This window comes from Schistocerca nitens, chromosome 2 (assembly GCF_023898315.1).
Source record: "Schistocerca nitens isolate TAMUIC-IGC-003100 chromosome 2, iqSchNite1.1, whole genome shotgun sequence".
Classification (NCBI taxonomy): Eukaryota; Metazoa; Arthropoda; class Insecta; order Orthoptera; family Acrididae; genus Schistocerca; species Schistocerca nitens.
The window spans coordinates 852,445,139-852,573,642 of record NC_064615.1 but is presented as its reverse complement, the minus strand read 5'-3'; the positions used below and the strand labels follow the sequence as shown (position 1 = coordinate 852,573,642).

Genomic DNA, 128,504 nt, shown 5'->3' with positions numbered 1-128,504 from the left:
ACAATTACATAAGGATGCAGGAAGCAGCTGGCAGTGGCTTTTTCAGCAAAATCATCCCAGATTTGCCACATCTGCTTAAAGAAAAGCTAAATCTCTATAGGTGGGTGAGCATTTGAAGCTCATGGGATCTCAGCACAATAGCCACTGTGTCATCTTGCTCTTTTTAAACAGATTAAGTGGCAATTCAGACTACTATTATTCTTCTGTTTAATCCTTTTACTGTCTGTTCTGTCACTGTCTACAACACACAAATTTGTCAGTTGGTTCTATGACCTCACTGTTAACTTGCATAACTTTATTTTTGATATGTTGTTTACACTTTACTTTGGCCTCAACATTAATTATCTGTTCTACTTTCAAACTTGTTCTATTAATATCACACATTTGTTGCTGACATTTGTCTACACTACAGTCAAACAGAACAATGTCATCAGCAGAATGAAGGTGGTTCACGTATATTCCATTAACAAGTATTCCTTCTTTATGACTAGGTCTGTTACTTCAGGTGTGGCTGAAATGCCATCACAAGCTTTTTCAGAATATACAAGTTACATTGTAAGTGGTAATCTGTACTCATCTCATATTTCTGTAATTTGGTTCATAACTTGCAAGTCATCTGTTAGGCTGTAACCACTTCTAAAGCCACCTTGTTCCTCTGCTTTCTTCCAACTTAATATATTTTTATGTGGATGCTGATACTTTTAATGGATATCTTGTTCTTTATGGAGTAGATGATGAGAAGCCTATATAGTTCTTTCACCATCTGTCCCCTTTCTTGAAAAAGTAGAGAAATTATTATGTAGTTTCAGGTTTTGGGAATAGCTCCATTTCAAAAACATTATGTGTATAATTTTGCACGTTACTTTCGTATTATTTTCCCTCTAAATTTAATAATTTGCAATGAAACTTCATCACCTCCAGGCACCTTTCCTTTGTTCACACACTGAATGGTTCCATATACTCATATACTTCTTATGCATGACTTACAGCACAATGTAATTACAGTAATAAATAAATCAGCAACCATTTTCTTTTATGCATATTAATATTGTACTGAATTTTAAAAATATATTTCTTTGCAATTTTAAGGCTGTTTGTCTAATAAGGAATGCATGCATTTACTTACAGCATGAATTACCTATTTAAATTTTTAACACTAAGCAGGTACTTGTGAGTATTGACTAAAACATACAGTAAAGGCTTTTAACTATGAAGATATAGAACCACTTCAACAGTTTTATATGTAGGGCAGCTGAATACGAGAAACTGGATGGACAGCAAAAGAAATAAACAGAGATGTAAAAATTACTTGGAATGCTCTGGCGAACTAGGCATGGTTTTCAAAACTAAGCTTCTGATATGTCTGAAAAAGTATAAAATATGTGTGTATCACCAGTTTTGACTCACGGCAGTGGGACACAGTGTTTCAGGGAAAAATGAATAAATAAATTTGGTCAACATTAATCAAGAGAGGCACATCAAGAATAACACGGAGAAACAGGAGAACTTACAAACTGAGTGGGAAACCAGCAAGATTATAAGATAAAATGGAATGCAGTGCAGTGGAGGTAATTGGGACGTGTAGCCCAGTAAATGTGTGGTAGATGTACTTATACATCAACATTTATACTCCGCAAGTCATCTTATGGGGTGCAGCAGAGGGTACTTCTGGTACTATTAATCTGTCCCCCTCCCTGTTCCATTTGCAAATGATGTGTGACAAGATGAATATCAGTGAACTTCCATATGGTCTACAATTTCTCTGATTTTCTTGTCATCATCATTTTGTGAGACGAATGTTGAATATCATCTCATGTTTGACTGGAACATATGCTCTCTGAATTTCAACTTGTAGCATCTGCCTTTGGAGTGTGTTGATCATCTCTATAACACACTCACATCAAACAACAATCCCATGATGAAGCATTCTTTCTTCGTTAGATATTCTATCTTGCATTAATCTATCCTTATGAGAGTTCCTGATGGATGAACAACACTCAACAATTGGTTGAACAAGTGATATAAGCCACTAAATTTGTGGTGAATTGTTTTTCCTTAAGTTCTCCCTCTGAATTTCATCTTGGGATCTGATTTTCCTAAAATTTGTTTTATGCGGACATTTCACTTTAGGTCATACCATGTGGCTACTCCTAGAAATTTTGCAACAGTTAATATTTCCAATGATTTGTCACCATCAGTGTAGTGGAAAGTATGTCTCCATCTACCTGTGAGCAATTCGTTACATTCTGCAAGTATTCCTGCATTTTACTAGACTTCTGGCTTTGCAATGTTCATACAGAAAACAAAACTCTCTATGAGCAACCACATGGGGCTTACAGTGTTATCCACTAGATAGGCTGTTCCAGCTCAAGTGCCTGCTCAAACACATCCCGGTGCCCACAGGAAGTAGTAGGCAAACAGCTGGCACTTGGGCAATCAGATAGCAGGGTTGTAGTTTAATGATTGTACTGCCCTTGCCTCAGGCCAGCAGGCTGTTGTGGCCAAGTGATTTCCACATGTGCATGCCATATGGGACAGTGTTGGGGCAACCTACTTTGGGGTACTCTCAAACTTACAGATACATCTGTTGATTCTGTTTCATGAAGAATGACAAACCGGGTTCTAACAGGGAGGAAGTATTGAATCTAATCAGAAAGATCTTATTTTGTTCACTGGATGACGGTGCAGAACTGTACCGAAGGCCTTCTGGGAGTCGAGGAACAGAGCAACAAACTGAGTGCCATTGGCTACAGTGCTCTGGATCCTAAGAGTGAACAGAGCTAGCTGAGTTTCACAGGATCTCTGTTTGCAGAATCCATGTTGATATTTTTAGAGGAAATTTCCATTCTCCAAAAAGTGTTAATGGGTTTTTGCATAAACATATTCCATAATTATACGACAGATTGACATCAGTGAAGTAGGTGTATAATAATAGGCTACTTGAAAATGGGAATTCCCACACTTTTTGCGATCATTAGGTACCCTTTGTTGTTCCTGCAACTTATGATCAACCACTGTTACAAGGTGAGCAAGTTCTTTTGCATATTCTGTGTACAATTTAACGGGTATCTTATTTGATCAAGATGCCTTTTCCCTGTTGAACAGTTTCAGTTGATTTTGTTTTTCGTGTTCAAACACCTCAAATCTCCCATTTCAGTGTTCATTTGGTGATTAAAAGGAGAAACTATATTACGATCTTCTGTGATGACACTATTTTGAAGAATCAATTCAGTGTTTTGACCTTTGCTCTGTCATCTCCCATTTGATCACTGAATGACTCAACAGATCATTTCAACCGGGTTACTGCTGACACAAAGCAAAAAAAGTCTTAAGATTACTCAGATTGGTTTTTACAGCTACTGAACCACAGTTGGTCTTTTCCATCCCTTAAAACTTTGTTCAGTATACACTAATTTAAGATTTTTGTATAATACTTCTGAATTTTATCCATTTTTGCTCCACATTTTTATCCTCAGAGCTAATTTAGACTCCACAGATACTCTGTTATTTATATTATGTCACTCTTGCTATGCAATTATGTTTTCCTTACTTTCTTAACACACTTTGTAGCATGTAGTCATTGATGCTACCTAGGGCTTATGATCACTTAGCTCTCCTTTATATTAACTAATCTGAAAAGTTTGGGTCTGTCTGTTGCTAGGTGGTTTTCTCTATCTGCTTGACGTAATTTTCAGAGAAGACTTTCAGAACAGTTTCACATGAATCCCTATGTAAGGCATCAGTTTTAATTGCAGTCTCTTCCATTCTATAACTGGCAAGCTGAAAACTCCCTATATTACAATAGCATGATCAGGAAACTTACGATATTCTGAAAGTTCTCTGAAGTGCTCTGCCACCACAGCTCCTGGAGCAAATACTCTAAAAAAGCTGTTAAGGCCCGTTTGAAGTATCTTTGCTGCCTTTTCCTTCTTTCTTTTTAAGTCATCAGTCTTCTGACTGATTTCATGCGGCCCATCACAAAATCCTCTCCTATGCCAACCTCTTCGTCTCAGAACAGCACTTGCAACCTGCATCCTCAATCATTTATTGGGTATATTCCAATCTGTTTTCCTCTGCAGTTTTTGTTGCTTAATGTCACCCAAATTATTTCAAGGAAGTATTTTTTTGCATTCAGGGAGATAAGACTGAGAATATGACCTGATGGAAGGTGAGTTCATAGCACTATGAAACTAGCAGAAAAACACAGACACAAGAAGCTGAAAAAATAGAAAAGTCTAGAAGAATTCTTTATAGAGTTTGGATGTCAAATGGTTGACAGTGACAATGATATATTTTTTGCAACTATTTTCCTGCTTCCAAATGATGTATACACAAAGATGATAACAGAGTGGTGATATTTATCATAGAAAGTGGTACATCCCACGTATTATACAACTACAGTCTTAAGGTCGATTCACAGTTGATGAAGCTGAAAAATTTGTCGAAACATCCCACAATATATTTCAAATGATGGTGTTCACGCATGCTGTGAACAACATGCAACAAGATGGGACAGGACAGAATTTCAAAGTCAAGGCTTGTCAGGAAGAAAGTTTTGATATTGATGTTGGGGGCAATGGTGTTGTCTGTTAACATGAACTCTCAACTATTTTTCTGAAATCTCTGAAGTGTTAAAGGTGAATTTTTTGCTTTTGCCCCTTTTTAGTTTTTATTTTATTATTTTGCCTGGCTTTTATGACATATTTTAAATATTCCATGGTGACTTAAGACATTGTTTTCGTAGAGAGTTTTTCCATATTTTTCTGGGTGTACTACAAGTTCCCATCTCCCCCCCCCCTCCCCTCCCAGATGAGGGTATGTCCAACATGGTTGAATGTGATTGTTTTGGTACTGACCTTCAAATCTTTGAACAAGGACCACCCATTGGTCATTGTTATCGTGACACTATATTCTTCCCCCGTTACATCTTTTCGGGGGGGGGGGGGGGGGGGGCATTCCACCCAGACTAATTTTATGGGTGAAGATGTGCAACCATACTGAACTGCACAGTTCACGGAGCTCTTCAAACAACATGATATCTGGCAAATAAACGAAAATTTGTGACCATATCTAACAGCAGAGGTGACAAAGGTCTTGGAATGACAGGATATTTGGCAAATGGCCTGGCCTGCCCATTTGCACAACTTAAATCCCATCTAGCACATGTGGGTTGCATTGGTGAGACTTAAAGCAGCATGTCACATGCACCAGCAACCATCCAGCAGTTGTCAACTGTACCAGTTGAAGAGCATGCATTGCTGTCCTTGATGACCACAGAACATCCCATTAAGAACCACGTTTGTAATGTCCTGGGGACCATCATGGATTGCACTGGCTTCAGCATAATTATTGTTGCTGAATAGAATTGTCATTTCTGTTTGTCTCATTGAGTCTGTCTTTCTGTACTATGCTGTAGCAGTTCTTTCTATGTGTGTGGTCCAAGTTTCATCAAGCTATGTTACTTGGCAGTCAGTGACATACCATGCGAAAGTTACTTTGGTCCTCAAGTTATTTATATGGATATGTGATGGCCATTCAGAGATTTTTCTGTTTAAATGGATAATTATTTCTATTCAAGATTTCCTGTATGGTAGGTATGGAATTGTTATGAGGAAATGTATTCAATCTACTTTTGAAAACACTTCTGTTATCTGTCAAACATTTCATTTCCATGGGTAGGTTTTCAAAGATTTTTATACCTGTGTATTTCACCTCTCTGTGTCTATGTTAGGTTTATTAAAGGATAACACTGATTATTCTTCCTTCTAGTAGTGTACTTGTGAATAGCTCTGTTACTTTCAAACTCTGGTGTGTGTATTTTGTAAGTCAATAAATGATTTTGTAAGTGAATAAATTTAATACTTATAGATATACTTGCATAGTGTGTGTGTGTGTGTGTGTGTGTGTGTGTGTGTGTGTGTGTGTGTGTGTGTTAGCGCGTGCGCGCAAACCCCCCACACAATAAATTTTAATTACTTTCTTTTATGAAATGAATAAGTCTCGCCTAAGTGAAGAGTTACCCATAATATTATCCGTAAGTCATCAGTGAATGAAAAATGTGTGAACTATATTAAGTTACTGACTTTACTAGTCTTGTAGCAAAAGTAGCTGAGCCTAAAGTTTTGCAGGCCTGTTGTACAGTTATTCCAGTTTCATATTTCATCAATATGCACACCTAAGAACTAAAAACTTTCAATTCTGTTTGTTACTTCTTGTTGGTACATTAGGTTAACAGGAGGCCGGATATTTTTGACAGTACAAAAATAGATGAGGTATGTATTATCAAAGTTTAAAAGTAGTTCATTTGTGCATTTTGTCAGTGATGTTCACAAAACATCATTTATTATTTTCTGTGTTTATGCTTCTTTGGTTGGCTTCACAGCTATGCTTGCATCAAGTAACATTCTCAAGGAGTGTGAAATTTGGAGAATATCTCTATAGATTATAAAAATGTATGTATGATGTTCAGTATCTGCTCCTAAATTACAGGATCAATTTGAATCAAACTTTGCACACATTTCACTTTCTATCTGGTAAGAAACAGTGTAGGGACAAGAGTCATATACCTCTCAAAAACCTGGTGGGTTGGAGAGGAGCGTAATGTACAGTGCACAAATATTCAGACTTTATTCATCCAGTATTTGAAAATGAAAGCACTTAGCGAATTCCAACACACTTTATGCCCAAATTCAAACCATTACAAAGCTTTTACTCATCAACATACCCCTGCCCACAAAGTAACAGGAGGACAAAGCTTCTCACCCACTACAACTTCGCTGTTCATGCGGTAAAGCTGCCACTTCACACGATGTGCTTAATTTATTACTTCCTTACCACTAACTGCATTTGTAAGCATTTCACAGACAGTATCTACATATACAGGGGGCGTACATGAACAGGGAAAAAAAAAATCCAAGTTTTTCCCACATTTCCCAGTTAAAAATGCACTTTTTCTCAGGTGAAAATACACTCATCCATGGGTGAAAATACACTGTACCTCTGGTGAAAGTACTTTTTTCCAGGTTAAATAACAATATAGTTTTTCTCAAAGCTGTGAAACTTATGAAGCCTTTGAATGGTGAAGGTTTTATACATCAGCATAGAGCTTCTGAGCACTTAGGAAATGAAACACAGGGAAAAAAACAATGTGTTTTGGAAGGTCTTTAACATGCAGAAAGATGTACACACCATATTTTGCTATTATAAAAGTATAAACATGAACTGCATCAAATACAGCATAGTAGCTTCCGAAGCATTTCTATCGGCCAATCACAGTTCAAGTCACGTGATCTACCAGCCAACGACAGCAGATACTCGGAGCACAGACACATGATGTAGTTAGCCAGTTGCAACATCAATGTTACATAGTGCAAACACACAAATAGGAAAAGTTACCGGTACAGTTACAAGAAAATCTAAGCTTTCACATATTTTATTTCAAAAATGTTTTGCCTTTTTTCTGAGGGTGTGTATAGGCAGGATCCCAAGGGCACAGCTTAATATTTCTGGATAGGTTATTATAAATTTCACTGCAAGGCACCGAAAATTTTGTGGATTACCTGGCTGAAGACATGTTCCATCAAGCACTTCGACTTTTCCACAGAAGTTCCTGTTACAGATAAAACTGCTCAAGAACTCACTTCACATATTTTTGAAAGATAATTATATATTTTGCCATTGTTATCAATTAATTTTTAACCTATAAATAATACAAAAAACTAACCTAAAAACTTGGTCTTTTTTAGTGTGCGTTATTTAAAATAAGAACACTTGGTGAATTCAAACACACATTTAACTTAAATTCAAATCCTTTCTAAACTTTCCTTACTTACATGCATAGCATAAATTATTCAACACATTAACTCATTTGTAAAGCAAACAATGTTTGAAGCTGTTTTATACGGGGGAGTGAGATTCTTTAAGGAACTGCAGGTTTACTTGTTATTTACTGTCTGGAAAAAAGAAGCATAACTCAGGAACACATGGAGCAATTTCAACCCTGTTAGTTAAATACGCAATGTTATTTGTATAAATATACTATGGGAATAAGATTCTCCAGTACCACTAGAGTTACGGGTGTAGGTAAGAACTGGTGAAGTAAAAATTTTCAAAAATGTCCTATTGGTATTTATTTCCTGCATTTACTTGACTTTGCTGCTTTAAAAGTATGAAGTGTAATTTGTCTCTTATTTTTGCTGTTCACAGCGTCAAGCAGGTTGTGAGAATGAGCACTCAGTGAGCCAATAATTGTGTCGATGTGTTTCAGGAGATAAGATCAAGCCATACAGCTGAATACCACAGATGAATTTAACATTCTATCTGGAGTTGTATGGTATGAAGAATCAGATATATGTATGTGCAATATGCATCACATGCACTTATGTTCAACATCTCCTCGTAAGTCCATCGATCAATTTCAACCAAACTTTGTACACATATTACTTACTAACTGAAAAGAAATACTGAGGAAGTAAAAACCACCAACCTCCCACTGTGGTGGGGGTGGGAGTATTGGGCAGAGAAGTGAGGGGTGAGTAAGTACACAGAGGGGGTGGATGAGGAGGTGGACAGAGAGAGGGGGGAGAAGGGAATGAACTGAGACAGGGGGAGTAAAAGATAGATGGAGACAGGAGGAAAGGAGAGACGCGCCAATAGAAGATTGGAATACACAAATACCTAGTCAATGCTGAGTTTTTCAACTAGGAATCAAATAAATTTACAATTATAATGAAAAAGTTTACATTATTTATGAAATGGTTACAATATGAATGGATTCACTTGCTCTGATAAAAATAATGTATCTAAACGAATACCACCTCTATTTATATGTGAGTTTATTACTCGTTACTTTCGTTACTTATTCTTTAAGTTAATTGTAGTGTCATGAAAATTTTGCTGTCTTCCATCTTGTACTTCACACTTGTTCATTCCAAACCAATGAATACAGAAAGTGATGTTCATTTCAAGAAGTCTAATACATTTAATTTCTATTAGAAAACACCAAAGATTATTTCTGTTTAAGGATTTATTATAAACACATATTTAATCACAATTATCAACAGTTACTAACATACTGCTATCACAATAGAAATAGTTACAAGACAACAAAAATATATTTTAAACACTGTCCTTAACATTAATGAGATGATATCACAAAAATGAATCACAATTTCATAAAGACCACCATCTTCATGCACAAAGAGTAAGATACAAATTTGTTTCAAATTCTGCAATGGTAACACTTTGTGAACATCAAAGTCAGTAACTTATGAAAATTAAATGAAGATAATGCTTCATTTATTTGAAGACAGGTTTGGAATTGAATTTTTGAAATTATAGATCAGAGATTAACTTTTAGTCTGGTTATCAATCTCAGACAACTAATGTACAATAAATTGTATGAAAATCTGATGTTCTCCAAAATTCCTCCAAACATACCATGGAAAGTCCTTTTTGATATTCTTGTCAGTAAAATTGCAGAAAGCTGCATGAAAATGTGGAAAGAATATTTTTAAAACAGGTCAGATTCATTATACTGTGTTTTTGTATCAAGAGATGATTAGATTCATGCACGCATGCACCTGTGCGCACACACACACACACACACACACACACACACACACACACACACACACACACACACACACAATTTTCAGCACACAAAATAAATAATTTTCACTTTTTCATTCACAGAGATGTAAATTTATGACTCAGTTACAACAGTTATTCAAAAATACTCTCATTCATGAGGAAGACCAGAGAAACAAAATGAAGGGAAGGTGGCATGCAAGTGACAGCTGAACACTGGTTACAAACTGAAATTCTAAAAGAATATTTAACCCTCAAGATCTGAGATCCACTCAAACACATAGACATGCTTAAACATATTCATCAGAATACATTTCACTGTGCTGTACTAAGTTCAATAACAATCTTTTTTTAATTTTATTTGTCCAAACAGTAAAAAAATAGTAAAAAGAAAAAAGACAAAAATTTTCTGTTTCAGTAAACTATGAATGAGCTACAGAAGTACTGTATCCCAGGAAACCAAGTGCTACATTTACATGGGAAAAAGTAGGAATAAGCACACTTACTTTGACAAAATGTCCAGTCATGTCTGAGGAAAGGGAACTGAAAGTGAAAACATTACTTACTCTGGCATAATAGTAAGGGTAATATTGCAATTATGTGATGAACTTAGGAGAGTTCTAACAAAAACAACTGGGGTGTAATGTCTAATATAAGAATGAGGGATTAACAGCTGGGGTAAAAATCACATGCCTTGAGAGCAGAAACACTATAGCAATAAGGTTGATTAGTGCCATCTACAGTAAGTATACATGGTAATAAGAAATATGCAAGTGCTGCAGAAACATTTTTTCTGCAACACTGATAACCGAGAAGGACTGGGAAAATAGGAACCTCACAATAGACTTTTTATGCATAGAAAAGTCTTTGAAGTAATGAAAAAAAAATGGTAGTTTCCAATGATATAAAACTGTGAGAATTGTCTCACAAAGAAAGAGGTTCTACCATTAAAAAGGTCTATAACGGGATCTGACAGCAAATCTTTGTTTTCATAAGAAGTAATGAGCACTACAATTGAATGCACACATTTTGACATAAAAATTCCAACTCCAAAACAACAAACGGGTATCAACAACTAACAGATTCAAGTATGTTTCTGGGATGAACAAGGGCTAGAAATATGAATGATACAAAATAGTAAAACTGTGAAACAAAGCATACACAATGGAACTTCAGAAGATCAAAATTCAGGTAACTGAGACAGAATGAACCAGAGAGCACATATATTAATAATGTCGAACACACATCTTGTGTTTTCTCCACTATTTGATGGACACATGTACCCATCTAGACATAGAAACAATAATATTCAGTAACAACAAAATCAGGAAATAAGATAATAAGATGCATGCTTGCCTGGGAATCAGAGTTGGGAAATGATAATTGCATGGATGCTTTAAGATTATCAAAGAATGTAGATTGCTGGTGTGAAATGGAAGAGTAACAGTCACTGAATCAATACAGTGCTTCAGGAGTGTGTAACACTGAAACACACTGGAAGAATGTATTACCAAACTGAAAGATAACATTTAAAGAAATAGGTGGAATGGTATGTCTATTGAGGATAACAAAATATTCATTTACAAGATATCCTGGAAACACGGTCTTCATTAGCCAGTACAGGTAACTGCAGAAATAAAATTGATGTGTAAAATGTAATCACCTGTAGCAGATTACATGGGGTAACTGTTCGGTTTTCCGAAGGTTTTGTTGGCAGAACACTACTACACAATAATACACTATTTCAGAAATGGTTTCATTTAACTACCCAATTTGGTTAGAACATTTCGTGAAACAGTGCGATATAATATAGATGTTTTCTTTAAATAGAAAAAGGTTTTTTTTTTATATATATAAAATGCCCAAATTTTGGTGTAACATTGCAAAATGGTGAAATATTTTCCTCTGCCAAGCCACAGGCTTCATAACTCTTAACTTCACTAAGAAGAGAAAACATAGCATGCCAGACATTTTTACCATTGGTGTGCCAATTACCATAAATTAGGTGATGTAATTGGTTTATATTTTTATTGAAAAATATATTATTAAAGCACAGTGAAATTAAAACATACAGAGGGTCAATTTTAAACAAAATTTAATGTGGACAATATAGACAAATTGTGGAAAAACACCCAGAAAAAGGACTAAAGGCACTATGTGTCTGTCTTTCATCGAATTCTCTTCTTCGATCCAAAACACAAGTATATACCTGCACAAACACACAACTCCATAAACAAAGTGATAAATGGATGGATACTTGTTAGTGGAAATATTTAAGGGTAGTATGTTTTGATTAAACATCAGTTCAATGAAATATTACCGCAATGGGACAGATAATAAATAACACAATTCACTGTTGATGAACAACTAAGATTAATTAAATTCTGAGTAAAAAAATGTACTAATATCAAAATAGTCCCGATAACACACACAGTTACAGAAGACCAATCTTTCATTACTTCATCAGAAAAACAGGAAAATGTCAGTTGTCACTTAACACATTATAGCAAGGTTTAAAGTTACATAATATTCACCAAAAAAAACACGCAACAGACTTTGACGGTACAAACAAACAAAATTGTAAGAAGAACTGTCACAACGATATTAACACCAATAATACTCATAAATACATAAATAAATAAATAAATAATCACAGACAAAAATAACTATGAAAGCTATAAACTGTGCAAGGGTACCGAAAAGGGAAGATGGCTAAAAAACTTTTAACAAAGTATGGACTGCAACTGGACCAAAAGCAACACGAGAAAATATCAATGTGTTTCAAAAGAATGTCTTATTTCCCTTGCTACTGTTTCTTATTTTTCGTTCTTAATTTTTCATTCTTAATAAGCCTCAGAATCTTTAACATTCATTACAAGTTTTTCCATATTGCTGTTTGCCAGGTCGTGGCTTTTTATCCAGTCAATACAGACAGGTTTTATCTATTTTTATAATGCTGGATTTACCTGCAAATAATGATGATGATAGCAATGAAGAAGAAGAAAAATATGACTAAAATGAACAATGCTCTTAATACTGTTTCTGCAATAATCCATAACACACACACTAAGTGTTAACATGTCTAAAGCAAGAACTGACTAAAATGGTACGGCTTAAAAAGATCCGTTCTATCACAATAAGTTTGGTTTTTCCAGCAAATAACACACAAATCTGACAAGTTTCTATAGGAACTTTGAATAAAAACCAGAATCATAAACACTGTTATTAAGACTGCAATGGTTTCTAAATTTATGAAACATGTATCTTATACACCATTTTTAACCTTTACTTTAATTAGAGCACTTTATTTTAACTGGATAACAAAGGACAATACCACAAAATTAGGAGACAGAAGAAAGAACAATGAGCGAACTGGTATGACTGGTAAAATTTTACAGTATCACAAATCAATATACGTAACAAGAAAGTCCATATACTTTGTTGATCAACATACACTCAGTTTCTACCTTTAGTCACTGGAACAAAAGTGAAACTAATAAATTATTTAAAGAAATCAAAGTATCTTAAGAGGTTTCTGCAGATCTTACTGGGTGTAGAGGCCACACTTATACACACATAATGTGTTACTGACATCAATGGAAATCTTTGTAGCCTTTGAGTATAGTTCTGGTACACACTGTACTTATGCTTCAGTTAGTTAAATTGTAATGACAACCCTCTGTATATGTTCATAAGGGGGCTACCTACTTTAGTAAGTATTTAACAACAGTAATATTTTGTACTTAGGCAGAAATATTAGTCACTGTAAATAACTAATAAGAGTAAGATCATTATGGATGAAATTTGTTAAAAATAAAATAGTTTCTACTTAACTGACATGACAAAATATCAAAAATTATAAAAATAAATTAATATCTAGTCTCCCATTAACATTTACATACAAGAATGGTGAGTGCTCACTAATGGTGACATTATTGATGAAAAAATGTTAATTGGAAGAGGGGTAGGGGTTTTGCGTCTTTCTACAGACAGTAACATGTGGTGCACAAAACAAAGGAATTTCTACCTTTGCTGGTGGGTTTTCTGTTACTTAGGCCTACAACTCTATGCTCCTTGCTTTTGTAGGCTTATCTATAGTAACACTCTTGGATGCAGGAAGTTCAGGCCATGGATATACATCAGGTAGTGCATCTTCGTAATTATGATTATACATAGCAGACAAAACTACTGCTTGCTTGTCCTCGGGCTCTGGGTATACTGATGCTGTACCTGCAACACACAAATGATATGTCTGAAAATCAACCGGAGTTTTGTATAAGTTTCCTGCTACAATTACTCTTATGCATTTGTTGCAGTATCCAGTTCCATTCCTCCTACTCTACTTCTCAACAGGAATTTTTGTTACTGCATTTCTGCATGTTGCTTACATTTTTCCACTCTTTATAAATAATTTAGGAGCAATGGCAACAACTCACTGGATAGCAGAGACACTGAATTGCCAACAGGCACATGAACACAAATGAAAACTTTCTAGCTTTTCGACATGCTTTTCCAGCATTCTTCACAGTGCACCACAGGGTTAATGTACTATATCTGATTGTCAATGTCACAGACAAAATACAGTGAGTTGGGACATAGGACCCAAATGACAAGAGGTTGTGAAGCAGTCAATGAAATCAAGCACATTGTGCTTCGCAGCATGTTCACCACTGGGTGGTCAACTCTGCTTTTGGCCACTGTTGGTAATTAGCATGGTCCATCTCTATGCCACACCCACTCCCAACCATTTGTCATATGCTCGTATCTCTTTGGAAGGCCCAGATGCAAGACCTGTCCAACTCACCCACCTAGCACGTCCTACTCACATCCAATCACAGGCTTATTCTACCCCGTGAGGCAGAGCCATCTGTGAAAACAACTATGTTACACACCAGCTCTGCTACAATTTCTGTGCAACATTGTATTTGGGCATGACCACCAACTAGCTGTCTACTTGAATGAATGCCCACTGTGCAACTCTGGTCAAGCGCTTAATTGACGACACACAGCTAGTGTAACATGCTCCATTTCACTGGCAGCTTCACAACCCATGCTGTCAGTTTTTCTCTCTCTCAAACACCAGCTTTTGTGAACTACATAGATGGAAGTTGTCCTTGTACACATCCTTTATTCCTGTAGTCTCCCTGGCCTCAAGTTTTGCTAGTCTCCTGTCTCGGGACTGTAACTTTACCCATCCTACAACCCCTACTCTGCACCACTGTCATCACGTGCTGCACAAACTCGTCAGCACTGGTCCCCATGTGTCACTTTTCTGTCCCATGCACCTGATGCCTCTCTCTCACACATTCCTATCCCGTACATCTGCTGGTTCCCTCCTGCTCCTCATCTCCTCTGTTCCCTTTCCCACCCCACCTGACACAACCCCTCTTGCAATAAAGCTGCAGAGCTGCTGTCCCAGCACTGTATATTCAGATTGCTTCATAGAGCAATACAGGAATAGGCAGGCAGGCAGGCAGGCAGGCAGGTAGGTAGGTAGGTGTGTGTGTGTGTGTGTGTGTGTGTGTGTGTGTGTGTGTGTGTGTGAGTACTATAGCTTCACAAAGAATTTGTCTGAAAGCTGTGAAGTTTCCAGTCTTGTTTATATGCCTGTCAATGGTTCAATTCCTCTACTATTCAGTGAGTTATTACCTTCACTCCTAAATTATTTACAAAATAAACACAAAACTGGAGAACGCAGTAATGAGGAGGTAAAGTATACTTAACAGAAAGACATGAAAGTATTGCAGGTAGTGACAAATCTTTAGAAATTTGTACCTCTTGAAACATGGGATTCTCAACCTGCACATATAGGAAAGAAATGGTAATGACAATGAGAACTGTCAAAATTTAAAACAGAAATTATATGTTACTTGGATCTAAATTGTGAATTGTGGTTTATTAGTCTCATAACATACATAATCTAAATCATTTGATTCAGGTACAGGAGACACGTCAAAATTTTGGTAAAGGTTTACCACATACATACAACACCTGATTTTAAAAAATGGTACCATAACAATAATACAATTTAAAAATACACATACAATTAAAAAACTAACAATTAATCACAAAAACTGATTTTAAAAAATGGTATCATAATAATAATACAATTTCCTTACACATACAATAAAAGTCTAACAATTAATTACCCCTTGCTCAAATTATCATGTCAGTCTCTATGAATTCTTCTACTGAATAGTAGCATTTCTCCCACAGAATCTGCTGTAGCCTTATTCTTACACTCTCTGGCTTCATATTAAATATATTTTTGGCCATTAGCTGACAGAAAAATTTTCTTGACAGGCATTAACTCAAGAAATGTAAGAAACCAAATCTCAACACCAGAAACATTAATCAAACACTGCTGAAGCAATGATAGTTGACATGACAGAAATAATAATAATAATAATAATAATAATAATAATCACAAGCGGATGTACAATACTAGCAAATACAGAATACCCCAGAAGACATGACAATGTAGCAAAAATAATACAACAACAGCTTGCCTTACAACATAAACTTATAAAACAACATGTTCCCACATACAAGTATGCACCACAAAATGTACTGGAGAATGATGAATACAAATTATACTGGAACAGAACCATTATAACAGGTAAAACAACACCACATAACAAACCTGACATCATACTCACCAATAAAAAGAAGAAATTAACACAACTAATCGAAATATCCATACCCAATACAACAAATATACAAAAGAAAACAGGAGAAAAAATTGAAAAATACATCCAACTGGCTGAGGAAGTCAAGGACATGTGGCATCAGGATAAAGTTGACATTATACCAATTATACTATCAACTACAGGAGTCATACCACACAATATCCACCAGTACATCAATGCAATACAGCTACATCCAAACTTATATATACAACTACAGAAATCTGTAATTATTGATACATGTTTAATTACCCGAAAGTTCCTAAATGCAATATAACATATATCGTACAGTTAAAAGGAAGTGACGCTTGATCAAGGTCTGCGTCACTTTCCATTTTTAACCAGACTTAACGTCTGAGAAAGTAAAGAAATAATAATAATAATAATAATAAAAACAGCCAGATCATCTATCAAAATTCATTTTGGCAAGAAGTGATTCGATAACTTCAGCCATCTTTGTTTACATTTTTAAACCCAAGTATTTTTCCTTTTGGCAACTTCACTGCTTTAATAATGTTGACAGATGCTATCCCCTGCAATGTCTTATTAATGTCTCTTCCACCCTGGCTTAAGAGTCAGTTTTGACACAGTGCACTGGAACTTTAAATGATCAAGGAAAGAAAGACGGACCAAAATGCTCAGAAACGGACGAGAATGGAGCAGTAGGAGATGTCAACATTTAGAGTACAAGATGAATTCCACTGGTAAGGGCAGAACATATAGGTGGAATGAGTACACTGAAGGCCTACAAGAGGAGGAGGAACTGTGTATTGACTTCATACAATAAATGGAAATCTGTTTGGAAGACATAGGGTATTTAGTATTACAGTCGTGAGTCTGACAGTGCTTTGGAAGGCATCTTCCAAGACCGATAACAAAGTGCTTGTATTAAAAACAATCTAAGACAGGGGTGCAGCCAATCTCACCTTTTGTTCAGTAACAATACTATGGAAAGGGTAGTTGCTACTTCCATATAGTGGAGATGCTGAGTCACAGATATGCACACCAAAAAGACTGTCAGGAAATGAGTTTTCAGCCAACAAGGCCTTCATTGGAAACACACACACACACACACACACACACACACACACACACACACACACACAGAGAGAGAGAGAGAGAGAGAGAGAGAGAGAGAGAGAGAGAGAGACTTAACTTGCATACACATGACCAAGTTTCTGGCTGCTAAGACCAGACTCAGTATATACATCACGGAAGCAATAAACAGGTATAAAAGAAGGATTTTAGAGTGGGAATAAAATCCTGGGTGAAAGAATATCACCAAAAGATTTGCTAATGACTTTGCTATGCACAGTGTAAATGAGAAAGAATTATAGGACATACTGAATGGAATAATTGATCTACTGAGCAAGCACAGAATATGTATTGAGAGTAAATCAAAAAAACTCTTTACCTTAAAGAGGACAAGCAGGAAGAGATTAGTGATACAATTAGCATCAAAACCGGAGTCTATGAAGTAAATGAATGAAAGAACTCTGCTGCCTTGGAAGCAAAGTAACATATGTTTAACAAAGCAAGAAGGGTATAAAAAGCACAGTACCACAAGCAAAGAGAGCACTTACGACCAACAGAAGTTTACTAGTATCAAACACTGACCTGAATTGAGGAAGAAATTTTGAATACATACATTTGGAGCACATCATTGTATGGAAGTGAATCCTTGACTGTGGAGAAACTGGACAAGAAGACAACTGAAGCATTTGAAGTGTGCTGATATAGAAGGTTGCTGAAAATTTCATGGACTGATAAGATAATAAATGAGGAGATTCTCTGCAGAATCGGCAGGGATAGAAATATGTAGAAAACATTGATAAGCAGGAGGGGCAGGATAACAGGACATTTGGTACGTAATCTGGGTGTAACTTCCACGGTAGCACAGAGAGCTGCAGAGTATAACAACAGTAGGGGAAGAAGGAGACAGGAATGTGTCCAGCAAATAATTGAAGACATTGGGTATCAGTGCTAGTACAAAGTGAACAGGTTGACACAAGAAAGGAAGTTTTGGATAACAGTTCCTGCAGGCCTCTTTCCAATCCTGCATATTTACTAATTTCCCCTTCTCATCCATTACTTATATCATCAGTTTACTTTTTTCTCCTTCAGTGACTGTTTTTAAGTGATTTGGGTGACCGTTTTCTGCATCTCCTTGAACTTTATCTGTACTACCTACAGCTCTTCCACTTTCAATCTCATATGTTGATAGTGTGTCACTTGTAAGTGCTGGTTTCAATCTTTCTGATAATTTTTACCTGGAATTATGTCTTTTGTCTAGTTATTGGGAAGTCAAATATTCTTAGACCTGTCCTGCTAGGTTAAGTAATCTCTTGGTATCGGGTTTCATTCACTGCTCAATTGTAAGAAATTTGTATATTTATTTCTGTTTCTTATGTACTTCATGGTCTATATCTGTCTTGAGAGTGTACGGAACAATAGATAAATTTCAACAAACTGATTCGTTACACCGGCAAACAAAATAAGACTTCAATCTCTAGTCAGAACCACTTATACCATAAGATCTATACTTCTGTTATAGATCAAAATGTAAATACCAAGAAAATGTGTGAATCAATAAGGTTTTTACCTTTCTTGTATGCATACTCTGCTATACGTGTGGCAATGTTGACTGAACATTCTCTTATGCACCCCAGAGGAGGATACAGTCTTCCATTAGCCAGATCAGCATCAGTCACATGGTCTGCAACTGTCTGAAATAAACAACAAAATAAATAAATAAATAAATAAGGATTCTTTAACACCAACATCACTATTAGAACATTCTTAATTGCTCTGCTTATGCACTGACATCCAGTTTTTGAAATGCACTAAAAATTCAGAGTGTATTACAAAACAACCAATGGAGTGGGGATATTAATTTTGTCTCTCTCATATAGCAAATGACAAAACCATCCATAGTGGCCAAATTTCTTTCACAACCCCTACATGAATTATTACTAAATGGTTGCAATTATGTACTGCTTAAAACAAAAATGCTTCCATCTTGTTGACAGTAATACAAAGCTGTGAAAACACACTGAATAAACATGAAATATTTCACTGCAGTCTCAAAAATTAAATTAACATTACTGCACTCTTACGACAACCTAAAGCATGCTAGAGCAAATGAAGTGTCATAGAGGGAACAAAACTATTTAAACCCCTCTGTGATGATGATATAAGGCACAAAAAAAAAAAGATTATTATATTTGCAGTAGCAGATAACATGTACCTATAAGTGGAACGAATTTCGAAAAAAATACTGTTAATTTACTGAAAAACATATCTACAGGGCTGTTTACTGAACTGTTGAATATAAACTAAATTTTCTGTCTTTTTCTTCACACCTCTCCTACTTTTGGAGTAGCAATCTACCTACGTTTCCAGTACATACTATATTCCATAATGAATTTTACATCAATGCAAACATTAATTTAAATAAAAACATTCGATGGAATGCCTCAGCATCTTGTCCTCAATAAGGAACACTGTTCCACCTAAGCCTGAAAGAAAAAAAAGTCTTAGTGACTTATGAAGGTCCTGATAACCTAGAAAATAATGTATAAGGCCTCGTAAATACCTGACAATGTATGTTCTTTCTTGTCTAGTGTTGACTGTTTGGTAAAGGCAAACAAACATAACAATGTTAATGATTGATTTTTGGAGACACTAAACAATTTAACAATGAACTACTGTAACACTGGAGTGACATTAGCTTCAACAAAAGAGTTGCCAATAAACATTCAACAATAAGGCATGATCCATAATTTACACAAGATTAGATACTAACAAAAAATAAAGAAATATACACTTTTAAAATAGGTGACTCCAGCTAAGATAATTGAGCCAAACTGAACAAGGCTGTATATATTTTATAATTAGCTGGTACATAGCAGTGAGCAGAGTTGCATCTTGACCATCCGAAAACTTGTTCATGTCCTGAAGTCATCAGCCAAACTAACATTTTTTTTCTTTACTTTCATCAGGTCTTCGGTTCTGTCTTAAACAATGAATGACATTATGAGCTTATGGAATATCTGCAACCGAATTGCTGAGAGTAGAAATTATATTAGCTGTACTTCAAGAATATCTTTACAACATGCATCATGATGATTACAATAGCTCTGAGGCTGTTCACCAGCGATTTTATTATCTTTAGAGAAATGGAAGTTCAGAAGTATAAAAATCCTGAAGAAACTTGATGATTGATGCACGGGAAAAAAAGATGAGGGTGGGAGCAAAATGTCTACACAATAATTAACAAAGACTAATAATAAAGAAGTAGTAATCTATTGGTTTCTCTGTCTTAAGCATACTGCAATTTAAAAGAGAGTTTTACTGCAGACGTCTTTCACTTTTTTTTTATGAAGCATCTTCTGTGGTTATTCTGCAAACTAGATACATATGTTTGTACATTTATGGGTGTTTTAGATCAAAAACAGCATTTGTGTGTATGAAATTGGTTTGTACTGTACTTATAGTGTTTCTGCCCCTTGTTTACATTTTCTCCAAACCACTGCTTCTTCTCCCTTTGTTAGCAGAGGTTGACATCGAAAGACTGTTTCAGGTGTACACTTTACAGTTTTGCCTTTCTGCACTTTTTATTATTCTGCATTTGCATTATTTACAACTCGAAACAAAAATTCTGTTTTAGATTCAAACAACCAAAAATGCACAAACATATGTATCCAAATTGCAAAATAACCACAGAAGATGCTTTATAAATAAAAGTGAGACACATCTGGTGTAAAGCTCTATTTAAATAAACTGCAATAAGCTCAAGACGGAGAAACCAATAATAACTGATTTCAACAGCTGCTGTGGAAAACTGCCAAGCAAACAAACATATTAGAGAAGCAGTGACATTATGATGGCTAGAGATGCAATCAAATGTAAATAAAAGAAATTTCTTAACAAATTTGAAAGACTACTTCAAGATGAGCATTACAATATTTTACTTTGCTAATATATTTTTCCCAATGAATACTGTCTCCTTTAATATGTATGCACCTTTGAGGTCCTTTACAGAAGGTTAAGGTTATTATGAAAAATTACAAAGAATTCAGTTGTTCTACAAAATTTTGGGTGAACTTCGATGTCTGTAACTTTCTGGTATGATATTTTGGCATAAAGTCTTCTGGCCATCTTCAGGTGAATACTAACGAGCAATACACTGAGCTCTCCTATTTAAGACTCCACCAGCACATGCGTGGTATCTTAGTTGGCATTACGGATATGTTGTTTGACAGCACATGCTTCTCCTGTAAGTCTTTGTGCTGCTCTGAGCATCATACATGGTTAGAGCTCACCTCTTTGATACAAAAACGATTGTCTCCACATGGTAAGATGGCAGTATGATGCCGCAGGGCATGAAGTTTTTCTATAATCGGATCCCATGCAGAATATAATTGGAAACAGCCACTTTGATTCATAAGTGATTCAGACAGTTATATTTCTACTAATTCATTGATGATTGACCTCCAAAAGTTTGATGTATGGGCCACAATTGTAGTTTCATTATATTTCATCAAATGATGAGTAAATACAGAGTTCAGCAACTTATTTGTTTGGAGAAATCGAGTGTGCCGCCGATGTTCTATAACACAATCTTGCACAGTGCACGTTGTTTGTCCTATGTAAGGTGGCAAAATTCACACGGAATACTGTAAACACCTTCTTTGCACAACTCTAAGTAATCTTTAACAGATCCCAAAACAGCTGATATTTTGGAAGGAGGTCAAAAGATTACTCTAACTTTATGTCTTCTTTATATTCTGCCTATTTTACCTGAAACATTTCCGATACCTGGTAGCCAAGCAGTCATTTTGAAGGCTTCATCCTCTTCCTTGTTCTGTCATTTGCACGTCTGTAGCATTCTTTATACTTGTCAAGATGAATGTCCGTTGTTCAAGAACAAAGTATGGGGGTGATCCAGTTCCATTTGCAGGCTACTGGCATCCGAGATGGTATGGGCTCGGTGGATCAAGATCTTCAGAACACTCATTGTTTGTGCAGGATGGTGGCAACCAGTAGATTGTAAATAAAGATCAGTATGAGTGCCCTTTCAAAATACACTGAATGCCCAATTAAGCCATCACTCTCACTTCGCACCAACACATCTAAAAACATAAGCAACCATCTTTCTCCACCTACATAGCAAATTTTATTGTTTCATATAGGGCCAGGTGTTGGAGGAACCCTGAGACTGTCCAAACGGTAAGGTCAAATTATAAAAGTGTCCTCAATGTAATGCCAAAATACTGTTATTTTTAAAATAGCTGAGGCGAGTGCTCGCTCCTTAGATGCCAACAGCCTGCAAATGGAACTGGAATACCTCCAAACTGTGATCTTGAACTAGGGATATTCACCTCAACAAGTACAGACATACAAACAACACAACAGGAAGAGGATGAGGCATTCAAAACGACCATTTGTCTACCATAGATTGGAAATGCTTCTGCTAAAACAAGCAGAATATTAAGACAACATAAAGTTAAAGTAATCTTTTGACCTCCTTCCAAAATATCAGCTCTTTTGGGATCTGTTAAAGATTACTTAGACTTGAACAAAGCTGGTGTTTACAGGATTCCACGTGAATCCGTCAAATCTGATATAGTGCAAATGATGTGCACTTGCAAGATCGTAATATAGAACATCAGTGACATACTTGCCTTCTCCAAGGAAGTAAGTCAACTATTGCTGAACACTGTATTTCCACAGGTCATCTTATGATATATAATTAAACAAAACTTGTGGCCCATATGTCACACTTTCAGAGCTCACTCATCAATGAACCACTAGAAAATACAATTGTCTGAATCGATACAGCCGTCTCCAATTAAATTCTGCATGGAATCTAATTATACAAAAACTTCATGCCCCACGTAATCAGCATCCTCCTGCAATCTTACCATGTGGAAACAATCATTTTGATATCTAAGAGGCAAGCTTTCACCACGTATGGCGCTCAGCGCAGCGCACAGACTTACAGTAGAAGCACATGCACAATACTAACTAGGATACCATGCATGTGCTGGCAGGATATTAAATTGGAGAGCTCAATTTATTGCTCATCAGTATTCACCTAAATATGGCCAGAAGACTCTGGGCCAAAATATCAAACCAGCCCATTACAGACACATGGTAGTTTTCCCGAAATTTTATAGAACAATCTGTACTGGTCAGGGAAGTTTTAAAGTTCAATTCAATTACTGTTTAAACTGTGTATGTAGTAAAGATTTTCTTACCTGTGCAGCAATAAGAAACAGCTGTTCCTCAATATGATGAATGCCTGTGACAATAACGCCTAATGCAATGCCGGGGAAAATGTAGGCATTGTTTCCTTGTCCTGGATAGTAAGTTTTACCATCAAGCTGTACAGGTGGGAACGGAGAACCACTGGCAAAAATGCAGCGGCCCTGTAAAAGAAAATCAGTATGAAGAAAACTTAATTCCATCTAAACCCATACGTTGCTAGTATTTGCAATTTAATTATTTTTCCTTCTTTTCTGAAAACTATGTGCCATTTCCATAATTCATTTCCACACACAGAAATTGCAATTTTCACTCCATGGAGTGCAGTATTGTTTTATTCCAACCATTTTATTCTAACCACGACATTATGAAAATAAATAACAGCAGTAATTTTCATGTTGAACACTATTTCATGTTACATGTTTGGAGCTGTGAACTAGTGGAATACCACTAACAGATTCGATGGTATGATGAGGAATTGGGTGAATCAATGCTGGTGCCACGAAGACAAATATTAACAGTATGCCTATGCGAGAATGGCCTTCTTTGAACTTTTACCACAAATCCTGGAATAAATCATCTAATATGAGACAACTGGGCACAGCAACTGAAGTAAAACGAAGTGTCTCCTGGCAGTACTAAGAGGCTATATACACAAAAAGTGGAATGAAGTACCAGGCCGTAGGCCTCTGTGAATATGTCATTGAACAATCTTTGAGTGCTGAAGTTCAGCAAAAGACTCAAATATACAACAAAGTCTTTCCGAGTGTCTATGTGCATCCAACAGGAGATGTTTTAAACTTCATTAAGCAATTAGAATGGGTATAATAATACTTAAAAGTAACTAGGAAGTGACTATGTAAGGATACCAATACAGAATCATTTCAAATATTTCTGATTAAGGGTACCTTGACTTAATGATGTCCAGTTTTAGTTTAACCACCATAACAACATTTCCAACAAAAGCAGAAATGAGTGCAACAGCAACTGTAAAATTTCATGAACAGTAACTGCTGACTCAATTACACATTCAGGGAGAATTTACAAGATGAAAAATTGAAAGACATTTACAAAGAGCACACAGTAGGGAGAAATTAAATTCTTCACTCAAAATATTCTTATAACATTATGGATCCAGTTTTCATATACAACATATCAGGGGCATTTGCAACGGATGTTGAGCAAAAGCGTGGCTAACATCTGGGATCCAAGTACTTGGTGCTACGAAGAGATTTTTATTTAATGCAGAGAACTAACTCTAATTAACACTTAAAAATACACTACAAGAAGTCTTGAAACATTCTGATATGTGTCATGAAAAAGGCTAAAACCATGTACTATGCACAAAAAATTCAAAATCTAAACTGCAATGGAAAGGCAATTTGGAGCATTATTGAGGGTGAAATGAATAAAAGTCAAAAGATATTCACCTCCTGGATGACTCTAGCAGTGTAAAAAACATAAAATTAATTGCCTACTAAATTCAGTTGATTCTTCCTAACAGCAGTTTGAAACACAGAAACATAAAGTGATACAGTGAAAGCAGATACGTTAAACCAACCTAGATAGGCTATGCATACTCCATTGCCAGACATCAGTGTTGTTAAATCATCTGTTAAGAGAGATCACAAAAATCATTAGGTTTTTAATAAGCAGTTACTCTTCTAAGATTAATAGATGATTGAGCTGATCCTCCTTGGTACACAAAATGTGTCAGAAAACTGTTGCAGAAAATACGTAAAAAACATGCCAAATTTAAATGGATGCAAAATCTCCAAGATTGGGGATATTCTACAGAAGCTTGAAATTTAGCTCGAACTTCAATGCAAGATGCTTACAATAGTTTCTACAATGAAACTTTGTCTCAAAACCTGGCAGAAAATCGAAAGAGATTCTGGTCATATGTGAAGTATGCTAGCGGCAAGACACAATCAAAGCCGTCTCTGCGCGATAGCAATGGAAATATTGAAGACAACAGTGCTGCCAAAGCAGAGTTACTAAACATCAGTCTTCTGAAATTCATTCACCAAAATCGACAAAGTAAATATTCCAGAATATGAATCAAGAACAGCTGCCAACATGAGTAATGTAGAAGTAGATATCCTCGGAGTAGTGAAGCAACTTAAATCACATACGAAAAGCAAGTCTTCCACAGTCCAGGCCGTACACTAATTAGTTTCCTTTCAGAGTATGCTGATACAATAGCTCCATAGCCCCTGGCAGATGAGAAGTCAGCGCGATCGAATGTCATACCTAACGATTCCCGGCTGGGTTGGAGATTTCCTCCACTCAGGGACTGGGTGTTGCATTGTCTTTATCATCATCATTTCATCCCCACTGACACGAAAGTCGCCGAAGTGGCATCAACTTGAAAGACTTGCACCAAGTGAATGGTCTACCCAACGGGAGGCCCTAGCCACATGGCATTTCCATTTCCATAGCTCCATACTTAACAATCATACACAACCGTTCACTCGACAAAAGATCCATACCTAATGTCGGAAAGTTGCACAGGTCACACCAATACTCAAGAATGGTAGTATGAGTAATCCACTACATTACAGGACCATATCATTAATGTTTATATGCAGCAGGACTTTGAAACATATACTAAGTTCGAATATTATGAATTACCTCAAAGAGAATGGTCTATTGATACACAGTCAACACAGATTTAGAAAACATTGTACTTGTGAAACACATCTACCTCTTTACTCAAACGAATGTTGAGTGGCATGGGATTTCACATTAATTCCGCATTTCTAGATTTTTTGACACTGCACCATACACGCGGCTTGTAGTGAAATTGCATACTTATGGAATATCTTATCAGTTATGTGACTGACTTCATGATTCGCTGTCAGAGAGGTCGCAGTTCGTAGTCATAGAGTAAAACAGAAGTGATTTCTGGCGTTCCCCAAGGTAGTGTTGTACGCCTTCTGTTGTTCCTCATGCATACAAACGATTTAGGAGACAATCTGAGCAGCAGGACACAATGTGTAGTTCCCCACAGAGTGCCACATTGTGGATAATTTCTGGTGGCCCAAAAGAAAATGAGATGTAGAGCATTACGTAAAGAACTGCATTCCTTGCATTCAGAGTGTAAGGATGAGTCAGCAGTGATTGTCATTAAAAAGGTTAGATAAGGAGGATAGACCATTCCAAATCATAAGACTAAGACATCTTTGGCCACTTCACACAAACACCAGCAAGGAATCAATATGTGTTGCCTATAATTGCATTTCTCATGTTACTGAGCCACAATTGACATACCATATGAAAAATCAGAAACAGTGGCACAGGCTATGGTTAATTGTTTGTTACTGAAGTTCATAACACAAGATACTATTATAACTGACTAAGGCACAAACTTTATGCCTGAGATTTTAAAGCAATTATTCTGGTTATTATGTATAAAGAAATTACAAACCATGCACTACATCCACAAGCAAATGGCAGAACTGCATGAATTCACTGACAATAAGAAAAATGTTAAGTTATTATGTAAATAGTAGCCATAATACTTGTGACATGCTTCTAAAATTTGTCATGGCCATGTACAACTCTTCAACCCATGAAAACTTTGGATTGTCCCCATATGAGGTTATTTTTGACTGAGAAATGGCCTCTCCTTTTGAATTATGCCAATCTACCTCAGGAGAAGATAATCCTCAGTTCAAAATTTTGCAAGAAGTTTAAAATTTATCTGCCATAAGGTCAAAAAGGTGAACACAAAGGCTCTATAAAGACAGGAAGGCAGCCACAGCAAGAGGCTAAATTGTCTAAATACCACATCAGGCAGTCGGTAATGCTATCTAATCCTTACATGCTGAAATAAGAACTAAAGAGTTCATTTCCTGTTACCACAGACTTTGTGAGGTAGTCGAGGTGACGTCTCTAATTAATGTAGAGCTACATCTCCTGACCCAAAGCACAATTCTGCATGTGGAGAAATTTGTTCCTTTCAGAGTGAACCTGATACACTTTCTAAATTACTGGTTGCTCCTCCTGGAGGGGGAGATAGTAAGTGGCTGAAGAAAATATGAGAAAGAAATGCAGAACCAGGAAAGTGAAACAGGTTGTAACTGCAATTGTCCCCACTCATTCCTGTGCTCTTAGGACAAGCAAACTAACAGAGAATTTCCACTTTCCACTGGAAGTAGCCTGGATCCAGCCCAGAATGTAAAGACAAAGAACAGAGGGTAGCAACTCGAGCTCCGATTGTCAAGCACAAGACAAAGGGGAATATGAGAGAAAGAGGCATCACCACTGTGCTGTTGCTGAGGCTGTTGGGCAGATACAAATTGGCAAAGAGACTTAAAATCAGTCCTGTGTCTAATGGGGTACTATTTGCACAGCAGCTGGATGCAGTAATATCAAAACATCAGTTGTCATTAAGCATGGTTGTCAATATATGGGTAGAAAATCAAGACTGACAGTTCAAAGATACCTTTGATATATTAAAATTCATGATGCCAGACAAGATGTGGAAGGGAACCAGATCTTGAAATGCATACTGCACAGCTCACAAGTATCCACGAAAACATGGTAAACATACCTGTCAATTTCACACAATTGATCATTGTGAAGGTTTTACATACTCTCACCTGAAGTGTCACTGATACACGCATTGAGTCACATAGCTGCAGGAAGCTCTCCTCCATGCTCCCCGTAGCAACTTGACACTGATGAGCTTACCTCCTGCACAGTTCTTGGAAGGACTATGTAAAACTGAAGTGAGTTGCCAGCACCCTTAGAATTGTTAGCAGCAATAGAGGAGTCCTTACCATTCCACTACCATATGGAAAGTGTGGACGGTATGCAAGAAGGAACCAGGTTAAGAGCTGGGTGCAGTTACCACTAAGTATAAAGATTGCCAATTTGAGTGTTTTGCCATCCACCATTGCTCAGTAGCATGGGGATCTTGAAGAAATTTGTGTACTTATGGATACATGAAATATTATTGGTATCACCTGATAGAAAGTCACACACCCTACTCTTCACCTCAGAATTATTTCAGTGCTGAACCATGCATGTCATTGTCTACCCCCATCCAAGAATACACACAGTCTCCGAGTCATGTGAGTACACGTGGTTTCATTCCAAGAAACCTGCGATAGAGTGCCCCAGGGAGGTTATTACAGGGGAAGCCAAATTCTATCAAAACCCAGGGTCACACTGGCCATTCTCAGCATCAAGACTGATAGTTATCATTTGTACCTGCTACGAATGGTCATTTTGGCAGTGCTCAGTGAATAGAACAGGAGGTGCAACGAATGCTGATAAAAGGACACAATGCTTTCAGGTTACCTGCCACTATCGCCAGAACCACCACCCTAAACACCAATTACTTGTTAATGTACCTGCGAGACCTACTCTTCCAAATCCTACACAAGGAAACTACAACCTACTTACTTGGCACACTAGACCTAATCCTTGTAGCTTCCTTGGACCAGATGATGGGGCCATAAAATGGTCATGTGACCAAAGAAAACATGTTAGGTCATATGAAAAATTATTGGACCGAACACCACAACCAGGTCATCACCAGCTGCCTGCCTAATTCTGATAATAATGTATTTTATGTACTGCTACCTCAGACACAGAGTTGCCCAGTTGCCCTATTTCCCCCCCCCCCCCCCCTTCTCCAACCAGTGAGCCCACAGTACTCATATCGGTATCCTTGAAATGTGACTCATCCACTGTGAGTAAAGTTAAGTTGTGAAAATGGGGTACTAGAAAAAGGACAACCTATGAAATCTATATGTGAGCATCACAAAATGAGGCAGTGTACACAATGTAACATAAAAAGGGAAGGAGGACAAGCAAACAGTGACACACAAAAAGTGCTTCTCTCTGCTCCATGATAATGGAAAAAAAAACAGCATGTCTGCTGCAGCACAGAATTGTAATCAGGTCGCAGTACAGTCAGCCCACTGGTCATCGCTCCTGCTGATAATGCAATTCAGCAGACGCCAAACCCATCTGAAACCACCACGCCCACATGCCAATGACCTGGGAGTGGAACAGCCTTCCGGAAGCTTCCGTCAACAGCAGGACCCCAGTCATCAGCTTCTGCTCTGAAGTTTCTGTGGGCTTTCATAAATGATGCAGAATTACATTGTTTTAGAAATATCACTCAAAATGTAGGCATGTCCACTTGTAGGACAATGAACTGATTCTAGTACACCATGCAGATAGCAGACAGCAGTAATGAACAGTGGGGACAGCACTTGGGTTGTTATGTTGAGAAAGCTATGGACATGATGGAAGGCGACTATCACAGACAACAATGGACCACATGCATTTTGTAGATGCAAGTAGTCAAAACAGATAGATATTAATAAATGTTTAACTCAAGTGTATTGTCTGGAAGCTCTTGTATAAAATACTGTTTACAACTGGATCACTGAATTTGCAAATGGCAGGGAATCTGCAAGCATGAATGTGAGTATTGGTCATCTGTTAACATCGTAGTCTCTGGGGGAACACTGAGGTTGTGCTGACAGCAAGGTGTACTGTAACATCCCGATATGCCTTATTGACAGAGAAAACACGCAAAGAATATTTCGGACTAGGTTTTCAGGTGTCTGGTCATTAGCCACTTCTAAAATTTATCAGAATGTTTGGACTCAGGAATGTAAGTTCCGCGCAATGCTTATGATTGTACTAAATAAATCTTGGCTCTGTCAGTACCGAGAGAGCAGATGGTGGTCTGTTTTCAGGTACATAAATTCTTTGTTTGAAATATCGATAAAACAGTAGCTGAGAGCTATAGCAGAAGGAGCAGTGAATTTTTCAAAGTAGAATTCTTTCTCCTATTACACACATATGAAGAAACGTAGAAGGGATCAACATAACTATCAGAAAGAATACATTAGCCCTAGTCATAATTTATGCTTAGTACACTTTACAGAAATAGTCAGAAGTGGTTTCTTCTGCCTTTTAATGTAAAACTTTCTACACATCCAAGACAGTGCTCCTTCAATAGGGCATTTAAAGAATTTGAAATGTCAATTAATTAATTAATTAATTAGCTATTTAAAATATTGTGGTAGCCTTGAACAACAAGCTTTTTTTGGCAATTTGTTTACAGATCAGAGAGAGAATTAAGGATTTCTATAATCGTCTGTTATGGGGATATTTAGTCAGTTAAAACTGTCAAAGGACACAGACCTGCCATTAAGAGCTGTCAACTGATATGAATTGCTTTTATTAACACTTGTCCACTTGTAGTCCCTTCCCTCGAGTAGTTTGGTGAGATTTTCTGGCATTACTGTTTTTTGACTGACTAACCTCTCACTTTTGACTGTCGAAGATCTTTTCTTGGAGCATACTATGCCCCCAAGAACGAGCTCCCCCAGTCAGACAACTCACTGAAATGTAGCGAGACTGCAAAGACAACTGTGAAGAACCAATACCTTTCAACTATTTTTATTTAGTGGAAACCTGAGACTCCTGCACTATATTCATCTGAAAAATCTCTGCAGTTAACAGATCACAGCTATAGCAAAACTAGTAGAAAAAGCATAAGGTCTTAAATTTTGTAATTTTAGATAACATTATTGGGATTTAAGTGATCTGTCAGGTAAGTAAAATTAGTAAATAATAGTCTCATGCACATAGCCATTTTTAAAATATGATCGGTTTCAGCCTCCAACAGTAGGCCATCCGGCTGATGATGGCGCTTGGAACAACTGTGCTGACACTAGTCAGCAAAACTGTGACTGGGGTCAGCACAGCTGTTCCAAACAACATCATTGTCAGCATCATCCGGATAATGTATAATCCGAGGAACCTACTACTAGTAGCTGAAATTGGATATATTTTAATAAACATCCATGCAATTAAGACTGTTTTTTACTAATTTTTCTTAAATTTTACCCTGTACGAATAAGTCTACATGCACATTATGGAGCCTCACATAGCAAATTGTTTCTTCTATTTCATAGAGTTTTGTAATATTGTCTTGGATATTTACCAAGACAACAGAGGTTTATCACTAATTCTACAAACAAATACTAATGGATCCTTTCTCTTGTTTATGTATGTTATTCTCAGTTATTTACAGTTGCAGAATTGCTCACCTCTGTGTTTGTATATGCTTGTTCAGCAGTGCACTCAGCTTTACTTGTTGGATTGCTCAAAGCAAATATAACAGGTCTCTCATTGAAAGATGCCATATCCTTCAAAATTTCTGGTGTGAAGGCTCCTCCAGCAGCTGATGCACCTGAAACAAAAAAGCTGATTACAAAGGTTGTTCTGCACCTACTTCAACACATATTCTATAGTTACATATCCAAGAAAATGGGATGATGAAAGAAAGCCAAGGCAGTTTTCATCAAACCATAATTTTCATGTACATTATTCTCGAAGGACCACTGTTTTCTTTATGGAAAAGAAGGAGCTGCTTCCAGCAAGGTGTGTTTACCATGGGTGAATTTGTATCTGTCACTGACCAGGAATTATGCATTTATGAAATTTTGATTTTTTCCTCCTCCTTTGCAAAAATCCTTGTTTCCAGATGCCAGAGCAACTGGGGGCGTTCACAGAGGTGTTTCCATTTTCTGCTTTTAGAGGATGATGATGTTTGGTTTATGGGGCACTCAACTGCGTGGTTATCAGTGCCCATACAAATTCCCAACCTCTGCTCAGTTCAATCTCACCACTTTCATGAATAATGATGAAATTCTGAGGACAGCACAAACACCCAGTCATCTCGAGGCAGGTGAAAATCCCTGACCCCGCCGCAACCCGGGACCCCATGCTCGCTCGCTCTCTCTCTCTCTCTCTCTCTCTCTCTCTCTCTCTCTCTCTCTCTCTCTCTCCCACACACACACACACACACACACACACACACACACACACACACACACACACACACCTATGTCTCCTGCAGTGATACGAGCCAAGAGGCATGGGCTTTAGAGCACTAGTGGAGTAGGGATGGACAAGAATATTGTGTAGGTTTGCTGTGCTGCAGATAGCACTGTCGGATTGGAAGGAGAATGGGGAGGATATTCCTCATATCACAGTTTGATGAGATGTAGTTGTAACCTTGGCAGAGAATGTGATTCAGTTCCTCCAGTTCTGGGTGTTATTGAGTCATGAGAGGAGTGCTCCTTTGTGACCAGACGGTAGGTATGTGAGAGGTGGTTGGGAGGGTAATTTCAGTCTGTGAAAGCCCCCATGAGACCCTTGGCATAATTGGAGAGAGGGAGTAAATTACAGATGTAACGACATCTGGTGGCTTGGCTGTGTGGGAGAGACCTCTTGGTATGAAATGGATTGCAACTGTTTAAACGGATGTATTCGTGGTTAGTAGGTTTGATCATACTTTTTACCACTACATGGATGCAAAACAAGACATCTACAAAAAAAGTTATGGGGAATTGAAAAACAGAAGATGATCAAAAGAAGAAGGGTCATCTGACCTTATGAAATGACCGTTACTTACGGTACTGAATATGCAGAACTGGCCTCTCTTTCAAGAAAAGGTTAATTTTGGTCACTGTAACAATGCATTAATCCTATGTGATTGAAAAAAAGGTGCAGGATACTCCCGTACCCCCCCCCCCGCCACACACACACACACACACACACACACACACACACACACACACACACAGTCACTCACATTGTTTGTGTAACATCACAAAAAATACATACGTAAATACTCCACTTGACAACGAGAATAAATTCTCAAAAGACGTTTTGCTCAGCATGAATAAAATACGTAACTGGCACTGTGCTTAAACTAAAAATATTTGAGCAATGAAAAGTGAATGACAGTGTCAACTAGCACTCCAAGTGGCTGTACGCCGAAACATGCTAAATATGGTTCGGCAAAGGTGTCACAATAATCACAACAATCATGAAATTGCGTTTCCGCAGTAGAGACTGTTTGGAAAGTAGAGACAGTTTGGAAATGGTTGTAATTGGTCATGATATCTTCGTTCCACCACATCAAGTAGAGTTTGGCAGTGGCAGGAGATATGGCATGAACTGTTCCAACTTTTACGTTTACCGGTTCAAATCAGCTGAGTAGAGTGCCCTGGTGTCAACAAACTTAAAGACATAATATTTGTAAACACTACCGGATGGTCAACATCATGCCAGCGTCATTTTTTCTCCACAAACATTTTTCGTGATGTGTAAATTGCAGGAAAATTATAAATATGTTGATGCAAAATTGGGTGAAAATTAACATTGTGGGCATAGGAAATACAACAAGACCAATAAAAAATTTCATAAACGACAGAAAAACGTTAACTCAGGGAACGTAAAAGCGGGATCATACTGTGTAACCTATCATGGTGATTTTAAGAATACACTGTTAATAGTTGATCAATGTATCATCAAAAGCTTGAAATTATTGCTCACAATTCCTATCTTATACATTGTTACTGACTATAAAATTGCTTTGTTTTTTTTTATATATATTTTGTGACTACCTTACTGTGCACGTCTTTAAATAGGCACAATGTAAAGTGCCACACCCACTGTTTGCTGCGTACTCAATGAGTAAAACACACAAAGCAGTCTTACGAGTCTGAATCAGTTTGTTTCACACAGTCAGATGTATTGAAATCACAGAAATAGTTATAATAAATTGTCCCTCATTTACTTATGTTAGTCTCAAAGTCTTTGCACTTTGCTGACCTTATTTTGGAAAAATGTTTGTAATAGCAGTGGGCATAAATGGGCATTGACTGAAATACAAACATCAACCACATCATATTCAACATTTAAAATTTTTCCAGGCAGTAATCTGTTTATCATTTAACAAGAAATGGGATACGTTATGTGGCACCTAAATCAGTAACGCGACAAGCAGTTCAAGACAGAATAAATATACCAAAAAAATCCACTTCTGCAGTATGTTTGAGAGAAGGAAGGATTACCAATTAGTATTGAAGGTTTGATCTCCTTCACAACAGCAGCAAGACTCTTTGTGGCTGCATGGTCCTTAGCATAATATGCCTTGTGACCATCCAGTTTGCCCTCAGGTCTGTTTTTGGCTAGCAAACCATCAATGTCAACCATCCAGATCTTATCTCTTGCTTCTTGGAGAGTGGTTCCCTCTGTCTGCATTGCTTGAACACAAAGGTCTGCAATGCCAATTGCTGCCTGCAAGAGAAATGTCACTTACACAGTATTTCTATACAGTGGCAATCAGAGATAATGCATACTGGTCAGAATATACACTGTAACCCGTAACTCTTTAAGATGTTCTCAAATTGTATGTTAAATTTTACATACAAATTAAAAACAAATATCAGATTTATCTTTTTGAGCACTAGCACTACCTCTCACAGTACATGCAACTGTAAAATTCTGCAGGAATACACTTCATAAAAAATAATGGTGTATACGTTTTTACAAAACTTCTAACAGAATAAAGATGCAACAAATACAGCACACAAAAGGGAGCACAAACACTTAAGAACTGAGACTGACAGGAAGTGCAAAATGACAAAGCAGGAATGCCTGCAGAAAAAATACAAAGCTGTGGACCACGCTGTTCCAGCTGATATGCCTGCCCATGGACAGATGGTCCGAGAATGGGAGATGTGGATCAATACCTCACATTTGGGCAGTCTTGCAGCTGGGTTTTAGTGTAAAAGATCATACTGCACTGGCCAAGTGCTCTTTCACTATGAAGCAGTGTCCCAAGAGACTGTTGTAAATGATGGGAGAAATAGATACTTGCTACCTACAAGAAAACTGAAGGAACCTTTTGAGAAAAGAGAGCTCAGATGTCAAGCCAGTATTCAGTAAAGAAGAGAAGTCTCAAAGGCAGAATGAATATACACTAGTTCTATACAAATGAAACAGACTTAAAGATAGTATTGTGGAAAGGAAAGAGGAAGTAGATGATGACAGGATGAGAGATATTATAATGCAACAATAATTTTACAAAGCACTGAAAGACCTTAGGTGCAACAAGTCACCTGCAGTAAACTACATTCCCTTGGAATTATTGAGAGCCAAGGGAGAACCAACCACAAGAAAACTGCTCCACCTGGTAGTACAAGATCACAGGCAAGCAAATACACCCACACTTCAAGAAGCAATAACCCCCAATTCCAAAGGAGGTAGCCACTGATAGGTATCAGTATTATCAGACCATCAGCTGAATAAGCCACAATTGCAAGTTACTAACGCAAATTATAACAGAAAAATAGAAAGTCTGGTAGAATACAACCTTGGGAAAGATCAACTTGAGTTCCAGAGAAATGCAGGAACATCCATTGCAATACTGACCCCACAACTAATCTAATAGAATATACTAAGAATGGTAGACCTCTGTTTGTAGCACCTTGATAATGTTGACTGGAATACACTCTCTGAAATTCAGGGGTAACAGGGATAAAAACATTACCTACAACTTATACAGAAAACTGACTGCAGTTAGAAGTGCCTAAGGACATGAAAGAGAAGCAGCAGTTGAGAAGAGAGGAAGAAAGAGTTGGAACCTATCTTTCGTGTATTCATTCAGTAAAGGAAACCAAAGAGAAACCTGAAAAAGGAGTTACAGTGCACAGAGAAGAAATCAAAATCATGAGGTTCGCCAATGGCATTATAATTCTGTCAGATCAACAAAGGACTTGGAAGATTAGAAGACAGAATGGATAGGTCTTGGAAAGAGATCATAAAATACAACCTCAAAAAGTAAAACAGGGGTAATGGAACATACTCAAATTAAATGAGAAGATTGCTGAAGCACTAAAATTAGGAAATGGGACAAAGTAGCAGGTGAGTTTTGCTATTTGGGAAGCAAAATAACTCACAAAGGCAGAAGCACAGAAGATACAAAATGTGAACATAGTATTTGTCTAGAGGTTAGTCTGGTACAGAAGTGAAACACACACAAACAGTACAGACAAGAAGTGAAGAGTTCCTTTTATAATTTAATTCTACAGGAAAAAGAGTATAAAAGTAAGTTGGATAACTAACAACTTGGCTAAAAGAACGGTCCAGTTGATTGGAAATATCCTGAGGCATCAAGGGATAGACCATTTGAAAATGAAGGGAAGTGCGGAAAGTAAAAATTGGAGGAGACGAAAGTTTGACTACAGTATGCAGTTTCCGGAGGATGTAAAATGTAGTTGTTATGTGGACAAGAAGAGGCCTGAAGTGGAGAGTTACATCAAATTAGTCTTAAGAACTATGAAAAAAAAAAAACAATAAAAACAGAAGTAGCAACAGTAGTGCCGAAAAAAAGATTACGGAGAGTATGGAAGAATAGAGGAAAAAAATTTGGCCATGAAAGAAAGAAGATTAAGATTTATGGTCTCATTTACCACAAAGCCTGTAGATACTGAGCACTAGCTTGGAATGGAGACAGAAATCAGACTATTCAGAGAAGCTATCCCAGTACTTGCTTTAAGCAATTTAGGAAAACAAAAAATGACAACCAGGTGCATATCTGAAATGCTGTTTTTCTAAATGCAAGGCCAGTTTTATAACCACTGAGCCACTACTGTCACACTGAGGTCATCAAAGTTTAATTAATGATGCTTCTCAGGTGTACAAGATTGTGGGGCACTAAATTCCAGTCTACAGCAAATCTTTAAACGTCCCTGCAGATTAAAACTGTGTGCCACATCAAAACTCTAACGTTTCACAGGCAAGTGCTCTACCAAATGCTCATCTTACCTGAACTAATTTATGACAAACCACAGAGAACATAAATCAAGATTGGTGGACAGTGATTTGAACCTCTCTATGCATAAATATCCCCCCCCCCCCATAAATATCCCCCCCATGAACCAAGGACCTTGCCGTTGGTGGGGAGGCTTGCATGCCTCAGAGATACAGATGGCCGTACCGTAAGTGCAACCACAACAGAGGGGTATCTGTTGAGAGGCCAGACAAACGTGTGGTTCCTGAAGAGGGGCAGCAGCCTTTTCAGTAGTTGCAGGGGCAACAGTCTGGATGAATGACTGATCTGGCCTTGTAACATTAACCAAAACGGCCTTGCTGTGCTGGTACTGTGAATGGCTGAAAGCTAGGGGAAACTACAGCCGTAATTTTTCCCGAGGGCATCCAGCTTTACTGTATGGTTAAATGATGATGGCGTCCTCTTGGGTAAAATATTCCGGAGGTAAAATAGTCCCCCATTCGGATCTCCGGGCGGGGACTACTCAAGAGGACGTCGTTATCAGGAGAAAGAAAACTGGCATTCTACGGATCGGAGCGTGGAATGTCAGATCCCTTAATCGGGCAGGTAGGTTAGAAAATTTAAAAAGGGAAATGGATAGGTTAAAGTTAGATATAGTGGGAATTAGTGAAGTTCAGTGGCAGGAGGAACAAGACTTTTGGTCAAGTGATTACAGGGTTATAAATACAAAATCAAATAGGGGTAATGCAGGAGTAGGTTTAATAATGAATAGGAAAATAGGAGTGCGGGTAAGCTACTACAAACAGCATAGTGAACGCATTATTGTGGCCAAGATACACAAAGCCCACACCTACTACAATAGTACAAGTTTATATGCCAACTAGCTCTGCAGATAATGAACAAATTGATGAAATGTATGATGAGATAAAAGAAATTATTCAGGTAGTGAAGGGAGACGAAAATTTAATAGTCATGGGTGACTGGAATGCGAGAGCAGGAAAAGGGAGAGAAGGAAACATAGTAGGTGAATATGGACTGGGGGAAAGAAATAAAAGAGGAAGCCGTCTGCTAGAATTTTGCACAGAGCACAACTTAATCATAGCTAACACTTGGTTCAAGAATCATAAAAGAAGGTTGTACACATGGAAGAATCATGGAAATACTAGAAGGTATCAGATAGATTATATAATGGTAAGACAGAGATTTAGGAACCAGGTATTAAATTGTAAGACATTTCCAGGGGCAGATGTGGACTCTGACCACAATCTATTGGTTATGAGCTGTAGATTAAAACTGAAGAAACTGCAAAAAGGTGGGAGTTTAAGGAGATGGGACCTGGATAAACTGAAAGAACCAGAGGTTGTACACAGTTTCAGGGAGAGCATAAGGGAACAATTGTCACAAATGGGGGAAAGAAATACAGTAGAAGAAGAATGGGTAGCTCTAAGGGATGAAGTAGTGAAGGCAGCAGAGGATCAATTAGGTAAAAAGATGAGGGCTAGTAGAAATCCTTGGGTAACAGAAGAAATATTGAATTTAATTGATGAAAGGAGAAAATATAAAAATTCAGTAAATGAAGCAGGCAAAAAGGAATACAAACTTCTCAAAAATGAGATCGACAGGAAGTGCAAAATGGCTAAGCAGGGATGGCTAGAGGACAAATGTAAGGATGTAGAGGCTTGTCTCACTAGGGGTAAGATAGGTACTGCCTACAGGAAAATTAGAGACCTTTGGAGAAAAGAGAACCACTTGTATGAATATCAAGAGCTCAGATGGCAACCCAGTTCTAAGCAAAGAAGGGAAAGCAGAAAGGTGGAAGGAGTACATAGAGTGTCTATACAAGGGCGACGTACTTGAGGACAATATTTTGGAAATGGAGGAGAATGTAGATGAAGACGAAATGGGAGATACAATATTGCGTGAAGAGTTTGACAGAGCACTGAAAGACCTGAGTCGAAACAAGGCCCCGGGAGTAGACAACATTCCATTAGAACTACTGACGGCCTTGGGAGAGCCAGTCCTGACAAAACTCTACCATCTGGTGAGCAAGATGTATGAGACTGGCGAAATACCCTCAGACTTCAAGAAGAATATAATAATTGCAATCCCAAAGAAGGTGTTGACAGATGTGAAAATTACCGAATAGTCAGTTTAATAAGCCACAGCTGCAAAATATTAACGCGAATTCTTCACAGACGAATGGAAAAACTAGTAGAAGCCAACCTTGTGGAAGATTAGTTTGGATTCAGTAGAAATAATGGAACACTTAAGGCAATACTGACCTTAAGACTTATCTTAGAAGAAAGAATAAGGAAAGGCAAACCTACGTTTCTAGCATTTGTAGACTTAGAGAAAGCTTTTGACAATGTTGACTGGAATACTCTCTTTCAAATTCTAAAGGTGGCAGGGGTAGAATACAGGGAGTGAAAGGCTATTTACAATTTGTACAGAAAGCATATGGCAGTTATAAGAGTCGAGGGACATGAAAGGGAAACAGTGGTTGGGAAGGGAGTGAGACAGGGTTGTAGCCTGTCCCCAATGTTATTCAATCTGTATATTGAGCAAGCAGTGAAGGAAACAAAAGAAAAATTCAGAGTAGGTATTAAAATCCATGGAGAAGAAATAAAAACTTGAGGTTCGTCGATGACATTGTAATTCTGTCAGAGACAGCAAAGGACTTGGAAGAGCAGTTGAACGGAATGAACAGTGTCTTGAAAGAAGGGTATAAGATGAACATCAACAAAAGCAAAACGAGGATAATGGAATGTAGTCAAATTAAGTCTAGTGATGCTGAGGGAATTAGATTAAGAAATGAGACACTTAAAGTAGTAAAGGAGTTTTGCTATTTGGGGAGCAAAATAACTGATGATGGTTGAAGTAGAGAGGATATAAAAGGTAGACTGGCAATAGCAAGAAAAGCGTTTCTGAAGAAGAGAAATTTGTTAACATCGAGTATAGATTTAAGTGTCAGGAAGTTGTTTCTGAAAGTATTTGTATGGAGTGTAGCCATGTATGGAAGTGAAACATGGACGATAAATAGTTTAGACAAGAAGAGAATAGATGCTTTCGAAATTTGGTGCTACAGAATAATGCTGAAGATTAGATGGGTAGATCACATAACTAATGAGGAGGTATTGAATAGAATTGGGGAGAAGAGGAGTTTGTGGCACAACTTGACAAGAAGAAGGGACCGGTTGGTGGGACATGTTCTGAGGCATCAAGGGATCACAAAGTTAGCATTGGAGGACAGTGTGGAGGGTAAAAATCATAGAGGGCGACCAAGAGATGAATACACTAAGCAAATTCAGAAGGACGTAGGTTGCAGCAAGTACTGGGAGATGAAGAAGCTTGCACAGGATAGAGTAGCATGGAGAGCTGCATCAAACCAGTCTCAGGACTGAAGACCACAACAACAACAACAACAACAACAACCGCATAAATATGACATCAATTTCCTTAACACATGAATATAGAAGGGGGAACTGAAACACAGGAGTAAGAGTTTACTACAGCTGAAGGTAATACATCTATATGTAATGGATATGAATATATTATATGGATATGATTTACTTTGTTCATATTATAACGAATTTCATTATGAAAACAATTTATATCATACCTCTCCAGCCCCTAAGAAGAGAATTGTATTATCCGAGAGTCTTGTATTGGTGAGACGGCGAGATGCCAGTAAACCTGCAACTGCTACACTTGCCGTGCCCTGGATGTCGTCATTGAACGTACAGTACTTATTACGGTACTTATCCAAGAAACGGAAAGCATTGTGATTTCCGAAGTCTTCAAATTGGATGAGTACATTCTGGCCATAGCGCCTCACAACAGCATGCATGAATTCATCAATGAGGGCATCGTATCGTTCGCCAGTCACTCTTTTATGCCTCAGGCCAATGTAGAGGTGGTCATCGAGCAATTGCTGAGTAACACAAAATTTAGCTCAAGTTATAAATTTCTTCACATAACTGCCAAGAACTCACTATCAAACAATAAATCTTTTGCAACAAACAGTGCAATAAAACAGCATCCTTACTTAAACAACAAAATTAAATAATCTATTCATCAGTGTTATACAACACAGTAATTTACCTGATTGTTTGTTCCTACATCAATTGTTATGGGCAGACATTGGTGAGGCTTGATTCCAGCAAGAGCAGTGTACAGTGCAAGTTTTCCAACAGGAATTCCCATGCCACAGGCACCTAGATCACCCAGGCCAAGTATACGTTCACCATCTGTCACAACAATGGCTCGCACATCAGATTCAGGCCTGCACAACAAATAAAATAACTTGAGAGTTAAATTTGCTCATATGTTACAATTAATAAATGCAAAATATGAAATGAGTAGCTTTCCTCACAACAGTTCTTCTAAACAAAAATATCAGTAATATTTTCTAACTCTTTTATGTTGCAATATTAAACAGCACTGAATACCAGACACATTCTACCACTATTGATCAAATCATTGGCATGGATAGAGGAACAATTTATGTTAATCATATTAATAATTAGTAGTTTAACATGCAAATAATGTACAACCTTTAAAAGGTACAATGGAACATATTTTGCAGAGATCTAAGCTTCAAATTCAATTTCAAAACAGGAAGAAAAGTTGTAATAACTGACGTCATTGTCACCACCACCACCCTCTACAGGTGACAATGCAGGCTCTGATTCTGCATCAAGTCACATCACACAAAGGGCGAATACCGTCCTGGGATGCATCATGCCACACCTGTTAGACCTGTTCACATAGTAAGACTTGGTTGATGAGTTGCATGAGTCACTTCTCATCTCATCATATCCCACACATTTTCAACTGAAGATGAGTCCACAGATTGTGCTGATCACAGAAGTTGCTGCACGTTTTGCAGAGGGCAGTGAGTGTCATGGACAGTATGTGGGTGAGCATTATCCTGTTGGAGCAACACATCACCTTCCTGTTGCAAGAATGGCATAAGAACTTTCTGCACATACCAAGTGCTGGTTAGTGCCCCTCCAGAAACACCAAACGAGAACAATAGTTGTAGCCTTTTACATCCCAGGCCTTAACATCTGGGGTGGGGCCAGTGTGTCTTAGGCGAATGCACTCTATGAGACAGTGCACACCAGGTCCATGTTGTACGCATGAACAACCATCACTTGCGTGGAGGCAGATACTGCTTTCATCACTCAAGACCAAAGTGTGCCATTTCATCTTCCACATAATCCTCTGATGGCGCGAGTCAAACTGCACATCAATCCTGCAGCGTAAGTGGAAGACAGGCTAGAAGTGTCTGTGCCCGTAGACTCTCTGCTAATAACCGGTTTGCAACAGTTCCTGTTGACACGTCTTATCTGTGCTGTGGCAGCTGTACACTCTGCCACTGCTGCTCTTAAAATATGACAATTCTGGTGGGCATCTGTGCTATATTGATGTCAAGAACCTCATCTATGGGTGTGAGAATGTTCTTGTGACCATTGACACCAGCATCATTGCAAAACTGATGCGGCACATCCAATTAGTGTGGCAATTTTCTGAAAGGACCATCCCAACACCCAGAGGGTGACAATTTGACCTCTTTCAAAATCTCAGTCAGCTCTAAGAAGCACAAGTGCATCACTACCACCTGGATGTTTTATATGTTTGCACCACACTGAAGCTTCTGGCTGTGAGAATTCCCTATGAAAGGTTATACACAGATAGTACTCTGGTAGCTATGCCACTAAACTGTCTGCTGAAACCATTATCAGTACATCTAATATCCCCCAGGTGGCATATGGCATCATTGGATCACAACTGACATCATCTTTCCAGTTGTACTAATTTTCCTTTTCCAGCAGTGAATATATTATGTGTTGATAATAAATACAATATTATTGATATAATATTCCAACCTGAGCAGCAAGACAAGGTCGTCATGTATGTGTGAGTTGTGCTTGCATGAATATTTGTGCGCTGTCTACTTTAGAAGGCCTTTTTGCCGAAAGCTCACATGTTGGCAGTCTTTTTGTTGTGCCTGTCTGAGATTCGGTATCTCCGTACAGTGAGCAGCTCTCTATCCTTTTCAAAATACTGTTATTATTCCATCCTGGATTTTCCACGGTTTGAAAAATAATTCTATGAGACAAAAATAAAGAAGGTATGGTAATTGAGAAGTAAGCTACAAAAACGGAACACTGAAACAGGCAAATAAATACATAAAGGTGAAAGATTACACTGAACCTAGCAAAAATTAACAATGAATTGTCAGCAAAATAAAATGATTTTTCCTGTTGACAATGTGTTTGCTTTGTATAGTCAATGGAAGGATGGTATCAGGTAACCAATATGTGAAAAGAAACAAAAGCATCTTATTTAGAGTGCCAAACTGACACCGTTTGCTGTTCATTACAGATTATATAAACTAACTTTGGGCCATGAAAGGTTATATCAAACTGTTGCCAGCAAAGCTTCCACGTTTCCTTTGCGTTTTTCGGACTGATGTCTGTGGTGCCAGACTGCTCTGTACCAGTGACCAAGGTCAAGATGAAGTTGCAACAAGATACAATGTGAATTTGATGAAGCAAATAAATCGGGTGTATTGAGTAATAGCTCAGCAACAGTTGTTTAACTGTCAAGTACTGATTTTTGACTGTGTATTACAACCCATAAAATTATTTCTATTGATGTAGCGAATATCTAGCAGATCTTAGTGTTAACACTTGTTTTTCCAATGCACTGTGCATTTCACGGTTAATTTTATGTCAGATTTTGTGCAGTTACTTCAATTCACCGTTACAAAAACTGTAGTCAGTCTGCTTCTCTGTCCTCTGGCATTTGCAACCAGGTACTGACATACTCCCTTGTATTTCCTACACACCTAACAGCAAGTGTTGCCAGTATTGGTCCATGACGTTACAACACTGTCACAGGTCCAGACTTAAAAGTAGTAGACTGGAAAGAAAAGATTCCAAACTCCTGATGGTAGAATTTTTTATGTCTTCAAAATGTAGAAATGGATTTTGTTTTCTCAAACTCTGGTGTGTGCCAAATTTGAAAATTGTCATTGTTTTGTTAACTGACGGATAGAAATTCCTTGTCTGCTTCAAATATTCATTTTGAGTGGATCATAAAAATGCTTATAGCTGATACAAATACTAACAAAGAGATAGAGGGGCTGGCCAGTACTTACCTCAGCTCAGTACAGCCGATAGATACACATAAAACAGAACCGAAAATTTACGTTCCTAGCTTTCGGAACAAATGTTCCTTCATCAGGGAGGAGAGAGGGGAAAGAAAGGGAAGAAGGGAAAGGAGATTCAGTTACTTACAACCCAGGTTATGAAGCAACAGGGAAAGGAAAATAGCGAGGGTAGCAAGGATGGAGGCATGGTTGTCAGAGGGAAGCCAAAGATATTCTACTGTAAGTACTGTGCCAGCTTCAGACCAAAGAGGATGCATACAGAAGTAAAGAGGTATATAGTATAAAGATAAACACAACTATGTAGGATGAAAAGATGCATGAATGGCTAAAGAGGAAAGGGAAAGAGGAGAAGACTGAAGAGTAAATGGGAGTGAGGTTGTTTAACGTAGGTTCAGTCCAGGGGGATGGCGGGATGAAAGGATGTGTTGGAGTGCAAGTTCCCATCTCCACAGTTCAGAGGGACTGGTGTTGGGTGGGAGAAGCCAAATGGCACATACGGTGTAGCAGGTTCCTAGGTCCCTAGAATTATGCTGGAGGGCATGCTTCGCTACTGGGTATTGGGCATCTCCTAGGCGGACAGTTCGTCTGTGTCCGTTCATGCGCTCAGCCAGTTTAGTTGTTGTCATGCCGATGTAAAAGGCTGTGCAGTGCAGGCATGTCAGTTGATATATGACATGTGTAGTTTCACGTGTGGCCCTGCCTTGAATTGTGTATGTTTTACCAGTAGCGGGGCTAGAGTAGGTGGTTGTGGGGGGATGAATGGGGCAGGTTTTGCAGCGGGGTCGGTTACCGGGGTAGGAACCGCTGGGTAGAGAAGGTAGTCTGGGAATATTGTAGGGTTTAACAAGGATGTTATGGAGGTTAGGGGGGCGACGAAAGGCAACTCGGGGTGGTGTGGGGAGAATTTTGTCAAGGGATGATCTCATTTCAGGGGTGGACTTGAGAAAGTCATATCCCTGGCGGAGTAATTTGTTGATGTTTTCAAGGCCAGGATAATATTGGGTGACAAGGGGGATGCTTCTGTGTGGTCTGGGGGTAGGAACATTGTTGTTGGACGGGGAGGAATGTATTGCTCGGGAAATCTGTTTGTGGACAAGGTCTGCAGGATAGTTGCGGGAGAGGAAAGCACTGGTCAGGTTATTGGTGTAATTGTTGAGGGATTCGTCACTGGAGCAGATACGTTTGCCACGAATACCTAGGCTGTAGGGAAGGGAGTGTTTGATGTGGAAAGGATGGCAGCTATCAAAGTGAAGGTACTGTTGTTTGTTTGTGGGTTTGATATGGACAGAGGTGTGGATGTGAGCTTCAACAAGATGAAGGTCAACATCCAGGAAGGTGGCTTGGGTTTTGGAGAAGGACCAGGTGAAATTCAGATTCGAAAAGGAGTTGAGGTTATGGAGGAAATTAAGGAGTGTTTCTTCACCATGAGTCCAGACCACAAAGATGTCATGTCTAGCCTAGCCACCCTACTCAGTCTCCCCATCCCTGCACACACCCCATACAGACCAAATCTCAACTATAACCACAGTCAAATGCCACATATCACCAGTCCCAATTCAGTCCTAAACCTCTCATCCAGATCCCTCTCTCCTCCAGAGACATCTGTTCTATCAAAAGGCTTAACCTTTAGCCCCACGCCTAAATTCAACCACACTGCACTGGTTAAAGATCTCCTCTCATTCACCCAGAACCTCAACTGGAAATATCACTTCACTACCCAAACACAGCCCCCAAATACTAGAACCAGTGTTGAACCCTGTCTAGAACAGTTCCGACTGCCTTCTCAAAGGGATCCTCGTCCCCTCCCCCAAAACCATCCCTTGCAGACATTTCAGGAATTCCTCACATCCAGTGTTGCCTCCCAGTCCTTCTTGAAGAACATCCCAACAACCCCCAACATCACCCCAGCTGAATCCCGTGCCATTAAGGAGCTGAAAATAGACCGCTCTATTGTCATCCTCCCGGCGGATAAAGGCTCCACAACTGTCGTACTTGACCGTGTGGAGTATGTGGCAGAAGGACTGCGTCAACTCTCCGACACCTCAACCTACAAATCTGTTACCCAGGATCCCATTCCCTCCATCCAGACTGAGCTGCAAAAAATCCTAAAAATCCAAGGTCCCTCAAAAGGCCTCACAACGGCTTCCATAGACTTACTCACTCCACCTGCGCCACGTACCCCTACCTTCTACCTATTACCCAAAATCCACAAAGAGAACCATCCTGGCCGTCCCATTGTAGCAGGCTTCAAAGCCCCAACCGAACGTATCTCAGCTCTGGTAGACCAGCACCTCCAACCTATCACCCGCAAATTCCCATCCTACATCAAAGACACAAACCACTTCCTAGAACGCCTCAAATCCATTCCCACTCCTCCCCCACCTGAAACCTTTCTTGTCACCATAGATGCTACATCCCTTTACACAAACATCCCACATACCCATGGTCTCACTGCCCTTGAGCACTACCTCTCCCAACGCCCACCCGAAGATCTTCCAAAAACCTCGTTCCTTATCACACTTACCAACTTCATCCTCACCCATAATTACTTCACTTTTGAAGGCCAGACCTACAAACAAATCAGGGGAGCGGCCATGGGAACCAGGATGGCTTTGTCCTATGCCAACCTCTTCATGGGCCGCATGGAGGAGGCCTTCCTGAAGACCCAACAGCTGCTTCCCCTGGCCTGGTATAGGTTTATAGATGACATCTTTGTGGTCTGGACTCATGGTGAAGAAACACTCCTTAATTTCCTCCATAACCTCAACTCCTTTTCGAATCTGAATTTCACCTGGTCCTTCTCCAAAACCCAAGCCACCTTCCTGGATGTTGACCTTCATTTTGTTGAAGCTCACATCCACACCTCTGTCCATATCAAACCCACAAACAAACAACAGTACCTTCACTTTGATAGCTGCCATCCTTTCCACATCAAACACTCCCTTCCCTACAGCCTAGGTATTCGTGGCAAACGTATCTGCTCCAGTGACGAATCCCTCAACAATTACACCAATAACCTGACCAGTGCTTTCCTCTCCCGCAACTATCCTGCAGACCTTGTCCACAAACAGATTTCCCGAGCAATACATTCCTCCCCGTCCAACAACAATGTTCCTACCCCCAGACCACACAGAAGCATCCCCCTTGTCACCCAATATTATCCTGGCCTTGAAAACATCAACAAATTACTCCGCCAGGGATATGACTTTCTCAAGTCCACCCCTGAAATGAGATCATCCCTTGACAAAATTCTCCCCACACCACCCAGAGTTGCCTTTCGTCGCCCCCCCCCCCCCCCAACCTCCATAACATCCTTGTTAAACCCTACAATACTCCCAGACTACCTTCTCTACCCAGCGGTTCCTACCCCGGTAACCGACCCCGCTGCAAAACCTGCCCCATGCATCCCCCCACAACCACCTACTCCAGCCCCGCTACTGGTAAAACATACACAACTCAAGGCAGGGCCACATGTGAAACTACACATGTCATTTATCAACTGACATGCCTGCACTGCACAGCCTTTTACATCGGCATGACAACAACTAAACTGGCTGAGCGCATGAACGGACACAGACGAATTGTCCGCCTAGGAGATGCCCAATACCCAGTAGCGAAGCATGCCCTCCAGCATAATTCTAGGGACCTAGGAACCTGCTACACCGTATGTGCCATTTGGCTTCTCCCACCCAACACCAGTCCCTCTGAACTGCGGAGATGGGAACTTGCACTCCAACACATCCTTTCATCCCGCCATCCCCCTGGATTGAACCTACGTTAAACAACCTCACTCCCATTTACTCTTCAGTCTTCTCCTCTTTCCCTTTCCTCTTTAGCCATTCATGCATCTTTTCATCCTACATAGTTGTGTTTATCTTTATACTATATACCTCTTTACTTCTGTATGCATCCTCTTTGGTCTGAAGCTGGCACAGTACTTACAGTAGAATATCTTTGGCTTCCCTCTGACAACCATGCCTCCATCCTTGCTACCCTCGCTATTTTCCTTTCCCTGTTGCTTCATAACCTGGGCTGTGAGTAACTGAATCTCCTTTCCCTTCTTCCCTTTCTTTCCCCTCTCTCCTCCCCGATGACGGAACATTTGTTCCGAAAGCTAGGAACGTAAATTTTCGGTTCTGTTTTATGTGTATCTATCAGCTGTACTGAGCTGGGGTAAGTACTGGCCAGCCCCTCTATCTCTTTGTTAGTATTTGTTTCACATCCTTATAGCTGATACGTAACATCAGCTGGTCATCTGGCCTTCAAGGTAGTAACACTATTTATATGTCAGCATGTACACATTAACGCTGAGAAACTTTGTGCTGAGCTTTTAGTGTGTGTGTGTGTGTGTGTGTGTGTGTGTGTGTGTGTGTGTGTGTGTGTGTTTTAGTCACATTTTAAATTAATCAGCTACATTCTTGTCTCTCAAGTTGTGTGTGGCAGTGAACTGTACCAGAAATATGAAAATCCTCTTACATACATTACCTGCATTATTAGTTTCAATTTCAAATTGTCATTCATAAAGTGTACCAGTTCTTTTACTCACCACAATTAAATACCAGTTCTAGCATTTAGAGAAACATTCACATCACACCAACATGTTCATTTAAAACATTCATTATCTGACAGATTTTAAGCTTGAGAAAGACATTTTACGCATGAACACAGACTGTCAATATAAAAGACAAAGATATCTGCAAATATGGGGAATGGTAAAATACAGTTACATTTGGCTAACAACATGTGAACTGACAAATGAGTACAGTTTATTGCTCTTAAAAAATAATGATATAAAAACACACTGTGTGAGGATATCATTATCTTAAAATAGCAGTGCCCATGTTATTACGAACTACGATGCAATGTTCCCTCACACAAGCAGAGGAACAGGCACTGCAGCGGCTACAGGTGTCAAAAAATACAGGGAATTTATTTGCAGTTGCAAATATGAACCATCGTTGGCTGTATATTGGTATGACAACAATGAAAATTTTTGCTGCACTGAGAATCGAAAGTGGACTTACCGTTTCACATGATCAGTTGCGGAAACATGCTGCATGTAAGTCCAGAAGAACATTGTTTCATATTTCTTAATAACACAGGCAGTGCTATTTCATATTTAGTTACCAGTACCACGTCCTCAACTCTCAATAAATATGTCCTAACTGGGCAGGAATATATGTAATGTATGGGTGCAGATCAGGACACATGGACAAGGACATATGGAAATCTGGGTTTGGCTGTGATTCATGCATATATGGCAGAAATGGTTATGGTGACTGCTTGTGTAAAGTGGGAAGTCTGGGTTCCAGTCCCGGTCTGGAACAAATTTTCATTATCATTCCAATATACAGCCAAAGATGGTTCATATTCATAACTGCAAATATGTTTCCTGTGTATCATCATCATCATCATCATCATCATCATCTGATCTAGTCCTCTTGTTTGTGTCTGATAGCACAGCCAAATATAAATTGAAATTTTCATTTCATTGTCTACAATTTAATTCAAAGTACAGCTTCAGTTCCTAATTTTCTGCAAGTAGTGTAGTCAATTAGAGAGTGATTTTTTTTTTTATCATCGCTCTTTGCCAAAGAGTTTTATGATTTCTTTTGAGAAATGTTGGAACATCCCAATAATAGGGTAGTATGTCAAAAACCACCTATGGCAAGGTATCTCACTTGCTAAAATGGCATCATTCATGATAGGGGTAGAGGTATTCTTGTGTAGGATGTGTTTACACTGGATGAAATGTGAGCTCTCATGTGTCTGCCAATGTCTGTCATGAGAAAACAATACTGAGGCTACGGTCAGGAGTGGGAAATGAAAATGGGGGTGGATTGGGTGGGGGGGAATATGCATATAGTGTTAGGGCAGATTTAACAATTGACTGTTGAAAGTGGAGTGATCTGCTTTTCCTCCAAAATTTAAAAATAGTTTTAAGTAATTCTATTCTTTGTGGGATTTTACTATTTCAAAAGATACACAAGTTTTTTTCTTTTCTAACTTTTTTCTGGGGTTTCTTATAGCAGTCATCTTTTCACTGTGAATTCAAGGACTTGAGCACCTAACTTAAAGTAAGAGGAGATAGTCATTATTTAGTGTAGTATACCTCTAGTTTACAGTCATTACAGGAACTGTGTGTACCAGTTTGGTTTCACAGCAAAACGTCACTTTCGATATACACTATGTGATCAAAAGTATCCGGACACCTGGCTGAAAATGACTTACAAGTTTGTCGTGTCCTACATCGGTAATGCTGGAATTCAATATGGTGTTGGCCCACCCTTAGCCTTGATGATACCTTCCGGCCTCGCAGGCACATGTTCAATCAGGTGGTGGAAGATTTCTTGGGGAATGACAGCCCATTCCTCACAGAGTGCTGCACTGAGGAGAGGTATTGGTGTCTGTCGGTGAGGCCGGGCACGAAGTCGGCATTCCAAAACATCCCAAAGGTGTTCTTTAGGATTCAGGTCAGGACTCTGTGCAAGCCAGTCCATTACAGGGGTGTTATTGTCATGTAACCACTCCGCCACAGGCCATATGTTATGAACAGGTGCTCAATCGTACTGACAGATGCATTGGCCATCCCCGAACTGATCTTCAACAGTGGGAAGCAAGAAGGTGCTTAAAACATCAATGTAGGCTTGTGCTGTGAAAGTGCCATGCAAAACAACAAGGGGTGCAAGACCCCTCCATGAAAAACATGACCACACCATAACACCACCACCTCCGAATTTTACTGTTGGCGCTACACATGCTGGCAGATGACGTTCACCGGGCATTCACCATACCCACACCCTGCCATGGGATCGCCACACTGTGTACCGTGATTCGTCACTCCATACAACGTTTTTCCACTGTTCAATCGTACAATGTTTATGCTCCCTACACCAAGCGAGGCATCATTTGGCATTTACCAGCGTATTATGTGCCTTACGAGCAGCCACATGACCATGAAATACCAGTTTTCTTATCTCCCACCTAACTGTCATAGTACTTGCAGTGGATCCTGATGCAGTTTGGAATTCCTGTTTGACGACCCTCTTCCACTGTCAGTGGTCTCTGTCAGTTAACAGATGACGTCGGCCTGTACGCTTTTGTGCTGTACGTGTCCCTTCATGTTTCCCCTTCACTATTACATCGGAAACAGTGGACATAGCGATGTTTAGAAGTGTGGAAACCTCATGTACAGATGTATGACACAAGAGACACCCAATCACCTGACCAAGTTCGAAGTCCTTGAGTTCTGCAGAGTGCCCCATTCTGCTCTCTCACGATGTCTATTGACTACTGACATCACTGACATGGAATATCTGGCAGTAGGTGGCAGCACAATGCACCTAATAAGAAAAACATATGTTTCTGGGGGGTGTTCGGATACTTTTGATCAAATAGTGTAGTAGTCTATATTCCATTTTTTATTACAGGATATAAAATATTATTGAAACAGAAAAGATAAAAATTCTGAAAGTCAACAGACAATTTTGCTAAGACAAACTCATTCTTAACAATGTGAACATTGCTTTGCTTTAGCTGTCTTCTTGAGTAAATTAGTTTCCATTTGTATGAAATTCAGTAATGTGGCACTGATGTATTGCCATTTTTTATTAACAGTATTCTGATAGATACGGATAGTCATCTTACACATTTTTGTTTCACAAATTTTCTTTTTTATTACCCTACTTGTCCATCACAGGCAGATTAACACTAAAATTATTGTAAACTGTCTTGGGACAGTCAGAAATGGATTGAAATTTAAAGTAGATACACAACAGTACAAGAGTACTTCTTTGAAAGCAGAATATGGAGGTATGACTGTTTTTCCTTATGATACAAATCTTCTTTCTATCAAATCTATTTGAAATGCAAGAAACCGTTATGTGTCTCATGGTTGCAGATGGCACATCTAACATATTACTTAAAAACAGGAAGAAAGCTTACAGCTTAAACTGACACTATCCCCGAAGATGCCTGAGAACACATTGGTTACAGTTTTTGGTGCTAAGCAGACTCAATCCTATCACGTACATATCCCATCTAACATCATAAGTTTTTATCATATATGGATCATACCAATAAACCTTTGTAGCAGCTCAGCAGAATAAATCAGTCAAATACAAAATCAGTTTTTACCAAGCCACTAATATTCACACCTGTTACAAATTCATTCAACTAAGAACATCTTAGTTTCAGCTAACCAGTTTTTGATGACATTGTAGACATGTCCAGCATCATTGATGGTGACGAATAGCCCACGTGCTCTCCGGTAAATAAGACCAAACTTCTGGCAAGCAAGGCCGACTGTAGGAGTATAAACAATAGGCATCATCTGCTCCACATTTTCTGATAGAAGCCGGAAGAAGAGCCGTTCATTGCGATCCTGTCAAAGATAATTTAGTGGACCTACACATCCAAAATCTCCCCTAGCATTCAGCACACTAAAAGGTTCAACTAATATTCAGCAACATAAACATATGGGTATGAAATTATAATTCTTGAAAAATGTTGCTTCTCTACTGTTCATTCATCACTAAATGAGTGTTAACACTTTTTAATTTTCTAAGTATGGCAGATTAAGTATACAATAATACACTGAATTCTCTTTTAAACAGTTACTGCTCACCATTGATGAGCTTATTATTTGATATACAATATACTATAATTTTCAAAGATATAAATTTTGTCTTTAACCATAATAACTGCTTATTATAAGATTAAATTACAGTTTTTTTATTATATTATATCCAAATTGAAGCATCTCAAACTAAGTCACTACAAAGAATTAAATAATAAGCCCAGCAAAGGTGGTTGCAAAAGTTTATAAAAAGCATAAAATCAGTTACACAGTAATGTAAGACTAAGCAGCCATTGTGACTGTATTAATAATTAACACTGTTTAAATAAATAATATGCGAGACAAAAGAAGAGTGCCTGTTTATGGCTATGAAAACAGGAGCAAGACACTGTTCAGAGAAACGCTTACCAGTTGGAAAGTAATGCCTCAAAACTTTGAACAGAAAAACTACTCTGTAGTTTGTCCCTGTATGATGCATCATGGAAGGTACATAAAGTATGTAATGTACCAGTAGCTTTCCTCTTCCTCCTCTTCCTCCTCCTCCTCCTCCTCCTCCCCCCTCCCCCACCCCTGTTGTTCTATTTATGTATGCTGCATAGGAAGGCAACTAGCTGCTACTCCTTTTTTCAAGTCCACATTTCCCTGAATCTGCAAAACCTCGCCTACATGTACATGTGGCAATGCTAAATGAAAACATATAAAAATCTATTACTGTTATGTACCAAGGAATCACATCATATTTGAGTGCAGATACTGGTGCAGGATGCAATGCAGTGCACGCTAATGTGAGGAGTGTATGCAACAAAATGTACACATGCACACAGTCTGTGTGTAGAACAGCATAGCTGCTGTCTTGGTCAGCTATAGCCACGGCTGGGAGGTGCTAGGTGTCTTGTTCAATGGAGATCTGGAATCATCCTGCACATAGATGTTTATTGCTGAGTAAATTCATTAAAATGTTGTGTAATGTATTATGCAAGTTTGTAATGATAATGTAACTGCACATATTTTGTTATTTGTAAATGAACTTAAAAATTGTAACTAACACAATCAGGATAAGGGTTGGTAAGACATTCTGGTATGATTGGACATTGAATGCTTTGAATTGAGAAAAAGTGGGAATGTGGACAAGATTGGCACAAAATATAATGCAAGTTCTTGGCACGAAGTGACACAGTTATAGTGGTTGTTACACAGTGCCAGCTCGAAACATTAATTGTGGTCAGATGGAGGTCTGTAGAAATCCTTGAAGAAAATTTTAGAACATTCATCAGAGACAGTCCATAAAAGCTTATGTAATGAAGTAAAAAGCCAGTAATGAAACAAGACATAAATTAAGTACATGTTGCAAACTGATATGAGAGAAAGCCTTGCCAGTTATGAGACAGTCAGACAGTGTTAAATGTTCATAGAAGTATCCAGAGTATGAAACACACACACTGGGCTTCAAGTGTACTTTTCTGTGAGATTTTTAGAGGACACTGCCTCTTCCCTAGAGTACTTATATAGCAATCAATATTTTAGAATCCTGTGTTCGTGTTTTGCAGCTGTCAAAGAGTTCACACACCATCTACCAGAGGCAGTCTTGTTTGGCAACAGTGGCTGATTTGTTCTCATTGTTTTTGTGACTTTCTTTGAAAGTGACAGAGCAAAAACTTCTTTGTGGATAGGGACAGACCTCTACTAGCACTATTGTAGCACTTAACTGGTCTCGAGTCCTTGCAGAATATCATTTTCTGTGCTCTTTTTTCATTAATAAATATTTTATGTTCATAGTATACTAGTGAGTATATTTCACGTGAGTATATTTCATGTGTTAACTGTTATGGAACACAATGGTAGTGTTATTTGGATAGTGAGTGATCTGTATTTTGGGGAGAACATGTAACCTCTAAGAGTAGAGTTAGTGATGAGACATTTCGTGGTCTCTTTTCTTGAAAAGGATATTTGCACTTTTGTTAAATGTGCTGTGGCTTATAGAACAGAGAAAGTTCATCGATGATCAGAACTAAAATACATTATTTTACTTCTCAAGTACTGTGTATCAAAGTAATGTGTACAACGGGCCTATCAATGCTTTCCGTTATATATGTGTCACTTCCATTTTTTGATTATTCTATTAATAATGCAACTAGATTTCAAAATTATTCTTATCATTTACCTTACCTTTCAAACACACGTTATTGGAACTACTGGAGGTAAGGCTAACTATAATGAGATTAAAATTACTTGATAGTTGATACTTCACACACTGGAGCTGGTTTCCTGAAATCGGAGAGCTCAACGTTATGCCCAAACTGCTCACTATTGCCAAACTGCAACACCAATTGGTCAGTTCAGCTCCAATTTCTTGTCCAGTTTTCTTTCTTGATATCTTTGGATCCAGAATTTTGAATCTGGCCTTTTTATTTCGTATTTCATCACACATGATGTTGTTGTTGTTGTGGTCTTCAGTCCTGAGACTGGTTTGATGCAGCTCTCCATGCTACTCTATCCTGTGCAAGCTTCTTCATCTCCCAGTACCTACTGCAACCTACATCCTTCTGAATCTGCCTAGTGTATTCATCTCTTGGTCTCCCTCTACGATTTTTACCCTCCACGCTGCCCTCCAATGCTAAATTTGTGATCCCTTGATGCCTCAAAACATGTCCTACCAACCGATCCCTTCTTCTAGTCAAGTTGTGCCACAAACTTCTCTTCTCCCCAATCCTATTCAATACCTCCTCATTAGTTATGTGATCTACCCACCTTATATTCAGCATTCTTCTATAGCACCACATTTCGAAAGCTTCTATTCTCTTCTTGTCCAAACTGGTTATCGTCCATGTTTCACTTTCATACATGGCTACACTCCATACAAATACTTTCAGAACCGACTTCCTGACACTTAAATCTATACTCGATGTTAACAAATTTCTCTTCTTCAGAAACGATTTCCTTGCCATTGCCATTCTACCTTTTATATCCTCTCTACTTCGACCATCATCAGTTATTTTACTCCCTAAATAGCAAAACTCCTTTACTACTTTAAGTGTCTCATTTCCTAATCTAATCCCCTCAGCATCACCCGATTTAATTTGACTACATTCCATTATCCTCGTTTTGCTTTTGTTGATGTTCATCTTATATCCTCCTTCCAAGACACTGTCCATTCCGTTCAACTGCTCTTCCAAGTCCTTTGCTGTCTCTGACAGAATTACAATGTCATCGGCAAACCTCAAAGTTTTTACTTCTTCTCCATGAATTTTAATATCTACTCCGAATTTTTCTTTTATTTCCTTTACTGCTTGCTCAATATACAGATTGAATAACATCGGGGAGAGGCTACAACCCTGTCTCACTCCTTTCCCAACCACTGCTTCCCTTTCATGCCCCTCGACTGTTATAACTGCCATCTGGTTTCTGTACAAATTGTAAATAGCCTTACGCTCCCTGTATTTTACCCCTGCCACCTTCAGAATTTGAAAGAGAGTATTCCAGTTAACATTGTCAAAAGCTTTCTCTAAGTCTACAAATGCTAGAAACGTAGGTTTGCCTTTTCTTAATCTTTCTTCTAAGATAAGTCGTATGGTTAGTATTGCCTCACGTGTTCCAACATTTCTACGGAATCCAAACTGATCTTCCCCGAGGTCCGCTTCTACCAGTTTTTCCATTCATCTGTAAAGAATTTGCGTTAGTATTTGGCAGCTGTGACTTATTAAACTGATAGTTCAGTAATTTTCACATCTGTCAACACCTGCTTTCTTTGGGATTGGAATTATTATATTCTTCTTGAAGTCTGTGGGTATTTCGCCACTCTCATACATCTTGCTCACCAGATGGTAGAGTTTTGTCATGACTGGTTCTCCCAAGGCCATCAGTAGTTCTAATGGAATGTTGTCTACTCCCGGGGCCTTGTTTCGACTCAGGTCTTTCAGTGCTCTGTCAAACTCTTCACGCAGTATCTTATCTACCATTTCATCTTCATCTACATCTTCTTCCATTTCCATAATATTCTCCTCAAGTACATCGCCCTTGTATAAACCCTCTATATACTCCTTCCACCTTTCTGCCTTCCCTTCTTTGCTTAGAACTGGGTTGCCATCTGAGCTCTTGATATTCATACAAGTGGTTCTCTTTTCTCCAAAGGTCTCTAATTTTCCTGTAGGCAGTACCTATCTTACCCCCAGTGAGACAAGCCTCTACATCCTTACATTTGTCCTCTAGCCATCCCTGCTTAGCCATTTTGCACTTCCTGTCAATCTCATTTTTGAGAAGTTTGTATTCCTTTTTGCCTGCTTCATTTACTGCATTTTTATATTTTCTCCTTTCATCAATTAAATTCAATATTTCTTCTGTTACCCAAGGATTTCCATTAGCCCTTGTCTTTTTACCTACTTGATCCTCTGCTGCCTTCACTACTTCATCCCTTAGAGCTACCCATTCTTCTTCTACTGTATTTCTTTCCCCCATTCCTGTCAATTGTTCCCTTATGCTCTTCCTGAAACTCTCTACAACCTCTGGTTTTTTCAGTTTATCCAGGTCCCATCTCCTTAAATTCCCACCTTTTTGCAGTTTCTTCAGTTTTAATCTGCAGTTCATAACCAATAGATTGTGGTCAGAATCCACATCTGCCCCTGGAAATGTCTTACAATTTAGAACCTGGTTCCTAAATCTCTGTCTTACTATTATATAATCTATCTGATACCTTTTAGTATCTCCAGGATTCTTCCAGGTATACAACCTTCTTTCATGATTCTTGAACCAAGTGTTAGCTATGATAAAGTTATGCTCTGTGCAAAATTCTACAAGGTGGCTTCCTCTTTCATTTCTTTCCCCCAATCCATATTCACCTACTATGTTTCCTTCTCTGCCTTTTCCTATTGACGAATTCCAGTCACCCATGACAAATTTTCATCTCCCTTCACTACCTGAATAATTTCTTTTATCTCATCATACATTTCATCAATTTCTTCATCATCTGCTGAGCTAGTTGGCATATAAACTTGTACTACTGTAGTAGGCGTGGGCTTCGTGTCAATCTTGGCCACAATAATGCGTTCACTATGCTGTTTGTAGTAGTTAACCCTCACTCCTATTTTTTTATTCATTATTAAACCTACTCCTGCATTACCCGTATTTGATTTTGTATTTATAACCCTGTAATCACCTGACCAAAAGGCTTGTTCCTCCTGCCACCGAACTTCACTAATTCCCACTACATCTAACTTTAACCTATCCATTTCCCTTTTTAAATTTTCTAACCTACCTGCCCGATTAAGGGATCTGACATTCCACGCTCCGATCCGTAGAACGCCAGTTTTCTTTCTCCTGATAACGACGTCCTCTTGAGTAGTCTCCGCCCAGAGATCCGAATGGGGGACTATTTTACCTCCGGAATATTTTACCTAAGAGGACGCCATCATCATTTTATCATACAGTAAAGCTGCATGTCCTCGGAAAATTTACGGCCGTAGTTTCCCCTTGCTTTCAGCCGTTCGCAGTACCAGCACAGCAAGGCCGTTTTGGTTAATGTTACAAGGCCAGATCAGTCAATCATCCAGACTGTTGCCCCTGCAACTACTGAAAAGGCTGCTGCCCCTCTTCAGGAACTACATGTTTGTCTGGCCTCTCAACAGATACCCCTCCGTTGTGGTTGCACCTACGGTACGGCCATCTGTATCGCTGAGGCACGCAAGCCTCCCCACCAACGGCAAGGTCCATGGTTCATGGGGGGGGGGGGGGGGGGGGGCACATGATGATAACCATATTAAAAACAAAATGAAAGAACACACACACACACACACACACACACACACACACACACACACACACACACACACACAAAACGATGCTAACGAAATACACAAATTTAATACATAGCACTAACCAAATGCTACTGAATCCTTTCTGACAAGACATGGTTCAGCATCATACATACAGTTATTATAATCACAGAGATCTGCTTACATTAGAAAGCTTCGCACAGCATTGCGTGAAGCAGAATTTTGGAAGGCTGCAATTCATCATTGCATATATGTCACCAGAGTCATAACTATCTCATACAGTGTAGACTCAAATGTTGAAGGTTGTAGGTTTGAATCTCATCAGACCATTCTGTTTTAGTTTGGAATCTGCCTGTGTTGCCCATTATCTGCAATCAAGCCAACCAGAACTGCTCATCAGTTGGTAATGTGGCAGTTCATGTAGCCACTGTGAGGGTAGTTTCAGGTAACCAATGATAATGAGAAATTACAGCTTGCATTTGTTGCAGAAACTGAAATTTTTCTGCTTCGAGTTTCTTCATAGAGGTAAGCTTTAATTACCATGAACAAAATGATCGTGATTTTAGTTCTGTCGCAGAATGTGGATCACCGTTTTCCCAGATACATTGCAGATCACCAGGTTGTGGTTATGTTAGGATGCTAGTTTAAACTCAGGGCTACGAAACATGTCTGCTGCAGTTCAGTCACTGGTCGCTTAAAATCAGCTGTGAACAGAGTACCTTGCATTTCTGTCATACCTTGCAGTGGCTACTTCCAACATTGCTCCACATTACACATTAACAGCATTTGTGAAGCGACCTGCCGTGCTTGGGTTTCACCTGTGACCGAGCAGTAGCCAGCAACTGATGTAGTAACACTGCACCGGTAAGTGACATGTCAACTGTCAAATAATTTTGATCTATTGACGCAATCTCCCCCCCCCCCTCCCATTTCACTACAGAAACAACGCAGGAAAGACCAATCAGGTTATTACAATATGCACAAAAATGTGTGATACTGCGTGGTCATACAAATGAACAATAGATGGACTGATACACGCCACACAGCTTGCATCTATCTTGTTCGCCCTTGTCCAAGAAAATAAAAACAAATCACCACCTTTGCAGCTCAATAGACAGAGGACCACTGTTTTTACTCTTTATTCTCATAAATGCTTTCAATGCATTAAGTAATGCTTACATCTCTTAGAGTGGAAAATGCTATCACAGCACACTGTTTAAATCCTATCACACCAAGCTGTTTCAACCACAGATCTTTTTCAGTCATTCCATGAAGCAATATACCAATACCATTCTGACATTCTGCAAACAGAAATAGTAACTGACTGCAGAGATGTGCGCAATAAAGTTTATGGGCTAAATCCGAATTCTATATATAAATTCAGTAAACTAGGTGACAAAAACATGAGTTATTACATTCTGATTGTTCTTGACCCACGAAATATTGCAACAAACTGAAAACTGGTGGTCCCTTGACTCTGAGACAAGGGCAGTTAAATAAAAGTAAAAAGAAAATACAAACTGTATAGATGGTATATGAAAGGAGACATCACTTAATCCATTTCAAGATCAATATCAGGGTTAGTCTAAATGATTAATTGGGTTTCATAGCACTGTTTATTGATATACAAAGGTTAGTGACACATGAAAAGATATACACACTCACCAAGTTCAAAAAGTTTGCCTCCTGGCTCACATGCTTCCCAGATGGCAGCCTGTAACAGCACTCTATAAGATGGCAGCAATGCTGGAGAAGAACTTTTGTGTGTTAGGATATGCAAAATGTCCATTGGATATGAATATTCAGTGTGCATTCATACACAAGTACAGGTATACTGCACCTAGTAACCAGAACATTGTGCACTGGTTTTCACCAGATTTGTGATACTGGTGGCCTGTTTAAAAGGAAAGGCATCGCGTGACCACGTGTTACGGAGGAAATCCTACAGCACACGACACAGAGGTGCACAACACAGTGCTTTGACACAGCCCACAAACTTCAATTATTCATGCAAGCCGTGAACTGGGCATTCCACAGAGAACAGTGTGGAACATTTTGCAGCAGTGTTTGCATTTCAAGCCTTACTGTTTGCAACTGTTACAACACGTGGCTCCAGAGGATTATGCCCACCGACTGGGGTTTTGTACCTGAATGCTGCAACCTATAGAAGAAGAAGAAGAAGAAGAAGAAGAAGAAGAAAATGATGATGATGATGATGATATTCAGTGACAAAGAAACTTTCCGTCTGTCGGGAAATGTGAATCATCACGATGTGAAGTGCAGGGTATTGACTAGCCACATGTCCATGTGGAGTTGGATAGAGATTCACCAGAAGTTAATGTCTTCCATGTCATACCCGAGACACAGATGTATGGCCCATTTTTCTTCATCAAGCAGATGGTGACAGGTTCCACGTACCCAGAAATGTTGTAGTTACTCTTGTTGCCACAACTAACTACTGACTCCTCAACAGTCATATTTCAACAGGACAGAATCCATCTCACTATCGCCTCTGCCTTTCTCAACAGACAATTGCTACATTGCTGGACAGGGTGCTCTCACCCCTCGTGGGGTCAGATCTCAAGCCATATGATTTCTTACTGTAGAGTTATGCTTAGGACAAAGTTTGTGAATCCTTAATGCAAACAACACTGCAAGAACTGCATGAACCCATCACTGTTGCTGTGGCAGACAATGACACAAAGGTGTTAGTGAATGTACTGATGGAACTGGGTTACAGCTTGGACGTGTTCTGGGTGACCAAGGGCATATGCACAAAATGTTTGTAAACTGAACCAGAAAATTTGTAAGAGTATCTATCTTTTCGTGTATCACCTGTTTTTGTACGTCATACATTTGTAAATAAACAGTGCTTTGAAACACAATGAGTCATTTATGCTAATGCTGTCTAATGAGAAGGATTGGCTTTTGTAGACAATGGGACAGATAACTGCAAATGCTCAAGATTAGACATCTTATTTTACCTACATTACTGTTCACACACAACTAGCCATTACTGACTCAGTGACAGGTAAACAGTCACTCTTTCTTTGTCTCATAATGTTTATAATGGTCTTTTGCACTGAAAATTCACAAAATGCTAATTCTGTTATTTAACTTTATATTGCAAAAAGAATGCAAATCAAGTTTGTTTTCTTTCTGATGTGCACAGAACTTTTAAATTAAAAAGTAAATAGTTATTTCTTCTACGTACAAATCCATAGCAAATGATACTTACACATTATAACACAATAATGTTAACTGTACATAAAGATTCTCATTCTATCTTAAAGAATTATTTTACAACATTTTCTCACCTGCAGTTCAATGAGGTACAAGTACTTGTTCAGATCTTCCTGGTATCGTTCTACACTAACTTTACAGAGTTCTAACTGCTCTTCCTGTGTTTTGAATCTTGGAGGCATCAGCCCATGAATTCCTAAGCGCTGTCTTTCAGCTAAGGTAAACGCTAAACCCTATAAAAATAAGCAGACCGAAATATTCAGTGAAAGGAATGACTGGCTTATCTTCACTATGTACAAATATACAACATGACTCTACCTTATTAACATTGTTGTGGTTAAACTAGTAGGAGAATCTTCAGGTATGTGGGACAAGTGAAAGTATACACCAACATAGAGAAATAAACATTGGAAACTACTTATAAATACTACACTAACAACTATGATTAACACTAATATTCATTTTGACATTTGTGTCAAAGAATATATACCCACCAATGCTGCAACTGATCACGTCAACCAACACTTAGAAAAGCTAGCGGTCTCAAAAAATTGCTAGTTCTTCCACTTACACTAGTCAGCTGCAGCAATAAATAAATGTTTCAATAAAAGTAAATGTATTTAGGAGTCCATACCAATGAAAAACAAGAGACAGAACAAGAAGGGCAAATTTCATCATTCAAAAATGATTGAACCAAAGCAGATAAATTTGGATCTAAATAATTTGATTAATGCAACTGAGTTTAACATCTGAGACAACTATTAAAGTAAAACAAAAGAAAAAATTGTTTTCTGTATTAGGAGTAAACAAAGCCTTTGATGAGGTCAAAATTTCAAAATTATAATTCAAAACGAAAAGCTCTCAGTCACAAGAAATCCAATAATTTAAAAGGACAGTTAGGATTACTGGTTCCTTCTTTGTTGAAAGCGGTGCCAAAGTCCAGATTTTTGAGAAATTGGTTTTACTAAAGTTTCACATTCTAAGAAGCAAGGCACATGTTTTCACATGATAAAGAGAATCATTTCCAAGTAGTTGACAATGTCAGTAGAATTCACCAACAGCCATTTACTTTAAGATATTATTTTAGTTTATTGTGAAGGCAACCAGTTTAGGCATTTCATTATGCCATCTTCAGGCCCCACACACATCTATCCAAATAATGATGGCCTTCACAATAAAATAAAATAACATCTTAAAGTACATGGGTCTTGGTGAATTCTACTGCCACTGACAATTACTTCAACTGTGCAACTTGGTGACTTTTCCTCATCTTGAAACATCATGTAATTCAGCCTTTGTCTGGCCACTCCAAGAGTCAATAGCCAACAGAAACTTTTCTCTTCCTACATGAAGCATCAGCCAAATACTAAGGAAGCTAATATACAATCTTGTTGGCTTTCCAGATTTTGATGATGTTATTACAACATTTGTATATTTTTGAGAATATTTGTTTATTGTTCGCTGAACTCAAGGGCCAAATTTACCAGATACTTCTTGGAGATGAACAGGTACCTTGGGTAGTAATTTCTCAAACAGAATTAGAGAAAAATCTCTGCAGATGTCAAGTTTTCTTCTATAGTTGCTGCATAAAAAGTTCTGTTTACTTGCCGCGTCAAATTTGGATAAAATCCCAAGCTTTCGACGATTACCTCCGTCATCTTCGTCAGGAGTAAAACTGACTGTCGTCGACCGCTGAGGCTTCCGCTTTTATAAGCAGTGGACGGCTTCTCATTGGCTGGATGAAGTCACGGTGAAACCGGCGCATACTGAGGTGGCGGCCTCTATAGCCATAGATTTTGTTTGCGCACTTTATCCAACGTTGCTTGCAGCGCCATCCATCGCAACAGGTGGAGAACTGCGAGGAATGTAAGAAGTCTCCCTCTGCGCTCTTTCTTTGTCAATTGCGTGCTTCCATGCATTGCTGAGTGCATAACCGGAGTTTCTATTGAAATTATTTTCACAGAGTCTAATTTCAACTGCTTCCCTGATGACAGAGTCCCAATAGTTTGAAGCGTGAGCAAGTAGTCTTGTTTCATCGAATAAAATCTTATGTTTATTTAACAAACTGTATTCAGCCACCGCTGATTTTTCTAGGTACCTGTATTTCAGGTGACGCTGATGTTCCACACAGTGATCGGCAACAGTTTCTATAGACTGGCCGACATAATTTTTCCCACACTCAAGGAATGCTGTAAATTCCCGGTACTCTCAGGTCAAGATTATCTTTCATGGGTCGCAGCATTTCCTTAATCTTCCTGGGTGGCCGCAAGACTGGTCCGACTGCCTGCCGGCTCAGGACTCTGCCGATCTTCCTGGTCGTTGCACCACAGAATGGTAGCCGCGCGATGTGTTGGTCCTCTTCATCTGTTCGAACAGCGTCCTTCCTTGGTTTCTTCGCCAGAGTAGATCTGATATCACGATCGGAATATCCATTTTTTATGAATACCGTCATCAGATGGTTAATCTTGGAGCCGAGATGATCCTTGTCCAAAATAGTCCTTGCTCTGTGTACCAAGGTATTCAGCATAGCTCTCTTCTGAACTGGGTGGTGAAAACTACGCGTGTTTAGATATAAATCTGTATGCGTCGGTTTTCTGTACACAGAATGTCCGAGACGTCCATCTGATTTTCGCTCCACCAGCACATCTAAGAAGGGTAACTTTCCATCCTTCTCCACCTCCACTGTAAATCTTATGTTCTGATGTATACCATTCAAATGATCAACAAACTGATGCAGTGCCTCATTGCCATGTCACCAGATTAAAAATGTATCGTCAACATAACTAAAGAAGCAGAATGGACGTAAGGGAGCACTGTTCAATGCTCGTTCTTCGAAATCCTCCATGAAGAAGTTAGCTATGGCTGGTGACAGTGGCGAACCCATGGCTGTTCCGTCAGTCATTTCACAATATTTTCCACCATACAAAATAGGTGGTCGTCAAAATGTGTCAAAATAATTTCAGTATTTCAGGAGAGAATAGAGCAGCCAACAGTTTTAACGTATCTTCCACCAGAACCTTTGTAAACAAAGAGACCACATCTAGGCTGATCATGATGTCATTTGGACCTATCCTCATCTGCTTTATAATGTCGACAAACATTTTTGAGTTATTAATATGATGGCTACAGTGGCCGACTATAGGAGCTAATAATTTGGTTAAGTATTTGCCAACCGATATGTAGGAGACCCAATAGCACGAACAATAAGTCTCAACGGAACCCCATCCTTATGGACTTTGGGTAGACCATATAACCTGGGTGGCCTTTGTGCTCTCGGTTGTAGATTCTTGACTAGTTCTTCTGGGAGGCCAGAGTTCATCAATAGCATCCCTTTCTTCCTACTAAGTGCTGCTGTGGGATCCCGTTTAAGAATATGGTACGTGGCATCTTCCAATAATATGACCATTTTCTTATAATCGGTAGCATTGAGGATAACTGTGGCATTCCCTTTGTTGGCTTTTTATGCAAGGACTCCGTCGCGAAAGACATTGCAGTCATTCTATAGTTGCTGTTTCTTTTTTCTTTTTTTAAATAAATTTTGTCACTTTTGTTGAAGAATCCCATGCTTACATTTGAACTTGTTGACCCATCTTTCAGAGGCTTTCAATTCAAACTCTGTGAATTGCCCTGGTGCCACCAAGGCCTATTGCTGCAAACTCTGTGTAGTCACTTGTTGATCGCTTTCTTTAGCTTCCATAAAGTGATCCTAAGACCAGGAATCAATGATTGCATACTTATCAAACCGATTTTTTTTTTATTTTTCTTCCCATTTGGATATATATTCCTTTTTTAATTGGATGAAGCTTTTTATTTATTTAGTTGCAGTGTTCATAGATTTCACGTAGGATGAGATTTTGCAAAACTTACAACTTTTGTTTTATAATCCAGAGAGAGACAGAGAGAGAGAGATTCTGCCTCTCTTCTTTTTGCCCTTCTGATTCATATTCATCAGATAGGGTAGTATGTCAAATTTCTTTGAAAGATTCTGCAACACAGCTTTCCTTTTCATGAATGATTTGTCTGTCAATAACAAATATTTTTTTCTGCCAGTATGTCGACAGTACATGCATAAATTTCCTCACCCATCAACACCACTTCATGAGAAATTAAAGATTCCACTGCTATCAAATTATCATCAGTCAGAAGCCTATGTAATGAACAATCCCATCTTTCAACAGTAACTTCAACTTTTCAATGTGTGATTAGTTTTGAGACTTAATTTCATCTCCAACTTCTGATATACTCACGGTTTTCTTACTAACAGACATATTCACTTCAACAGTCCTTAACAATATAAACACTCCATCCTCAGCAATATTCTAGAAAGAACTAGCATGTGCATTTGAGTTTATCCAATACAACCAGTTAAAATGTAGAATATGGCAACATACTGTAACCTCTACGTACTATTATTTCAATAGTTCTGATAGCTTCTTGGATGTTCTGAAATGCCTGCCTAACTAAAACAGATCGACAGATAAACTGTTCCATCAAATAAACACGTTAAAAAAGTTCTAATGAACAACTTGCATCTGTTCATGTACAATAATAACTTAAAATAATATAACAGAGGGAAACATTCCACGTGGGAAAAATATATCTAAAAACAAAGATGATGTGACTTACTGAACTAAAGCGCTGGCAGGTCGATAGACACACAAACAAACACAAACATACACACAAAATTCAAGTTTTCGCAACAAACTGTTGCCTCATCAGGAAAGAGGGAAGGAGAGGGAAAGACTAAAGGATGTGGGTTTTAAGGGAGAGGGTAAAGAGTCATTCCAATCCCGGGAGCGGAAAGACTTACCTTAGGGGGAAAAAAGGACAGGTATACACACACACACACACACACACACACACACACACACACACACACACACATCCATCCGCACATACACAGACACAAGCAGACAAGTCTTTCCGCTCCCGGGACTGGAACGACTCCCCACCCTCTCCCCCAAAACCCACATCCCCCCCCCCCCCCCCTCCCTTCCGATGAGGCAACAGTCCACCGCGAAAGCCTGAACTTCGCGTGTATGCTTGTGCTTGCCCGTGTGTCCATCGACCCGCCAGCACCCTCGCTCGGCAAGTCACACCATCCGTGGATGATGCGACTCACCGAACAAAAGTGCTGGCAGGTCGACAGACACACAAACAAAAACAAACAAAAACACACACACACACAAAACTCAAGCCTTCGCAACAAACCGCCGCCCCATCAGGAAAGAGGGAAGGAGAGGGAAAGACGAAAGGATGCGGGTCCTAAGGGAGAGGGCAAGGAGTCACCCCAATCCCGGGAGCGGAAAGACTTACCTTAGGGGGAAAAAAGGACGGGTATACACTCGCACACACACACACACACACATATACAGACACAAGCAGACATATTTAAAGACAAAGAGTTTGGGCAGAGATGTCAGTTGAGGCGGAAGTGCAGAGGCAAAGATGTTGTTGAATGACAGGTGAGGTATGAGTGGCGGCAACTTGAAATTAGCGGAGATTGAGGCCTGGTGGGTAACGGGAAGAGAGGATATATTGAAGAGCAAGTTCACATCTCCGGAGTTCGGATAGGTTGGTGTTGGTGGGAAGTATCCAGATAACCCGGACGCTGTAACACTGTGCCAAGATGTGCTGGCGTGCACCAACACATGTTTAGCCACAAGGTGATCCTCATTACCAACAAACACTGTCTGCCTGTGTCCATTCATGCGAATGGACAGTTTGTTGCTGGTCATTCCCACACAGAATGCATCGCAGTGTAGGCAGGTCAGTTGGTAAATCACGTGGGTGCTTTCACACGTGGCTCTGCCTTTGATCGTGTACACCTTCCGGGTTACAGGACTGGAGTAGGTGGTGGTGGGAGGGTGCATGGGACAGGTTTTACACCGGGAGCGGTTACAAGGATAGGAGCCAGAGGGTAGGGAAGGTGGTTTGGGGATTTCATAGTGATGAACTAACAGGTTACGAAGGTTAGGTGGACGGCAGAAAGACACTCTTGGTGGAGTGGGGAGGATTTCATGAAGGATGGATCTCATTTCAGGGCAGGATTTGAGGAAGTCGTATCCCTGCTGGAGAGCCACATTCAGAGTCTGGTCCAGTCCCGGAAAGTATCCTGTCACAAGTGGGGCACTTTTGTGGTTCTTCTGTGGGAGGTTCTGGGTTTGAGGGGATGAGGAAGTGGCTCTGGTTATTTGCTTCTGTACCAGGTCGGGAGGGTAGTTGCGGGATGCGAAAGCTGTTGTCAGGTTGTTGGTGTAATGTTTCAGGGATTCTGGACTGGAGCAGATTCGTTTGCCATGAAGACCTAGGCTGTAGGGAAGGGACTGTTTGATGTGGAATGGGTGGCAGCTGTCATAATGGAGGTACTGTTGCTTGTTGGTGGGTTTGATGTGGACGGACGTGTGAAGCTGGCCATTGGACAGATGGAGGTCAACGTCAAGGAAAGTGGCGTGGGATTTGGAGTAGGACCAGGTGAATCTGATGGAACCAAAGGAGTTGAGGTTGGAGAGGAAATTCTGGAGTTCTTATTCACTGTGAGTCCAGATGATGAAGATGTCATCAATAAATCTGTACCAAACTTTGGGTTGGCAGGCCTGGGTAACCAAGAAGGCTTCCTCTAGGCGACCCATGAATAGGTTGGCGTACGAGGGGGCCATCCTGGTACCCATGGCTGTTCCCTTTCAATTGTTGGTATGTCTGGCCTTCAAAAGTGAAGAAGTTGTGGGTCAGGATGCAGCTGGCTAAGGTAATGAGGAAAGAGGTTTTAGGTAGGGTGGCAGGTGATCGGCGTGAAAGGAAATGCTCCATCGCAGCGAGGCCCTGGACGTGCGGAATATTTGTGTATAAGGAAGTGGCATCAATGGTTACAAGGATTGTTTCGGGGGGTAACAGATTGGGTAAGGATTCCAGGCGTTCGAGAAAGTGGTTGGTGCATGTAATGGGTTGAAGGTGTTGATCTACGTAGGCAGAGATACGTTCTGTGGGGGCTTGGTAGCCAGCTACAATGGGGCGGCCAGGATGATTGGGTTTGTGAATTTTAGGAAGAAGGTAGAAGGTAGGGGTAACTTAAAAAACAGTTATGACTTTAATGACAATAGTACTGTATTAATATTTAGATTTCCTGTAACAAATGGATTTACTATTACTTAACTGTGTTAAAACACAATATTAATTTTAGCTCCTTTCAATTGGTCTTAAACAGTTGCATCATATATAAAATAAAATCAATAATGATTTCATTTATGATCATTTTGATTATTCATTTTATTTAAAAATCCTTCTAATTATAAATAAAGGACAAAAAAATACTTTGGCAGAAGCTGGTGTGTGCGTGTGTAAAATGTTCACACTACAATGACTACTTGATTCCAAGTGATCATAATTCTGCTATAATGCCTCTTTTGTAATATCCCACAACGTAGTTAATGTATACCAAGGCACCAGTTTTAGTCTTTTGTGTAGCACGCAGAATAATAGTGGGATGAGCTACAATCAAAACCAACAAGAAATTTCGGGAGGCAAACGTCCGGTGAAATAGCATTATTTTAATACTGCCAGAAAACAAATTTTTTTCAAGTACTTATTTACATGGAAGACAACCTCTTCCTCAAACAAAAATTTTTTTCTTGCGAGCAATTTTTGAGGTTAGGAAGTTTAACTAAATAGTGGAGAAAAAGGGTTCTATACATCAAATACTCAACATAAAATGCAAATCAACCTCCAGAAATTATCTCATCACACACAATTCTGTGAATGTAATAATATCATAATCCCATGGCACTTGCACTGTGCCGCAATTTATTGGTTCTCCACAACTACTGGAACAAACATAAACAACCAGATCTCCATAAATTTTAACTCTGATATTAAGAAAGCATCTGCAGTTGAACGAAAGCAACTTGGCAGCTAAGAAGTTCCCTTAAATAATGCCGCAACATTAAGCATACTTTGCTCTCTACATAGAGAACCTGTTCATTCAGAGGCCATAATGTGCAACACACTTCGAAAAATCTGTCCTCTAATCATAATAATGTATCTGACAACTGAACGACTTTCTGAAGCACCTACACATCACAATCTCATACACAAAAGGAAGGATGTAATACTGTATTTCAATGCCCTGTAGTAAAAGACTGAACACTACTTTGGACTGAGTAAGGATAGGATGGAAAACTGGTCATGAACTGCCTCAAAAGACATATCCCAGAATACATCAGTATTTTAGGGAAACTACGAAAAACCTACATATGTGAATGGTAAGGTTTTTGAATCCTTCTAGTACATTGTCCCAACCAATGTATCACCTTACCCACTGAAAAACTGATGTAGTTCAGATGGAATGGCTGCACTGTTAGGTCTTCTGCTCAAAATGTTACATAAGGAGGGTGATCATAAAGTTCTCATTAAATATGTGTGTTTATAAGCACTGTATACACTTATTGCCCCTCTATTCATTTCCTTACTGTCTCTGATGCAGCTCTCCATTTCTCATTTGTCGTTAGTACTAATCCTATGGGCACCAAATGATTTATAAGGTATTCTGAAAAGTATCTGTTTTGACCCATGACAACAACATGACTGGCATAAAACAGCCATCGAAATCAAATATGCTTAAAATACGTGCCATACCAAGAATTAAAATTATTCTCACAATGTCAAATTAATTTGGTTTGAAATGTACTCAAGCTAATGTACAGTGTGTGTGTAATGCTACGTGCAAGTGAAGGTTCCATGCAAGATCATCTTTGGCTCAGGCTATTCTATGTTTACTCTTTGTTTCTCGTGATATATCATTCTACTGTTTTGTTCTCTCTGTCTCTTTATCATCATCATCATCTTGCGTTACGGGTTATTTTAAAGCAAATAAAAGTGAGTTTTGTTAACCCAAAACAGTTGGTTAACTCAGGGGTTAAATTCTACATCCATTTGCACTCTGTAATGCACTGTGTCGCACTAAGTGCAGCCACATTAACTGCATCAAGCATCTTCTGCACTCCATGACAGCACGTCTGTAGTCTACTGATTCTGCAGTATTACTACGATGGTAGATCAAATCCTGTGTCAGCTGTAGATACACCTTCTAGTGTGATGATAAACAGCGTCCTAGGAAAATTACCATCACTCTGGCAGCAAAGCCCTATGCTATGGTTCGCACAGTTGTAAAGCTAATTTGTTTCTGCAGAGCATACAAAATACAGTTATGCTGTGACAGCACTCAGTGAAGAAATAGCATTGGAAGTGCAGAATATTCTATCACCACCATCGAACGTGGACAGATATCCAGTGATTAAGAATGTTCTAACCACAGACCTTTTTATGCCTTAGGTGAAGAGACTGGAAAAACAACCGTGACTGAAGAGTTCAGTGACTGCACTCCATTGCAACTGCTGCACTGATTACATTCGTTGGGAAGCAACACAGTAAGCAATGACATTCTGCAAAGTATTTGGCTATCACGCCAAGCCACCTGACGCGCAAAAGATTTTAATCATGTGTACCGGTGATCTACATGCACTAGCACAAACCACTGACCAACTATCTGAAATGTATCATCTGTGTGTGTTGCAACAGTTAGCCCACATCTGCAGCCAGACAGCAACTACGCTGTGCTACAAGCTCAGATCACCAAACTTACCACACAAGTAGCTGCCATGCAAACTCCGAACAATAGTTGCCAATCTGATCACAATCACTTGCACCTTTGGCTACAAAAGTATGTTGGTAACATCACCAATTTGGGTATGATGCACGTAGGTGTAGCCCACCTTGTGAGCAGTGAAACACAACAGAAACTCAGTGATGATGACCACTAACACTATAAATGGCAGCTGTCAATTGTTTATCACAAACCAAGGTAAGAAATTACAATTGCTAATAAATACAAGTGCAGATGTGTTGGTCTATCCATCCATCACCTCATAAATGTGGTGCCAATGGCTCTACAACAGTTACATATGACTGAATTAAACCTAGGCTTACAATGCAGGCTTGGGTGGTAGTTTGTTGTGCAGACATCACACGTACCATACTAGGAGCAGGTTTTCTATCATTTTATTGAGTCATGCATGACTTCTGCCATCGACAACTGCTTGACACTAGCTCTATCTTAACTAGTACAGGACTAGTAACTCATGTGGATGATGCTGGCATCCAGGTGATAACTTGAGATTCTCAGTTTATCAAACTTTTGAAACAGTTCCCCCAAGATCATGTGTCAAGCTTTCATACTGGCTCCTGTGCAGTGCCCCACAGTGCATTACATTTTGACTACGCCCAGTACCAAATCATTTAATGTTGCAGAAACTGAAAGCGGTTACATAGTAATGCACATCCATGCTAGAACAGGGGATCTGCCGTTCATCAAATAGTAGTTGGGCATCTCCCCTCTATGCGATACAGAATAAAAACAATGGACTACATTGCTTGTGGAGACTATCGACTGCTAAATGCAAGACAGATTTCAGACCGGTATCCTATAACACACATTGAGAATTTCACATCCAACGTCAGTGTTAAGAACATAATCTCTATGTTTGACTTTGTTAGAGCTTTTCACCAGATACCTGTGGCACCAAACGACTTTCCCAAGACAGGTATATGCATGCCTTTGGGGTTGTTCGAGTTCACCTGCGTGCCTTTTGGGCTATGTAGCGCTGCTCACAAGGGAAGCTCCCCATCGCACTCCCCTTAGATTTAGTGGTAAGCTGGCCCATTGTACAGCCCATCAAAAATTGAACACAGATCAAGCATAAAAGTAGAAAGTAGGAAGACTGAACTGTGGAAAAAAGAAGCAAAATAGAAACAGTGAATGGTCCAAGTTCTATCCACGTACCACATGTTATGCCTCTTGTGTTCAATTTTGGAAGTTTTGAATCTTGAATTCATTCTTTGCAACATAGTTCACGCCCACTTCTTTGTTGTTTACATTTCTGTGAGAGGTCTATGCATCATCTTGCCTGCTCTCACTGTTCATCACATTTACTTTCGAAGATAATACATTCTCACCACATGACTCATATCGTGATGAATAGTGAGAGCAGACGAGATGCCGCATAGTGCTCTCACAGAAATGAAAACAACAAATAAGTGGGTGTGAACAATGTTATACAGAATGAATTCAAGAGACAAAATTTCCAAAATAGAATACAAGAGGCATAACATGTGGTACCTGTGTAGAACAAATAGGAGGTAAGTACATCTGGAGATCCCTTCATTACATGTCGCTCTTGCAAATGGACATTATACCATGACACAATCTGGATACAGCGAACAAACACATCAATGACCAGATGGACATTCCATAACTTTGAGAAAAAATAAATAAAATAAAAATATGGGGCATGAGGGAGATTTGAACCCAGATCTCCCCCTTTGCAATCTAGCATGATGACCACACTACCAAAACATGATAAACATTAACATCACTCAATATTGCACATATTAAATTTATACTGTACACTGTTTCTATTTCACTTTTTTTTTCCACAGTTCAGTACAACTTCTTCCTATTTTCATGCTTCAGCTTTGTTCAGTTTCTGACAGGCCAACTTACCACTAAACCTGAAGGGGTTGTGATGGGGAGATTCCCCGATCATATGCACCAAAGATTTATGTACAAGGTTACATGTGACTTGCATTATCGCTATATACATACAAACGATGTTTGGGGCACATAATGCTCACAAGCTGTGCATCTGTCGCACCTAAAACTCTTTGTCCACTTAAATGTGGATGGCCTCATTATTAATCTGCCCAAATGCATCTTTGGAGCAGCAGAAGTTCAATTCTTAGCTATGCCAATAATGCTCATGGAATTCAGCCATCAGAAGAAAAGTCATAAGCAATAATTAGTTTACCACTACTTACAACAATCAAGGAATTACGACGCTTCACTTCCTCAGTGTCACGAACTTTTATCATCATTTTGCCTATAACTACGCTCTCCTAGCTGGCCACTGAACAAATTCATACAATGCAAATCAAGACCAAAGGATAAACTTCAGTGGAATCCAGAAGCTGAAATGTCATTTTCAGGTTTAAAGACTGCCATCACTGAAGCAGCACTTTTGGTGCAACCAGAACTGCAAATGCACCTTGCACTGATGGCTGATGCATCTGCCTCTACAATCTGTGCTGCACTACAATGACACATGAATGGACTCTGGCAACCCTCGCAGCAAAACTGGTCAACACACAACTGTGAGCTGTATGCTGCCTATGCATCCATCAAAAAGTTCCTACACATGTTTGAAGGAGAGCAGTTTATTTTGGTGATGGATCAAAAGTCACTAATATATGCCTCTTGACAGCGTCCACAGAAAGATTCGCCACGATAGCTTCGATGTCTTGATTCCATGGTCAATTTACTACCATCAATCTGTCACATCAGCAAAACAATCTGACAATATATTACACGATTTGTTGATGCAACCATCAAGCATGCAACTCCGCCACATGAAGCATCGCCGTCAGCTCTCCAGCTATATTCTGATGTTGCCAATAATAGAACATAACTATTAGTGACTGCCAGGTTCCACCAACAGGCCATTACCTTGCTGCACAACATGTCACACCCAGGGGTTAGAACCACAACAAACAAGGAGAAGTAAGCATTCATCTAACCGCATATGGACAGGGATTGAAAACAATTTGCATGACAATGCATGGCCTGTCAATGCAATAAAATTAGCAGACATGTCAGGAAAACACTGGGAAGCTTCCTCCTTCCAAATCTATGACTTAAACACTTCCATATAGATCTCATGTGACCTCTACCCTATCGGAAGAATACACTTATTGCCTCACAGATATAAACTATACAAGCTGGCCTGAAGTATTTCCGATAATCGATATAACCACTGAAACTGTCACGGCCGCATTATTTCATGGGTGGATTGCCCATTCAGCATACCCCTGCAGATCACGGAGACTATTTGAATCCTGTATGTTTGAAGCATCACTCTTACTTGGCATGAAGTGAATGAGGACTATAGCATACCATCTATCGGCAAACAGATTAGTTGAGCATGTACACCATCAGCTCAAAGCTTCGTTGCATTGCCATGATTTGCAATAGGGGACAGAGACGCTACCTATCATTCTCTTAGGTCTACATACGTTCACAGCCTATCCATCTTCCTAGTGTACAAAATGAATGTGTTGACAATAAGAGTTTGCGGACAACTTGCGTACAAGATATGACGGCTCTGACCAGTGGCTCCAGGCGTTCAGCCGAAGCGCTGCACGTTCTGTGTTCAACAAGTTAAGTGACTGTCACTATGGTTTTATCCAACATGAACGGTGTGCTAGGTGCTGCAACCACCCTACGATGGACCATACCATGTAGTTAACAGGCATGACGAAACATTCGCCATTGACATAATGGGCACACTGACGGCTATAAATGTCAATGGACACAAGCCAGCCTTCCATATAACCACCACAGATCATAAGCCAGCTGCATCCACCACAGGCACGACAAGCGCAACTGCCATCCAACACACACTGTGGAGCAGCCACAATGGTTATTAGAGCCCACCACTACAAAACCATCAATACGCGATCTGTTGTCACCCAATCCAAATCAATCATAGTGTTCAACAAAAAGTATCGGTGACACTGAGGGGGGGAGGGGGGGGGGAAGTAGTGAAGTGTATGCAAGCTAGTGTACAGTGTATGTGTGTATGATGTAGTGCTACGTGCAAGTGAAGGTTCTGTGCAAGATTGTCTTTGGCTCAGCACATGATCTATGTTTACTCTCTGTTTTCCGTGATATATCACTCTCTTGTTTTGTGCGGTCTGCCATTTTAATGTCACATTGTGTCACAGGTTATGTTAAAGCTAATAAAGTGAGTTTTGCTAACTTGCAACAGGCTCAAGAACTTAAAACCAAACCACCACCTTTCAATAACCTAGGCCTCAGACTATGCTAGCTATCAGTATACCACCACAACAAGGCATTTCCCGCTCAAACATTAAAGCTGCAGACAATTCAAATACGCAACGCAAATAATGTATACTACATCATTTATAGGTAGCTGGTATACATAAGTTCAAGGAATATTAGTGAGACAATGATGTAATGACAAGTTACGTATCAGTGACTTATCAGCAGGGCCTAGAGTTGAAGGTTTTTAACTTTATAGAACCCAAAACGTGTTAAATCATACATAAAAGCCCAAAAGGGCTTTACAGAAAAAATTGCCTTTCAATAATTTTCTAAACCAATACTAAGGAAAATTAATAATGTGAATTTGAACATATTACAAAATGACATGCTAAATCAATTTATACACCAGCACTGCACTGAAATCGAGAATGTGTATGGCGCAGTGGTGCTCATCTTTAGAATTTAATAATATTTCGGCATACTGCTGCATAGGTGACACTTTTTGTAGTTCAAAAGGTACAAGAAATATACCCCACACAAAACAATGCTGTTGATGACGTGTCACTTGGAGGATATGTACACTCCGCTGCACTGGGACAAGCAAAGCTAGCCTTTCATTAAATGTCATCTGACAATAGAAAACAAATTGGTGACACGTATGTCTATAAATGTGTTGGTTAGAAAATTTAAAAAGGGAAATGGATAGGTCAAAGTTAGATATAGTGGGAATAAGCAAAGTTCGGTGGCAGGAGGAACAAGACTTGTGGTCAGGTGAATATAGGGTTATAAATACAAAATCAAATACGGGTAATGCAGGAGTAGGTTTAATAATGAATAAAAAAAAATAGGAATGTGGGTAAGCCACTACAAACAGCAAAGTGAACACATTATTGCGGCCAAGATAGATACAAAGCCCACACCTACCACAGTAGCACAAGTTTATATGCCGACTAGCTCCGCAGATGACGAAGAGATTGATGAAATGTACGATGAGATAAAAGAAATTATTCAGATAGTGAAGGGAGAAGAAAATGTAATAGTCATGGGTGCCTGGAACTCGATAGTAGGAAAAGGAAGAGAAGGAAACGTAGGTGAATATGGAATGGGGGTAAGGAATGAAAGAGGAAGCCACCTGGTAGAATTTTGCACAGAGCATAACTTAATCATAGCTAACACTTGGTTCAAGAATCATAAAAGAAGGTTGTATACATGGAAGAAGCCTGGAGATACTGACAGGTTTCAGATAGATTATATGATAAGACAGAGACTTAGGAACCGGGTTTTAAATTGTAAGTCATTTCCAGGGGCAGATGTGGACTCTGACCACAATCTATTGATTATGAACTGTAGATTAAAACTAAAGAAACTGCAAAAAGGTGAGAATTTAAGGGGATGGGACCTGGATAAACTGACGGAACGAGAGGTTGTAGAGAGTTTCAGGGAGAGCATAAGGGAACGACTGACAAGAATGGGGGAAAGAAATACAGTAGAAGAAGAATGGGTAGCTTTGAGAGATGAAATAGTGAAGGCAGCAGAGGATCAAGTAGGTAAAAAGACGAGGGCTAATAGAAATCCTTGGGTAACAGAAGAGATACTGAATTTAATTGATGAAAGGAGGAAATACAAAAATTCAGTAAAAAAAGCAGGCAAAAGCCCTGACAAAACTCTATCACTTGGTGAGCAAGATGTATGAGACAGGCGAAATACCTTCAAGACTTCAAGAAGAATATAATAATTGCAATCCCAAAGAAAGCAGGGGTTGACAGATGTGAAAATTACCGAACTATCAGTTTAATAATATACTAAATATAATAAAATACTAACACGAATTCTTTACAGACAAATAGAAAAACTGGTAGAAGCCGACCTCGGGGAAGATCAGTTTGGATTCTGTAGAAATAATGGAACACTTGAGGCAATACTGACCCTACGACTTATCTTAGAAAATAGAGTAAGGAAAGGCAAACCTACGTTTATAGCATTTGTAGACTTAGAGAAAGCTTTTGACAATGTTGACTGGAATACTCTCATCCAAATTCTGAAGGTGGCAGGGGTAGAATACAGGGAGCTAAAGGCTATTTACAATTTGTACAGAAAGCAGATGGCAGTTACAAGAGTCGAGGGACACGAAAGGGAAGCAGTGGTTGGGAAGGGAGTGAGACACGGTTGTAGTTCGCCGATGACATTGTAATTCTGTCAGAGACAGCAAAGGACTTGGAAGAGCAGTTGAACGGAATGGACAGTGTCTTGAAAGGAGGGTATAAGATGAACATCAACAAAAGCAAAACGAGGATAATGGAATGTAGTCAAATTAAATCGGGTGATGCTGAGGGGATTAGATTAGGAAATGAGACACTTAAAGTAGTAAAGGAGTTTTGCTATTCGGGGAGCAAAATAACTGATGATGGTCGAAGTAGAGAGGATATAAAATGTAGACTGGCAATGGCAAGGAAAGCGTTTCTGAAGAAGAGAAATTTGTTAACATCGAGTATAGATTTAAGTGTCAGGAAGTCGTTTCTGAAAGTATTCGTATGGAGTGTAGCCATGTATGGAACTGAAACACGGATGATAAATAGTTTGGACAAGAAGAGAATAGAAGCTTTCGAAATGTGGTGCTACAGAAGAATGCTGAAGATTAGATGGGTAGATCACGTAACTAATGAGGAGGTATTGACTAGAATTGGGGAGAAGAGGAGTTTGTGGCACAACTTGACAAGAAGAAGGGACCAGTTGGTAGGACATGTTCTGAGGCATCAAGGGATCACAAATTTAGCATTGGAGGGCAGTGTGGAGGGTAAAAATCATAGAGGGAGACCAAGAGATGAATACACTAGGCAGATTCAGAAGGATGTATGTTGCAGCAAGTACTGGGAGATGAAGCTTGCACAGGATAAAGTAGCATGGAGAGCTGCATCAAACCAGTCTCAGGACTGAAGACAACAACAACAACAACAACAACGAGGAGGCATGGTGTGTTGATTCGCACTGAATAGCAAACTAAGCACATTTCTGTCATACCTAACAGAAAATTTCCAAAGTTGATCTTTTTATGGCAATGGGTTGGGAAAGTCTCCAATTTTGCGACTGAGTAATATTTTGCTCAGCCTGTCAACAACAAGTAACCAAACAGAGGCCATCCTCAGACGTTTACTGACTACTGGCGCCAATGAATTAATACTGCAGAAGAAATTCAAACTAGCACTTTTCATTTATTGTAATGTTGTTCTACCAAGAACTGATGGAACATTCAGTTAACACGATAGGTTACTTTTATCATTTATTTTATCTACCACTCTTTGTGCTAGTCTTGTTCCCTTGAATTTTCAAATTGAAAGTTAAAATTAGTTTACCAACAAGCGTATGCAATTCAACTGAAGCTGACATTTCACATGATCTCGTTTTGTTGTTTTGTTACTGCCATCTTCTTAGAGTAACAATTCCTTCAACACAAAGAACCCAAAGCTCACAGTATGAGTGTCATTAGGAAGAAGAACAAAAACCAGACTCAACCAATGATCTCCTCTATGTCAAATCGCACTGGGGACAGCTTTAATCTAATCTTGTGTGAGGCTTTAATGTCAGCTAATGTGCCCTGAAACATGCTAAAGAACTCCTTTTTTGGGCTTCCTAGAGAATATCAGCAGGCTGCAATACATCAGGGGCAGTCAACACTGCGCAAAAATTATCAGTAACAGGGGTACGAAATAGCTATTGCTGATATTAAAACAGACACTTGTGACCACTATATCCGGCTTTCAGTCAATGAGACCAGTGACAGTTGTGGCAGATTTGTAGACAATGTCGTTGGGGAAATCAGACTCCATGGCAACAGGAAAACCTCACACTTACTCCAATATAAAGAACTGGAGAAGACAAACCACAATATTGTAACAAGCACTGTCAGGGAACCTAGCCCCAGAAAAGATGGGGGATGAGAAATTTTTGCAGTTGGCAAGACTGTGCTGCCTATGTCAAAAGTGGGAGCCATGAGATAATTGAAGAGTTGTGTCAAAGACAGTCACAAACAACACTCCAAGCAATTTGAGTTTTGTCAATGGTTATGTTGCTAACCAACAGATTACAATGGTACTGGGTACTTCACATTGAAGCTTGAATAGTTTGGCTCATACATCTATACATTTGTTACACTCAGCTTAATTGAGCGGCCCAGATGTCTCAATGTTTGGCTACGTTTTTCGTCATAGGGTGCCAGCTCACACCTGTCATAAACGCAGTTTTTAAGGTTGGTTGGTTTTGGGGAAGGGGACCAAACAGTGAGGTCATCGGTCCCATGGGGTTAGGGAAGGATGGAGAAGAAAGTCAGCCGTGCCCTTTAAAAGGAACCATCCTGGCATTTGCCTAATGCGATTTAGGGAAATCACGGGATCGAACCGTCGTCCTCCTGAATGTGAGTCCAGTGTACTAGCCACTCGCAGTTTTTAAGCTGAAATAAAATATTAAAGAAACAATGCAGGCAAGTATTGCGGTGAAATTTAAAATATTGAGTCCCTCACATTGATTTATAATTTGAACAAGTAGTTTATTTCTATTTTTCAATATATTCACTAAATACTTAAAATGCAGTCTGAGGGCCTTTAAAAACAGATGCTAGAATACATATCACGATCATGGCACCCGACAGTCTGTTCACAATTCACAATATACACTCTTGTCTGTTCTCCTAAACCACTATATTGCGCTCCATTTGATTGCTTTCCAATGTCACTACATACATAATTGTCCCCAAACATGGCTATCAACCCACTACTACCCCCAGATGTGCGAAACGTCCAACTCTCAGCATCACTCAGGACCAACTCTCCTGTCATCAAAGATGGCCGCCCTATCCACCCTCGAAACGACTGCCTAACTCAAAACAATGTTTGAAAAAAATTATGAATATGTTGTTGTTGTGGTCTTCAGTCCTGAGACTGGTTTGATGCAGCTCTCCATGCTACTCTATCCCGTGCAAGCTGCTTCATCTCCCGGTACGTACCGCAACCTACATCCTTCTGAATCTGTTTAGTGTATTCATCTCTTGGTCTCCCTCTACGATTTTTACCCTCCACGCTGCTCTCCAATACTAAATTGGTGATCCCTTGATGCCTCAGAACATGTCCTACCAACCGATCCCTTCTTCTAGTCAAGTTGTGCCACAAACTTCTCTTCTCCCCAATCCTATTCAATACCTCCTCATTAGTTACGTGATCTACCCACCTTATCTTCAGCATTCTTCTGTAGCACCACATTTCAAAAGCTTCTATTCTCTTCTTGTCCAAACTATTTATCGTCCATGTTTCACTTCCATACAAGGCTACACTCCATACAAATACTTTCAAAAATGACTTCCTGACACTTAAATCTATACTCGATGTTAACAAATTTCTCTTCTTCAGAAACGCTTTCCTTGCCATTGCCAGTCTACATTTTATATCCTCTCTACTTTGACCATCATCAGTTACTTTGCTCCCCGAACAGCAAAACTCCTTTACTACTTTAAGTGTCTCACTTCCTAATCTGATTCCCGCAGCATCACCCGATTTAATTCGACTACAGTCCATTATCCTCGTTTTGTGTTTGTTGATGTTCATCTTATGTCCTCCTTTTAAAACACTGTCCATTCCGTTCAGCTGCTCTTCCAGGTCCTTTGAGTCTCTGTCAGAATTACAATGTCATCGATGAACCTCAAAGTTTTTATTCCTTCTCCATGGATTTTAATACCTACTCCGAATTTTTCTCTTGTTTCCTTTACTGCTTGCTCAATATACAGATTGAATAACATCGGGGAGAGACTACAACCCTGTCTCACTCCCTTTCCAACCACTGCTTCCCTTTCATGCCCCTCAACTCTTGTAACTGCCATCTGGTTTCTGTAAAAATTGTAAATAGCCTTTCGCTCCCTGTATTCTACCCCTGCCACCTTTAGAATTTGAAAGAGAGTCTTCCAGTCAACATTGTTAAAAGCTTTCTCTAAGTCTACAAATGCTAGAAACGTAGGTTTGCCTTTCCTTATTCTTTCTTCTAAGATAAGTCTTAAGGTCAGTATTGCCTTAAGTGTTCCATTATTTCTACTGAATCCAAACTAATCTTCTCCAAGGTTGGCTTCTACTAGTTTTTCCATTCGTCTGTGAAGAATTCGCGTTAATATTTTGCAGCTGTGGCTTATTAAACTGACTATTCGGTAATTTTCACATCTGTCAACACCTTCTTTGGGATTGCAATTATTATATTCTTCTTGAAGTCTGAGGGTATTTCGCCAGTCTCATACATCTTGCTCACCAGATGGTAGAGTTTTGTCAGGACTGGCTCTCCCAAGGCCGTCAGTAGTTCCAACAGAATGTTGTCTACTCCATGGGCCTTGTTTTGACTCACGTCTTTCAGTGCTCTGTGAAACTCTTCACACAGTATCGTATCTCCCATTTCATCTTCATCTACATCCTCTTCCATTTTCGTAATACTGTCCTCAAGTACATCGCCCTTGTATAGACCCTCTATATACTCCTTCCACCTTTCTGCTTTCCCTTCTTTGCTTAGAACTGGATTTCCATCTGAGCTCTTAATGTTCATGCAAGTGGTTCTCTTATCTACAAATGTCTCTTTAATTTTCCTGTAGGCAGTATCTATCTTACCCCTAGTGAGATAAGCCACTACATCCTTACATTTGTTCTCTAGCCATCCCTGCTTAGCCATTTTGCACTTCCTGTCAATCTCATTTTTGAGAAGTTTGTATTCCTTTTTGCCTGCTTCATTTACTGCATTTTTATATTTTCTCCTTTCATCAATTAAATTCAATATTTCTTCTGTTACCCAAGGATTTTTACTAGCTCTTGTCTTTTTACCTACTTGATCCTCTGCTGCCTTCACTATTTCATCCCTCAGAGCTGCCCATTCTTCTTCTACTGTATTTCTTTCCCCCATTCCTGTCAATTGTTCCCTTGTGCTCTCCCTGAAACTCTGTACAACCTCTGGTTTAGTCAGTTGATCCAGGTCTCATCTCCTTAAATTCCCACCTTTTTACAGTTTCTTCAGTTTTAATCTACAGTTGATAACCAATACATTGTGGTCAGAGTCCACATCTGCCCCTGGAAATGTCCTACAATTTAGAACCTGGTTCCTAAATCTCTGTCTTACCATTATATAACCTATCTGATACCTTTTAGTATCTCCAGGCTTCTTCCATGTATACAACCTTCTTTTATGATTCTTGAACCAAGTGTTAGCTATGATTAACTTATGCTCTGTGCAAAATTTTACCAGGCAGCTTCCTCATTCATTTCTTAGCCCCATTCCATATTCACCTACTACATTTTCTTCTCTCCCTTTTCCTACTACCGAATTCCAGTCACCCATGACCATTAAATTTTCGTCACCCTTCACTATCTGAATAATTTCTTTTATTTCATCATACATTTCTTCAATTTCTTCGTCATCTGCTGAGCTAGTTGGCATATAAACTTGTACTACTGTAGTAGGCGTGGGCTTCGTATCTATCTTTGCCACAATAATGTGTTCACTATGCTGTTTGTAGTAGCTTACCCTCATTCCTATTTTCCTATTCATTATTAAACCTACTCCTGCATTACCCCTATTTGATTTTGTGTTTATAACCCTGTAGCCACCTGACCAGAAGTCTTGTTCCTCCTGCCACCAAGCTTCACTAATTCCCACTATATCTAACTTTAACCTATCCATTTCCCTTTTTAAATTTTCTAACCTACCTGCCCGATTAAGGGATCTGACATTCCACACTCCAATCCATAGACCACCAGTTTTCTTTCTCCTGATAATGACATCCTCTTGAGTAGTCCCCGCCCGGAGATCCGAATGGGGGACTATTTTACCTCCGGAATATTTTACCCAAGAGGACGCCATCATCATTTAACCACACAGTAAAGCTGCATGCCCTCGGAAAAAATTACGGCCGTAGTTTCCCCTTGCTTTCAGCCGTTCGCAGTACCAGCACAGCAAAGCGTTTTGGTTAGTGTTACAAGGCCAGATCAGTCAATCATCCAGACGGTTGCCCTTGCAACTACTGAAAAGGCTGCTGTCCCTCTTCAGGAACCACACGTCTGTCGGGCCTCTCAACAGATACCCCTCCGTTGTGGTTGCACCTACGGCACGGCTATCTGTATCGCTGAGGCAAGCAAAAAAAGTTGCTATATCAAAAAAATATGGAAATTTGCTGGGCAATAACAATTTAAAGTCCAAATTTTTTGTATTTGCTACCTTTTTTCCACAAATAATGTTCTTGTGGCATGATTTTGCTTTTCCCAGATTTTTGAAACTAAACATAAAAAAGACAAAAAAGACATACTTAATTACTCATCTACCTCTTTAAACTTTAGAAAGACAGTTTCTCTCAGTCAAATGCCATATTCCAATCACTCATTCAAAAATGGTACACACTATGCTAAATCGGCTACGATTGCTCGATGCAGCTCTACTAGCTGCGAAGTAAACACTTAGTTCATATTAATCGGCCAAAGCATTGCCGAGATATTAGTTTTGAGCTTTTATAAATTTACAATTTTTAAGACAATAACTTTTAAACTATTATATATTTTTTTGGTGCATGAAGATAATTTATGCTTTACACATTTTTCTGTCCATGAGTGCCAACTCACACCTCCGTGTCACTCTTAGTTCTGTTTTTAAAACAATAAACTGGTAGCCAAGATCGTAGGAATTCTTTTTATTCCATGATTACCAGTTTCGGCGAAACTAAAGCCGCCATCATCGGATCTTACAAGGGAACCTCCCCATAGCACCCCCCTCAGATTTAGTTATGATTTGGCACAGTGGATAGGCCTTGAAAAACTGAATACAGATCAATCAAGGAAACAGGAAGAAGTTGTGTGGAACTATGAAAAAATAAGCAAAATATACAAACTGAGTAGTCCATGGGCAACATATGCAACATCAAGGATAATGTGGGCACAAGAGCACGGTGGTCCCGTAGATAGCGTGAGCAGGTGCGGGACAAGAGGTCCTTGGTTCAAATCTTCCCTCCAGCAAAAATTTTACATTTTTATTTTCAGACAATTATCAGAGTTCAGACACGCACACATAATCAATTTCGCTCTCCAAAATTCCAGGACATGTTCAGATTTGCTTGGACATATGCAGGATTTGACTGTCTACACATGGAAAAATTTGAAAACGTTAAAAACATATGTTTTGACAGAGCACAGAGAAAACTGTGCGACTGTGAAACTGTTGCATTCATTTGTTGCAGTTTGTGTGACACACTCATGTCTTCATCACTTTTTTGGGAGTGATTATCACATCCACAAGAAAACCTAAATCGGGAAAGGTAGAAGAATCTTTTTACCCATTCGCCAAGTGTGTAAGTTAGGTGGCGCGACAACATATTCCTGTCATGTGACGCACATGCCGTCACCAGTGTCGTATATTTCCTGAATCAAATGTTTTCGGTTCCCATTGGAGAGGCACGTCCTTTCGTCTACTAATTGCACGGTTTTGCGGTGCGGTCGCAAAACACAGACACTAAACTTATTACAGTAAACAGAGACGTCAATGAACGAACGGACAGATCATAACTTTGCAAAAATAAAGTATGTAAACTTTTCGCATGAGGGTAGACTTGAACCATGGACCTCTCACTCCGCAGCTGCTTGCGCTAACCAGAGGACCACAGCGTTCCTTTGCTCACATCATCCTTGATGTTGCCTATGTTGCCCATGGACTACTCAGTTTGTATATTTTGCTTATTTTTTCATAGTTCCACACAACTTCTTCCTGTTTTCTCGATTGATCTGTATTCAGTTTTTCAAGGCCTATCCACTGTGCCAAATTATAACTAAATCTGATGGGGGTGCGATGGGGAGGTTCCCTTGTTAGGACACGTACAGGTTATAACATAAAGACAGACAATGGTGATATTAATAGTTGCCTATAACACGCAGGCCTTACAAAATTGTCATACGTAGCACACAGGTGTCCAAGAGAGATGACATTATAAATTTTAAGTGTCTCCATTACACAAAGTGCAAGCTAGGCTCCATTTCTGTTCAATATATGTACCAATGACCAACCCATAATCCCCAACAGCAGGAATTTCTTCTTTGCTCATGATCTCACTCTGGCAGAAGATCTGTCAAAATACTATAGTCCTGATAAACCAGCTTAAATCAAACCCATCACAGACACAAGTGTATGCTTTTCATCTGAGAAGTAAGGAAACCACCCACAAGGTAAAGATAGAACGGTCAGGGGTTAAATTGGAACCTGTGACACTCCAAAATACCTATGAATAACACTCTACAGATCTCTAAAGTTCGAAACACACTTCATGAATTTCAAATCAAAAGTCTCCATCAGGAACAACCTACTGAGAAAACTGGCCAGATCACACTGGGGCAGTCAAGCTGAATCATCTGAATTTCTGTAATGGCATTATGCTACTCAGCTGCAGATTACACCTGTCCTTTTTGGTATAAGTCAACACAGGCCAAACAGGTGGCTATTCTCCTAAATGACACATATAGGATTATAACAGGCTGCTTGCAGTCAACTCCAGTCGAATTGGCCTACCACCTTGCAGTTATTGCACCACCACCTGCTCGAAGTGAAATAGCAGCAAACAGAGAAAAGAATGAAACTGGAGCAGGAAAAGTGCAGTCCATGCATGGACAACAACCCTACTCACAATGACTATGGTCAAGGAAAAGTTTCCTCAGAATACTAGAGAAACTAATAACCACAGATGAAGAAAGTCAGACTGCAGCTATGGATGACTGAGACATCCCACCCTCCTGGCTGGAAAAGATTTTCCAAATCTTTGCGCCCTGATCATGATGAGAATTGGCCAGTCTGGAAGTCCTTGAATAGTCTGAGGTCAGGACTGGGCAGATCACGGGCAACCTGACAAAATGGGGTACATTGAAAAAAAACAAAACCCAATGTGACTGCACGGAAGAACACATTATTCAACATATGCTTCAGTGTCGACTATGTCCAGCCACCTCCACAGAAGACAGCCTTCACCAGGTACTGGAAAATGCTCCAGAAGTTGCCAAATTTGGGTCAAACATTTTATGAACTGTGTTGATCTGCCTATAACTGTATAAACTGTGTTTTGATAATAATAATAATAACAACAACAACAACAACAACAACAACAATAGTAATTCCTTTTTTCTTTGCAATGGAAAGGCTTTCCTAATCAATTCTTTTAACCTATTATGTGAAAGGACCAATCACATCATCAAATACTTCAGTATGATCAGAACAGGCGACTGACATATACTGTTTAGATACACGTACATGCACAGTAGTTAGTGTTCTTCTTAAAGACACACATTATAGTAGGATTAAAAGTGCATTTTTTAAAAACTAGTTCTACCAATGACAATCATGTTACCTTGTTTAGCCTCGGATCTCGCAGGTGATCTATACCACGCACCATATTGGGACAAAGTTCATCACCAGTAACTTCATGGTAAGCTCTCTGCAGAGCAGGTGCAGCTGTCCGTAAAACATCCTGTCTACTGAACCCACTTCCCAGGTGTAGTAGTCCAGGAAGGGACTCCCTATGAAAAATAATACTTCCCTTTATAAAATTAAAATTCATATGGCCTCAAACATGCAGTAAAAAAAAACTGAATACACCTATGTTACACCTAGGCTAGCTGCAAAAACTCAACAGACTGGAGTAACAAGTATTGCTCAGCTCTACATTGTGGCTTAATGTAAAGGAAGTTGTCAATCATCAAAGCATTTAATTACAGAAATTAACCAAACAGTAGCAAATGCCTCTGGAAACAGGCAGGAACTTAAACTAACTTTGCTTGTTACTGATCACCATAAATCCCAAGTGTGTTGGATTTTGAATATTTGCTAGTGAAAAATAATAAGACCAGTTTTACGTAGGTACTAATGGCATTGACAACATACAACTGCAACAACATTAAGTGATCTCACGTGCAAATGCAAAGCATAGAACATTGCATTACAAGTTGGCCTCAGCTGAGTATGCTATATCCAAATGCTCCAGAAGTGAGAGATGGAAGAAACTAAATACCTAAAACATTAATGGTACAGTGTGAAAACTAGTCTCATACATGTACTAGGAACACTTTAAGGCAAAACTGTTAGCATTCTTCTATCATAGCAACACTGGCTGAATTCGACTAATGCACGAGGAAGAAATAAAGGTACGATATGTTACCATTAGGGCTGCGTTATCTGAAGCTTTCTCCAGCAATTACAGTGTGCAATTATTATCACCAGTTTGTCAGATTTTTACTGCAGGATCCTACAGTATTTTTGCAATCCTTTTGCCACACACTGGTAAAACGAAATGAAAGAGTATTCAAAACAACAGGTTTTTCGTGGCAACTAGGAAAAAAATGCAAAAATTAAGCATTGCTTCGTCAATAATCAACTCCAATTAATGCATCCGAATACTGTCGAGGTATTAACACGCAAAGGATAATTCTAAATACGGTTCAGACTATTTGATGCATTCGTCAGGAAGCTGTTTGGTTTATGGTGAACAAATACGAAAAATTTGATGACATTAATCGGTAAATTTATATTTTAATGATGATTCCTATGTTATCAGAAGATGACTGGTATTGGGAACGAAATATATAGGTCTGCAAAGAACACCAAAAGCATTTTCGTATAAAGGACGGGAAATTGTTTATGTCAATTGCAGTGCTTCCGACACTGAACTAGCACAACAGCTGATCTCAAATTGTTATTTAGTGTCAGACGTCAGAAGAGGGCTGTGCCGATATATACTGCCTACAAGTGATACACAAAAATGTAAATCTACTTCCTTTCAAATGTCACGAATCGGGAGTGGCATTGGAAATACTTAGGAAATTTTATGAAACATACGACAAAACTAAGGCGGAAAACTCCAGCTTTTTCGATCCTTAAGGTAAAATAACTTTCTTTTTTTAAAAAAAGTAGGTCTTCTATAATTTGACTGATGGGCCATCACTTTATTTTTGGATACTGGAATCATTCCAACGTTTTATTTATATGAACATAAACACACCAAGAACCTACCTAAGCGGTATTATGACAATACTCACCTAAACACTCGTGGTATTATAGAAACCATATTATTTACGTTAACACCACTTACAACCTGCACCGGCTTCTCTCCTCTACTAACCCACCCACACCTCTGTAGTCAACACTGGAACTGATTTGTCAGTGGTTTCCTCAGATGGCACCATAGGTGATATCTCTGGAACCAATACAGTGGCGCTTTTTTAAATATGACGCAGGACGCTGTCGAAAAATTAACAATTACTTGAAGAGGGGATTCTCAAATCTCACGTTCAGCAAAAGTTTGTGTTGTCAGAACGTCAAAGTGCAATACTGAATAGGGTGCAATTTTTTATTCAGAAAATAATAGCTGTCATTCATTTTTTAATTGCAGGGGTAAATAGTATCTATATAAAACGATCTTCTCTTCCCGTGAAACCGTAATAGACCTACAGTTATCAGGAAAATAAGAGCTCCAGCATCTAGCAGTTTGGTAGGTAGGTGCGTAGTTGTACACCAATTATAAATCATGTAAGTTTTCATTTTCCATGGATCATTTGCATGATAAATAATGATGTGGAATGATCATCTTACCTTCAAATAACAAATTAATTTGCAAATGCCGCTACATGCTGACAGTTTTAGGATAAACAGATGTGCATTAGTAATTCTTACCCATTACCTTTTACAAATTACAGTAACAGAAATTCTTCTACTGAATAGAAAGAGCTCTGACAGAGGAACTTCTCAGTTTATTTTCGAATTTTACTTTGCTGACTGTCAGACCCTTTATATTAATGGACAAATGATCAAACATGTTGGTTGCAGAACTGTCTCCGCCTATAGATCGACACTGGACAATATAACAAAGCGAGGCATGTTTGCCTCATTGAGCTACAACGTGTAACATATTGGAATTAAAATAAAGGCATTCTTTACTATCAACAGTGTTTACACTGTGACTTTCAGACTATTACCACCACTCACTCACTCCTCGGTCTGCATCCAAACTATTCAACAATTTTAAGAACACAGTTCACCACTTCTTCTGTTACTGTACATATGCTTGTATTGATTACAATACTAGTGCCAGAAGAAGGAAATTGTGAGATCAACTTAACTTTTTTAAAAGTAAGCTCGACCTTACTTTGAAACTGAGCTTGAACCTACAGTTTCATTATACTATCCCAAATTTTAATTTCTAGCTCACTTTAGTCATGAAAAAAATATTAAAAAATATAAATTTTGTAATTAAATTATAAAAAATATAAATTTTGTTATAAAATACTTACATAATTGAGAGAAAAGAAAAGAGAAGGATGTTTCTTCTTATATTTTCTTTTGTAGAAAAAATAGACTTTAACAAAATAAGGGAAATCTATTCAATGTATTATATTTTTAAGTGTTCTACACCTTCTGTAATTCTTTGATTATTATGAACTGTTGTTCTTTCATCATAGAAAGGTACTTATATTATGATGTCCATCTTTGCCATACTTATCTATATGAAATTCTTGAACACTTTTATTAAGGAAAAAATAAATTTCGAACTAGGAATAAAAAACGTAAAATTGAATTCTACTTGAAAATTTACTATTCAAAATACAATTTTTTCCAGCAAAGCTCCTGTCTTGTTTGGAGAAATCCTGGGCCACACTACCAAGGAATTTTCAAAAATGCTCAGTATTGAGCAATATCCAACCCATGAAATTCCACTAGCAAACGTTTCATGATTCATATCCAGGCACCTAATGCACTGAGCTATCAACGCTAGGCAGTATACGGCGCTTTAATTGTATTTCTCATTTAGCATGAGTGTATTATCTTGTGACACCTAATTAGTCTGCATGCTGAAAGCCATGGCATTATCTATATCTCATTTCCTGTCACAGGCCTACTAGTTGTCACAGGCCTACTAGTCATTCACAGCTGCTCAATTACTAACAGTATTCCAAATAGATCGATTTTCAAGCAAATGTTAACCAATATAAAAATTTAAACACAATCTACATAAGAAGCCATCCATAAGAGCCACCCATAAAAATAGCAATGTATAAAATTTTTCAGTTCAAAAATTCTCTCTTAGTATTCTACGCTGAGTGTCATATGCTAAATTCTTTTTACTATGTGTAACTACATATGCTAAAGTATCTACAAGAACATTTTCTTTAAAAGTTGCAACCAGTTTTGTTACCTTCCTCTGACATGTAACAATATTTTTCTGTGAGTCATATCAGCGACATAAAGTGGATAATTTGTTATGAAATTGTATGGACTAATATCTACATCTCCTTTTAGTAGTGCAACTCTTTTAAAATCGAGAAATGCATCATATGGTTTCAGAAAATTATTTGGTGGATTAATATTCCACATTTACTATTTTCTTCATTTTTAAGGTTCATATACTTTAGCTTGATGTGGTCGAATAATTATAAGAGTCAAGCAACTAATTATTTTCATGATTTATTTGAAAAGTAACAAATGCTAAATATGGTATATCAGACTCTACTGGATTATAGTAATTCATGATAACTAGCTCGAAATTCGTCTTTCCACTTAATCCTGCTACCTAAACTGTTTGAAGTGCATAAAAGATATAAAAACTTTGTGATTTTTCAGTATATTTTCTCGTTATCCAAGCTCGTAATTCGGTTCATTTTTACAATAGACACATGAGTTTCCATAGATTCTACTATATTCTACAATAGCTTTGCCTCCATTTGGTAATGCATCTTTTATTTCAGTTCCAGCATCATTGTAATGAGTCCATCTATGAGCAGGGTCTCCAGCACTTCAATTCCAATTAAAAAATACAGTAAGATCTCCCTCCCACATAATTTACTTATAATCTTTGAGAATCTACCAAGCATTCCAAGTGGATAAAGCACCCCATTTTTGAACACTTCATTTTTCTGTTATTAAGTACACATTCTTTGGTTCTTATTTCATTAGCAAGAGATAAAGTTAAATGTAACACAATGCTGATGAAATAAAAGGATGTTCAATTCTAGATAGAATTTTGTTTACTTTCTTTATGGTTACAAAATCAAATAGTTGTGCCATAAAATCATCAATAAACTTTTAACTGGATTTTCTATCACATGTTGAATAATCTGATCCATCACCTTTAACAATTCTAAAGATCAACATAACAGAGCATGACTTGCATGAAGCCATCAAAACCTATATTAAGGTTCGTCTCACTATCCTTGTTAGAAACATTTAAATTATTTATACTTTTCTTATTCACAGGAATGAGTAAAACAGATAGCTCTCAATCTCATTCATTATTTATCACATATAACATTTTGTGTTAAGATGTTTCTAAAATAACTGTTACAGTGACATCAATGAAGTCAATTAAATTACTATTTTTATCACTCATGGTAAATTCTAAATCTGGTGTAGTGTCAGAAATTGTAGTATAGACAGGATAATGTGGTTTGTGAATTAGCAGCCCACCAAAATCAGCATTAGGCTTGAATTAAGCAATAATATTAGTTTCTGGATGAAGATAATCAGTAAGCTTCACAAACATTCCACCAGTTAAATTAAGATTAATATTAACTAACTCAAACATGTGATTGTAGAAATATGATTAGCAACAACTTCTTTATTACCTTCAATAGTTTGATTACAAAAACCAAGTAAACTTCCTGAACTATCTTTTATGTGCATATATAATTTAACACCACTCTCAACAATTCTATTTAAAATTTCGTCTGCTTTAATGTGTATATTAATTTTTTAGGATGGATAAATTATTCCAAGGTATTAAAACTATAGTGGCCAACAGGAATTTCTATCATTTCTCCATCACAACGCAATTTATCATTTTTGTGTAAAATTTGGAGCTAGAAATGTACAAAACCCAGTCAGTTCGACATTATTAGGACTGTCTCATTTAGATACAGTCAATGTTTTTCTTGAGAACAGATTACTTACCACTCAACTGAAATAGGCGACTCATTTGATATTAATAAAATTTTATTTAATTAAATGAAAACAGTCTGGGAACCAATAATAAGAATTCCAGAGAAGAAATCAAAAAATAAACATGGTAAGTTTTTACCAAATTCTGTTCGATATGCTATAATAGGATCAAGTAGTTGTGGACAAACAACATTAACGATTGACAATTATATTCTAGCTCCAGGAAGATTAAACTGGAATAAGATAAAAACACATGTATGTTTACTCAAAACGTTTAGATCAGCCGAATTATCGACAATTTATAAAAATGCATCAAAAGTTGAAGATAAACATAATGGTAAGATTACTACTTTTATTGAGAATAATGATGGAACTATACCTATGGATCAATATTCGATGATTTCGTTGTTTAAAATCAGAATGCAATTAGAGAATATTTTACTAGAGCTTAGACATATTCTAAAGTACCTAAACAATAATTCAGGGATAATCTAAGTTTCTTAAATATTTTAGAGAGAGAGATACAATTTTACATGATATTTAGCGTGAGTCAATGGTGAGATTTTAAGTTTGATTATTTTAAAGAAAAATGATGTATGTGTTGGAATGATCAGATTGGATTTGTTACAATAAACATTACTAAGAAGCCTAATGAAGGGGAATATAGATGTCAAATAAAATCTTTCTTATAATAATGTTATTAATGAAACTTCCTGGCAGATTAAAACTGTGTGCTGGGCCCAGACTCAAACGTAGGACCTATGCCTTTTGTGAGCAAGTGCTCTACCATCTGATCTACCCAAGCATGACTCATGACATGTCCTCACAGCTTCAGTTCTGCCAGTACCTCGTCTCCTACCTTCCAAACTTGCCCGCGAAAGGCAAAGGTTCCGAGTTCAAGTCTCGGACTGGCACACAGTTTTAATCTGCCAGGAAGTTTCACATCAGCGCACACTCTGTTGCAGAGTGAAAAATCTCACTCTCTGATGTTATTAATGTTTTTATCCTTATTAAATAAGCTCTTTAAAAGATGATTTTGGACATCTGTTAGACGATGATGATGATGATTTTCTTGAACACAGAAATGATTTTAAAGATGCTTTTGATTGTATAATATGATATAAAAATTAGAAAAGATAAATCAACATTATAGTAATTGTTCATAGTTTAGTAATAAAGGTAAATGTGGTTGTTATTTTTTTTGGTGCGTGTAAAAACAGAACTCAATATCTTATTAATTTTTACAGTCACAATAGAAACATTAATATTTAAAAATATATTAATTAATGTTTTTCATGTTAGTAAATGTTTGCACTACAAGACTCAGAAAAGCTAAATGAGATAGAAAAAATATTTGAAATTTAAAAGAAGAATTTAAGTAATGGAAGGCACAACCAAGAACAGAATATGAAAACTATAAAGAAGAAGATCAACCTGTTTTTGATACAATCGAAAAAGTTAAGAAGGAATCGAAGGATTAGATGATAATGAGCAGAAAGCTATTGAGGAAGATAGAGAAGTAGTAAAACAAGTTGTTCCCTACAGTCATCATATTATTCATCAAGAGGAATATGGGGGTATATCACAAATTAAACAATATGATAGTCCTCAATGTGAATCAGAAACACAGATTGTGTTGAGTAAATATGAAGCAGAGGTTAAAGTTCGAAAAAAGATAGACCAGTTTCAGGGTGCTGTTAAAAAAACAAAGGAGGATGGTTTTAGAAAAATAAATATAACTGAGAGAAAGTTAAAGTATATCAAAATAGTGAAGATAAAATTTTTGGATTTAGACCTGTAGGTACCTTTAAATATATTGGTGATAAACCAGTAAAACTTCATAATAACTTAAAGATCAGTGAAAAGGAATATGAAGGTACAGATGGACTAATGAATCTGTTAACTAAGAAACACATAACTGTAAATAATATGGGTGGAAAAACTTGATGGTGTAGATTTAGCAAATTATAGCAGTATATTTTTAAATGAATCCAAATAAAATAAAATTAAGAGGAAGAATTAAATACAACACTATGATAAAAATTGTTAATGACTACTTTCCACAGTTCAACCAATCTCCACCAAATACAGATCTTAAAATTGTGGTTTTCAAAAAGTAGAAGTAGATGTTAACTTGTTTGGAAATTTAAAGAAGAAATGTACAGAACATGAACTGATAATATTTGTATGAATGATGTTGGAGATGTAATTGTCAGATTAGGAGTAATTCATGGTGAAGAATTAAATGTAAAGAAAAATTATCATAATGTAAAAGGTTGAACAACATGCATGTTAACGAATAAATTCAGTGATTTTATCATCAAGAATCCAAAAGGAAGTCGATATTTGATTAGAATCTCAATAATGTTGCTCACACAGTTTGGAAAATTGAAAGGCATGGGAAAAGATTAGTAAACTGGGTTTTAAATAATATACCAATGCCGTAGATGCAGCTACCAGGCTACACATACTGCTGACCTTTCTGCAAACTAGATGAAAGATTAGCATGTGGCGATAAAGGCATAAATCAATTAGACAAAGCTTGTAAACAACATGATCTAGTCCACAGGTATCATAAAGATTTAGAATCTAGGCGTCAAGCCGATAAAGAACTTCTGTTAGCTGCTGGAGAGAGAATGCATGTAACAGATACATCACTTGATGAAAAGTAGGAATGACAGTTAGAGGAATAATGTATGGAATGTATGGAAAACGAAAATTACGTATGGGGATTGATGTTGATTAAAATTGATGTGGATTATACATTGTTTAAAACAAGATAATTTTATAATTTTTAAAAATATTAGTTTTATTAAATACACATAAATTTTGTCTGATTAAATGAATAACTTTCCCATTGGTTGCACTTCGCAACCTACTGGCAAAACTAAACAGAAATCAAAATTAAACTTAATAATGATCAATTACATAGTATTCATAATTTTTAACTGATGCACAAAAAAGAAAGATAGAGAACAAACTGGTGGCAATTTACTCACAACATTTGCTATTCCTATCATAAAAAATGATTTAACATATAATAAAAAAGAAAGATGTTCAGGACTAACAAAACATGAAGGTGGTTTTCATCAGTTACTTTTTGTAGCAGTCACTTATTTAGCAACTATTGGTTCACTAGCCGGTGGAGCAGCTGGTATTGCAAAGGCAGTAGTGCACAAAAAATGTGATACAGAATTAGAAGAAGAAAGGATATAATTTTGCAACAGAGAACAAAGGAATTGGAGCAAAAAATTCCATATAATAATCGATGTGGGTCCTAATAAATTAAGTAATTTTGATATTTAAAAACTTTCTAAAAAGTTTAATATTAAACACTTTCGTGGTGTTTTTGTGACTGATGAATTCTTAATCATCCCAGATAATGCAAATCTGGAATAGTAAATTTAGATACGTCTGATCAGGCTGGCACACATTGGATCTGTTATTATAGGATAAAAGATTTATATTTTGTTCATTTGCAGGAAATGATCTTAAGAGTTTGTTAAATATATTGTTTCATGTCAATTGTACTATAATAGATAACGAATACAAAATTTCAATAAAATAATCTTTGGCCATTTGTACATATTTGTTTTAAAGTTGGTGTCAGATACTTATAAGTTTACCGAAATGTTGAATTTAGTAAATGGACATTTTTGGAAATAAGATGCATTCTAATTTCTGCTTCAGTATCTGCAAGATCAGTTTGAAAAACACTGGAAAATTAAACTTAGTAGAAAAAACTGGAAAATAACTGGAATAAGAATCAAAGATTTTCAGTCAAATATTAATAAAGAAACAAATGAAAATACCAAAAATTTCATTAAATATTTCAACAATAATTTAAGTGATGTTTATAGTGGATATGCAGAATTAAAAACCTTTAGTACATGCAAAAATAGAGAATTTAATTAAGCAATTAAAAAATGAATTAAGCAACATATTTAAAGCCTCTGAAAGTTATACTGACTTTAAAGGTAGAAGACTGGTAGATATAAAAGGTCCTGTAAATGGTTATGATGCAGTTATCAAACAATGTTTAGAGAATGAGTTAAACAATCTTGTTACAAAATATGAATATGCAGTTATTCTAACACAGCTCAGTAACAGTGTCAATGTAGTAGAACTGAAAGCTGAATGTGAAAATATTCCAACACAATCCAACAAAAGGAGTACAGTTTGTAATTGTGCTACAGCAGATTGTCATAAAAAGATAAATAACATCAATTCAACTCTTAATTCCATATTACACTAAAGCGCCAATGAAACTGTTGTAGGCATGCATAGTCAAATACAGAGACATGTAAACAAGCAGAACAAGATGCTCCAGTTGCTAATGCCTATATAAGACAACAATTGTTTGGCGCAGTTATTAGATCGATTACTGCTGCTACAATGGCAGGTTATCAAAATTTAAGTGAGTTTGAACGTGGTGTTATAGTCAGCACAGAATGATGGGACATAGCATCTCCTGAGCAGAGATGAAGTGGGGATTTTCCTGTACGACCATTTCACAAGTGTACCGTGAATATCAGGAATCCAGTAAAACATCAAATCTCCGACATCGCTTAGGCATCGCGGTGGCAAAAAAAAAAAAAAAGTACTGCAAGAACGGAACAACTGATGACTGAAAAGAATTGTACAGTGTGACAGAAGTGCAACCCTTCCACAAATTCTTACAGATTTCAATGCTGGGCTGTCAACAAGAGTCAGTGTGCAAACCATTCAGCAAATCATCATCGATATGGGTTTTCAAAGCCAAAGGCCCACTCGTGTACCCTTGATGTTTGCACACTTCAGAGCTTGATACCTCGCCTAGGCCCATCAGCATCGACATTAGATTGTTGTTGGCTATGAAACATGTTGCCGGGTTGGATAAAGTCTTGTTTCAAATTGTAATGAACTGATGGATGTGTATGGGGTCTGGAACAAACCCATTAATCCATGGACCGTGCATGTTAGCAGGGGCCTCTTCAAGCTGGTGGAGTCTCTGTAATGGTGTGAAGTGTGTGCACTTGGAGTGATATGGGACCCCTAATATGTCTAGATACCACTCCAAAGTGTGACATATATGAAAGTATTCTGTCTGATTACCTGCATACATTCATAATATAAATGTGCATTCCGACGGACGTGGACAATTCCAGCAGGTCAGTGTGACACCCCACAGTCCATAATTGCTGCAGAGTGACTCCAGGATCACTCTTCTGAGTTTAAACACTGCCACTGGCTCCAAACTCCCCAGACAAGAACATTATTAAACATATCTGGCATTCCTTGCAACATGCTGTTTAGAAGAGCCTCCACCCCTCGTATTCTTACGGATTTAAGCACAGCCCTGCAGGATTCATCGTGTCAGTATTCTCTAACTCTACTTCAGACTTTAGTCGAGTCCATGCCATGTTGTACTGTGACATGTCTGCGTGCTCATGGGGCCCTAAGTGATATTAGGTGATGATGATGATGTTTGGTCTGTGGGACGCTCAACTGCGCGATTATCAGCGCCCATACAAAGTCCCAACCTTTGCTCAGTCCAGTCTCGCCACTTTCATGAATGATGATGAAATGATGAGGGCAACACAAACACCCAGTCATCTCAAGGCAGTGAAAATCCCTTAACCCACTGGGAATAGCTAAATTAGGCATATGTACCAGTTTCTTTGGCTCTTCAGTGTAGATGAGTTCAATAGATTGAAAAGTAAAGTGTTTGTCAAACGAATGATGAATTTACAGAGGTGGGATCAAATATAAAATCCTGAACATCAACAGTTGGTAGGACAGGCCTCGCACTTCTGCTATGCTTAGGCGGGATCATTAGAAGTGAGGAGAGCTTGCTGTTAGATATTCCCCGCCTTTTCGTCAGTAACACTCACGATGCCTGAGCAACAGGTGCACTCCTCTATTGAGCAATGCATAATTATCAAATTCCTCGCTTGTGAAGGAGTTACAGCGGCGGAAGTTTGCCAGAGATTGACTGCACAGTTCGATGATAAAACATTATCAATGACGTATGTGTCTGCCTCGCATAAAAAGTTCAAGGAAGGAGAAGAACGTGTGGAAAAACAACAACACGATCACCATCCTCGGACCAGCATTACAGACAAAAACAGTCGTGCAGTTAAAGACATCGACGGGCGAGAGTATCAGAAATTGTTCAAAAAGTCGGAATCAGTGATGGGAGCTGTCAAGCAATCATCACGAACGACCTACAGTTCCGTAAAGTATGTTCCAGATGGTCCCTAAACCTTTGACCGAAAATCTGAAGTTGAGACATTTGGCGGTCTGTCAGAGGCTTACAGTTAGGTTTGTGGATGAAGGTGATGAATTTTTGAGTCAGATCCTCACCTGCGACGAAACATTGGTTCACAACTACATTCCAGTATCCAAACAAGCCAGTAAGGAGTGGCTGAGGAAAGGGGTGGCACCACCACTGAAAGCCAAGACGCCACTGTCAGATGGCAAGGTTTTTTGAACAGTTTTTTCGATCAGCGAGGCATTTTGCTGATAGATTTTTTGCATGAGCGACACACAATCAATTCTGCTTACTACTGTGAACTGTTGAACAAGGCGAGAGTTGCATACCGCCGCAAAGACATGACCAATTGATTCGACAGGTCATCCTCCTCCACGACAATGCGCAACCCCATACTGTCTCCAAGCTACAGGAAACACACTGGACTGCACTTGATCATCGTCCTTACAGCCCGGACTAATTGCCTTGCAATTTCCATTTATTCAGACTGCTTAAAGAAGTTTTTGGAGGGCGACAATTTGAAGATGATGAGAGTGTGGAAGACTTAATGCACAACTTGCAGGTGACACAACCCAGTTCTTTTTATGGTGAGGGCATCCAGAAGCTGCCCATATGCTGGGAAAAATGCATTTCCAAAGCAGGCGACTATGTGGGAAAATAAATTGCAATTACCTTGAGTTTTTCAATACATGAACTTAAATATAAAATAAAATCCGATTTATAATTGATCAGCCCTCATATGACTGGTGATGAACAAAAAAAAAACCTCATAATTTTGAGTATGTGTTTACCTTTAAAAAGTTGTGATTGGTAAAAACATGGAAAAAATATTTATTCTTCAATGATTTTCAAATTTCATTAAGTGCGTTTTATAGTGTTTATGAAATATCTACTGCCAAACGAAACAATGAAAATATTGTGTAAATAAAATTTTCTAAATGTTAAATTAAAACAAAGTTAAAATCTGTACCAGTAGATCCAAAAATAATTTTATTCGATAAAATTTAATCATATATAGATGCATAACCTTAATCGCCTTTCAGAGAATCATATTTGTTGTCTAAATTGTAAAAAGAAAGATGAAGACTTCAGTAAAAGTAAATGGTTTTGAAGGTGGTGGTATGAATATTCGTGAAGAAATTGTTAATGAATTACATATATTGATGAGAGAAAATTTTAAAAGAAGAATTGTTGTTTTTGGTATAGACGATTTATGGCAAGCAGATTTAGTAGAAATTGATCCAAGCAATTTAAATGGAATTTCAAAAATAAATAAAGGATATAAATATTTATTATCTATTACCTATGGTTTTCCAAAATATGCTTGGGCTATTCAAGTCAAAGATAACCGTTAAAAAAAGGACAGCATTATTTTACAAAACAACAGCTAAAGCAGTCTAGAAATCGCATCAAAGAATTCTTACATCTTGTAAAATTTGTTGCTCATTGTATCTGTTCTGTTAATGAAAAGTGATGTCTGTAGAAATTATTATTCTGTTACAATTCTTGTTTCTTTCTATTGTACAAGTTAATCATGTTAAGATATAGCTTGTTCTTATTATTTCTTCAATATTTGGAAGTCTGTCTTGAAGCATATATAATCGAGTTCACAGCTTTGCTGCTTGATATATAATCACATATTAACCACACTCAGGTTAATTATCAAATAAACATAAATAACAGTTGGTACAACAATATGTAGTTTCATATTTTGATATGTAACTACAAGCCTATACCCTCATTTTCTGAAGTACTGAATTTCTTCTCTTCTTTTCTTCAGAATACATGTAACCAATTCTTTATCTGTTTATAACTCTTCAATTTGCACTTGTACGTTTTCAGTTGTCTCTTGTGGTTTATACTGACCATGTTTTCTAATTGTTGGTAAAACTTCTTCATAAACCCAGTCTCCGAACTGTTCAGCTAACCCCACTTTTGACTTTGTAATTAATGAATGGAAGCCTGGTTCATAGTGTGTGGCTGCATGTCTGAAAGGGGTAGTAAATCAATACTCCCTATATGTTTGTAATTTTTCTATATTTTCCCCTTATATGATATAAATTTACTTCATCTTGTATTTTTAAACTCTAAAATTTCAGCCACATCATTATCTACTTATCACAAGTATTTCCTTATTGTTATGAATAATCCTGTAATAATTCTAAAATATAGTCATTAAGGTGTTTGAGATACAGAACTTTCATATTTTCTATCTGTATGTTATTTAGATGATACCCGATGAGAATGTGAATTATTTATACACTCTAAATGGAGAAGAAACAAGTATTGTATAGGTATAATATAAAAAGCAGGTGTACATCACATAAAACTTTTGATCAAGTCGTCTTTGAGGAAAGGATATTCATCCAATATAGTACTGTAATATGTATTGTAATAATTCAGATATAATTTGATTTTTTTAGAAAAATTTTTATATAGTAATTTATCTTCTTATTTCAACATTAATAATATTTCTAGATACCAATATTTCAGCAGTTTCTTTTGTTTTAAACCAGGGAATATTTTACTTATAATTGTTTACATGCACTTCTTTACTGTTATAAGCAATTCTGCTGTTATTCTGAAATAAATTCATTGAAACAGATGTGCTTGGAATTGGATCCATTTAACAGAAAACAGCTCTCATTATATTTTTTATTTTCATTAATAAAAATTTGATATACATACAACAGATTCATTGGTGAATACAGTTTTTTTCATAAGTTTTTTCGTTGTTGCATTTTGCTCCTACTGAAAATTATTTTTGTAACTTATATTCTTCATCTACATGTTATATAATATCATTCATAGTATTTTTCTATACTAATATTTCAGCATATTCTTTAGATATAATCTATGGATTATTCCTTCCTTAAATACTTACTTATAATATTTGAAACCTGTATAAATGAACGTATATTTACTTTTGTTGTTTGTGAAAGGAGTTGGATACGATAGAATTAATGCAATAAAATATTTAAACTATTTTGGTCATCTGAATATTCCAACAACAGGAGAAAAATCTCAAGTGAGTGAGAGCTTTTTCGATAAGCATTAATTATATTTTGGGACATACAAAGTCTTGAAAAAATGGTGAGTTAAATAAACCATCATGAGTTAAGTAAATCATCAGCATTAATTCCAGATGTAATAACTGTACTAAAATGCATTGCAAAAACTAGAACAGATAAATTTTTAATTTTCCTAATAATCTTTTTTCTATGTAAATAGATGCAAAATTATGTAAACACTGGAAAACGAACACACCGGTTTATAATTTTGCTTCACATAAATACACAAAAGATGGTTATAGGATAATTTGTATGCTATGTATAAATGTTTTTCATACAAAACTTTACAGTAGCAAAAGAATTCCTTGTTTTTGTGGAATTTTTTTTCTATATATTGGTTCGAAAATCACTTAGAAGAATTGCGTGTAAAAATTTTTCGAAAATACTGTTGTTGATTAAAAATGATGAGCAACTGACAGAGACCGATAACACAAATATATGTTGATTGATAAGAGATTGAGGATTTACATTAGTGTTACCCAACCCATCATTTGAAGACAAACACACTAGTAAAAGTAAAAAATGTACTCGAGAATGTATCAAAAATAAGAAATGTGGGTGAGCCTTTTTTAAAATTCCTTACTAAAACTATTTTACATTAAATAGGAGACTAAAATTGGTCAGTTCACGATTGCCCAACTTCGTGATTGCTGTAGAACAAATAATTTAACTGGATGTAGTAAATTAAATGATCTAATTACATTTATTAATGGGTATCAATGTGGAAATATTTGGATCTTGTCTAAAATTGGGAATGATGAAATTTTTCAAAATAAAATAAGAAAACCATTGAAAGAAATATTTCCTTTGTATTGATGTATTTGAGAATATAAGAAAGAAAAGAACAATTAAGGATTACCTAGTTGACAAATCGTTTGCAAACAGACTACAGATTATAAATTCGAGAACCATCTAAACTTTTTTAAGCCAAACTTCTTCTTAAATGCATCAAAACCAAAAGTTATGAAAATTGTGAAATATCTAAAAATACACCATGTGTTGAAATTATATTCTAAATTTTTTGCAGAAAAATCACGGAATTAATATTTAAAAATCCAAAAGTATAGAATCACCAGAGAGGAAAATTTAATTAAAAAGCTTAAGAATGAAAAACAAAATATTACCACAATGTCGAATTTTCAAGTGTTAGAATTGGTTTGGTCATTTAATAGAATAGTGGCTTGCAATTATGAATTAGTAGATATGTTGCACTAAGAGGTTCATCTTATACTGGCTTGCCAGAAACAATAAAAAATATGAAACCTTGTATTACTGTAAGAATTATTTCTATGGCCTACAAAATCTGCATTATATTCGTAAATAAAAATATTTGTAGAGTTACAAAACATAAAAACGTTGGTCTAGATATTGGTTAGAAACTTGAAAGGTTTGAATTTCCTGTAATGGTTGTTAATACACCAAAAACTGAGATCAGAATTAACTTATCTATTAATGTTCACTCATTGAAGAAATATCTAGCGTGTACATTAAAAAATAACAAAATGTAAAAGAAAAATGTATGTAACTCTCCTTTGTTTTAATAATCGAAGTTATTCATGCTATTGTTATATAAAAAATTTATCTACATTTGTTTCAAATCAAATTACAAAACATGAAAATGTAAAATTTATTGTGGTATGTGTTTACTCTATTTCAGTTCCAAAGAAAAATTAGATAGTTATGCAGCAAACTGGTTAATTAACACACCATTAAAAATAGCATTCCAGAAAGACATTTTCACTCTGCAGCAGAGTGTCCACTGATATGAAACTTCCTGGCAAATTAAACCTGTGTGCTGGACAGAGACTCGAACTCCGGACCTTTGTCTTTTGCGGGCAAGTGCTCTACCAACTGAGCTACCCAAGCACGATGCACGCCCTGTCCCCACAGCTTTACTTCTGCCAGTACCTCGTCTCCTACCTTCTAAACTTTACAGAAGCTCTCCTGCGAACCTAGCAGAACTAGCAATCCTGAAAGAAAGGTTCACAGGAGACCTTCTATAAAGTTTGGAAGGTAGGAGTCGAGGTACTGGCAGAAGTAAAGCTGTGGGGATAGGGCGTGAGTCGTGCTTGGGTAGCTCAGTTGGTAGAGCACTGGCCTGCAAAAGGCAAAGGTCCCGAGTTCGAGTCTCGGTCCGGCACACAGTTTTAATCATCCATGAAGTTTCATATCAGCACACACTCCACTGCAGAGTGAAAATGTCAGTCTGGAAACATCCCCTAGGCTGTGGCTAAGCCATGTCTCCGCAATATCTTTTCTTTCAGGAGTACTAGTTCTGCTAGGTTCGCAGGAGAGCTTCTGTAAAGTTTGGAAGGTAGTAGAGGAGGTACTGGCAGAAGTAAAGCTGTGGGGACGGGGCGTGAGTCGTACTTGAGTAGCTCAGTTGGTCGAGCACTTGCCCACAAAAGGCAATAGTCCCGAGTTCGAGTCTCGGTCCAGCACACAGTTTTAATCTGCCAGGAAGTTTCAAAAATAGAATTATCGGAAAAGTTTCATATTTAAGTTTGATAAACTATCAACATGCACAGAATGTTCCATTCGATACTTATGCTAATTCTGAAAGTTTACTCGTGAAGATGGACAACTGCTAATCAAATCCAGAAAATTCATATATAATGAGATTTCAAAAATATGGATCAAGTGGTTCCTGTTACTATATCAAGTACATTAATTAGCACTAAAAAGTTGTCGTTATATACAGATGACCAAACACTCATAAAAATTAATCTAAATTTCCAGTTTGAAGAAACTGGAAGAATGCATTCCGAAATTGAAGAAATGGGACCATTAAGGTCTGAAGAACAATGAAGACATACTAGTTCTAAAATCTGCACATTGGGTAGATGTCATTACACAAAAAATAATAAAAATGTTCACCATGATCACATGTGTGAAAATTATATAAATCCATTGTGCAATAACGGTAATTGTAATATAAAAGTCTAAATTTTCCACTAAATTATTTACATAATCTCTATGGATATGATTCTTATTTGTTTCTAAAAGGTCTTGGTTATGATAGAAGGGATACAGATTTAATACCAAATAATGAAGGCAGGTATATTAGTTTTGGGAAAAAGACTGTAAGTTTGGAGGTGAGGTTTCTTGATACGTTTAAATTCGTGTCTTCAGGCTCTGACAAACTTTATTCAAATCTGGAAAAGGATGAAATGAAAAATATTAAAACGTTCTTTCCAGGAAATCTACTAATTTGTTTCTAAAAGGTCTTGGTTATGATAGAAGGGATACAGATTTAATACCAAATAATGAAGGCAGGTATATTAGTTTTGGGAAAAAGACTGTAAGTTTGGAGGTGAGGTTTCTTGATACGTTTAAATTCATGTCTTCAGGCTCTGACAAACTTTATTCAAATCTGGAAAAGGATGAAATGAAAAATATTAAAACGTTCTTTCCAGGAAATCTACTAAAGCTAACAATCAAGAAAGGTGTTTTTTTCTGCGATTGAATGAGTAGTTGGAATAAATTTCAGGAAAGACAGCTTCGATTGGAAGAAGAATTTTGAGGTAATAATTGTGACGATTATAAACATGTAAAGCTAGTTTGGGAAATATTTAATCTCAAAAATCTTATTGAATATTATTATTTGTATCTTAAAACTGATGCTTTGTTATTGGCTAATGAGAGTTGAATATTTTAGAAGAACATATGCAAAAGAGCATGATTTAGATCCATTTTGGGGTTGTGCATGTTACAGCAAATAATAAATGTATGTAAGATTATGATGTAAAAAAGAATCGAATTATTTAGCATATTTAGATGTATAAAATTTATGTGGTTATGCTTTGAGTCATTATTTGTCTTATGGTGGCTCTGAATGTGATGAACCCAATAACTTCCATTTTACCGAAATAAGTGAGATTTTGAACACTAGAATATCCAAAAGAATTGCAGAATTTACATAAAAGTTTACCACTTGTTCCTGAACATAATATGTACCAGGAACTAATAAAATAAGTTATTGACTACTCTGGAGGCTAAGCACAGTTATGTAGTTCACTAAAGAAATTTTAAATGGTATCTATCTCTAAGAATGAAGATAACAAAAAGACATAGAGCTCTAAAATTTAAACTATCTGATTGGTTAAATAAATATATAGGTTTGAACACAGAAATGATGATGAAAGTGGAGAACGGTTTTGAGAAATATTTCTATATGTTCATGAAAAATTCTGTGTTTGGTACGACAACAGAGAACATAAAAAACAGAGAATATATAAAATTAGTGTGAGATGGAGATAAACATGAGAATCTTGTACCAAAGCCAAACTTCAGAGGAAGAACAATATTTAATGAAAATCTTGATGCTGTCCATATGAATAAATCAAAATTATGTCGAACAAGCCAATTTATATTGAAGTGAGTGTATATAGTTTATCTAAAGAACTGATTTATGATTTTCACTAGAATGTAATTATACCAAAATCTGGAGAAAATATTGAAGTTTGCTACTATGATATATGTAATACACAGACTGAAGATTTATATGAAGATATGCTGCTACAATTGATAAATTGTCTACTAGTGACTACTTAACAGACATTTCTGATATTCCACAAGACAAAAAGGAAGTTTTAGGAAAAATGAAAGATGAATGCTATGGGGAAAATAATGGTAGAATTTTGTGGTTTGAAAGCAAAAATGTATGCTTCTGAGGTTAGTGAAAAAATGAAGAAAAAATCTAAGGGAGTTAAGAAATGTGTTGTTAAAAGTAAAATATGTTTAGAAGATTGTTAAGACTGTTTGTTTAAAATAGTTAACAATACAGAACCATGAATTTAATACAAAGCACAAAACATGAAACTTATTCACTCAAAGTAAATAAAAATGCATGTAGCCCACAGCCCACATGACACTCAGACTACGACATATTCCAGCTTATAGCACCTATGGTTACAATAATTAGGTAATAAATATGACTGCCTTTTGCTATGGCGCATAGAGGAGGGAGACCACTACCACCTTACAAACTGACCAAGTGAATTCAAAGATTTGGTCAGAGGGTGGACTGTTCAAAGGACTGTAGCTGTGGTTCAGAGCTCCATTTCAGTGCATTACAATGTTAGGTAAGTACATAGATCTCATATCTTCACTCAAAATCCATGCAACTTTAAATTGCTGATGTATCCCCCAATGCCATTGCTTTCATAAATTAATCTATCTTGCGAACTTTCTTACCAAAAATTTGGTGGGGCCCAATATAGAATAAGCAGTGTCTCTCTGCTAGAGTCCACTAACTGATTTCAGTGCAAATAAACGACGACAATTAAGTGGACAAAAAAGTCCACAGTAGTACTGTGACCACATATAAGAGTAAACGATTATATTATAGGCTGCCTTATGTTATTTTTTATTTTATTAGCCATGTCATTGTAATTACAGTCTGTTTTGGAGTATATGCTACTTACTAAGGTCAACTAGCAATACTGACGACACCTCGTTCAGATGTGAATTGGACTCAATTTCTTCCACCTTTCAGCATTGTTGTCAAAAAAAGTTACTCAGGTTAAACTGGACTAGCAGAATGAATATCGACAGTTTTACTTTGCAACCAGTTAGTGTTATACGTCACAGCCAAAGGTGAGTGCTGGAGTGGCTGCACCTCACACAGAGAGTGGAAGAAATGTTAGCTGCAGCCATCCTGTTGTCAGAGGTGGAGTGTCTGTGAATGGTTATGGCTTTGTGTGTGTGTGTGTGTGTGTGTGTGTGTGTGTGTGTGTGTGAGTGTGTATGTGTTGGAGGGGGGGGGTAAGTACCTTGGGTAGTAACGGGATCTACAAGAGAGCAATGGACCACATACTTGGGTGTACATTACCTCTCATCAATAACTTCTCAGTTAAGACTATGGAATCGTTGCAGTATAAAATATGGAGCAGTACTACAACAAAAAACAAGCAGTATAAAATCTGGAGCAGTACGCCAACAAAAAACAAGTTCTGACTGCCAAGCAAATGATGCGGGGGTAGTAAGAAGACGGTTTTATAACAGTTTAGTGGTTCATAAAGCCAGAAAATCGTAGTACGAGTAACTCGATCCGAACTGCTTCCCGCGAAATAATTGCGATGTTAACGGAACCAGATGGTGATATTACAAGTGCTTATTTCATTGATTCAGTGAAATACAGGAGTGTCAGCAGTTAGACAAAATTGCTTACAACCAAACATGTACAAACACTCAAGGCAACAAAGACGTTGACTTATTACTTAGAAGGAGACAGAAAAAAAATGTTGTACTGCAAAACAATGTTTATTCAGTTTCAGTTCAATGGATTCAATGTGCAGTTAGATAAATACTATTAATGAAGTTTTCATCGCAGATGTGAACGCTGCCGCAGCACTGGAAACGTACGAAGGTGATTCGATAACTAATGCAACACAATTTTTTTCTGAAAGCAGGTTGGTCTTGGCTACAAAACCCTACATTTCAACATAATCTCCATTTGACGTGACGGTCTTACACAACTTTACTGGCAGGGCCTATATGCCTGCATGGTACCATTCTACTGGTCGACGTCGGAGCCAAAATCTTGCTGCATGAATCATCTCCCCACCATTCGCATACTGCTTCCTGCGGAGTGCATCATTCATTGGCCAAACAGATGGATGTCAGTAGGTGCGAGATCTGCTGTAGGATGGATGAGGAAGAACAGTCCAATTAAGTTTTGTGAGCTCCTCTCTAGTGTACAGACTTGTAATTGGAAATTTGTGGTAAGAACTATGGGACCAAACTGCTGAGGTCATCGATCCCTAGGCTTACACACTACTTAACCCTAGGATGCATATACAGGGCCTCTGCGGCCCTTGTATGTCTTCATTTTTAAAAAAATTCTGTAATTTTTTGTTTGATTTCAAACTGCTTTCTAGTACTCTTTCACTAACACTGTGACATTCCTCCTATCAAGTCAGAATGAGATACCTTTTTAAGTTTTTTGTATAATTCAATATGTTTACCCATACACCGTGAATGCATAAGCTGGGCTTCAGAAGCCCTCACACATTTATAAATGTTCTTTAGCCTATATTGTCTTCAACATTTGTTTGGGAGCAGTTATTAATTCAACAATAACTGTAGTGGTATTTCCAGCAACAGGACTGCCAACAGCAGCAGTAGATGTAGTAGTAATAGTATAACTAAAAATAATACACACTACTTTCACATATTGGCGATGTCGGTGTATTATTGATCTTTTTGCTATCAAATGTTTTATTATTGCATAGTATTGTTATCCTGTGCTGCTCTTGTCAGCCTCATTGTTACTGTAGTTTGTTTGTTGCTGCAAGGCCCATATTGTTACGAGTATGACTCGTTTAGTGCTGCATAAGCTGCTGTTTGAGAAACACGCCTTTTGCTATGGCTTCAACACGCATGCAAGAGAGTCAGTACATGCAAATGCAGCTAATTTTGAAAGTGTTGTGGTTCAGTGGTTTGCAGAAGATGATTCTTGCGAGGAAGGAAATATTTTTGAAGTTGCAAGTAGTGAAGAATCAGCCAATGAACCTGCAGATGTGAATAATGAGGCAGATGACAGTCCTTCCAATAATATTACTTCATCAGAACCACCACAAAAAGGTATAGAAGACCACACATACGTTAGTTGGAATGGAATGATTTGGAAATTAGATCCTCCTGCAACTTTTCGTATGCCGCTCCATAGTATCGTAAAGAAGGCACCTGGTCCAGCCCGTGGTTTGAAAACTGGTAAACCTAAGGAGGCCTGGGACTATTTCATCTCCAAGGAAATACTTGAGGAAATCATCAACTGTACAAATATTGAAGGCAGAAGAGTGGCTGCTTTACGTGGTAAATAGTGGAAAAACGTTTCGCTTGCTGAAATGGAGGGTTTTCTTGGTCTTTTACCGCTTTCTGGTGTTGAGAAGAGTTGGGATGTCCCTATTAGAGAATTATTCTTGGATGAAAATGGAAATTCTATATATAAGGCCACCATGTCAGTAAATAGATTTAGAGGATATAAGGAGAATGATTAGATTTCAAGACAGGCGTACCCGTGAAGCTCGAACTGCAGATGAAAAACTTGCAGCTGTTCGCTATGTATGGGAACTATTTCTTGACAAGTGTAGAAATAGAATTATTCCCAATGATTCGCTCACAGTTGACGAACAGATAGTCCCATTCCATGAAGATGCACCTTCACCCAGTATATGCCCTCTAAACCAGCAAGTAAGGCATAAAAGTATTTTGGTTATGTGATGCTACATCTGCATATGCTTTAGACGGAATTGTTTGCACAGGAAGGAAGCCCCATGAACCTATTCAGAAAAATCTTGGATTGAATATGGTGAAAGGTCTTGCTAAAAGCATTGAAGGATCATCAAAAAATATTACTGTTGACAACTTCTTTACTACTGTGCAGCTGGCAGATGAGATCCTTCAGAAGCAAATTACAGTGGTGGGAACAATCAAACAAAATAAACCAGAAATTCCTAATGAGATTAAACCATCTACCTCAAAAGTTATTCATTCCTGTTTGTTTGCATTTAGAGATGATATTGCAATGGTGAGTTATGTTCCAAAAAGAAAAATTCTGTAGTTCTCATTAGCACAATGCATCACGACAGAAACATTGATGAAACTCATGCAAAAAAGAAACCAGATATAATAAAGTTCTATAACTCTACAAAGGGTGGAGTAGATCAGATGGACCAGAAAATACGTTATTACACTTGAAAGAGACAAAGAAGAATATGGCCATTTGCATTATGGATGAATATGATGGACGTCGCAGCAATGAACAGCGAAATTTTATTTTCCACCCAACATCTGACATACCATAGTGGTAGAAGTGGCAAAAGGCGTTTGTTCCTAAGAGATTTAGCAGAGGAAATGGTAAGACAACTAATGGAACTTCGTATTCAGACCCCTAATCTTTCAAAGAAAATCGTTGATTCCATGCAAAGATGTGGTGTTCAAAAAGATGTCATATTGCCGAACCAACTACCTGTTTCAGGAAAAAGAAGATGCAATTATTGTCCATATAATAAACACAGGAAAAGTGCTATGACATGCATTAAGTGTAAAACCAACATTTGTAAGGAACATAGTGACATTCTTTGCGCTTCTTGTTTGTCACATGTTGAAAACTAAGAAAAATGCAATTTTATGTGAACAGTGAACAATAACTTTTTGTCAAAATATTGCCTATATGCATAATATTGTGAATAGTGAGTATGTTTTAATTGAAGAAATTGGTTGTAATATTTGTTATAAAATGTAAACTGCAACTTATAAGTTAATTAATAAAATTATTTGTATATGTTACATGTAACTAATAAAAATTCAATCTTAGAGTTTTTTAAAAAAATTAATAAAATGTTAATCAGGCCTACCAGATCCTGTTACTGTATCTTAGGAATCTTTCAATATGACGATAAATTTGACAAAATTAAATTTAACTCCAAAGAATGATTATATGAAAAAAGGAAAATTTTAAATTAGGGCAGGGCCTTGGAGGCCCAGCATATGCATTCATGTGTGTTTTCGGCACCATGCATCCTAGGGTTAATCCAACTTAAACTGACTTACGCTAAGGACAACACACACACCCATGCCCGAGGGAGGACTCGAACCACCGACTTGGGGAGCCGCGCGAACCGTGTCATGACCCCCCAAGACCGCACGCTACCCCGCGCGGCGTACAGACTAGTGTAAGGCCTTGCGTTATCATGAAGAAGGGGAAGTTCGTTTGCATTTCTGTGGCGATGAACGCGCTAAAGTCGACTCTTCTGGTGCCTGAGGCTAGCACAGTACACTTCCGAGATGATCGTTGCACCACGAGGGAGGACTGCAAGCAGAATAACTGCTTCAGAGTTCCAGAAGCCCATCGCGATCACTTTATCGGCTGAGGTTGCGGCTTTGAACTTCTTCTTCGGAGCAGAGGTGGTGTGGCATCATTCCATGGACTGGCATGTTGTTTCCATTTCGAAGTGACGAACACAAAATCCATCGTCTCCGACGATATTCGACAAAAAATTGCCACCACCAGCCTCGTAACGCGCTGAAAAGGCCGCACTTGCTCTTTATGGTGTTGTGTTAAGCGGCGAGGAACCCACCAAGTACACTACTTCTAGTGCCCTAATTGGCGGATAGGTGTATCACCTCTTACAAACAAAGAAGTCCAGTTGAGCTGCGAGGTATTTGATTGTGATCTGTCGATCACCTCGAATGGTAGTGCCCTCACGTCCCAACATTGCAGGAGTCCCAGCTTTGTGCGGCCGGCCGGCATCTGTGAGATTTTGGGCAGCCTTGTTGCGATAATGGCAGATCCCTCGCCTAACGACTCAGCGTACTTTTTCTCCGTGGACGTTATGCAAGCGCCTGTGAATGCAGTGCTGTGGTTTTCCGCCGAAAGAAACTCAATGCCAGCTCTCTACTTGGAATGCACCTGTTTTGTAGACGCTGTTTTGAAAGCTACATATAATGCCGCCATCTGTAGGAATTCGTGAGACTATAGGGGCTGAAACGAGAATATTACACGGTATCCCACAACGAATTCCGCATTTTTTGAGCCGGAATTGGCAGAGAAAAAATGTGTCGTATTATTTATTTAACGCCCCTCGTTACTCTAGCGATAGATCAAGTCTCTCCAATAAGCTAGCGAAAGCTTAGTAAGCCATTTCCCTTGAAGTCCGATATTCACTTCCTTGCTTCTACATCCACCCCTTTACCGTACTGTTCCACATTGTTTCCCACCAAATCGCTGTCAGGTAATTCAAATAAAAAGGTTAAACGATATACCACTTTTTAGTTCGGACGCCAGCTTGCTTCCCAACTCTGCACTCTGCACTCTTTAAGTCCGTAAGTGTCTCTCGTCCCAGTGTTTCCCTCCCCTTTCGAACCTCCTTCTCTGTCCATGAACTATTACGTTGTTCCTGTGGGAAAAAGAGGAAAAAGAATTACGGCATAATGTCCTATTGATAACGAGGTCATTACATACGAGCAGAAGTTCGGACTGATGATGGAAGCTGCCATCTCGGCATTTGTCTTAAGCGATATAGAGAAACCACGAAAAAACAAACACGAATATTCAGAAGGGAATCTGAACCGCCTTCCTCCTGTATACGAGTCGAGTGTCTTATCAAGCAGGACGTTGCTCAGTCTTACCTCGGGATTGTCGTTTAGGACTGATCTAGATGTTGCCCTTCGCTGCAAGTTTTCAAGGCACCAGCGTTGGTCTATGCACTTGTTACGGCGTCTGATCTCCCCTAGACACGTTAAGTCGTTAAACAATACCAGATGGAACATCACAAAGCAGTCTAATCCAGATTAAGTGTGACCCCTTGACACACTCTTGCAGCAGGAACTACTTGTACGAAACAACCATTTCACAACGTTTTAGTTTCACTTTGCTCGTTGTACTGGGAACCCTCATCGTAACAAAGGGCATTACATTTTTTTTTCTGGGGAACATGTGACCCTGCAACAACTTTCTTGCCACACGTCTATAAGTTACCTGAAACAGCTGTAAGGGCACAGACGAGAGTTTGAAATATACACAAGTTGTTAATCTACAAGGGAGTACTGAAAAGTAATGTCTCCGATTTTTTTTATGTGGAAAGCTTTTTAAACAACACATACGTTATTAATATTCTGCATCTTCATAATTCATGTCTACATATCTGCAGCCCTCTGCCGCTAAAAGGCGTGTAGTACGGCGGTATGTAACGTAACTATGTTGCTGCGTGAGAAAGGGTGTGCTACAATGGCGTTTAAAATTCGAAGGGTTTGTCCACACATGAACACTCTCCCTCTGCATAACAATGCCAGACCACACACGAACACTGCGACATCTGTAACAATCCGAAGCCTAGGCTTCACTGTCGTCGGTCATGCTGCGTACAGTATCGACTTGACCCCAACCGATTTCATCTGTTTCCAAAACTTAAAGAATACCTTCGAGGACTTCACTTTGACAGTGATGATCCGGTGCAAGCAGAGGTGAAGTTGTCTCTGTGTCAATAAAGTCAAACATTTTACAGCGACGGCATAAATAAACTGGTCTCTCGTTGGGCGAAATGCGATCGTCGCCATAGTAACTACGTTGAGAAATAAATATGGGTGTGTAGACATGAAGAATAAAGATGTAGAATGTTAATAAAATTTGTTGTACTTAAAAAGCCTTAAAGCGCACTCTAGTAAACCAACAGCTGTGGGACCAGCTTGCCCGCTGTGTTCGTTGTGTGACTGCTGCGTTGTGAGAAGCATTCGGATTTCAGTTCAACTAGCAATATTGTGCACTGCAAACGGCTGTTTATACTGTTGGTCATGTTAATGCGACTCCGCGTACGTAGCTTTCCATGATCCGATTGTGCACACATTCTTCGTGGAGTTAACCCCAGCGGAATACAGGAGCCACTGTGAGATCATCGTAGTGTCCTCACACGGACGCCGAGTGACGGGGGCAGTCTTACGGCTTATGTCTGCTGTCTTGCCAACTCATTTGCATGAATTTTTAAAGATGCAAACGATGTAGCGCACAGAGATGTTGACCGAGCCTTTAGGGCGCTACAACTCTGTCTGGAAATATGAATAAGCAGTCTAGTTGCTTATGGAACTAAGAGTTTAAGGAACTTCTTGGATGCAATCGTATTTATGACAACTAATTGAATGTATAAATCTTTAACATTCTCTTCTTATTTCCATAGTTTATCTTGTACCACCATTGCCGATATCTGCATTTTGATGTTAAGTCGTCTGAAAATTTCATGCGCTCTAGTGCCGAGTGAAAAACGAACACCTCTAAAGACTTGACCGGAAAGACCATATTAATGCAATACACTACTCCATGGTATTAATTCAAACTGTTTTATGCATATTATTAATTTAGTAAAAGTCGTATGGATGCTAAGCCGTCCTCGACCCCCCCCCACCCGCCACTGATGAGCAAAATTCTTGTTATTAAACGATTTTTAGCGAGTCATTGTACATACTAGACCAGCGAGGAGCTGGGTGATCCTCCTGGAAAATGGCAGCGCACTCTGGACGAGATGTCCCAATTGCTGTCTTGTTTTTTCCGGTCGTTCCTCTTCATATTTTACATGACTGAGGACAATGCGCAGTCGTGATGCAAGAAGCTAGTGGAACTACTCTGACAGCATACAACATTTGTTTCAGTGAACGGCTATCCACTTCAATGGTTCCAGGTTGTCTGTCTAACGTAGTGGTCATCAAACTGCTGCCCGAATCAGGTATTCGTGTGGCCCGCGGTTCTCAGCAGTATTTTATAGTAATACTAGCAGACAAACCTGGCACTGCCCAGGTATTCGTTTCACCGTCTTTCTATTAGAAGAGGAAACAAAAAATGAAGTCTGTTTTTAGTGAAATATTCAAAAATTTCATTTCCGTGTATTCGTGAAAACATATTTGCAATTATGAAACAGTCGTGCAAATAAATATGCGAAGTATACAAATGTATAAGTACAGCATCCAAATTAAGAAACATGGTCCCGGACGGTTTCTGTACGCTGGGTGCAACTGCTTCGCGTGATTAAAATGACATTTTGTAAACGTCTCTAAGGCAACGCCTCTTTGTAGTTCTATAGACGGCTATTGTTTACGCCTACAGGCGTTTGGCGTCAATTCTAGTGTCCGATCCCACTAGTCGGCTGTGAGCAATGACGTCATCCCCAAGGCAGAGACGCTACATAGAGGCAACCTATGAAAGCAACGGATCATACTCGTAAAGAAACGAATGTAGCATACGATAAAACATAAACCATAAAACAACAACCCATGAAAATAACGGATCATACTCGTAAAGAAACGAATGTAGCATGCGATAAAACTACAAACACAGTTCACGTGATTAATTACTTAGTCACAAATTATACCGACAAGAATTAAAGGTAACGAAAATAAATAAGAACAGAAAAAAGAAGTGTACATGTCTGAAATAAATTACTATCGTAATATATGAGAAAAGGAAAGCACTGAGAACCTTTAAATCCAGTACAGTATAGCGCATAGTGAAGTCATAATATTGTGAATAAGCGTAAACTTTTAATACTAATAGCTAAATCTAATGGGAAGAGTACACAAGGAACGAAAATTGACAGAAAGTGGGGTCTAACAAATACTGAATTCGGTAAATGGAACTGACCTATATAGGTTAATTCTAGTTACCGCTTCCAACCATTCCACAGTTCGTTATTTAGATAGTTTTAACAACAAGTGTGTGCTTTAAAGTGTTACAGGATTTCTGCATACGGTATTACTATCTTAATTACTATGAAAAAGAGAAAAATTTGGAAGCTGTACCTACAATAGTTATTAGTTTTTCGTAGTAGTTCTGAGATCAATAAGAAATTTAGAAATCCTAGAAAAACATAGTCCACAAATTTGCTGCAAAAATGTCCAAAATTACGAACCATCGAAAAATTGGAATCGGATTCCAGGCTTTCGATGATTCGTTATTTAGATAGTTTTTTCAGAACGTGTGTGTACTAAAATGTAAGTTAATTTTATTCCTGCATTTGTAGTTGCTATCTGAACTATGCAGAAAAATTACTAATATCGGAATCGGTAACTAGAATTGACTTACCGGTATATAGAAGGTCAGTTCTAGTTACCGATTCCAAATTTTGTAATTCGTCGCAGTAGCTTTAGAGAGCAATTACAAATGTAGAAATGCTATTATGTTTCAGTGCATTTATCTGCAAAAAGAATTTTCATATGAATCATGGAGCGGTTGGAATCTGTAACTGGAATTTACATACATAGGTTAATTCTAGCTATCCATTCCAATAATGTTTATGTTTTGCAGATATTCGTTTGTCATGTACTGGCTTTTCTTTTAGAATTTAGTGTGTTGGTTTCTCCAAATTTTATGCTACTGTTTCGTGTTTGTTGTCATTCATTTAATTTTCCCCTTTTTCTGGTACATTTTAGTTTCTCCCGGCCCTGCACCTCCACTTTCCTGCGCTTCTACCGTTAGATTCAATAATTAATGTAAAATTAACGCTTTTTCATAGCATATAACTTCACCATGCGCTTAACTGTAATGAAATTTAAAGGTTCTCTGTGCTTTTCTAGTCTCATGAATTGCGAGAATACTTCTTACCACACATGATTTTTTTTTTAAATTCTTGTTCTTATTTTCGTTATCTTCAGTTCGTTTCGGTATAATTCATGACTAAGTAAATAACTGCGTGAATGTGACTGTAATTTTATCATATGCTACATTCTTTTGTTTACGATTAAGATCCGTTGCTTTCATGATTTCCTGACATTGAGGGATATGTGAGGCGAAAAATTGGCTCTGAGCACTATGGGACTTAACATGTCTTTGCCTTAGGTATGACGTCATTGCTCAAAGCCGACGATTGGAATTGGACACTAGATTTATCCGGCGTTTGTGCTTCGCGGTTGAAAGCTGTCAAAAGCGCTGCCAGGCGTAAGGGATTTTCTTAAGTTGACTCGACTGTAGGAGTGCCTTAGTAGTAAAGAATAAATGTACTGAAACTTCATGCATGATGCGACAATTTTTTCAAATATCTCAGTGTTTATGACGTCATACTTCTTAAACTGTATTATGATATATTTGTGTAGGTGCATTCAGTGGCATATGTGGATACAGTCAGCGAAATATGTTGCGAAAAGAGTTAGAAGCAAAGAAGTGATAAATTTAAATATCATGCATGATGTGTCTGTTATTCGCGTAATTCAGTGTTTCTGACGTCATACCACGTGAACTAAGTGTCGTACAATGATATAATTCTGTAGGTACATTCACGTAAGTGGATACTGTCTGCGAAGTAAATTGCCAGTAGAGTTAGTAGCAAGGAAGTAATAAATTTAAATGTCATCACAATGTGGCAGTTTTTCACACTTCTTAGTGTGAGTGACATCACATCTCCTAAACTGTATGTGCTGCCACAAATATCTTTGTAGGTGCATATAGCGGCATATGTGGATACTGGCTGCAAAATTTATTGCGGACGTAAGTAATAGATTTGAAGTTCATACATGACGCAGCAGTTTTTCACACAGCTCATTGTTTATGACGTCATATCTCTTGAACTATGGTAGGTACTTTCTTACCCCCCACAGCAGTTGTTTCCTGACATTGAGGGATATGTGAGGCGAAAAATTGGCTCTGAGCACTATGGGACTTAACATCTGAGGTCATCAGTCCCCTAGACTTAGAACTACTTAAACCTAACTAACCTAAGGACATCACACACACCCATGCCCGAGGCAGGATTCGAACCTACGACCGTAGCAGCAGCGCGGTTCCGGGTTGAAGCGTCTAGAACCGCTCGGCCACCACAGAGTCTGGTTGAAATCGGTCAAGTGGTTTAGGTGGAGATGTGGAAAACACACACACACACACACATTTTTATAATACGTATCTATACATCTAACGACTAATAGCCGAATCCAAAAACGTCAACTATCGTTAAGAGTTTCTTAATACAGTAGTTTTTCTGCTCAGTAACAAACGATAAGAGACAGTAATATTTTAAGATATGTTTAATATTAACCGACACCGGAAGCTTAGTAATTTTAGATGCTCACCTCAGGGACAGAGGGATAAGCAGCGCAGCCGCTGTGCAGTTAGAGAACGCGAGGACGGAAATGTTTTATAGTTAGTCTTCCAATACCGACAGCTCATGGGTGTGATCGACTCTTGCCGAACAGCTGCTAGGGTATAAATTTAGAAGGATGGGTCCATGGTGCGCATTACACAGACGATCTTCTTCAAATGTGGTACTTATTTGTAGCGAAGAACTTTAAATTGATACGACTCAGTGAGTAGAAGAAAATTGACATTTAAATCATGAAACTTTAATGATGACGTATCAAACTCAAAATTGTATTTAAGTACAAATACTATTATTAATATAGTCATTCACACCATCATTACTTGGGGGCCAGCGGCCAACTTACGGTGACGTTACTATAGTTAGTTTATTGGGGGTTCATAACACACTAGTTTATATAAGGTAACTATTAATTAGATCGGTACATGTGCGGCCCTTGGTGCTACTCCACAATATCGGTATTGACTCTTGAACAAAAAAGTTTGACGACTACTGTTCTAAGGTTTCCAAGGGGCAACAGAAATTTGGTAATAAATATTTCATATACAGAATTTAAAAATTTAAAATGCTATCACAATCTAATAATTAGAAGGTACAATCTTATGTGAAAGTTTATGTTAAAGTTTTATAGCAAGAAACTACGTGTATATCTTGAGGCACGTAAAATGTTGTCATAATCTACTCATTAGGAGGCATAATCTTATGTTGAAGATGCAACGCAGTAAGAAAAGTATTAGCGCCAAAAATTGTGTAATGTGTTGAGGCAGCGCAACTGTGCCTGCAAGAGCCCAGACTACATATTATTTGAGAGTACTCAGTAACGTGCAGCCAACTTAACACATGGTTTCAAACTTTCACGAAACTTTTTCTCACTGACTTTCTGCCCCCCCCCCCCCCCCCTCCTCACATCCCATCCAAATGACGAAAGGAAAAAAGTTTATCTCTTAATACATTTACATTCTTCACGCAGTGAAAATGTAGCATCAGACATGACTTTTTGGAACACGCATAGTTCAAGGTACTCGTATATGACGTCATAAACAATGAGCTGCGTAAAAAAAACAGCTTTTGCTAAAAACGAAGCGCAGATTACTCTGTCTACACTCATCCAGTATTTGATAAAGAGTGCACTTAGCGACTTCCAACGAACGTTAAACTTTATTTCATACTTTTTTAAAACTTACTGACGCTTACAAACTCAACGTCAAATACTTAACACAATTGCAGAGCAATGATAAGTTTGAAGCTGTTCCGCAAGTGCGTGGCAGCTTGATCCCTTAAAGAATCGGGGATATTTTGGTTGTTATCTAAAATCTCTACATGAAGTACTAACAATTAAACACAATATCTACATTTTTTCCGTTATCGATTAAGAGAATTCCAATTGTCGTAGACGAACTCATTGCAATGATTGAAAACAAATTGATAAATAATTGCTTAGAAGAGAAGGGGATATCTTTCATTCAAACATTTCATAGCAATTAGTATTCTAGAATGGAATAAGTGAACACAATCATCCTTTAGCGCTGAAATATTTTGCAACAAGTTGGTTCTGTGATTTTCCTCGTCTACAGGGTGGGACACAACCACGAAACGATCGTATCGTAGATTGTAGGATAGAGTTGAGAACTGATAATCTTCCACCACTGCAGAATAATGGAGAAACGTGAGGTAAATCCGTCTGGCGGCCTAAGGTTCAGCTCTTCAAGAGTTTCCTCGTTTTACATCCAAGTAAATACTGATTATTGATATTATTTGTCACTAGAGACTGCTATCTCTATGCCCACGCAATAATGATAGCGTGTGGTTCGCAGCACGGACAGTCTTTGTTCTTGCTCTCCGGCAAACTGGACGTCATGCTGACGTCATCGCTTGATTACTACGGCGGGTGTCATCGCCGCTGCTGGCGCCTGCATCGTCACAGGCTTTCTAACTGGGTCACGGCCAAACGCTGCCAACAATCACTTCTTATTCGCAATGACATAAATTTCTCTCCTTTTTTAACAATCTTCATTAAAATTTTTGTGTCTCCATTTCATCGTACTAGCATCTCTCTCTTGATATCTCTGGCGTTTCGCGACAGAAACTGCGAAAACATCATGCGTGATATACCGTTTACTCCTATGTAGATGCGTGTGTACTCCTTCTTTCCCCTGAAGTTTATACCGTCTGTCGCGGGGTTTGTTTATTCAAAGTTTGGCAAATTTTATTTTATTGTTTAGTTTTGTGACCAGATGCTCTGTGTGACGCCACAGCCTTCAAGGTAACCTGAAGGAGGAAAGCCGTATACACTATTTGTCTGTGAATCGTGTAAACGTTGTTCTGTGTATTACCATGTCTTCAGTGCTTGTGTATCGTATTCTTTCAGGCAGAATGTAGGGACCACTCGAGCATTTATTTACCTACACGAACGTGGAATACCGGGCAAAAACGTACTCAAACTGCGGCGGCGTATTGGCCCATGGTCTTATGCCCGCGGGTTAGGAAGAAAAATCTCCACTGCTCCGCGTCTGTCCAAAAGCTTTAATACTGATTAATTAGTGATATGCACAATAACACTTTGGTCGTAATGGTTTTCAAGTCCAGTGTCAGCAAAAAACGTCTACCATGAATGAGTCATGGGAGTAATATATAAGTGGCGATCCGCGCCTATTTGAGATTGTGTGCTGGTGTTTGATTGTGGGCTACGAGTGCTAATACAATGCCAAAGAGCCCAGGTTGTCCATTAAGGAGGAATCATCACTAACTTCCTGATATCTTTGCGCATTATTTATGTGTAACTACAAGTATTCTGTTACTTTTGTGTTGCAATTTTTATTGTTCCGATGACCTAAATCCGTTTGACCAAGATACACCCGCCGTACTGTAAGTCAACAATACGACAGTCTGTTACGTAGCAAGCAGAAGCTGCTTCTGTGTATTTCCTGAAAGATAAAGCAACTACATTTCCTCGAGGAACACTGTACGCGTGAACTATTTTACTCCATCCCTTCCCATGGAATCACAGAATTTGCAGAGGTGGTGGTGGTTTGGGTGTCACAGCAGTACAGATAGCCGTATCGTAGGTGAAACCACAACTGGTTGGTATCTGTGGAGAGACCAGACAAACACTTGGTTCTTGAAGACGGGCAATAGACTTTTCAGTAGTTGCAGTGGCTACATCTGGATGGTAGACTGATCTGGGCTTGTAACATCAGCCATGCCCACGTTGTGCTGGTACTGCGAACAGCTGAAAGCAAGGGGAAACTACAGCATGCAGCTCTACTGTTTGGTTAAATGATGGCATCTTCTTGAGTAAAATATTCCGGGGGTGAAATAGTCCCATATTAGGATCTCCGGGTGGAGGCTACTCAGGAGGACATCGTTATCAGGAGAAACAAGGCTGGTGTTCTATGGATCAGAGCGTGGAATGTCAGATCCCTTAATCGGGCAGGTAGGTTAGAAAATTTAAAAAAGGAAATTGATAGTTTGAAGTCAGATGTAGTAGGGATTAATGAAGTTCGGTGACAGGATGAACAGGGCTTCTAGTCAGACGAGTACACGATTATACGAGGGTTGGAACTTAAATAGTGGCAGCTACTTATTCACAACCGATACAAAAGAGTTACATGTTAGCACCTGTTACTATCCTTCAAAGAAGTCACCAGAGTTGTCTAGAACCCGTTGCCAGCGATGTGGAAGGCGTAGTATACCGTTAGCAGAGCCTTCAGAACTGTTCCAGAGATTCGACAGGCAGTAAGACCGATCCATTCGCACCATCAATAGAACAGGATCTGCTAACGGTATACTAAGCCTTCCACATCGCTGGCAACGGGTTCTACACAACGCTGGTGGCTACTTTGAAGGACAGTAACAGGTGCAAACATGTAACTATTTGTATTGGTTGTGAATAAATAGTTGCCTCTATGTAAGTTCCAACCATCTTAAATACCAATCATATACGGTCAATGCAGGAGTAAGTTAATAGGAATGCTGGTACGCTACTATGAACGGCATAATGAACTCATTATATTGCCAAGGTAAGCAAAACCAACACCCACAACAGTAGTACAAGTTTATATGCTAACTTTCTCCGCAGATGACGAAGAGGTTGCAAAAATGTGCGGAGACATAAAGGAAATTATACACACAGTTAAGAGAGAGGAAAATTTAATTGTGATGGGTGACTGAAATTCGACAGTAGGAAAAATTAGAGAAGGAAAAGTAGTAGGAGAGCATCGCCGGGAGGAAAGGAAGGAAAGAAGAAGCCGCCTGATAGGATTTTGGACAGAGCATAATTTAATCGTCGCTAACATTTGGTTTAAGAAGACTGAAAGAAGACTATCGATTATTTGCGAGTAATGGTACGACAGAGATTTTGGAACCAGATTTTAAACTGCAAGATATTTTCACGGACAGATGTGCTCCTTGACAACAATTTATTGGTTATGAACTGCAGATTAAAACTGAAAAAATTGAAAAAAGTAGGAAATAAAGGAGATGGGATCTGAATAATTTGAAAGAACCAGACGTTGGCGTGTTTCAGAGGGAACGTTAAACAACGATTGACTAAAACAGGGGACTGTAGCAGAAGAAGAATGGGTAGCTTTGAGTGATATCATGGTGAAATTGAGGCTTAGCGCGTTGTATTGCGCCTATATAAGTCGGACAGCGGCAGGCAGACAGCTTCATAAGTGAGTCATAGTTCTAACGTGATAGATGTGCGATCTGATCCAGCAATTATCTGCAAGTAGATACGGTTGAGGGCAAAAGGACTATGAAATCTTACGTCGTTAAAACAGTATGTTTTGGAAACAAAATATGTATTTTACATGACTTCTATTAATTATTGTTGTTTTGATAAGTTTAATTATTATTGCGAATGACGGTGTGAATGTAAAGTATTTGATAAATGAAACCTGTTACGTCTATTAACTGAGTATACTTTAGCGGAAATTTGGAAAGTGCCACTAGCCAGTTTTGAGACTAGGGAAACAAGAAGCATTTTGCGATAATTCTGTTATTTAAAGGGAGAGTTATTTCGATAATTATGGAATTTATAAATTTGTCTATTTAATAAGTTATTCATAAAAGCTGTTAGGTTGTAACTGGTCAAATGTAAAAGATTAGCACGGACTATCAAAGGAGTAACTATACATCGAAGTTTTCATTCATGAACTATCTATCCTTTAAGAGCTCAGTTAACTTGATACTAAGAAAACATTTGATGCGACTAGTAGAGATGTGTAGTACTATCACTTTCCGCTACAGCTTTCTCTAGCCGACGAACATTACTGATTTTCTAACAAGTCAGGTGTGTGGCCCGGACTGTGGGAGAAGAAATCACCGCGAGGCGAGTAGATTATTTTCTTTATGTGGAACCACATTTAAACCGTGCCGTTGCAAAGACAGCGAAGGATCATATAGGTAAAAAGACAAGGCCTAGTAGAAATTCTTGGCTATCACAGGAGATGATGAACATAATTGATGAAAGAAGGAAATATAAAAATACGGTAAATGATACAAGCGAAAGGGAATACAGACATCTAAAAACTGAGACTGGCAGAAAGTGCAAAATGGTTATCCGGAAGAATGAACAGGTGACAAATGCAAGTCTTTAGATGCATATGGAACTAGGTGAAAGATAGATACTACCTGAAGGAAAGTTAAAGAGGAAAGAACGGTAGCCATATGAATATCAAGAGCTCAGATGGAAAACCAGTGCTAAGCAAAAAAGGGAAAACTGAGAAGTGGAAAGAATACATAGAGGGGATATAATAGGGAAATGAATCTGAAGGGAGTATTCTAGAAGGTTTCACTTCGTGTCTCTTTTTTATTTGTTTAGTTTGTTTTATTGGTTTTATTATTATTCAATATTCGCGTAACAACTCATATATTAAATGAAATATGTTACTACGAAAAGAGACCCGAAATACCTTTTAGTGATGCTGTGTTATGCCTTTCTTTAGATCATTAATTTTCAACAAAACAAAATGTATTATGTTCCAATTGTTCTGTATCTGGCTTTCTATTAAAGCAGTTATAGTACGCAATGATTGTTCAACATCATAATTTTGCAGTGGATTTTTGTTAATAGTAACACAACAATAAGTACCGCGGCTAACACGAGAACATGAGACTATTATCGGAGAAAAAATGATGTTTTTACTGTAAGGTTGCCAGACCAGAACTACGCACAGCAAGATTTCTTTTATATGATGAAAATTAAATTATCTTTTTGCACTATTATTAATATATTATCAGCAGCCCGCGTCAACCTGTAAAACACATCATAAAATCTGCTGCTCTGCTCTGCAACTTCGAAAGCTGAAAGAAATAATTTTTTACTTCACTATTACCTGACCGCTTCTTTGCGGTATGATAGATTTCATTTACTGCAATTTAAATGAACCGCGGCAGCAGCTGGCTCGTTCGTAGCGCCGCTCTGCACCACGAATAATATTTAAACAACTGAAAATGTCTTAAAGGGATGGGATAAAATACCAGGCAAGCTTGACAGAAATTATAATGCAAGGTTTCACTAAATAACTCTATTCAAAACATTTAAATATCTTACTTATTACACACCTTTTTAACATCTCGCTTAATGGCGTCCCTCTTACAAACTTGACAAAAGAATGCTACGCTAGCGTACAATATCACGTCACAGACTATCCTACTCTCGTAACTCCAAGAAGAAGACAGAGAAATTAATGTTCGTTCTGTATTATTTATACTAGTCACATATTCTCATCTTTGTTTGATATTTATCGTCTGTGGCGGTTTCAGTACTCGCCGACACAGATATTATCTAAAATAAATAATAAAAAAAGTACATAATTTTATACAATAACAAAACATGATACACAATGTTTTCTCTTTATCACATAATATGTCTTTTGCTAAGAGACGTTACAAAGGTGGGAGGAAGTAGATGAAGATGACGTGAACCGGCCGAGGTGGTCTCGCGGTTCTAGGCGCGCAGTCCGGAACCGTGCGACTGCTACGGTCGCAGGTTCGAATCCTGCCTCGGGCATGGATGTGTGTGATGTCCTTAGGTTAGTTAGGTTTAAGTAGTTCCAAGTTCTAGGGGACTGATGACCACAGCAGTTGAGTCCCATAGTGCTCAGAGCCATTTGAACCATTTTTGAAGATGACGTGGGAGGTATGAAACTGCGACAAGAATTTGACACAGCATTCCCTCAGAACTACTGATAACCTTGGGGGAACCAACCTTGACGAAACTATCCCACCCGATGTGGAAGACATGTGAGCTGGGCAAGATATTCTCGGACTTCAAGAAGAATTTAATAATTCCAATTCCAAAGAGAATTATTACTGACAGGGGTAAATATTGCCGAAATATGAGTTTCATAAGAGATGGTTGCAAACTACTGACACGTATTATTTACAGGAGAACGCAAAAACTGGTAGAAGTCAACCTTGCGCAAGATCACTCTGAATTCCGGATAAACGTAGGAACACAAGAGGTAATATTGACCCCGTGACATATCTTAGGAGACAGGTTAAAGAAAGACAAACCTACGTTTATAGCATTTCTAGACTCGGAGGAAGCTCTTGGTAATACTGACTGGACTCAACTATTTGAAATTTTAAAGCCAGCAGGGATGAAATTCAGAGACAGAAACGTTATTTACAACTTGAACAGAGACCAGATTGCAGTTATGAGAGTGGAAGAAGAAAGAAAGCCGTAGCTGAGAAGGGAGTAGGACAAGGTTGTAACCTATGCCAAACGTTATTCAGTAAGCACACTGTTTTCCTAGGAGTGCTTTGTGGTGTGGGGAAGAGCCATATACGTGAAGAACGTTATTCCATTCGAGTCCATTGATGTTTCAAAGCACTGCACGGAACAGGCATTTGAATGTTGTGCGGGTGTGGTAGAATTTAGTGGAACTGAACTTCTAATTGTTTTTATTTATAGGTCCCCTGACTTTGATTTCAGAACATTTCTGTTCGGGCAAGAGAGGGTTCTTGGTTCACTTCAGTGTTAATTCTTTAAGTGAGTATGTAAAGTATTTAACAGTCTGAATACAGAAGATGAAACAAAGAGAAGTTAAGTTCCAGCAGGGAATCATGTAATACTATTAGAAAATACATTCCGAGATTGTTACCTGAAATACTCCTCCATGATACTGACAAGATGGAGATTGAGTCAATAATTAAATCGCATAGATAGGAGTGGGTACCTAGCGGCATACCGAAGTACTGTTCTGTATATGTTAGTCCAGTACTTAGCTATAAAAGTAACTTTTTCTATCAGATAGATTATAGCTTTTAGTAGTGAAGCCACTTTATAAAAAATCAGAAAGAGATAACGTAGACAACTTTTAGACCTATTTCTATGCCATCGGTGTTTGCTAAATAGAAATAGGTCTAAAAGTTGTCTACGTTATCTCTTTCTGAGATATATATATATATATATATATATATATATATATATATATATATATATATATATATAGAGGTAATTGATCTTTTCAGTTCATAAAATTTGCTGCGAGACGTACATTTTGGTTTTAGAAGTGGTTTGCCAGCTGAAAGTGCTATATCCTCTTTTCTCTATGAGGCTCTGGACGGATTAACTAAAACTCTGCGAACTCTAGGCCTCTTCTTCTGTTTAACTAAGGTGTTTGATTGTGTTAGAAATAATACTCTGAAAAGCCAAAGAAACTGGTGTAGGGTCCCCGTGAGCACGCAGAAGTGCCGCAACACGACGTGGCATGGGCTCGACTAATGTCTGAAGTAGTTCAAATGGTTCAAATGGCTCTGAGCACTATGGGACTCAACTGCTGTGGTTATCAGTCCCCTAGAACTTAGAACTACTTAAACCTAACTAACCTAAGGACATCACACACATCCATGCCCGAGGCAGGATTCGAACCTGCGACCGTAGAAGTCCCACGGTTCCGGACTGCGTGCCTAGAACCGCGAGACCACCGCGGCCGGCGGGTTGTCTGAAGTAGTGCTGGAGGGAATTGACGCCACGAATCCTTCAGGGATGTCCATAAATCCGGAAGGCATTCCATATATGCTTAATAATGTTCATGTCTGGGGAGTGTGGTGGCCAGCGGAAGTGTTTAAACTCAGAAGAGTGTTCCTAGAGTCACTCTGTAGCAATCCTGGACATGTGGCGTGTCGCATTGTCTTGCTGGAATTGCAGAAGTCCGTCGCAATGCACAATGGACATGAAAGGATGCAAGTGATCAGACATGATGCTTAAGTACGTGTCAGAGTAGTATCTAGACGTACCAGGTATCCCATATCACTCCAACTGCACACACCGCACGCAATTACAGTGCCTTCATCAGCTTGAACACTCCCCTGCTGACATGCAGGGTCTATGGTTTCATGAGGGTGCCTCCACACCCGTGCACATCCATCCACTCGATACAATTTCAAACAAGACGCGTCTGACCAGGCAATATGTTCCATTCATCAACAGTCCAATGTCGGTGTTAACGGGCCCAAGTGAGACATACAGCTTTGTGTCGTGCAGTCAACAAGGGAACACGAGTGGGCCTTCGGCTCCGCAAGCCCATATTGATGATGTTTCGTTGAATTCGCACGCTGACACTTGTTGATGGTCCAGCACTGAAATCTGCAGCAATCAGCGGAAGGGTCATTGAACGATTCTCTTCAGTCGTCTTTTGTCCCGTTCTTGCAGGATCTTTTTCCGGCCGCGGCGGTGTCGGTCATCTGATGTTTCACCGGATTCCTGATACCGATGGTACACACGTGAAATGGTCGTTCGGGAAAATCCCCATTTCATCGCTACCTCGGAGATGCTGTGTCGCATCACAATTTGTTCACCTCTTTCTTT

General features: G+C 38.4%; 1 protein-coding gene across 4 annotated transcripts; it reads right to left on the bottom strand.

The window, feature by feature from the left end:
• Window positions 1-7,183: 7,183 nt before the first annotated feature.
• On the bottom strand, window positions 7,184-89,029 carry LOC126237116 (NADP-dependent malic enzyme). Of its 4 annotated transcripts, none has more exons than XM_049946931.1 (12): window positions 88,895-89,029; window positions 87,211-87,379; window positions 62,011-62,169; window positions 52,552-52,733; window positions 41,272-41,452; window positions 40,790-41,101; window positions 34,448-34,673; window positions 31,631-31,773; window positions 23,537-23,707; window positions 18,877-19,000; window positions 13,616-13,818; window positions 7,184-7,609 (listed from the first exon to the last, which is right to left on the bottom strand). In XM_049946931.1, the coding sequence occupies exons 1-11, from the start codon at window positions 88,921-88,923 to the stop codon at window positions 13,646-13,648; spliced, it is 1,869 nt and encodes a 622-aa protein (XP_049802888.1). In that variant the 5' UTR covers window positions 88,924-89,029; the 3' UTR covers window positions 7,184-7,609; window positions 13,616-13,645. The 4 variants fall into 4 exon arrangements, with proteins under 4 accessions (XP_049802888.1, XP_049802887.1, XP_049802889.1 ...); XM_049946930.1 differs by lacking the exon at window positions 7,184-7,609 and adding an exon at window positions 9,045-9,484; XM_049946932.1 differs by lacking the exon at window positions 7,184-7,609 and adding an exon at window positions 11,667-11,797.
• Window positions 89,030-128,504: the final 39,475 nt, after the last annotated feature.

Bases quoted from the DNA above. Each gene is read 5' to 3' on its own strand.
- LOC126237116 (XM_049946931.1), bottom strand. From the start codon at position 88,923: ATGGTTTCTATAATACCACGAGTGTTTAG. The intron at 41,102-41,271 runs GTAAATTACTGT...TGTGTTACTCAG, and splicing joins ATGTAGGAACAAACAATCAG to CAATTGCTCGATGACCACCT. The intron at 34,674-40,789 runs GTATGATATAAA...TTTCTCTTGCAG, and splicing joins TCTTCTTAGGGGCTGGAGAG to GCAGCAATTGGCATTGCAGA.